We start from the raw sequence: 141686 nt of genomic DNA, 5'->3' as shown, positions 1-141686 counted from the left end.
TATCTGACCTTCAACTCTGAATGATAGCTTTGCTGGGTAGAGTAATCTTGGTTGTAGGTTCTTGCTGTTCATCACTTTGAATATTTCTTGCCACTCCCTTCTGGCCTGCATAGTTTCTGTTGAGAAATCAGCTGACAGTCGTACAGGTACTCCCTTGTAGGTAACTAACCGTTTTTCTCTTGCTGCTTTCAAGATTCTCTCTTTGTCTTTTGCCCTTGGCATTTTAATTATGATGTGTCTTGGTGTGGTCCTCTTTGGATTCCTCTTGTATGGGGTTCTGTGTGCTTCCTGGACTTGTAAGTCTATTTCTTTCACCAGGTAGGGAAAGTTTTCTGTCATTATTTCTTCTAATAGGTTTTCAATATTTTGCTCTCTCTCTTCTTCTGGCACCCCAAAAATTCGGATGTTGGTATGCTTAAAGTTGTCCCAGAGGCTCCTTACACTATCTTCATATTTTTGGATTCTTTTTTCTTTTTGTCTTTCTGGTTGGGTGTTTTTTGTTTCCTCATATTTCAGATCTTTGGTTTGATTCTTGGGGTACGTTGATCTACAGTTGAGTTTCTGTATATTTTTTATTTTAGCCAGTGTATGCTTAATTTCTGACTGGTCCTTTTCCATTTTTTTGGCATTCTCATTAAGATCCTTAAAGGTCTCACTAAGTTCCTCAGCGGTTTTTAGAAGATTCTTGAGTAACCTTATAAATGTGGTTCTGAACTCTATGTCGTCCAGTAGTTTACTTTCCTCCATTTCTTTCATTCGTGACATGTTTCTTTGTCTCCGCATTTTGGCTGCTTCCCTGTGTTGATGGAGTGGCTTTGTGTGGTAGGTGACCTATAGGGGCCAGTAGCTCAGCCTCCCCAATCACCTGAGGAGGACGCTCTTGGTACACCCCCTTGTGGGCTGAGTGCAAAGTCTTGGTGTAGTTAAGCCTTGATTGCTATTGGTACACTGGGAGAAATTGACCTCCAGGCCAATTGGCTGTGAGGACCAGCTGTGTCTATAATGGAAGAATTGCTGCGCTGGAGACACGCTTTTGGTGCAGGACTTGTTTCAGTGGGGCTTTGGTGCTCACTGAGTCTGCCTCTTGAATGTGTCACTTATAGATGTGAGTAGTTGAAATCTGGTGTCTCACACTGACCACTAGGTACACTGGCTTCTGGATCTCCAATGGGGTGCAGGTCAGCTACTGTCTGAGGCCACCCAGCAGGATCTACAGAGAGAACTACAGTTTTCTCCTCTTTGCTTGGGGTTTGGAGGTTTTGGAGCTGTCTGACCCGGGCTGCAAGTTTGCTAGGTTAAGCTGTGATAGGGCAGGCCGTTCATATGCTAAAGCCGCTGCTTGGAGCTTGGATGGGTTCGTAGATTGTGCAGGGTGAGGTCTCAGGGCGTCACTAGGCTAGGGCGTGGCAAACAGCGATGGCTGCCAGTTAGCCAGCTCTGCGTCTCCAACTGTGTCCCGTGTCCCGCGCCCCAGCGCAGTAAACAATTATTCCTGCGCTCAGCCCTGCAAGCAAGCCACTCTCACTTTCTGACCCGATGGCAGACAGTCCAGCTTCTCCCTGTAGGAGTTTGGGTCTCCCGCGTCTCCCCAGAAACTGGAGTTCGGAGTAATCGGTAGCTTGTCTCCCTTCGGGTTGAAAAAAGCAGCGCTCCCAGTCGCCCACCGTCAGCCCGATACGTGTGCCTCCGTACCTCAGCTTTTCAGCACTTGTGCACTTCTCACTGCTCTTTTCTCTTTCCTTCTAGTTGCAGAACTTCCACTCAGCTAGCTTTCCCGTGGTTCTGGGTGATAGACGTTTTGTCTTTTAGTTGTAGTTTTGAAATTGTTGTGCGAGGCAGCAGTTTAGGTGTTTACCTATGCCGCCATCTTGGATCCTCTCTATTTATTTATTTTTTAAAGTTCTATTTTTTTATTTTTATTGATTTCAGAGAGGAAGGGAGAGGGAGAGCTAGAAACATCAATGATGATAGGGAATCATTGATTGGCTGCCTCTTGCACGTCCCCCACTGGGGATTGAGCCTGCAACCTGGGCATGTGCCCTTTACCGGAATCGAACCCAGGACCCTTCAGTCCACAGGCTGATGCTCTATCCACTAAGCCAAACCAGCTAGGGCCCGTGTCTTTATTTTATAGCCAGATTCCATGAGGCAAAGTAAGGGCATGGTCAAGATGTTTACAACATTCTCGTGGGTTTCGATCCTACTCAATTACATGCACCTGAACTCTATCAAGCCCACATCACTCAGGCACGTGGGGCCACCTGTTTGGACCATAGGTTCAAGCTTACAACTCTAGTTGTTGGCTCTAATTGTGCTGGGAGGGCTTTGCCCTCAAGCTGGAACTTGTGTCCTCTCATTAGTCCGAGGCTTGAACCTGTCCCAACACGGTGGCAGCTCTCCACAGGGTGTCTCCTGAAGTGGACATGGAGATAGAGATGTTTATTAGGGACCAACACCTGTGAAAGGAAGCAGGTGAGAGCAGGACTGGGCAGAGGGAGAAGTCCAGCTGCAATGAGGCCTGCCAAAGCCTCTGCCAACCAACCTAGCAGAGAGTTCTGGAGCAAGCATTGCCCATCAGAACGTCCTGAGCCCCAGGCCTTCATATCCTGCCTGACTCAGTCACCCAGTGTGGGCTGTCGCAGGGGAGGGTGTGATCTTGGGTGAGGCAGCTTTCTGCATCTGAGGCTATCCCTGAAGGAGCTGACAGCTGGAAGCGGGTCTGCTGTCCAAAAGCCCCCAGTGGGGCAGCAATCCTTTCTTTTTAAAAAAACAACATATTTTTATTGATTTCAGAGAGGAAAGGAGAGGGAGAGATAGAAACATCAATGATGAGAGAGAATCATTGATTGGCTGCCTCCTGCACACCCCCTACTGGGGATCAAGCCCACAACCCAGGAATGTGCCCTTGGCCAGAATCGAACCTGAAACCTTTTAGTCCCCAGACCGACACTCTATCCACTGAGCCAAACCGGCCAGGGCAGCAGTCCCTTCTTAAGGGGACTCTCCATGACTACCACATCATGTATTCTGTCAATTTCATTTTCTTGAAAAAACTTTCCTTGGAGTCTTCCCTCTGCTCCAAACTGGAGTGTTTGCTCTTTATTCTGGACAGGAAAACACCCAGATTTTTGTTGGGTTTAAAGTTTGTACAAGTTGGGGGCCCTTAAAAAATACATAATTAGGTATAATTTCTTTAGATAGATAAATCAATAAATTCCTGGAGCTCCAGAGCCTTTTCTTCTGAGATCTCATTGGGTAATCTGGCAGAAATGCTTTCTGGTTGACTTCTACCTGCCTAGAACCATCTACAATCCCTAGCCCTCACAGGGGTGGGGGAAGTGCTGGAACCTGAAGTTTATTTATTTATTTATTTATTTATTTATTTATTTATTTATTTATTTATTTAAATGTAAAGTATTTTATTTATTTTTAAAATATACTTTATTGATTTTTTACGGAGAGGAAGGGAGAGGGATAGAGAGTTAGAAACATCGATCAGCTGCCTCCTGCACACCCCACACTGGGGATGTGCCCGCAACCAAGGTACATGCCCTTGACCGGAATCGAACCCGGGACCCTTCAGTCCGCAGGCTGACACTCTATCCACTGAGCCAAACCGGTTTCGGCTGGAACCTGAAGTTTAGACTGTAGGAGCTTCTCAGAAAGCCTGCCTCTGACCCTGGGGTCTTCTTCACAATCATCCTAGGGATTCCCCTCGCCTCACTCCTATATTGGAATTCTTTTTTCTTGATTTACTCCATCCTTTTGGTGGAGAATCTACTCCAATAGTTTCCTGGGGAAAAGGGTGGGGGAGGTGACCTTTTCCATTTCTAGAGGAAAGGTGCGGTGTGCTCCTGGGAGGCAGAGCACGCCTTTGAAACCTTGCATGCCAGCAAATGCTCCCTTTTGGGATGGTTTCTGTTGTGTTTATTTAGATGTAGTCCCATTTATTTATTTTCTCCTTACTTTCCTTTGCTTCAGTGGTCGGCAAACTCATCAGTCAACAGAGCCAAATATCAACAGTACAACGACTGAAATTTCTTTTGAGAGCCAAATTATTTAAACTTAAACTTCTTCTAACGCCACTTCTTCAAAATAGACTCGCCCAGCCTTAGCCAGTTTGGCTCAGTGGATAGAGCCTCAGCCTGAGGACTGAAGGGTCCCAGGTTCGATTCTGGCCAAGGGCACATGCCTGGGTTTCAGGCTCGATCCCCAGTAGGGGGCGTGTAGGAGGCAGCCAATCAATGATTCTCATCATTGATGTTTCTATCTCTCTCTCCCTCTTCCTTCCTCTCTGAAATCAATAAAGAAATATATTTTTTTAAAAAATAGACTCGCCCAGGCCATGATATATATATTTTTTATATATATATTTTATTGATATTTCACAGAGAGGAAGGACGAGGGATAGAGAGCTAGAAACATCGATGAGAGAGAAACATCGATCAGCTGCCTCCTGCACACCTCCCACTGAGGATGTGCCCGCAACCAAGGTACATGCCCCTGACCGGAATCGAACCCGGGACCTTTCAGTCCGCAGGCCGACGCTCTATCCACTGAGCCAAACCAGTTTCGGCCCAGGCCATGATATTTTGTGGAAGAGCCACACTCAAGGGGCCAAAGAGCCGCATGTGGCTCGCGAGCCGCAGTTTGCCGACCACGGCTCTAGGAGATGTATCTGTAAGCAAAATGGTACAAAAGATGCTTGAGATTTTGCTGCCTATGGTTTCTTTTAGGATTTTTATGGTTTCATGACTTACATTTACATCTTTTATCCATTTTAAGTTTATTCTTGTGTATGGTATAAGTTGGTGGTCTAGTTTAATTTTTTTACATGTATCTGTCCCAACACCATTTATTATTTTTTTTAAAATGTAAAGGTTTGCCAAAACCGGTTTGGCTCAGTGGATAGAGCGTCAGCCTGCGGACTGAAAGGTCCCAGGTTCGATTCCGGTCGGGGGCATGTAACTTGGTTGCGGGCACATCCCCAATGGGAGGTGTGCAAGAGGCAGCTGATCGATGTTTCTGACTATCTATCACTCTTCCTTCCTCTCTGTAAAAAATCAATAAAATATATTTAAAAAAAAATGTAAAGGTTTAACATTGCAATCTTTTTTTTTTTTTTTAATCCTCATCCTAGGATATTTTTCCATTGATTTTTAGAGAGAGTGGAAGAGAGGGGGAAAGACAGAGAGAAATATCAATGTGAGAGAAACAAATTGGTTGGTTGCCTCTGGCAAATGCCCTGACCAGGGCCCAGGCCAGGGAGGAGCCTGCAACCGAGGTACATGCCATTGACCGGATTCAAACCTGTGACCCTTTAGTCCAGCGGTCGCCAACCTTTTTTATTTTTTTTTAATTTTATTTTATTTTTTTAAATATTTTATTGATATTTCACAGAAAGGAAGGGAGAGGGATAGAAAGCTAGAAACATCGATGAGAGAGAAACATCGATCAGCTGCCTCCTGCACACCTCCCACTGAGGATGTGCCCGCAACCAAGGTACATGCCCTTGACCGGAATCGAACCCGGGACCTTTCAGTCCGCAGGCCGACGCTCTATCCACTGAGCCAAACCGGTTTCGGCGGTCGCCAACCTTTTGGACCTCACAGACCACCAGTTGGCAACTGCTGCTTTAGTCCGCAGGCCGATGCTCTATCCACTGAGTAAAACCGGCTAGGGCTCAACACCGTTTGTTGAAGGGACTGTCTTTACTCCATTGAATGCTCTTGCCTCCTTTGTCAAATACTGAGTGTAATGGCTTGGGTTGATTTCTGGGCTTTCTGTTCTGTTCCATTGATCTATATGCCTGTTCTTGTGCCAGTACCAGGCAGTTTTGATTACAGTGGCTTTGTAGTATAACTTGATATCTGGTTTTGTGACCCTTCCAACTTTGTTCTTTCTTAAGGTTGCTGTAGCTATTTGGGGTCTTTTTTGGTTCCATATACATTTTTTGTGTTTGTTCTAGATCTGTAAAATGTGCTATTGGTATTTCAATAGGGATTGCATTGAACCTGTAGATTACTTTGAGTAGTATGGACATTTTAATGATGTTAATTCTACCAATCCATGAACACGGTATATTCGTCCACTTGTTTATCTCTCTCTCTCTCTCTTTCTCTTTTTAGTATTTTTAAATTAATTTCAGAGAGGAAGGAAGAGGGAGAGATAGAAACATCATTGATGACAGATAATCAGATTGGCTGCCTCCTGCACACCCCACTCTGGGGATCAAGCCCACAACCCAGGCATATGGCCCTGACCAGAATTAAACTCGGGACCCTTCAGTCCACAGGCCGATGCTCTATCCACTGAGTCAAACCTGCTAGGGCTTTTATTTTTTTCAGCTAGGACTTTTAAAATATCCTATATAATAAAAGGCTAATATGCAAATTGACCAAACAGTGGAACGACCGGTTGCTATGACGTGCACTGACCACCAGGGGGCAGACACTCCATGCAGGAGCTGCCCCCTGGTGATCAGTGCACTCCCACAGGGGGAGCGCCGCTCAGCCAGAAGCTCTGAGTTGGGCTCAGGGCTGGCGAGCACAGTGGAGGTGGCGGGGAGCCTCTCCCATCTCCGCGGCAGCGCTAAGGATGTCTGACTGCCAGCTTAGGCCCGTGGGCCTAAGCCATCAGTCAGACATCCCTGAGAGCTCCTGGACTGCAAGAGGGTGCAGGCTGAGCTGAGGGACACACCCTCCAAGTGCACAAATTTTGTGCACTGGGCCTTTTATATATATATATATATATATATTTATTTTATTGATTTTAGAGAGGAAAGGAGAGGGAGAGAGAGATAGAAACATCATTGATGTTAATATATTTTTTAAAAAAAGAATTACTCTTTGCTCAGCTAAACCCTCCAGCCCTGGTGGAGGACTTAAGAGGAGATGAAGTATTTTGTTGTAATTGTTGTTAATCCTCTCCCGAAGATGCTTTTCTTTTCTTTTTTAAAGATATATTTTTTTATTGATTTCAGAGAGGAAAGGAGAGAGAGAGAGATAGAAACATCAATGATGAGAGAGAATCATTGATGGGCTGCCTCTCGCACACCCCACACTGGAGGTCGAGCCCAAAACCTGGGCATTTGCCCTTGACCAGAATCAAACCCGGGACCTTCAGTCCACAGGCCAATGCTCTATCCACTGAGCCAAACCAGCTAGGGCTCAACCAGCCTTTTAGGAAGCCTCAGCGAGGTGGAAGAGACTAAGAATATTTACATAAAGGCATTAATATAAAGATAACCACTGAACAAAAATATACCTTTCTAAATACCAAACAGCTAAGAAAACATTAAAAAAAAAAAAGAGAGAGAGAGAGAAAGAATAACTACATAAGAAGGACCAGATATAAAAGACTTGGAGTACCTATAAATATAACATAAAACAATATGCTGGGAGGGAGGTGAAGAAAGGAGGGGGTTTAGAAGGAGGACACCTGCAATAATATCAACATTAAAAATTTTCAATTAAAATAAAACCTAGTCCTAGCTGATTTGGCTCAGTGAATAGTGTCGGTCCGAGGACTGAAGGGTCCCAGGTTCAATTCCGGTCAAGGGCACATACCTCAGTTGTAGGCTCTATCCCCAGCCCTGGTTGGGGCACATGTGTGAGGCAACCAATTGATGTGTCTCTCTCACATCAATGTTTCTCTCTATCTCTCCCCCTCCATTCCACTCTTAAAAAACAAACAAAACCGGTATGATGGAATCAAGGTCAAACAGATTTATCATTTTATGCTGCTGTAAAAGGATTGAGGAATCTCTATAACAAATTTCCAAAATATATTGTTAAATAAATAAGCAAGGTAGAGAAATGTATAGTATTCTATCTTTATATAATAAAGACATATAAAGATATAACATATTTATCTGTTTAAATTTAAAAAAAAAATGAAAAGATTAAGTGAAATAAAAATGGTTACTGCCCTGGCCAGTGTGGCTCAGCTGGTTGAGCATCCTTCAGTGCACTGAAGGGTTGCTAGTTTGATTCTGGGTCGGGGCACATGCCCAGGTTTCGGGTTCTATCCCTGTCAGGGTGTATGTGGGAGGCAGCCAATTGATGTTTCTCTCTCTCTCTTACCTCTCTCTATATATAATCAAGAAGACATATATTTTTTTAAAAGGTCACTAACTGGGGAGAGAACAAGTCAAAGGACAGGAATAGATTTGACTATATCTTGTTTTGTAGATTAGACTTGGAAATATGTCCATATTTTACATGATTAAAATTAAACAAGCCCAGCTGATGTGGCTCTGTGATTGAGCATTGACCTATGAACCAGGAGGTCATGGTTCAATTCCAGGTCAGGGTACATGTCTGGGCTGTGGGCTTCATTCCCGGTGGGGGGTATGCAGGAGGCAGCCAATCAATGATTCTCTCATCATTGATGTTTCTATCTTTTTTTTTTTAAAATATATTTTATTGATTTTTTACAGAGAGGAAGCGAGAGGGACAGAGAGCTAGAAACATTGATGAGAGAGAAACATCGATGAGCTGCCTCCTGCACACTCCCCACTGGGGATGCGCCTGCAACCAAGGTACATGCCCTTGGCCGGAATCGAACCTGAGACCCCTCAGTCTGCAGGCCCACGCTCTATCCACTGAGCCAAACCGGTCAGCGCTGATGTTTCTATCTTTCTCTCCTTCTCCCCTCCTCTCTGAAATAAAAAATATAAAAAGTAAAAAATTAAACCAGTGTAAGAAATTCTTAAAAATGGAAGAATAACACAGGTTAAATTGCCCTGGCCAGTGTTGCTCAATGGTTGGAGTGTTGGCTCAAGCACCAAAGAGTCTCAGGCTCGATTTCAGTCAAGGGCATGTACGTGGGTTGCAGGTTCAATCCTCAAACCCAGGCAGGGGTGTGTGGGAGGGAACTGACCCATGTGTCTCTCTTGCATTGATGTTTCTCTCTCTCCCTCTCTCATCCCATCCCTTTTTCCCTCCCTTTTACTCTCTCTAAAAATAAATGGAAAAAATATCCTTGGGTGAGGACTACCAAAACAAACACCACCCCCCAAAAAAAAAAAAAAACAACAACACAGGTTAACATAAATGTGTACCCAGTTAGTAGCAAGTCACACTAGAGAGGAGCCATACTAAGCAGGTTTAAGTCACAGTACGTTGAGCATACGGGCCCAGTAGGAAAGACTGTACTCCCAAGAACAAAAAGAACTGCAAACAAAACTTTAACCTGCCTTTTGTTATTCTGACGCTGTTGTGTAACATGGGATAAAACCATCGAGTACCTTTGATGTTCTAATTTTATAATTCAGGATACATATGAGAACTGGGATTCTTAGCATTGAGAAAAATATACAGATGTGAGAAGAGTTCAGAAAAATGTTTGAAGTCTTGAATTTGAATAGAAAATATCAATGTGTTTTATGTTTAAAAAGATGTTTTATCTTAAAAAACATATCCTAGCTCTGTGATGTGCACCAAAAAGGCTAGAAACATGACCAACACAGCAGCAATGGGCATTCTAGATCCTAGATTTTTTTTTTTAAATATATTTTATTGATTTTTTTACAGAGAGGAAGGGAGAGGGACAGAGAGTTAGAAACATCGATGAGAGAGAAACAGATCAGCTGCCTCCTGCACACCCCCTACTGGGGATGTGCCCATAACCAAGGTACATGCCCTTGACCAGAATCGAACCTGGGACCCTTCAGTCCGCAGGCCGATGCTCTATCCGCTGAGCCAAACCAGTTAGGGCTAGATCCTAGATTTTGGTATTGCAATGCCATTCACCACTAAAAGAAACCAGGATTTCCCGCCCCGCCACCCCCCGAAATAGTCGACTCCAGATCTGGAGCAGGAAATGTACAAGGTCAGTCAGGAACATCCTATCATACTTGATAGCAAGGAACAAGGAAGTTACCAAATACAAAAGGGTTGGATCAAAAGGACTCAGAAGCCAAACTGAAGAGGCCTCCACTGGACAAAAATAAGGACAACTTGAGCATCATTAAGTTTAATAACCGCAATGAACTAAAAAACATGATAAAGTTAATTCAGTGATCATGATGCTAACACCCTAAAAACCCATCCACTGGTCACTTGGGAGGATACTAGTAAACCAACTCATTACTTTGAAAACTGGCAAAAGACTTGGGCATTTATCTTTTCCAATAAACGGTAACTCTGGATACCAAATAACAGATGAGTGAAAGTTTCCCTTTTATAGGTATTTCAGGTATTATATGAAGAAGGAATGGAATAATAAAAAGATCACATTTTGCAGCCTTTGATAAATTAATGGATCTAGGCATTTAGCTTCAAAGGCTGCAACATATAAAAAGAGACAGACATTGCCAAAACCGGTTTGGCTCAGTGGATAGAGCGTCGGCCTGCGGACTGAAGGGTCCCGGGTTCGATTCCAGTCAAGGGCATGTACCTTGGTTGTGGGCACATCCCCAGTGGGAGGTGTGCAGGAGGCAGCTGATCGATGTTTCTCTCTCATCGATGTTTCTAGCTCTCTATCCCTCTCCCTTCCTCTCTGTGAAATATCAATAAAATATATTTAAAAAAAAAGAGTCAGACATGATGTGTCTCCTGATGAAAACATACAACACTATAAAGTTTTGCCACTAAGTCTGACTGCAATTACATCTATCTTCTTAATGAACAGAAATACAAAGGATAGAGAAACCTGTTAAATGACACTGTAGAGATAAAACAGCAAAATCCAGACTGGGAAACGGAGATGAAGCTCAAAGAGATTCCAAGAAACATGCCAACCACTTGCATTATTACTATTTCTTTTTTTCTTTTTTTTTTTTTAAATATATTTTATTGATTTTTTACAGAGAGGAAGGGAGAGGGACAGAGAGTTAGAAACATCAATCAGCTGCCTCCTGCACACCCCCTACTGGGGACGTGCCTGTAACCAAGGTACATGCCCTTGACCGGAATCGAACCCGGGACCCTTCAGTCCACAGGCTGAGGTTCTATCCACTGAGCCAAACTGGTTAGGGCACATTATTACTATTTCTTAATTTTTACTGAATTTATTGGGGTGACAATGGTGACTAGCATTTGCATTATTTAGAGCCTGTTTGAATTTTCAAAAAAAACCCACAACAAAACAAAACAGGCAATTAAACTTGAGTATTTCATATTAAGGAATTAATATTAATTTTTGGGTATGCTAATGCTATTGTAATTGTTTTTTATATATACATATATTGATTTCAGAGAGGAAGGGAGAGTGAGAGATAGAAACATCAATGATGAGAATCACTGATCAGCTGCCTCCCGCATGCCCCACCCGCTACTGTGGATTGAGCCCATAATCCAGGAATGTGCCCTTGGCCAGAATCGAATCTGGGACCTTTCAGTCTGCAGGCCGATGTTCTATCCACTGAGCCAAACCAGCTAGGGCTGTAATTGTTTTTTAAAAGTCCATATATAGTCCTAGCCGGGTAGCTCAGTTGGTTAGAGCATTGTCCCAATACACCAAGGTTGTGGGTTCAATCTCTGGTCAGGGCACATGTAAGAGGCAACCAATGAATGCATAAATAAGAGGAACAAATTAATGTTTCTCTCAAATCAATAAAAAACAAAAAAAAATCGATATATATAAACATTTATGGACGAAATATGGCAGGTTAAAGGTTTGCCTGGCCTATGTGGCTCAGTGGTTGAGCATCCACCTATAAACCAGGAGGTCAGGGTTTGATTTTTTTTTTTTTGATTTCAGAGAGGTAGAGATAGAAACATCAATGATGGAGAAACCAAGATGGCGGCATAGGTAAGCACAGGGGTGGGCAAACTTTTTGACTCGAGGGCCACAATGGGTTCTTTTTTTTTTTTTTTAAACATATTTTATTGATTTTTTTACAGAGAGGAAGGGAGAGGGATAGAGAGCTAGAAACATCGATGAGAGAGAAACATCCATCAGCTGCCTCCTGCACACCCCCTACTGGGGATGTGCCCGCAACCAAGGTACATGCCCTTGACCGGAATCGAACCTGGGACCCTTGAGTCCGCAGGCCGACGCTCTATCCACTGAGCCAAACCGGTCAGGGCCACAATGGGTTCTTAAACTGGACCGGAGGGCCGGAACAAAAGCATGGATGGAGTGTTTGTGTGAACTAATATAAATTCAAAGTAAAGGAGCGGAGGGGAAAGCAAGAGAACCCTCTGCTCTTTTGGCTCCGCGGGCCGGACAGAACAGCCAAATGGGCCGGATCCGGCCCGCAGGCCGTAGTTTGCCCACAGCTGGGTAAGCACCTAAACTGCTGCCTTGTACAACAATTTCAAAACTACAACTAAAAGACAGAACGGACATCATCCAGAACCACAGGAAGGCTGGCTGAGTGGAAATTCTACCACTAGACGGAAAGAGAAAAGCTCACGGAGAATCAGAGGAGCGGCAAAGGGCTGAGGTATGGAGAAATGCGTGCAGAGAGGAAGGGTGGCTGAGTGCCTGGCTGACTTTCTCCGGCAGGAGGGGGAAGGAAGCCCCTGACTGCACTGAACCCCAGTTCCGACTGCACTGAACCCCAGTTCCAGGCGAAACCCCGTGGTCCCAGGCTCATACAGGGGGAGTCTGGACTGTCAGGTAGAGAGAAAGGCACACGGAGACTCGGAGACCCGGGGCAGCCGTGGCGGGCAGGGGTCTGGAGGCGAGCATGCGTGCGCGCGAGTGCCTGCAGAGAAGGCTGAATGTGGAGGTTGCTGCAGGCATTCCCTAGCGGAAGGGAGTCGGAAGCTCCTGACTGCACTGAACCCTAGTTCCGACTGCACCAAACCCCAGTTCCGGGCGAGCCCCTGGGGACCCACACTCTTACGGGGAGAATCTGGACTGTCAGGTGGAAACTCAGGGGAGCCGCAGAATGCAGAGGTCTGGAGGCGCGCGCGCAAGGGCAGGGCTGACAGGAAGCCAAGACTGTCTGCTCCGCCCTGAGACTCCACCCCATCCAAGCTGAGCACAGAGGCTTTTGCAATTTTGCAAGTCTAATCCTATAAGGCTGTCTCCAGCACCGAACTTCTCCCAGCATAGACACAGCTGATCCTCACAGCCAACTGGCCTGGAGGTCAATTCCTCCCAGTGATACCAACAACAATCAAGACTTCATTACAACAAGGCTGTACACACAGTCCACAAAGGGGTGCACCAAGAGTTTCCCCTCAGGTAACTGGGAGGCCGACCCACTGGGCCATATAGGAAACCTAGCACACAAAGCTACCCTACCAACTCAGGGAAGCAACGAAAATGTGGAGACAAAGAAACAGATCACAAATGAAAGAAATGGAGGAAAATGACTGGATATAGAATTCAAAATGACGGTTATAAGGCTTTTCAAGAATATCCTAGAAAAGGCCAATAAATTTAGCGAGACCCTCGAAGATATGAAAAAGGACCAACTAGAAATTAAACATACACTGACTGAAATAAAAAATATTATACAGAGACCCAACAGCAGACTAGAGGAACACAAGAACCAAGTCAAAGATTTGAAAAACAAAGAAGCAAAAAACACTCAACTGGAAAAGCAAGAAGAAAAAAGAATCCAAAAAGTTGAAGATAGTGTAAGGAGCCTCTGGGACAACTTGAAGCGTACCAACATCAGAATTATGGGGGTGCCAGAAGAAGAGAGAGAGCAAGATACTGAAAACCTATTTGAAGAAATAATGACAGAAAACTTCCCCTACCTGGTGAAAGAAATAGACTTACAAGTCCAGGAAGCGCACAGAACCCCAAACAAAAGGAATCAAAAGAGGACCACACCAAGACACACCATAATTAAAATGCCAAGAGCAAAAGACAAAGAATCTTAAAAGCAGCAAGAGAAAAACAGTTAATTACCTACAAGGGAGCACCCATACGACTGTCAGCTGATTTCTCAACAGAAACTATGCAGGCCAGATGGGAGTGGCAATAAATATTCAAAGTGATGAATAGCAAGAACCTACAACCAACATTACTCTACCCAGCAAAGTTATCATTCAGAATGGAAGGTCAGATAAAGAGCTTCACACATAAGAAAAAGCTAAAGGAGTTCATCACCACCAAACCAATATTATATGAAATGCTGAAAGGTATTCTTTAAGAAGAGGAAGAAGAAAAAAGTAAAGATAAAAATGATGAACAACAAATACATATCTATCAACAAGTGAACTTAAAAATCAAGTGAATTAAAAATCTGAGGAACAGAATAAACTGGTGAATATAATAGAATCAGGGGCATAGAAAGGGAGTGGACTGATAATTCTCAGGGGGAAAGGGTATGGCGGGTGCAGGAAGAGACTGGACATTAATCGTACACCTATGGATGAGGACAGTGGGGGGGAGGTAAGGGCAGAGGGTGGGGTGGGAACCAGGTGGAGGGGAGTTTTGGGGGGAAAAAGGAGAAACAATTGTAATAATCTGAACAATAAAGATTTATTAAATTTTAAAAAAAGAAACATCAGTGATGACAGAGAATCATTGATAGGCTACCTCCGGCATGCTCCCTGGGATCGAACCCACAGACAACCCAGGCACATGCCCTTGACCGGAATCGAATCTGGGACCCTTCTGTCTGTAGCCTGATGCTATCCACTGAGCCAAACCAGCAGGGGCAATAAAAATATTTTTAAAAAATTAAACAAAGTTGGCCATGAGTTTATAATTGCTGAGGCTGTGATACATGGAGGTTCATTATATTCTACTTTTACACATACTTGAAATTTTCCATGAAAAAAAAATTTTCCCTCCTAAGTCAGCATGATTTAGGCATTCACTAGAAATGTGTGATCATGAAAAACAAGGTATCTAGGGTAACTTTCAGGTTTCTTGCTTGAGGGATGGAATGGTGCTGAGGAGTGAGGCTATTTTTTCTATTGATTTTTGGGAGTGGAAGGGAGGGGAGAAGAGAGAGAGAGAAACATTGATGTGAGAGAGACACATCAATTGATTGCCTCCTGCTTGCATCTGGACCAGCGTCGGGGAATTGAACCTGCAACTGAAGTATGTGCCCTTGACCAGAAATCAAACACAGGACCCTTCACTCTGCGTGCTGATGCTCTAACCACTGTGCAAACTGACTAGGGCAATAGTGGTGCTTTTTACTAGATCTAGGAAAGCAGGGAGGTGGGTTTGTGGACAAGATGGGTTCCATTTTGGTTATGTTAGATTTGGGTGCTGAGGCCCATCTGCCTGGGACTGCTCAGGTTGGCAGAAATACTGAACTCAAGATGTGGGCAGGAGATGAAAATGTGTCACTGAGTGACATCACAGGGAGAAACTGTAGAGAAGGGATCTCAAAGGGATTTGAGGATCACAGAGCCTAGAACTAGACAAATAATGTCTTAGAAAGTGGAAGACCCAGAAAGCAGTCTAGAACAGTTTTTTTTATTTTTTTATTTTTATTTTTTTTTTTTAAATATATTTTATTGATTTTTTACAGAGAGGAAGAGAGAGGGATAGAAAGTTAGAAACATCGATGAGAGAGACATCGATCAGCTGCCTCCTGCACGCCCCCCACTGGGGATGTGCCCGCAACCCAGGTACATGCCCTTGACCGGAATCGAACCCGGGACCCTGCAGTCCGCAGGCCGATGCTCTATCCACTGAGCCAAACCGGTTTCGGCTAGAACAGTTTTTTTTAAAATATATTTTATTGATATTTTACAGAGAGGAAGAGAGAGGGACAGAGAGCCAGAAACATCGATGAGAGAGAAGCATCGATCAGCTGCCTCCTGCACACTCATCAGCTGCCTCCTGCACACCTCCCACTAGGGACGCGCCCACAACCAAGGTACATGCCCTTGACCGGAATCGAACCCGGGACCCCTCAGTCCGACGCTCTATCCACTGAGCCAAACCGGTTTTGGCTAGAACAGTTTTTTTAAAAAAAATACTTATTTATTTTTATTGATTTCAGAGAGGAAGAGGGAGATAGAAACATCAATGATGAGAATCTTTGATAGGCTGCCTCCTGCACGCCCCCTACTGGGGATCAAGCCCACAACATTAGAACCCTCATATATTGCTGGTGGGAATGTAAAATGATGTGGGAAAATGGCCTGGAAGTTTCTCAAAATTTAAACACAGAGGTACTCTATTACCCAGCATTCCACTCTGAGGTCTATGACCACGAGAATTGAAAATAAGTCCACATAAAAATTATATGTAATGCTCATAGTATTTATAAATGCCCAAAAAAGTAGAAATGATGCAAATGTCCATCACCTAAATGATCAATGAGTAAATGAAATATGGTATTATCCATATTTTTTTAAAACATATTTTTATTGATTTTTTACAGAGAGGAAGGGAGAGAGATAGAGAGCTAGAAACATCGATGAGAGAGAAACATCGATCAGCTGCCTCCCGCACACCTCCCACTGGGGATGTGCCCACAACCAAGGTACATGCCCTTGACCGGAATCGAACCCGGGACCCTTCAGTCCGCAGGCCGATGCTCTATCCACTGAGCCAAACCGGTTTCGGCAAGTATTATCCATATTAACAGACATTTTGCTATGACATGGATGAGAAAAGCCACTTACAAGACTACATATTGTATTTAAATGAGATGTCCAGAAAAGGTCAATCTATATAGAAAGATTAAGTAGTGGCCTAGGGTTGGGGGGAGGAGGGACAAGAGAGTGACTTTAATTTAAAAAAATATTTATTGATTTTAGAGAGAGAGAGAGGGAGAGAAACATCAATGATGAGAATCATTGATCACCTGCCTCCTGCACCAACCCTCCTGGGGATTGAACCCATAACCCGAGCATGTGCCCTGACCGGGAATCGAACCTGGGACCCTTCAATCCGATGCTCTGTCCCAGTGGTCAGCAAACTCATTAGTCAACAGAGCCAAATATCAACAGTACAATGATTGAAATTTCTTTTGAGAGCCAAATTTTTTAAATTTAAACTTCTAACGCCACTTCTTCAAAACAGACTCGCCCAGGCCGTGGTATTTTGTGGAAGAGCCACACTCAAGGGGCCAAAGAGCCGCATGTGGCTCGCGAGCCGCGGTTTGCCGACCACTGCTCTATCCAGTGAGCCAAACCAGCTAGGGCAAGTGACTTACTTTTTGTATGGGAATTCATTTTGGAGTGATGAAAATATCCTGGAATTGGTGGCGATACTAAACACCATTCAACTGTATGCTTTAAAAGTGAATTTTATGGTGTGGATTATAGCTCAATTTTTAAAAAGCGTGGGGCTTGTGCTCAGCAGTGGTAAATGCTGCAGTGAAGCCAAACAAGGTGAGGCCTGGAGAGAGCATGGGATCTGAGCATGGGAGGAAGATTGTCCACTCAGTTAGGGTTAAGATAGCCCTTCCCTTCTTGTCCATCATTTGTCCCTCCTTTATTTAATTCCAATAGTCTGAACCTGAACAGACTCTATGGTTTCATCCCTTTTGCCATGATTGGTTTAGGAGTACACAGGCAACTCAGTTCTGCCTAGTCAAACTTGGGTAGCTGAGGGGCCTCTGGGAAATTTTTTAAAAAAGATTTTTAAAATTGCTTTTTAGGGAGGGAGGGAAACATTGATGGGCTGTGGGGCATGTGCCCTGAAGGGGAACTAAACCAGCAACCTTTCAATGCAGGAGGATGACACCCAATGGAGCCACACCAGCCAGGGTTCACTATTCTTTTAAAATATATTTTATTGATTTTTTACAGAGAGGAAGGGAGAGGAAGAGTTAGAAACATCGATGAGAAACATCAGCTGCCTCCTGCACACCCCCCACTGGGGATGTGCCCACAACCAAGGTACATGCCCTTGACCGGAATTGAACCTGGGACCCTTCAGTCTGCAGGCTGACACTCTATCCACTGAGCCAAACCGGTTAGGGCAGGGTTCACTATTCTTAAGAGAAAAAAAAAGGGAAAGAAGTCTTCTGCCTCTGGACATTTTTGTCAAGCTGAGGCCTGAAGCAGCGGACTTGGTGAGGTAGGTGGACGTACTGAGGGCAGCAGAGGACAAAGGTTGTAAAGAACCCTAGAACAACCCTACCTTGTCTTGAGATAAATCCTCCTTAAGCCCCCATCCCCCACCCCAAAGCATTCTAATGTAGGTTACTGGTGACTCTTCCTGAGATGGGTAAGAATGGGCTTGAGACCGGACCGAGGGGGAGTCTACTTTTACATTTTTCTCTCTATGACCAGACTTAGTTCAGGTCAGGGCTGGCACTGAGCATACTATGATGGCTTTTTAAAAATATATATTTTATTGATTTTTTTACAGAGAGGAAGGGAGAGGGAGTAGTTAGAAACATTGATGAGAGAGAAACATCGGATCAGCTGCCTCCTGCACACCCCCTACTGGGGATGTGCCCGCAACCAAGGTACATGCCCCTGATCGGAATCGAACCCAGGACCCTTCAGTCCGCAGGCCCACGCTCTATCCACTGAGCCAAACCGGTTAGGGCTATGATGGCTGTCTTAAATATCCTTACCATAATTTTATGTCTGGTTTCTTGGTTTTTAAGCCTAGGTACTCTTGTGATCCACAGCCAGTCAAATCAGTAAACATTTTCCAGGAAGTAAAAACAACATAAAGTTAAGCTCAGCCCAGCCGGCGTGGCTCAGTGGTTGAGCGTCGACTTATGATCCAGGTCACGGTTTGATTCCCTGTCAGGGCACATGCCTGAATTGTGGGCTCAATCCCGTATGGAGCATGCAGGAGGCAGCTGATCAATGATTCTCTCTCCTTGTTGATGTTTCTATCTTTCCCCCTCTCCCTCTCTGAAATCAATAAAAATATATATTAAAAAAAAAACCTAAGCTCACCCTACCCATCCTAATTTCTAGGTAACAGAAAAAGAGGGTTACTCATGAGTTTAATCTCAGCCAATTATGAGTCTGTTTCTTATTTATACATGAGGGTAATCTACACAGGATTGACCTAAACATTAGATGAGCACATGGCAGAGCTTCTAACAGTCCACAGGCTCACCATATTTTATTGAATCTGAACTCATACAAATATTGATAAAATAACCCCCATTTCCTCAAATCCTGCAACTTCTGCTCAAATACCAAGCTACTGAACCCCTACTCCTAACAGCTGTAATAGTTCCACTCTGGAAGATACCACCCCCCCACCACCAAATAAAAATTAATCATTACAACCTGAAACTATTTCAAGAATGAAGGCAAATGGCTGAAAATTACTTAAGTGGACAAATTATACTTCATACAAAGGGGCCTCCCCAGTAGAAGTCAGAAATTTTTGACACAATTGGGGGTTTGAATCCTGACTACTCATGAGATGTACACATAACCGCTACTCTTTAGATGTACACATAACCTTGAACAAGTTTCTTCATCCGAGCCGGTTTCCTCATCCATAAAAATGGTGTTAACTTACATTACACAACTGTCCCAAGACTGAAGATCAGAATCAAAACCTACCAAGGAAGGGCTTAACTGGTGAGTTTTGACTAAGCAGATAAAAAAAACAGCAATGTAAAGGTATATATATATATATATATATATCTATATATATATATAGATAGATAGATAGATATAGATATATTTTTTTTTTGGCAATGTTCAACTTACTTAATTCCCTCAAAAAAATAGAAGTGATTTGTGATGAATTTATTACAAGTTCTATTTCCTAACAGATTAACTTCCTATTTCCCTGAAGGGGGTTCTCTGCAGAATCTCCAAACTAAAGCAATCCAAGTCTCCAGTAATGGCTTCATTTTGGAGCTACAGTTCACCAATGACAAGAGTTTAATCAATTCACAGAAGACTCGCAGGTCTGCTTGAAAGCAGACTGCCACCTGCCTTCATCTTATGGTCAAGTGTACACACACACAGAAGCACTTTCTCCTGACACAAGGACTGTAATTGGATCTATTAACGTTAATTTTACAGAAATTTTAAATGTTAACTGTAGAGGCTATTTTGCTGCTAACTGCCAGGCTGAAATCTCACATCCACCGAGAAAGTACTGCAGACAATGCTGCACGACCAGGCACAAAACCACGTTTGGGCTCCCAGCCTTGCACCTCTTGTTCACTTACTACTTCTGGGATCTTTGTGAACTCCACCTCAAACTGTATTGTCAACAGGACAGCACTGTTCACTGTTACAGACGGACTGTACATGGAACCTTTACACCTCACACCAGAATGGTCCTGTCCTTAGACCTGGAGAAACTAGGCTCCCCCACTAATGGGAAAAGATTAGAGGCAGCATTCCAAGCCAAACTGTATCCAGCTTTATTAAAGATACTTTTCATAAACAATCATGGTATTTCAGGCAGGACATGGGCAGACAATCGTTAACAGTATACAACAATTTTCAAACTCCCTTCTTCAATGAACTACCAAAATCAGAAAGCCACTATAAAACCCAATGAAGTCTTCATCTGATGCTCTGAACAGGGAAAGTTTAGAGTGAGGGTTGACATTTCACATTAAGCATGTTGTTTAACAACTTTTCACAAGCCGACCCTGACTTTCAGGAAATGAAATGAAAATGGCAGAGAATATCAATCTGTAGATCCACAATCTAAAAAGGAACTGCTGCTCTTTTGAGGGATGCCATCTCAATGGTGACACTGGAAAGTCCAGATTGCCCAACATACTGGAAATCAATTTTTTTGGGTCAGGTCCCAATAGGTCTCTGGGCTTAAGACAGCCAAAGTCTATGCTTAAAGTGGAGAGGGAGAAAAGGACATAAAAACGAATTTTAGTTTTCCCACACGACAAGGTGTTTGTGCCAAGATGGCTAATGTGTGTCAACATCAAGAGATCCCTCCTCCCAGGAACCAAGAGGAAATTTCTCAAAACTAGAAGGGAAAGGTATTTCCCCCCCATGTCAGTCCAGCTTTGGAGACGTTCTATTAGTACTATATGTCCTTCCCCCCAAAATAACAATGAAGTGTTCTGTGTGCTAACAACATAGCTTAAAAAAAAAAAAGTAAAACAAAATTCTGCATTTTTATAAAACTTGATAAAAAATAGTATTTCAAACTGTACAGTCACCAGAAATACACAGTTATCAAAAATGCACACACTTCACTTGGCATCTCCAGCACCTTCAGCTTTCTGTGCCTAAAAGAAAAATAGACAGATTAGTACAACACTTAAGAGTTTGAGACTATCTTCACTCATATCCCATATATAACATTATTTTGCTCTTGGGTCAGCCGAAGTTCAGGTTTCAGATACTTTGAAACTGAGACTTAGCACTTCTTTTGAGAATGACTTGGTAGGAAACTTTGCTAAAATCAGGGTAGGGAACAAATCAGCATTAGACCTGAGGTTATTCTCAGCTTCAAAACTCTATAGGGTAGCAAAAGTGTGACACCTAACAGGACAAAGATCAACACCACAGTGCCCTTTATTGAATAGCAAAGACTCCAGGAATCCAGGATTTAAGCGAATAGGAAATCACAAGCAAATTCTATCTAGACTGAAAGATACACTTGGAATGATGTAGATGCAGGAAAAAGGCAACTAAAACCTCTTGGGATCAGTAAACAATCAAGTGAGCAAGACTTCTTAAAAAGCGAGGTAGCAGTTGTACCTGGTCTGTTTTGGCATCTCCATTTTCTGCAGGATTATTCCCATCTTTGCCAGCATCAGCTTTCCCCTTTTTCCCTTTCGGTACCTTCTCTCCCTTCTAAAAGACGGGAGAAAGAAAAAAGCTGTTTCTCCTAATTTCATATTACCAATGTGTGGCCTACAAAGTTCTGTACAAGGCAGGATTATTTATTAAAAATAACATACAAACTATAAACCCTCTCCCACTGATAAAACAACTTATCAAAACTAGGCCAAATGATCTATAATTTGCTGTGGTCCTAAGTATACAGAATTTTTTATCAGAGTATAAGTAATAGGATAGAATAAGATAGCTTAAAACTTGGATGTTAAATACCGAAGACGTGCAATTTTCTCTAATGATAGTTCTTGATATACAAATCTCAGGGATAAGTCAAGCTATCAAAACAATTCAGAATACCCATTAATGGAGTCACTATTATGCTGCATTAAGATACTGAAGGACAGTCCTCATTCTGTGAAAGTGAACAATTAGGACGTAATTATAAGGCCCAGCCCTGTTAATTGTCATATCTGGACTTTGTGCCAACAGATGAAGTTGTATATAGCAGACCGCCTGTAAACATGAAGTCCTCTCAGCCTTCTATGACCCCTAGAAACACCGTGTCCCCAGTCCCACTCACCTTTGCAGGGGCCTTTTTAGGCTTGGGCTCTGGCTTTGGAGGAGCAGGTTTCTTTCATTTGGAGGAGAGGGGAAGACAACGTTAGTACGATGAGCCAAAGAAACAACCAAATCACAGTACCACCAAATTAGAGCTTTCCCATACTTCATCAAGATTTTGTGGCCGACTGCCCATTAAAATTTCCAGTCTTCAGAAACCCACTCAAGTAACAATCAGGAGTGTTCCACTTTGACTATAAGCCATGATAATTTCCCAACCAGTGAATCTCAAATGGGTGAGAGTCCACAGTGCTGCAGCAGCAGCTCATTAAAACCAGCCACCAACCATCACTCATGGGAAGCTAGTTTCAGGAATAAATGTGAAAATTTAAAAGCAGACATACTTACAGCTGATAACCTGGCGGATCTTCTCTGTGGCTATTTAAAAAAAATAGAAAAATGAGAAAGTTAGAAATAAAATAGTCCAACTATTAAGTGTAAGAAAAACAAGTTTTAATGCCAATCTGTTCTAGACTATAGGATGTGAAGAGAACTTAGGCAAATTCAGGAATAGGGGTATGGTTAATTACCACCAGAGCAATCCAAAGCTTTGTAAGACTCCAAAGGAAGAGAATAAACAAGACTTACTTCGTCCTTCACCTTGGCTTTATCTCCTTTAGCATCCCCTTCAGCCTATAAGAAACAAAAACTCAGAAACCTGCAGCCTCCGAGGCAATTTTTAATGACTCACTAAGCTTAACCCAGTCCAAAGGAAAAAAATTAAAAGTAGTCTTGCACACAACTTCTGTAGGATATACAAATCGTCAGTGTTTAGCACCCGTGCCTCCTATGCAAATACCCGAAGTGCTTAGAAACTGTGGGCGTGCTCATTTGTGTACACATCATGCCAAATCCGGCCCAAAGCTCGCAGGGTGTCGGAACCTCAGCCGTTCAGTCTCCGCCAAGTGGCCCGAGGGAAACGCGCTAAGCTGGAGCGAGGAGTGCAGTGCAGGGCAGCGCAGCCTGCGCCACCGCACCAGGCAGAAGCAGAAGCAACAGCTGCAGCTGGTGCAAACAAACCCGTTCGGAGGCGGGGCCCGAGCGCCGTTGCCATGGCAGCCGTCGAGGGCGGGAGACGTGAGGCTCGCGCACAGCCCGGGGAATTCGTGGGCGGCAGCGTAGCGAGTCCCGTGCGCCCCGGCCGTGGGAGGAGGAGGGGCTACACCGCGAAGCCCCGCCTCCTCTCGGCGGCGGTTTTTTTGGCGGCAGCACGTTACCCCGCCCGCCAACCCCAAGCACCGCCTTCCCGCCTTTTCGGGTTTGAATTGCCCGCCCGCGGGGAGGGGGGGGTGCCGATGGGGGAGGGGGCGCGGGGCGGGCACGTCTAGCCCGAGGGGAGCGGGGTAAACAGCCACAACATGGCTCCTCCTGCCGCGGCCGCCGCTCCTCCAATATGGCCTCTGGCGCCCGCGGGCAGCCGAGACGCGCAGGGTTACCCGGGGGCCGCCTGACACCGTCTCGAGTGCCGGCGGTGGGGGCAGAGCCTGCTCCAGCCCAGCGCCGATCCTCGCGCCCCAAAGCCGGGCTAGCGGCGGCGGCGGTGGCGACAGCGGTGAAGGCGGTGGTAGTGGCAGCCCGGCGCCTGGGGCCCTCGCGCCACGTACCTTTCTCTTGGGCATGATGGCGATGGTGGCGGGACGTCCGAGCGGGACGCAGGGATGCAGCAGCGCGCGGGCCTTGCTCGGTCCGGGGGTCGATCTCGTCTCCTCACACTGCTAGGGCTCCGGGGGGTTTATAAAGTTTTTATAGCGCTGGGAGCCCCGGACCGGTTAGAACCGGATTTCACCTCCCGCCGCCGCTCATTGGCCCAGCTGGGGTCACGTGGGCGGGGTTTAAACTCACCTCCTCTGGAGGGAGTGAGGAGGGGGGTATAGGGGGAGGGCGCGCGAGACGGTGGCGCGCTTTGGGGGTGGGGGCGCAGTGGGGGAGGCGCGCGTCGAAGGCAATAAATGAGGGGGGGTGAGTCCGCGGGCCCTGGATTTCGGTATCTCAAGAGCCGGCTTTTGCAAACTACCAAGTTCCTTCCACCTTATGCAACCGAGCTACCCACTTCTCCAAGCTGTGCGACACTTAAAGCCATCTCAGCCGCTTTCCTTCCTGTTCCCGCTGGGGGCCCCAGAAGAAGGGTTTTCAAGGCCTGGCCGCACCGCCCGTCTCCGCCGGAGGCGGGAGAAAGCGCGCGGCTGGGAGGCATAGGCTGCAGTTCCCAAGGCCAAAGCTAACGCCGAAGTAGGAAAGAGCGGGGAAGCCAGCTTGGCGCAGCCGTACGTGCATCGTTCCAAGCTGCCACTCGGGGGGAAGCTTTCCGTGCATCTCACCTGGAAGTCAGCCCACCAACATGGACCTGGAAGGTGGAGTGGGAGTTCGTAGGGAGACTACACGGAGAGGTTACTTTCGGGTGCAGTGGGGCAGGTGGGAGCTGTCCTTTCAGCACCCGTTGCCCTGCAGCCTCCCCAAATATCAACGAAGCCCCCCGTCAAAGCCTCGGGTAGCTCCTAGAGGTTCCAATTTTCCTGACCTCAGGACCCTGTCACTGAGTGATGGAGATCCGCCGCCTGCCTACCAGCACTCCCCTCCCCCTACGCTCCACCCGCTTCGGAGACAGCAAGCTCAGCTGCCCCCACCCGACGCGGCCACCAAGCCTGGGCGCTGCAAACGCAGCTGGCGAAATCCCTCCTTCCACACTGGCAGGCTGGCTTCCTTTCACTTGCGCGAGGAAAAGGAGGGTGGAGGAAAGCGTCCCGCGATTAGGAAACAAGTAGAGGAACAGGTGGTGTGATGGCAAAAGGGTTCTTCCATTGGCTCCCCTACCCCACATGCCCCCAAAAGCTAAGGATCCTGGAGGTAGCCAGGTGCACCTGAGGGAAGGTAGACAATTGCAGCAGCAAAACAAGGTGTTCTTCTGTCACACTGTTAGCAAACAAGTTTTACATCTAAGAGTTCTTAAATTCCTGTGTGACACAAGAACACGATCAATATCCTCAAGTGGGGGCTTAGCTCACGGGTGGGAGGACATTTAAATAGGTTCCACCTAGTTTATTGAGGCAAGGGTTGAAGCTGGTTGGTACAAATATCTGTAGAAAGCAACCACAATGCGGCCAAATCAACTATCTGCATCCCCTGCTCCTGCGCAGCAGAGGCCCCTGTCTCTTCTTTCCACCTCTACAGTGCTCCTGGGGCATCCCCTGCCCATCCGCTCTGCGTACCTTTCCCAGAATACAGGACCTCAGGACAAAAAGAGATACTAGCCCAATTAATCACTTCTGCACCCCAATCATATTAGGGGAAACCCAGAAGAGACAAGACTCAGCCATGCTCACAGGGCAGGTTCCGCTTGCTGCCTCCAGTCCCATTCCCTTAATTGTAGGGCTCTGCGTTATAGCCCCATAATTCATGCCTCCCTAATTAAGGCTGTCAACTGCCCCATTGTAAAGATGCAAAATGCACAGCACCTGCTCTCTGGGAATCTTGTGCCAGGTGTGAGGGAGACTTGCCAAAGGGTGCATCAATCCAATTCTCAATCGCAGTGTCTGCCATTTAAACTTGATTCTCTTGTACCAGGTATTTAGGCAGAGGAAGGCGGAGAGACCAGAGTATAGGAAAGTCAGGGGTTGTTAGACTCTACCCCCGAGTATACTGGCAGCACTGCTTGCAAGACCCCAACCCTCCCCTAGAGGGAGGTGGAGAAACAGTTTGCAGAAAGTAAAATGGGAAGACTGGAGTAGCCATTGGTTGGTATTACTGGCTGGTGCTGGCTGCTCTGGGGCACCTGAAGCAGAGTTGTGCTCTTCAAAGGCACGAATCCTCTCAGCATCTATGCAGTGAGGCCTGGCAGGAGAGGTAAGTGAAATGACACAGCTCTTGACTCAACCCTCTTCTTCCTTATGGGCAGCCATGCCCTCACAAGCTGACACTCTGACATGCTAAGAATAAATGGTCTCAGGGCCTATTTAGGAAGCCAGGCCTCAAAAGACAGGAGGTGGGAGACAGAGCCTGAGGTGGTGAGGGCAGGAGACAGTGATTTGGGAAGTGGTTCTTTCTGTGTTCTTGGTTCTGATGTGTTCCAGGCAAGAGGCCTGTGCTGGACTAGATTCACCAGGGCCTATGAGGCCCTTCTTTTACCCTGGAGCCTGGCCCCGAGCCCTGCAGGAGGAGGAGGAAAGCTTGTGTGGGCTTAGTCGACAATAGGTAATTGGATTGTAATCACCCGCCAGGCTTCTGTGCCATTGGGGGCGCTGAGCCTTTCAGTGAGCAATCAGCACTGCGTGGTGGGAGGGGGTAGAGATTCAATAGCAAATCCCAGGTGGAGAGCCAAGGGGGAGGACCAGCAGATGGGCAAATTTTCTTTCCATCTTCCTTGCCCAAATGACGCTGGCTGCCCATTAGCTATTTACCAGCAGATCTGAGGTGGAGCCAAATCTTTTGTGAAAGTCGGATGGAAAGCTAAGATGGATGGGTAAAGGGTGAGGGTCTGGGGAGACCTCTTCCCCACAATTGGGTGTTGAAGGATGTGCTGGGGGTGGGGGGTGGGGAAGGAGGAGTGCATCTAGAAGCACAGGTAGAGGTGGCAAAGGCGGAAGGAGCCGGCAGCAGAAGACCTGGCGCTCCCTGCTCTCCAAACCTATTGGTGATGAGAGCTACATTTAGTGTATTTGTTGGAGACTCGTCCTCAACACTCCCAAGGGGCCACTGTCCCAGGCAACCCAAAGGTATCTATGGCCACCATAAACTGGGCTCCCTGCCAAGCAAAAGGAACACAATTCATCAGGAGGGAGGTACCCTTCAAGAAAAGAAAGGGGAGTGGGGCCCTAGAGGTGGAGGGCAGGACAAAGTAGCAGGAGGCCAGCCTCACTCAGGCTGATGCAGTGCCCAGACGTGCCAGCCAATCAGCCCGCTTGAGTTCCAAGGCCTGCAGGAAACCTTGGACTCGCTCTTCCCGTCTGGCTGAGAGTTTGTGCAAGCGTGTCCGTCGGAGCTGGGCGTCCCCACTGGCCTGGAGCCCCTCTTGCAGCAGCTGCTCTGTCACTGCAGCCTGGTCCCTCTCCAGCTGCTGCCTCTTCCGCTCCTCTGCATACATGTCTCGGGCCTTCTGCTAAAGAAAAGTGGGAGTTGGGGGAGATCACTGGGGAGATCATTTTTGGGTGTGGGTGGGGCACAGGGCAGGCCAAGTTAAGTAGAACAGTGGGAAAATTGTACAAGATTTGGAAAGGTTAGGCAATAGGTGTGTGATGGGTGGTGACCATGTTGTACAGGGAGGGTAGTGGAAGTTCTAAGTCCATCTTGGTTTGTTTTGGGTGGAAGCATCTGTATTTCTTGAAATTCTCAGGTTTGCACTTAGGGAACCAGAAAATATGGATGGATCTGATTTCTGGTTTCCCCAGCTAGCTTTGTGGCTTTGAGTAAATCCTCTCCTAACCTCATTTCTTCATCTGTAAAGTGGGGGGCTGTGCCTACCTTGAAGAGTGATTTTAAGGATTAGAACTAATATATGCAAAACCCTCTCTAGCATATTAGCAGGCTTTCAAACAAACAGCAATTTTACCGTTATTACTATCCTCTACTGTAACGAAGGTTCTATTTCCTGCTTGGGGCATATCCATGGCATCATTTCCTTTGGTTTCCCAGGTCACCCTAAGGGTGCCATTCCCCTAATTCTTTAAGCTATTTTTTCAGAGTTGGGCTCCAGACTTGTCTACTGTATGGGGACCAGCTGATTCTTCCAGCAAATGACCTTTCTGTTCAGCACTCTTAAGCCACTTATTGATTTCTGCCTAGTAGAGTAAGTATTAATGTCCATAGTCCACAATCTACTTTTCCTGTTAGAAAATAAGCCCTTGAAGGTTCCATTGAGCCCTCAGGGCTCCTGGAACTCGCTCTGATATCAGGTAGGTGATCATACTCCCAGCACACTTCTTAAACCCTGTGTGTCTCCAGACAAATAAATCACAAACTCTTAGAGGGCAGAAACTGTGGCTTTTCCGCTGGCACTTGGGGCATCCTGTGTGTGTGAAATACTAACTGACCTACCATGTGATCCCAGGAGGGCATGGAGGATGGCCGTGGGGAGGGGAAAATCCTTTAGAGCAGAACCAAGGCCCTCTGTTCCTCACTGATGCACTCTGCTTCTGCCACTTTAATGGCTGTACCTCGTGCCAAAGCCCAGTAAGAAACTGCTTTGCTGCCAACTTGGTATCCTATACTCTGGTAACCCTTACCACATAACTCCATCGTATATTAATGTATTTTTGTACATGTCTCTGTGCTACTCAGCCTGTAAACATCTGGGTTGCTGTCTTCATCCTTTAAGGAATACTGTTAAACCTCAGTTCTCAAACGTCTCCCATCTCGAATAATTTGTTCATGGAAGAAATGTCTTGGTTGTTGAACAAAACTTGGATTTCAATCTGACAGCCCTTTCATGCTAACACCTGTATGATCACTCACAGTTTTCTTATGCGACAAACAAAGGAGAGAATTCAAGAGTATGAGTCAGTTTACCACTAAACCTCCTGTTGTTAACATCTTAGGAAATTGTGCTGTGAATATTTTCGTATCTTTTTGCTTTTGTTGCTGCTTATTATTATTATTAAATACATACAGTAAGTCACTATGGGTCCTAAGAAGTTTAGTGATAGCAGCAATGTGAAAAAGAAACTTGTGAGAACAATGATAGAGCTTAAAAAAGGAAGTAAGCCCGGCTAGTGGGCTCAGTGGTTGAGTGTAGACCCATAAACCAAGAACTCACTGGTTTGATTCCCCGTCAGGGCACATGCCCTGATTAGGGGATTGATCCCTGGTAGGGGGTGTACAGGCAGCAAATGATCGATATTGATGTTTCTCTCTCACGGATGTTTCTATCTTTCTCTCTCTCTCCCTTCCCCTCTCTCTAAGATCAATAAAAACATATTTAAAAAGAAAAGAAGTAATTGCAAAGTATGATAGAGGTATTCCCATGTCTAATCTGGCTACTGAGTTTGGCATGGCAAAATTGACAATTAGAACAATTTTAAAACATTAAGAGGCCATCAAGAGTGCTGATGTTGCTAAGGCAGTGAAAGTGCTCACGAAACAATGATCAAAAGCAATTGAGATAGATTAAAATGGAATCATTTGAGGAACTAGAATGGATTATTTCAATTCACATTATTTCTAATGGGAACTATATTCAGTTTTCAAAAAAATTGCTTCTTGAACAGCCTTCCAGATCGAATTAAGTTCAAGAACCAAGGTACCACTGTCTTCCATGTGCACAAGCACTAGACTCTTGCAACAAAGCTAGAAAGGTTCTTTCTGTTGGAGACAGACATGGAGGTTGAGAATAGGAAAATGATTTGCTAAATGCCTCTTAGTAATAAAAGTTTACTGCATAAATGAAAATTCTGGAATATTCTCCTCTAGGTATTCAAGGGTACTCTTCTGCTATGATAATGAACTCATACGTGGAGCTATGAAGACTAAAACGGGCTTGAGAAATTGTCTTGGTCAGGAGAAACCATGGGTCCTATGTACCTGACCTTATGTGGGGATAGGGAGATGCTCAGGATACAGTCTAAGCAACCATGTACTTACAGGCTGATTAAGACCCAGATCTCTACACAAAGTCCCATACTATAGGTAGGATGTAGTAAGGGCCATCAAGGAGGCAAAGAAAAGGCCATGCAGCCCAGAGGACAGAAAAATTGTGGCTATGAAGGTCAAGGAGCAGTGAAACCTCATGGACAGGCAATATTTGAGCTGCTCTTTAACCAATGGGGAGGAATTGGATAAAGATGGGGTGTGTATGGTCGGGGGAGAATATCAGGTAATGAACAATGAGCAAAGACACATGAAATTGATTGAAGAGCTTGATCAGGCCAGAGTGAGTCCTCCTGGAGCTCTGGGATTCAAGAAGTTCATATCCAAAGGACTCTCACCTCTAGGCCTAATTCTTTAAAAAAAAAAAAATTTTTTTTATAAGAGTTTTATCTGAGCCAAATGCTTTTGTCTAAGCCTAATTCTTTATCTACAAAATGGGGATGACAGTATCCACCTCACAGGGTGGTTTGAGGAAAAATGAGATAATATAGGTCCAACCTGGTGCCTGCTATTAATGTTTAGCTGTTCTTCTATCAGTACCACTTGTGGCTATGGGAAAATGAGCTATGTTCTGGCAGGACAGAAAGGATGTGGCCACCCAGCCACAGAGGGAAGGAATACAGAGCTGGTTAAAGCTGCTCTATGAAGCTCAGACTTCTTCCAAATAGCAGCCCCAGTCTGAGTGCTGGGCAGGGAGGCTCCAGCTAAGGCAAAGCCTGGCCCCTATGTGTCAGGAATCAGCAAATCAATGTTAGGATGATGGAGTCAGGGCAGATCCTAAAGGATCACTTTAGACAAGGACACTAAAGGCTGAAGGGACTTGGCCTAGGTCACACGGTGGGTTGAAGTTCCCTTGGTGTCTCCACAAAGGTGGCTTCTTGAGATGAGTAAAATAAGAAAACTCACATGAAAACACCTAAGTAGACCCTCAATATGTTAGCTGCCACCACCACACACACACACACACACACTGCCATTATTATTAAGAGTCCTAATCAGATGTAGGTGACTCGGCCTCCTAATGAAACCTGCTTCAAGATCTGGTGATCAAAGCTAATACCTTCAGGGAATAATGGCCTATCTCTCTGAGAAGTCTTTCCTGGGTTGCTGTAGTAAAGAAATTAAAGACTTGTAATTTGAATCTAAGTTCTATCTCTTACTGGTTGTGTCCTTAATAAGATCATTTTGATTTGTACATTTGCACAATTGGGGCTAATAATATCTATCTCATTGGGTTCTTGGGAGTATTAAATGAAATAGTGCATATAAAATATTCACAGTGCCTGACACATAGTAAATACACAGTAAGTAAAAGCTACTATCATCATTATTAACATACTTATTAGCTGGTGTCTGATATATATCTAGTATATGGTCAATCAATGCTCACCTTTTCTTCCATCCCCTCCGTCAGGCCAGCCCTGAAGCATGCTTTGGTTCCTCTAGAACCATACCTGATGAATGCTATGGTTCACCTGGAACTAACCTGAAGCATGCTATGGTTCATCTGGAACTGCAGGATGGCTTCACAGAGGTTCCAAAACATGTATTCTGGCCACAGAACAGGCTGGAACACCAGGCAGGAGTGGGAGGTCTGGGAAAAGGGTAGGAGGAAGATAATTTAGTTTAGTAACATGTTGCTGGGCATATCCCTGGGCAGGGTTCCAAAGGAGGAGGAGGCTGAGCAGGACCCAGAAATCCAGAGATGAGATCGTACAGGCATCCTGAGCTGCAGCTGCTGCCACCAACCCTATTCACTCACTAATAGGGGAGGAGTCATCTGAGGCAGTTAGATCACCTGCCTGTAGCAAGACTGAACTAAAACACTACCAGCGGTCGGCAAACTCATTAGTCAACAGAGCCAAATATCAACAGTACAACGATTGAAATTTCTTTTGAGAGCCAAATTTTTTAAATTTAAACTCTTCTAACACCACTTCTTCAAAACAGACTTGCCCAGGCTGTGGTATTTTGTGGAAGAGCCACACTCAAGGGGCCAAAGAGCCGCATGTGGCTCGCGAGCCGCAGTTTGCCAACCATGGCACTAGACCAACATTTTCACCAGGATTTTTCTAGGAGCCAAGTTTAGGACTATGAAATAACATCTGGATTATGTTATTTTGGCTCTTGGCCCTTAGAGGTCATCTGGGAGACACACTGTCTGGTAAAGTCAGCAGTGAACAATTGGTAGCTGCCATTGTTATTTTTAAAAAAATATTTATTTGGCCCTAGCCTATTTGGCTCACTGGATAGAGCGTAGGCCTGGGGACTGAAGGGTCCCAGGTTCGATTCCGGTCAAGGGCATGTACCTTGGTTGCAGGCACATCCCCAGTAGGGGGTGTGCAGAGGCAGCTGATCGATGCTTCTCTCTCATCAATGTTTCTAGCTCTCTATCCCTCTCCCTTCCTCCCTGTAAAAAAATCAATAAAACATAATATATATATATATATATATATATATATATATATATATATATATATGTTTGTTAATCCTCACCCGAGGATATTTTTCCATTGATTTTTAGAGAGAGTGGAAGGGAGGGGGAGAGAAAGAGAAACGTCGATGTGAGAGAGGTATTGGTTGCCTCCTGCACACGCCCCAACCAGGGCCGGGGATCAAGCCTGCAACTGAGCCCTTGACCGGAATCGAACCTGGGACCCTTTAGTCCATAGGCCAACATTCTATCCACTGAACCAAACCAGCTAGGGCTGCCATTGTTATTTTTAAGAAGCAGAATGTGGCACAGTGGTTCAGAGCATGAGCTCTGGGGCCAGGCTACCTGGCTCTCCCATTTACCTTCTATTTGACTTGAGGCAAGTTACTTAACCTCCCTGGGCCTCAGTTTTCTTCATTGTAAAACTGGGCAATAAAAATACTTGGTTTTTAAAGTACTATGAAAATTAAACAAGTTAATGTACAGAAAGCAGTCAGAGCACAGAGCTGGATGAACTTTAATAACCTCCACTGATGTGAGAGTCCCTTTGGAACATTCCTGACAGCCCCTGTGGGAGACCTTTAGGGCATCCAGGAATTCAGTGCCTTAAGGGGGATAACTTTAGTTTTCGGATAGCTTGTGATGCGAAACCAATGCCACCTTCCCTGGAACTTCTACCATGGTCTCAGATCTTTTCTCTGGAACAAGTCTGTTTCTTCTTCAAATATCTGAAGGCTAAGTTAGAGCTGCCTATTATTATCTGTTGCCAAGGTTGTAATGACTTGTTCACTTTGTCTTTGCCAACAAACCATAAATTTTAAGATAGCAGGGATTATTTCTGACTTGGTCACTGTAACATTCCCAGCACAAAGCAGGAACTCAATCTTTTTTTTCCCCAAGGGAAACAACTGTCATCATGCTTCCCTTTTCAGAACACTATCCTTCTCTCATTCTTTGTAAGATGTGAGTTCCAGATTCCTTGCCATCCAGGTTGGCCTCTTCTGGTAAGTCCTCTAAGTTTACCAAGTAGTCTCTTAAAACTCAGTGCCCAGAAATAAACTTTCCAGACATGATCTGACCAGCAGAGTAGGCCACAGAACCATAAGCGGCACATTATACTTCATTCAATATAGCCAAATACTGAAAGTATCTTCAGTAGCTAAATCTAGTTATTTCACTTTTAAGACTATGGACCATTAGGATTTCTAGAATTTTATCATGTGAATTGCTTCCAAGCTGAGTCTCTCCCTCCAACCTCTCCTTAAACAAAGACTTTCCCTGTGATGTGTACCTAGGAGCCGTTAACAAATGATAGAGACTTTTGAGCAAAGGCAAACTTATTTGACTCTGAGCTTTTGGGGGACTACCTACACTGGGGGAACTGGCCTGAGAGATAGTGGGCCCCTAAGAAACAGTTTGCATTTAGCTTATATCCCTGTGGACTATGCTTAAATAGATGCAGCCCTTTATTCTGAAGGAGACAGACAAGTAACTGCAAAGCAAGGTTCTATCCCAGAGGAGCTGGGTACCAGGGCAGGAGATTATACTCAGGAACAAGAGTCAGAAGTCCAATTCCTTGAACATGGGCAGGGGTGAAGTTTTCATCGCAGTTGACTAGTCTTGATTTTTGTCCTCTAGGAACGTTAGAGAGTAAGAACACAGGTTCTCATGGCCAGGGATAGATAAGGAAGGGATTGCAAACATTAACATTTCTCCAGACTTTAGGTCTCCTCCCCCACAAGGTTCTCTGTGCCTGCATGGCAGGAAGTGGGGATGAGCCCCTCTAATCCATTCTGTGGGTGCAATGCAGTTTTCAGTTAACACTAACAGAACGGTGGTTAGAAACTACCTACCTGCCAGAGCAGGAAGTCGCTGAGCCTCACTTCCCCAGAAGTCCGTATCAAGATGTCGGGATTGGGAGAGTGGTTGGTATAGAGGCACTTATCAAGCAGAGACTCGGAGACATCACTAAAGTGAGTAGAGAAGAGACAAAGGTAAGCACACACCTCTTTTTGGATTTTTCTCAGGGTGGCATAAGGCCTCCCAGATTACAGAATATCATCAAATATATTAGTCAATACTACCTAGTACACAGAGGCCCTCAAAAAATGCTTAATAATTAAGGAACCTGAGGCTCAAAGAAGATGATTAGTTTGCCCAAAGTCATTTAGCCAAAGGCCTAAAACCAAATGCACCCACTAGCATGTGCTGTCTTCACTTAAAACAACTTGCTTTTGCCTGGCCAGTGTGGCTCAGCGGTTGAGTGTCGACTCAGGAACCAAGAGGGTGCCTGTTCAATTCCCAGTCAGGGCGCATGCCCGGGTTGTGGGCTAGGTCCCTAGTAGGGGGTATGCAGGAGGCAGCTGATAGATGATGTTTCTCATTCATTGATGTCTCTATCTCTCTATCCCTCTCCCTTCCCCTCTTTCTAAAAATCAATGAAAACATATTTTAGAAATACTTCATTTGTAAGCCAGTAGAATAGTGATAATTGACAAAGTGTAGTAAGTACTTTCATTTTGTTTTAAAATCTTGTGGGTTTTTTTTTTTTAATTTAAAAAATATTTTTATTGACTGGTACAATCACTATGGAAAACAGCCTGGCGATTCCTCAAAAAATTAAGAATAGAGCTACCATACCACCCAGAAATCCCTCTCCTGGGTATATACCTGAAAAACTTGAAAACATGTATTTTCAAAGATATATGCATCCTTATGTTCACTGCAGCATTATTCATAGTGGCCAAGACATGGAAACAACCTAAGTATCCTGTGATAGAGGACTAGATAAAGAAGATGTGGCATATACACGCAATGGATACTACTCAACCATAAGAAAGGATGAAATACTGCGATTTGCAATAACATGGATGGACCTTGAAAATATTATGCTAAGTGAAATAGTTCAGTCAGAAAAAGCTAAGAACCATCTGATTTCACTCATATGTGGGATATAAAACTGAAACTTGTGGACACAAACAGCAATGTAGTGGTTGTCAGAGGGAAGGGGTGAGAGGTGAAGGGATCCTAATATATGGTGACGGGAGAAGATTTGACTTTTGGTGGTGGCCACACAGTGCAATTTACAGATCTTGTAACATAGAAACCCGCATCTGAAACCTGTATGATCATATTAACCAATGTCACCCCAATACATTTAAATAAATAAATAAATAAATAAATAAATAAATAAATAAATAAATAAACAAAGCAAAACAAAATAAAACAAAACAACCCAGCCAACATGGCTCAGTGGTTGAGTGTTGACCTATGAACCAAGAGGTCACAGTTCATTCAATTCCCAGTCAGGGCACATGCCCAGTTGCAGACTCAATTCCTAGTCAGGGCACATGCCCAGTTGTAGACTCAATCCCCAGTGTGGGCATGCAGGAGGCAGCTGATCTATGATTCTCTCATCATTGATATCATTGATGTTTCTATCTCTCGCCCCCTCTCCCTTTCTTTCTCTGAAATGAATAAAAACATACTTAAAAAAACAAACACTGCATCGACTTTGGAGGTAGATATAGTTGACTGGAGTCCAGGCTGTTCCATTTAACAGCATACATTACTTTGGGGGGGGGGGTCAACTAACCTTTTTAAACCTTAGTTAATTGAACTTATAAAATGGGGCAAATAATAGTCACTACCTTATATGAAAATGAAATGAGAATATGTGTAATAAACTCTTGGTCTAGTACCTACCTCATAATAAGATCCAATAAATATTAGTAACTTTTATTTTTATATTGTATTTTTGTTCATGTTAACTTTCCTATATATGGCACTCGAAGTACACCATCTATATATATAAAAGGTTAAGCGACCGGCTGACCATTTGACCAGTAGCTATGATGCGCACTGACTACCAGGGGGCAGACACTCAAAGCAGGAGCTGCCAAGCTGCGGTGACTTGGCAGAGGCACCCAGAACCAGAGAGGAGGGAGCCTGATTCTGGGGTGCGTTACCCGAGAACTTCCCTCTCACAATCCGGGACACCTCGGGGAATGTTGGAGAGCTGGTTTTGGCCCAATCCCCACAAGCCAAGATGAGGGACCCCACCAGTGTATCGGGCTTCTAGTAGTGAATGAAAGAGCAAGGCCCTGGAGCCAGGTTGAAATCCTGGCACCAAGCTTTGCCAACTAGGTGGGCTTGAACAAGTTACTTAACTTCCTTCTATCTCAATATTCTTATCTTAAAAATGGGGATAAAGCCCTAACCGGTTTGGCTCAATGGATAGAGCGTCAGCCTGCGGACTCAAGGGTCCCAGGTTCGATTCCGGTCAAGGGCATGTACCTTGGTTGCGAGCACATCCCCAGTGGGGAGTGTGCAGGAGGCAGCTGATCGATGTTTCTCTCTCATCGATGTTTCAAACTCTCTATCTCTCTCCCTTCCTCTCTGTAAAAAATCAATAAAATATATTAAAAAAAAAAATGGGGATAAAAACAGTATCTACCTCATAGCCTCTAATGGGTTAAGTAAAATAAACATATATGGAGTACCTGGCAGATGCCTGGCAAAGAGTAAATGCTCAGTAAATGTTAGCAATTATTAGTATTATTAACACTGTTGTTTTAAGAGAAACACAGAGACCTACAGTGGGTCAAGTGACCTGATCAAGGTAACACAGTGACAAAGAGTTTATTAACTATCCTTTATGCTCAAACTGATCCCTTTTCTGTAATTCCAGATTCAAAAACCAATCTAACATTAATGTTTAAAAATATATATATACCCTGGAAGAAAGGAAAATAAAGAGATGGATGATGGTAATGAGAGAATAGAAAGGTTATAGCTATTGGAAGGGTAGAGCCTAATTGTAATTAATTCACTAACTGTTATAAATGCAGATTTGTCTAAATTTAAATAATGTAAAGAGCACTGCCTCAGGTCCTGATTAGACCAGTCTTAGCTGAACACCAAGCTTCCTGAGCTGGTGGGTGGAGACATCAGACTCCTTACACTGGTGACCCTGCCCAGCCTACACCATGTCTGCATGACCAACCCCACATAGCCAAGTCAGTAAACCATGCAGGGCAGAGAAAATGGATATGGGAAAACCTGCTGGACAAGAAGCAGAAAGAAGATAAAGGTCAGTAGTTATTGGAATGTGGTATGAGTATTTTAGGAGTCAAAGATATATGACTGAATTTAGGAGTCAAGATCAGAACACTAGTCTTAGGCAGGAATGCATATTATATCTGTTTGCTAAATAGCTTTCTTTCTAGCATAAACGTTTGTCCCTTACTATTTTTTATACATCCTTTATTATTGTTTTATATATATATATATATATATATATATATATATATATATATATATATATATATAAAATTGATTTCAGAGAGGAAGGGATAGAGAGAAAAATCAGTGATGAGAGAGAATAATTGATTGGCTGCCTCCTGTACACCACCTACTAGGGATTGAGCCCAAAACCCAGGCATGTGCCCTGACCAGGAATCGAACCATGACCTCCTGGTTCATAGATTGATGCTCAATCACTGAGCCACACCGGCCATGTATACCTTACTATTTTTAATATACAGTTGACATATTCCACATATAAGTAGACCTGCATAGTTCAAACTCGTATTGTTTAAGGGTCAACTGTATTTTCGAACCATGGTTAGGAATCCAAGGTTGTGGAGGGCTGACTGTAATTATATATGGATTTTCAACTATGTGGGTGGTAAATGGCCCTAACCCACCAACACATTGTTGAAAGATCAACTGTATTATTTCACTCACACAAAAGACTATATGAAATGTCAATTATAAAACACAATATTATAATGAATAATTATGAAATCACCCCCCATGCCAAGAATTAGAAAATTACCAATAACTTGTTTCTACTTATATATCTCATCTTCTTGCCTGGTCCTAACCCTGACAACTTACTTACTATCTCAATTTTCCCCCCAATAGTTCATTTTAATTTCTTTTTTTAAAAAAAATAGATTTTATTGATTTTTTTACAGAGAGGAAGGGAGAGGGATAGAGAGTTAGAAACATCGATGGGAGAGAAACATCGATCAGCTGCCTCCTGCACACCTCCTACTGGGGATGTGCCTGCAACCAAAGTACATGGCCTTGACGGGAATCGAACCTGGGACCTTTCAGTCCACTGAGCCAAACCAGTTAGGGCTTTAATTTCTTTTTAAAAAAATTTTTGATTGATTTTTGGAGAGAGAAACATTGATTTGTTGTTCACTTATTTATGCATCATTGGTTGATTCTTATATGTGCCCTGACAGGGGATCAAATCCACAATCTTGGCATATGATGCTGTAATCAACACCAATTGAACTACCCGGCCAGGCTGAATAATTTTCAATCCACATCTTAACTGACTTCCTTACAGTATTTGACAGTTTTTCCCACCAGTGCCCAGGCCCCTCCTGACCCACACCTGACCCTCTTTTCTTGGCTTCTGCAATACTAATTGCCTGGCTTTTCTTTCTACCTTTCTCTCGCTCTAAAAATCAATGGAAAAATATCTCAAATGAGGATTAACAAAAAAAAAAAAACAACAAAAGTCTCCTTTTCTTCTTATCTAAATCCATTCTCACTGAGCAACTTCTTGATTTTTAATTTCATTTCCCAGGTAAATTGAATTATACCTCAGAAGGGGATCAGAAAAATTCCTCGGTCCCAAGATCCCATATAACAGAGGTAAAGGACAAGAACTCTGGAATCAGCTTTAAAGATGAGTCCTGGCTCTAGCATTTATTAGCAGAATGACCTTGGGAAAATAATTTCAATGCTGAGCTCAGTTTTCTCATCTATTACACGGAGAAAAGACTCAAGTCTCTCACATATGAGATTAATGACTTAATAAAATACAAATAACAGCCCTAACCGGTTTGGCTCAGTGGATAGAGCGTCAGCCTGCGGACTCAAGGGTCCCAGGTTTGATTCCAGACAAGGGCATGTACCTTGGTTGCAGACACATCCCCAGTAGGGAGTGTGCAGGAGGCAGCTGATCGATGTTTCTCTCTCATCGATGTTTCTGACTTTCTATCCCTCTCCCTTCCTCTATGTAAAAAATCAATAAAATATTTAAAAAAATATACAAATCACAGATTGCCCGGGTTATTTTTTGCTTCCATTATTTTACTATTGCTCTTATTAGTTTAATAATATGAGAGGAATTGAGTAGCCAGGTGGCTTCTAAAGTCTCTCTGAGCTCTAATAATTAGGATTCTATTATGTTGCTAACGATGGACAATTTTCTTTTTGAAAAATACCTGAATCTTGCATAAAACTGTAACACGAGAGACCCAAGAGATTATTCCCCCAACAAACTGCATTCCTGAAAAACAATTTTGAAAAAACACTGCCAAAGAGCCAGGAGGGTATCATTTTTTATCGAATACCACAGAGTTCTACCTGTTAGGCCATTTTTCTGGGGCTTCCTGGTGTGCAGTGAACACAGAGAAATTCTGAGGCAAGGGGACCCCCCGAATCTTTCCACATGCTTGCCTGATTGGACTTCTGGCCAAAGTACATGGCTTAGGAGGGATTTCATGGTTTGGTGCATGCCTGGTTTCCCTATCAGTGACCATGCTAAACTAGGGATACCTGGGATCCAGCAGACCCTGCTCCACTCCCCAGGCCATCTCTCTCACAGCATTACTGATCTCGTGACGGGACGTGTATGCAAAGCAAACGTTCAGGAAACACCTGAGAAGGAAGAACAGAATAATTTACCAAAACAGGACAGAGACTGAGGATTAAAACCACTTATTCCAGAGCACCCTTTCCCTGGAAGAAAACACAACCCCAAATGTTAACCGTAGACACCTCTGAAAGGTCAGATTATGAATTTTTTAAAATTATATATTTTATTGATTTCAGAGAGGAAGGGAAAGAGAGAGAGAGAGATAGAAACATCAATGATGAGAATCATTGATCAGCGGCCTCCTGCATGCCCCCCACTGGGGATCAAGCCTGCAATCCGGGCATGTGCCCTTAATTGGAATCGAACCCAGGACCCTTCAGTCCACAGGCTGACACTCCCAGGGGTCCTCAAACTTTTTAAACAGGGGGCCAGTTCACTGTCCCTCAGACCATTGGAGGGCCGGACTATAGTTTAAAAAATAAAACTATGAACAAATTCCTATGCGCACTGCGGGCCCGGGACAAGTCGGCTGCTAAGCAGGACAGGCAGTGGCACCCGGTGGGCCGGATAAATGTCCTCGGCGGGCCGCATGTGGCCCTTGGGCCGTAGTTTGAGGACCCCTGCCTATCCACTGAGCCAAACCAGCTAGGGCAGATTATAAATTTTTTATAATTTAATTTATTGGGGTGACAATGGTTAACAAAATTATACAGGTTTAGGTACACACATCCACAACACATCATCTGTACACTGTATTGTGTGTTTACCACCCCAAGTGAAGTCTCCTTCCAACACCATTCATTCTCCCTATAACCTCTTCCACCTCCCTCTCACCCCCAAGATTGATTTTTTTCCCAAGTTTTCTTGAAATAAACATGTTACTAGTTTTGTAATAAGACAAGTACTAAATGACTTATTTCCCTTCTAGTCCTCTCCCACTTCTATTACCAACCAGCTTTCAGAGGAAGGGAATCCACTGTGATATTAGCGGTCAAGGGCACGTACCACAAACAAGGAGATCAAAAAGGAAATTTGATGCAAAACAAATGCACTGCCAAGCAGACACTATATTCCAAAGCCACACAAAATGAAGTCTGGATTCTTAAACTCTATTCCCCTCTGCATCTGCACCACCTCCCAAGGTCATCCTATCTGTGGTTAAAGGAGTGGGACAAAAAAAAAAATTTCTTGAAAGGAATTGTCTTCAGAGACAGAGATAAGGCTTGCTGCATTCCCACCCCATCCCTTGGAGGGAGCTGGGGGGAAGAGGTACATGAAATGAAGGAGGAAGAAGATGGGAAACGGTACGAGTTGGTATACACACATACAACATAGTACTGCAGAATCGTCTCTGGTCTGCCTTGCAGATGGAGGAGGTCTCTAAGCATCCAAAACCACCCCCTCATTGTTTCTGACCAAGGATGTCTCCCAGTAGAGGGAGTCAAAAACTAATTCAGGTCCCCAAGGGCAATCCGAAAACTTACTGGTTGTAGTTCTTGGTGGCCTGCACAGCTTGTGCAATCAGCTCCTGGAGATCCAAGGGCAACAAATGCAGATCACCTAGGACCCGAATACATACTCCATGCTTCTGCAGTTTCTCCCTGATTGGGGAAAAGGAGACAGGGTTGGGACACAGCACCTGCTGAGCTGGAGAGAGCAGGGTGCTTAGATGATACTCAATTAGCAGTTTTTGAGTGCTTTCCTGCATGTCAGGCACTGTCCTACATGTATTATTTCACTGCATCCCCCCCAAGAACTCTGAAAGGAGTTCGCCCCATTCTCCATGCTGCAGAGGGAAACTGACACTCAGATAGGATAGTCAGACAGAGACTGCCCAAGATCATACAGACGTCAGTGTTGTGTCAAAATTGAAACCCAGGTCTGTTTGATTTGAAAATCCAAACTCTTATTTTTTTTTTTTAATATGTTTGTTTGTTTGTTAATTGATTTCAGAGATAGGAAGAGAGAGATAGACACATCAATGATGAGAAAGAATCATCAATCGACTGCCTCCTGCACGCCCCCTACTAGGGATTGGACCCAAAACCCAGGCTTGTGCCCTGACTGGGAATCTAACCGTGACCTCCTGATTCATGGGTCCATGCTCAACCACTGAGCCACACCGACCAGCTGAAAATACCAACTCTTTACCACACAGGACGTCGCCTCATGTGTCCTTGTCGGCAAGTTGCATTTGACATATTCTGTGCTATATTTGTCCCATTTTGACAACTAAATAAACTTCTCAAGGGCAGGAGCTGTACTATTGGTTACTTTTGTATCTTCTGGCAAAATATGGTAATAATCGCGACATCTAAAATACTTAATGTTTACTAAGTGCCAGTCAATGGTCCAACCACTTTTCAGACATCTGCACGTTCCATCCTTACACCAACCTTGGAGGCAGATATCATTGTCATTCACCTTTTCCAGATGATGACACTAAGGCACAGGGAGGTTGGGTGATTTGCTCAAAATCAGAAGCTGGTGAGTGGAAAGCCAGAATTTGAACCTAGGGAGTCTGGTTCCAGAGCCTGTCCTCCTCATCTTGACATTCCACTGCCTCTACAGAGCAACTCCCAAAAGGCAGTGAGCATGAACTCACTGTCACCCAGCCAGCTTCTCTACCGGGAGGGTATGGAGAAACTGAACAACTCATGTTTGGGAAATGGAAGCTGAATAACAAGAAGTATACTGTAGAGTGGAGGTATCCGGCAGGTCCTGGAGAACCCTGATCCAGAGCTGAAGGCCACATCCACAGCCAATGCATCCTTTAACCCTCAACCACATTTCTTTAAGGGTGAAACAAGATCTAATCACCTATTTTTGAGAACCCACTGAAGCTACAGTACACAAATGTATACACAAATCAAAGCATACGTGAATAAGAATACCTAGATTTAAGTCCTAGTACCAATACTTATTAGCCAATCTTGTATAACTACTTAGCCTCTCTGAGCCCAAGTTTCCCTCACTCTGTAAACTGGGGTAACCATCCCTACCATAGCCTCAGTATCGGCTTGCATTGAGTGAGAAAAAACACATGAATGTGCTTATTCTCAGGCACCAGGTGCATGACTTGAGCGAAGTCTATAAAGTAGAGATTATTGCAGCCTGGCCACAGTGATTCAGTTGGTTGAGCATTGTCCTGTGTACAGAAAGGTTGCTGATTCGATTTTAGGTCAGTGCACAGACCTGGGTTGTGGGTTCAGTCCCCGATTAGGGCACACACAGAAGGCAACCGATCAATGTTTCTTTCTCACATCAGTGTCTGCCTGTCTATTTCTCTCTCTTTCTTCCTCTAAGCGTATCCTTGTGCAAGGATTAAAATAGTAATAATAATAATAAAGTAGTGGTTATTGCAAAAGCCCTGGTGAGGAACCTGGAGACCTGGGTTCACAATCTGGCTCTACCACTAGCTTGCTGTGTGACCATGTGCAAGCCTTTCTCTTCTCTTCACTAGGGTTTAGCTTCCCAACTGGTGAAGCTGAACTAGGCCAGTGGTTTTCCAACCTTCTTTTAGCCCAGGGGTGGGGAACCGTTTTTCTGCCAAGGGCCATTTAGACATTTATAACATCACTAGAGTCTGGTGCACAACATTCGTGCACTGGGGTGGGGGTTGGGAGGTGGGGGTGGGATCCCTCAGCCCAGCCTGCACCCTTTGGCAGTCTGGGAGCCCTCAGGGGATGTCCAACTGACGGCTTAAGCCCGCTCCCCTGCTGCAGTTGGACATCCTTAGCACTGCTGTGGAGGTGGGAGCCACCACCGCCGCAGTGCTCGCCAGCCATCAGCCTGGCTTGTGGCTGAGCGGGGGAGTGCACTGACCACCAGGGGGCAGCTCCATCATTGAGTGTCTGCCCCCTGATGGTCAGTGCACGTCATAGCACCGGTCATTCTGCTGTTTGGTCAATTTGCATATTACCCTTTTATTATATAGGATTCGCTTACTATAATTCACTTAATATAAATTTATGTTGCTATGAAAAAAGCTCCTAGATTTATTGAATTTTGAGTCTGGCCTGTGGTTGCCTTGGCAGGGCCAGACCAAATGATTTCACGAGTCTTATATGAACTGCGTTCTCTACCCCTATTTTAGCCAAAGTACTCTTCAAATCAAATCATAAACAGAACCAAACCAGCACCTCCCATACCCCATCCCCTCTGGGTTCTTTGCACACCCACTTCTAGAACTCTGGGGTTCTATCTCACATTGTTGGAAAACCACCACTAGGGTTTTTTCTTGCTCTGTCCAGGACTTCGTAACCTAAGACTGTTTTTTCTACTACTGACTGATTAGAGTAATCTCAGTAGCACCTCTACCGCCATTCATTTGATCTTTCAGGAACTGTAAGATTGCCTCCTAATATAGATAACAGCTTAGAGCTGGACTCAGAAAGATCCTGTCTGTCTTGGCTCTGCCTCTCCAATAGCTGTGTGACTCAGGATACACACCTAGACTCCTTCAGTCTTTACTTCCTTCCCTCCTCTTTACAATTGGGGTGATATCTTTCTCACAGGGTAATGTGAATATTAAATGAGAATACATGTTAGGTTCAAGGCCTTATAAGTACTTTAAAAAGCTAAGATTAGTGTACAGTACAGAAAAATTTGAACACCTGGAATATGCCCTCATGCCTCCATCTCCAGCCCCTTGAGTGTGAACTCTGAGCCACAGGGACTCTGCTGAGAACCAGGGAGCAACGTCTGTGGCCCAGAGTCTCACCATCCTAAAATGGACACAGAGAAGCCTGGCTCCTCTCCCCACCACACTGAGTCACACAGGGACAGAAAAGACACAAGTGTTCTAGGCCCAGCTTCACTGGAGCTCTTGGCTCTCTTTTCTCTCATTGCCCTGGACCTGGTATGGGAAGGAGCTGGGCAGAGAATGATTACAATGAAGACTTCTGGGCAGTCTGGCTGGAAAGGGCTCCATACTTTGAAGCAAACAAACTCTCTCAATCTTCTGTGTCCCTTTCTGGCTCTGCTCCCTAAGCTTAAACTTAATAACTGCTAACAGGGGTAGTGATGCTTCCCCATAAAGACCTCTTATGGATCATCCCATGCCTCCCAAGAGAATATAATAACTTTTTAGAGATGACTGACTGCACAGCAGAAAATGACTTTTTCAAAGTTTCTCTCACTCTACTCCCCTGGCCACAGCTTATTGGTCTTGGGGTGGAAATGTGATCTAAGGTGGGCTAATGAAAGGATCCAGTTCATTCTGGGCTATTCTCGTGAAGCAGGGAAAGCAGGTCTGTACAGAGAAGGAAATGTACAAAGAGACGCTACCTAATGGATATCAATCCTGGTTTCAGTTTTGCTTGAGGCTGGTTTTACTTGTCCTTGAATTCTGTGAAATACCTCTATATCCTCAAGTAAATGCTCACTTTGGAAAAAAACAAAAAAGAAAAAAGAAAAACTAGCTTGTCATATTTGCCACTCTAGAGATCTGACTAACATTGAAAGGGTGCAAAGTTCCTTAAATAAGCCCCAGATAAGAGAGCTGAGGGATATTAGCATAATCAATGGACACAGATATTGGGGCAGTGGGGGCTTGTCCTGGGGGGTGGCAGGGACTGGGGAGGTCAATCGGGAAAAAGGAGACATCTGTAATACTTTAAACAATTAAAAAAGAGAGAGAGAGAGAGAGAGAGAGAGAGAGAGAGAGAGCGAGAGAGCTGAGGGTTAGGGTAGGCTGGAGGTCCTGGAGGAACACCCTTCCCCACTAACAGCATCTTACTGCTCTTCCAGCAAACGGCCGAACTTCTGCCGGGCCATATCCATTAGCCCGTCCACTTCACTTTTGGAGCGTTTGAAGTTCTCAATGCTGAACGCGTACACCGTCACCTCTCGGATGCCCAAGTTCAAACACCAGTGCAGAGTCTGAGAAGGGAGAAGACAAGGAGCTAAGGTGCAAGGAAGAGTAGGAAGGGAAATAAGAGATGCCTCGGCCCTGACTCAGAAAAGCATCAAGCTAGGATAACACCAATGCTTCTGTCAGAATAGTGAACTAAATACGCAGAAAGCCACCACGTGAGAACCAAAAAATGTGAACTTAATGAGTACTACTAGGCTGATGCCACTGTGGTCTACTGGAAAGAACTCTCCACTGAGAGAATAAAAAACCAGGTTCAAGTCCTTGGCTCCATCATGCATTTACTATGTGAGTATAGGCGAATCATTAACCTTTCTGGGCCTAAGTCTCCTTGTCTGTAAAAAGAGCCTGGCTAGCCCTAGCTGGTTTGGCTCAGTGGATAGAGTGTTGGCCTGCGGACTGAAGGGTCCCAGGTTTGATTCCAGTGGAGGGTACATGCCCGGGATGTGGGCTCGATCCCCAGTAGGGGGTGTGCAAGAGGCAGCCAATCAATGATTCTTTTTTTTTTTTTAATATATTTTATTGATATTTTACAGAGAGGAAGGGAGAGGGATAGAGAGCTAGAAACATCGATGAGAGAGAAACATCGATCAGCTGCCTCCTGCACACCTCCCACTGGGGATGTGCCCGCAACCAAGGTACATGCCCCTGACCGGAATCGAACCGGGGACCCTTCAGTCCGCAGGCCGACGCTCTATCCACTGAGCCAAAGCGGTTTCGGCCAATCAATGATTCTTATCATTGATGTTTATACCTCTCTCTCCCTTTCTCTCTGAATTCAATAAAAAATATACATATCTTTAAAAAAAAAAAAAAAGAGCCCAGCTGGCATGGCTCAGTGATTGACAGTCGACCTATGAATCAGGAGGTCATGGTTCAATTCCCAGTCAGGGCACATGCCCAGGTTGCAGGCTCGATACCCAGTAGGGGGCGTGCAAGAGGCAGCCGATCAACTATTCTTTCTCTTCATTGATGTTTCTATCTCTCCCTCTCCCTTCCTCTCTGTAATCAATAAAAATATATTAAAAAATAAAAATGCAAATAAAAAGAGATTACAATCCATCCCTCACAAAGTGGCTAATGAACAGTATAAAAACACAAGGTATTATTACTCACAATGTAACTTCATTATTCTGGTAGGCAGAGAGGCCAATGGGTTATAAGAAAAAAAGCAACATTTGAGTCTGCAAAGGGTTTTCACATATGCTATTTCAACTGATTCTTCAAACAACCCCCTGAGACTGGCATTATTGTTTTCATACCCACTGTATAGATGATAAAACTGAGGCTCAGAGTTTTGAAGAAATGTGTCAAAAAGTCCACAAGCTTTTATATGAACAAAAACTAATGTATAGTGATACCTCTTTAGCTTTGTTTCTTTAGTTCTGTTTAAATGTCTTCTACCCCCTACCTTTAACCTCAAGGTTCCCTGTCTTAACACTAATCCCTTCATAGACATACACACAAACCAACTCATTATCACCTTAGGAAGATCACCAGTGAGAACCCTGATACTTGAGTAGGGTCAAGCTGGACCTTACAGGGTCTTCGCTGGTATCCACCACTGACCTCACTCAAAATAGATGTCAAAAGGCTGCTTGCCTGTGGAGTAGCCACTCTGTCTCAGTGCTTCACTAATAAACTCTCTTTCACTTAAAAAAAAAAAAAGAGCCCTAACCGGTTTGGCTCAGTGGATAGAGCGTCGGCCTGCGGACTGAAGGGTCCCAGGTTCGATTCCGGTCAAGGGCATGTACCTTGGTTGCGGGCACATCCCCAGTGGGAGTGTGCAGGAGGCAGCTGATCGATGTTTCTCTCTCATCGATGTTTCTAACTCTCCATCCCTCTCCCTTCCTCTCTGTAAAAAATCAATAAAATATATTTTTTTAAAAATAAGAAAAAAAGATGCCAATAGCAACAGCTTCAATTTTTTGAGCACTTCCCTTACGCCAGGTTCTGTGCCACATGCTTTTCATTTTACCATCTTGTTTAATCCTCACATAATCTCCTGAGGTAGGAGTTATTGCTCTGCCCATTTTGCAGATCAAGAAACTAGGGTAAGAAAAAGGGAACGACGTAACTCCCTGCAGGTCAGAGAGCCAGGAAGTGGCAGAGCAGGGGTGCCAATGAGTTCTGAGTGACTCCAGAGCTTAAGCTCCTAAGCACCAGGCAAAACTGTCTCTTAATTAGTCACAAAAGAGAAGCTGGGGTCAACAAACCTAAAGACCTCCACACAGTATTAAAGAGAACCCCACAGCCACTTGCTCAAGGCAAAAAATATCACTGCTCTAGCATCAGGCCATGTTCTTGTGCCAGGAAGCTAGAGGCCATGTTTCTACTCTTCTTAAAGTTAGTTTCACAAGCATTAACATATTCCGATCTTACTGTTAGACTCAATGTTTTCCAATCTGCAGCAGATATTAAGAACCATAAAATATTCATGACCTTTGCTTAAAGTGATGTCCCTTTTGGCACTTTTCCCAGTTTAAGCACTGAAAGAATTGTGTCCTGAGAAACCCTCAGACTCAGGCAAACTAGAAAGACCAGTCACTTTACTATTGCTCCAGAAATGTCACTTCTTAGAATTTATTCTAAAATAGTACTATTCATCATGTCCAATAATAGTGGAGCAGCTAAACAAATTGTCGGCTCTTTATGATGACAACAGGCTCTACAGTCATTAAAATGTGTAGTTAGAACCCTGACCAGTTTGGCTCAGTGGATAGAACGTCGGCCTGTGGACTAAAGGGTCCCAGGTACGATTCCGATCAAGGGCATGTACCTTGGTTGCGGGCACGTCCCCAGTAGGGGTGTGCAGGAGGCAGCTGATCGATGTTTCTCTCTCATCAATGTTTCTAACTCTCTATCCCTCTCCCTTCCTCTCTGTAAAAAATCAATAAAATATATTTAAAAAATAAATAAATAAAATAAAATGTGTAGTTAGAAAGGAGATATATAGACATATATATATATATATATATATATATATATATATATATATATATATATGCCTAGAAAAATAGTTGCCAAAATGTCAAGTAAAAACAAGGTTATTGAAGCTATAGATGGACTCGGATCAGGCACAGAAAAAATAAACTGTTGATGGGTTAAAGGTGGTGAGAGATGGCAATTTTGTTCTTATTTCTAATATTTTGTGATGTGTCTGGATGATTCAATTTTTTATTAATGTTGATATAAGACCTGTAGCTAGCAAGCAAGCAATAAAACAAACAGCTATAGAAAACACTCTCAAAAAATAAATAAAAAGCAAAAAAAAAAAACCACTCTCAAACCACAGCAAACTCAGGTTTTCTAGCTATAATCCAATTTTCCGCACTGTTCACCTTGGGTTCTGCCACCCACACCCACCTCAGCCAGCTTGTTGAAGCCCTGTGAGTGGCCCTCCTGATGCTCCACTTGGCACTTCTTGGCATAGCGACGGTTCCCATCCATTATAAATGCAACATGTTTGGGTATTGGGCCTGCCTGTGAAGTAAGAAGACAAATGGTGAACACATCACATACTCCTCAAAGATAAAGGAAGACATTACACCCTGAGCTGAGAGGCTTGAGCTAGATGATAAAAGCCCTGAGGAAGGGAATTGGGTATTAAGCAATCTACTTACTTATTTGTTTATTTTTAAAAATTGATTTTAGACAGGGAGAAGGGGGGTCAGGGGGGGGGAGAGAGAGAGAGAGAGAGAGAGAGAGAGAGAGAGAGAGAGAGAGAGAGAGAGGAACATTGATGTAAGAGAAATACATGAATCAGTTGCCTCCCATATGCACCCCGACAGGGGACTGAACCCGCAAAGTAGGTATGTGCCCTGACCAGGAATCAAACCCAGAACCTTCTGGCGCACAGGATGATGTTCCAACAAACTGTGCCACACCAACCAAGCCTACTTATTATTATTTTAATATATATTTCTATTAATTTTAGAGAGGGAGAGAGAGAAGGGAACATCAATGATGAGAGAATCATTGATCAGCTGCTGCCTGCCTGCCCCAGTAGCCTGAAACATGGGCATGTGTTCTGACCGGGAATGGAACCATGACCTCCTGGTTCACAGGTCAATGCTCAATCACTGAGCCATGCCTGCTGGAACAAGGTTACTTATTTTTATTTATGTGTTTATTAAGCACTTATTACATGCCAAGCACTGTTCTAGGCTTTTAATACCTCACCTTAGTCTTTTTATCATACAAAATCTATAAAGTATATATATAGTATTAGCTTCATTTTACAGGCGAAAAAACTGAGGCTCAGAGCAATCAAGTAACTTGCACAAGTCACACAGCTAAAAGGCAAAGTGGGGATTTAAACTCAGGTTTCGTCAGTCTCCAACTGGAAGGCCCAGGAAGGATATTGACAGTGTGGTTGAATGGAGACATTCACTCCTCAGCTCTACCTGATTGCTGACACACAGAAACGGGGCCTAATATTGTTAGATCTTCTAATTTTACCAACGATGCCATTACTCAGGAATTTTATAAAAAATTAAATGTCAGGCCCTAGCTGGTTTGGCTCAGCGGACAGAGCGTCAGCCTGTGGACTGAAGGGTCCCGGGTTCGATTCCAGTCAGGGGTACATGCCTGGGTTGTGGGCTCGATTCCCAGTAGGGGGCCTGCAGGAGGCAGTGGATCAATGATTCTCTCTCATCATTGATGTTTCTATCTCTCTTTCCTTCTCCGTTCCTCTCTGAAATCAATAAAATATATTAAAAAAAAGAAACTAAAAAAGCAAAGTTTAAAAAAAAATTAAATGTCAGGAGCCACTTCAAAGCAAACAAATGACATTTTGGGGGCCAAAGAAAACTTGGTATCTGGCTCACAGCAGCCTTTTGTTGTCTACACAGCAAAAAGTCACTCCGTGGCCTATTTTCGACACTGGAAGGGCTCTTCACAAACTGCTTCCCCCACACCTCTCCATCATTTCTACTTTTGTCTCCACATGTAACCCTTTTTTAAAAAAATGTTTTTATTGATATCAGAGAAAGGGTTTTTACATATGCTATTTCAACTGATTCCTCAAACAACCCCCTGAGACTGGCATTATTGTTTTCATATCCACTGTATAGATGATAAAACTGAGGCTCAGAGAGTTGAAGAAATGTGTCAAAAAGTCCACAATGAATCCATTATATGAACAAAAACTAATGTATAGTGATACCTCTTCAGCTTTGTTTCTTTAGTTCTGTTTAAATGTCTTCTACCCCCTTCAATGATGAAACATCAATGATGAGAAGGAATCATCAATCGGCTGCCTTCCGCTCGCCCTCTACTAGGGATCAAGCCCACAACCCAGGCATGTGCCCCGAGTGAGAATCAAACTATGACCTCCTGATTCATGGGTCATGGGTCACACCAGTGAGCCACACCGGCTGGGATCCACACGCAGCCTATAAAAGAAAGGCCAATCAAGTCATGCAGCTTGTTCTTCCCAACATATGACTGCAATGGTTGCCTGAGGAGATATTTCCATATCTTGGCCTGCCTGAGTAACCTTGGTATTTGTGTGTTAGTGTGTGAGTGGGTATAAGGCTTACTGACTCATAAATTCACTGCTACCCACTACTTGACAGTCTGTGGCTGAAAAACAAATCCAAGCTGACTAGCTTCCATCTCAAACCTATCATATGCAGAGTATATAACATTGTTGTGAATCTTAAGAGAACAAGCTGAGGGAAGATTTAGGAAAGCAAGGGAGAGTATAGGAAATAGAGGGATCGCAGTCTTCAAATGGCTAACAGTCAGCCCCCGTAAGAGTAGTAATGAAGAACTGCTATAGGCTTTCTCCCTCTCGGGAGCATGCCCACGCCTTTCTGTCCGTCTTCTGCCCCAGGCGCAGGACCTTTACCCTTCTCTCTCCTAAGCTCCACGGACCCGTGCTTTCGCCTCTATAACTTCCTTCCTGAGCCCATTTCTTCTGCTGTTCACTTCTGCCTCTGTGACTTTCCAAATAAACTTTCTCTTATAGTTTGAAAAAACACATGCACCTGCAAGACACTGAGCTTAAATGCTTTCTCTGTATGTTTCACTTAATCCTCAAAAAACAACATGTAAAGTCACATGGTTCATAAATGATAGACTAGGTGGACTTCTGTTGTTGTTTTGTGTGTTCCCAAAACCAAAACACAATCATTACAAAGAAAGATTAGTTATTTTCTCTAAATCCAGACGATAGCATTAGGAATAATAGTTAAAAGTTTCAGGGAAATAAATTTCAGTTCTCCATAAGGAAAACCTATTAGTCTATGCTGCTCAATGATATTAGGACTTGGGTTTCCTGAAAATGTGAGTTAGGACAATAATCTGGCAGAAATGTAGACCTAGAAGTTACCCTACATTGCTAAATTCTACTCAGCATCGTGGATTACTCAATTTGAATAACAGGTTATGATACAAGATTACACAACTGACCAGGTCAACTGGTGCTGTGGGCTCACCTTTATGATGTTGGCACAGAACCGCTCCCACAGTGTCAACTGTCCTTCTTTGATCCATGACATAGTTCTTGCCCGAGCGGAAGATAAGCCCAGAATAAGAAGATATCAACTGGGTAACCTTGGATAAACAAGAAAGAGAAACAGAAGTCACCAAGGCTTGCAAACAGCTACGGCTGACTTGTAGGGATTCACCCGGGCAGTGGAGAGCAGCCAGCATTAGAATCCAAAGACTGGTCTAAGCCTCCCATCTTTCACCACCTGGAGGTGATAAATAAGCCAATGAATGGGACCTTTGGGGCTGAGGGCTTTCCCTGCTTCTCCTGGCTTCGTGGACCTTCTTCCCATCCCCTTTTCCTCGGCATGTGCACTGGCTTTTTCGGAACCTCTAAGTCTGCTTCCTGCCGTATCACAGTCCCTACACTCCGATCCTTCCCCGCTTCCTCCTTCTCCAACTTCCCCCAGGCCGTTTCCCACTCTCCGCGCCCCCACGTACTAACCCCTTTAATTGTCATCCCGTTACCTCCTACCGCAGGGGTCTCCCAGTTATTTATCCCCTCACTGGTCTGTCCCCTCTCATTCCCATGGCTGCCTCCCCGTCCAGTCACCTCTCCTCTCGTCAGCCCACAGAACACAGAATCTGCTCGGCTCTGCCGGCGCCTTCCAACTGCCCCAGAGGACGGACACTTCACGACGTGGCGCTGGAAGATGACGTCATCGCCGAACGTCCGGACACGCCCCTTAACGGGCGTGGTCCTGCCGGGCGCCAGCAGGCTCGGAGGCGGAGCAGCCCCAGCGTGCGGGGCCGCAGTTTGCGCTCCCGCGGAGCCCAGAGGAATGAGCGCTCACGTGACCGCATGGGGTGGGCGGCCGGGCTCCAGGCCGCGCGCTGGGGGAGGCGGAGTCGAGGCCCCCGCGGTGAGCGGAGAGGTCGTTAGATCTACATGGGTAGGCCGCACGGGGGTTACGCTCCATGGCAAGAATTCAGGGTTTCTCAGCTGCTGGTGGCATTTAGGCCTGCTGAGAAATGGTGTAAGGCGGCTGAGAAATGGTGTAAGGCGGCGTCCTGCTCGTCGGAAGACCTTGGGAGGCCGCAGAACTGGGCTTTAAAGCCCCTTGTACGGGTCTAGGTGGATTTCATCGTTTGGGAAGTTCCCAGCCTAGGCAGTCGCACAGACGCACTTTATACCAATCCATTTGTGCTGATGTCGGGCACTCAATTCTCAGGATATGCAGATTCTCAGGACCTACACAAAGGAAAACAGTTTTGAAGCCAGAAAGAGCTCTGCTTTAAGGGCTCTAATATTAAACAACAGAAAGGCCATCAGTTAACCCTAATAGAAAAATCAAGGGCATTAGCTCTGTACCAAATCTTTCCGGAAAACTGTTGCAGTAATTTGAGGCACTGACAAAGAAATTGGGAGTTCAATTCTCTCAAAATTAAAAAAGCAGCAAAAAGAAACCTTTACAATTTTCAAAGAACCTTCTTGTAGTTTCACCAAGGAATCAAGGCAAGAAATATGGCACTAGTAATCCCCAATACACTGTGCCTTCCACTCTTTCTGATGAGTTACTTTTACCAGGTCCTCCAGATGAGTAACCCACCCATGAATAGTATTTTAAATTGTTAATTCTCACCCGAGGATATTTCTCCAAAGTGGGAAGAGTGAAACATGGATAGGAGAGAAACATATCTATTGGTTGCCTCCTGCATGGCCAGACTAGGGTCCAGCCTGGGAGGAGCCTGCAACCAAGGTAGGTGCCCTGTGCCCTTAACCTGAATCTAACCGGGGACCCGCAGGCCAACGCCCTATCCATTGAGCCTGAGCCAAACCGGCTAGGCACTAGACTAAATGTTACCTTGTAGTTGGAAGCCGTGAGGATTAGGCAATTGTGGCATATTGTGTGCAAAGAGGTAAAGGGTAGTATATGGGCAATAGTCATATTTTCCAGTCCTGCTTTGCTTCAGCCTAGCTGGCTTCAACAACCTGCTTTAAGACTTTTGGTACAGCCCTGGCTGGTTTTCTCAGAGCGTCGGCCCACAGACCAAAGGGTCGAAGGTTCTATTTCCCCTATCAAGGGCATATACATTGGTTGCAAGTTCCCCAGCCCCTTAGGAGTGGGTGTGGAGGCAACCAATTAAGGTTTCTCTCTCACCTTCCCTAGAAATCAATGGCAAAAAAACCCCCCCAAAAACAAAAAAGCCCTAACTGGTTTGGCTCAGTGGAGAGAGCATCGGCCTGCGGACTGAAGGGTCCCAGGTTCGATTCCAGTCAAGGGCATGTACCTTGGTTGCGGGCACAGCCCCAGTAGGGGGTATGCAGGGGGCAACTGATCTATGTTTCTCATCAATGTTTCTAACTTTCTATCCCTCTCCCTTCCTCTCTGTAAAAAACAATTAAAATATATTAAAAAAAAAAAGAAATCAATGGCAAAAATATCAAGTGAAGATTAACAAAAAAATAAGACTGTTGGTACAAGGTCCCTGGAGTGGATGTATAAAACATATCCTTGTTCTCCAGTTTCTGTCACTTTCAGGAATAGATGGTGTGCCTTCGAATAAAATATTTCTTTTTCCTTTTTAAATTCTTCCCATTAGGGGAAAGCTAGATGTTTAAAAAGCATTGTTCATTAGCGAGCTAGCAAACTTGGGCTGAAATAAAATGTTAACGTGTTTTCTTATGGCCTCAATTTCCCCAGTTCCACATTATTTGCCTCCCTGGGGTGCTTCAGGGGGTTAATTAATTAAGATTTGTAAAGGGATTTGAAGAGCAAGGGACAAGGTATTATTAGGGTCTCATGCCCCAAGGCATGGCCCCATCCTTTCATCCCAGCCAGTGGCATAGACAAACCCATTCTTATGCATGCCATGCTCCTAATCCCCTCTTGAATGTGGCCACTTCCAAGGGAAGGACAAGAGGCCTACCGAGAAACAAAAATCCACTGTAATGAGGTGCTAAGAGGACTGAACTTTCAAGATTCATTCCTATCAAATCAGAATGACTGAACAAAAACTTAATGGTTCTTCTGTGACTTCTGAGTCCCAATCCAAGGAGGTGAGAATTATGGGAGGAGAAAAGCACCTTAAATATCTTAACAAGGAGATGACAGTTTCAGTAGGAATAAGTCTTTATTCATTCATTTTATTTTCCCAGGGAAAAGAGGGGAAGGGGAAAAGTCAGCATGTGTTTTACAAAATGATAGCAAGTGGAAATACCCGGCACAGCAAAATCAACCATCAAATAAACAGTCCCCAGTGATGGAGGTCACCAAAGCCCAAGGGGGCTCAGTCCCCTGCAGTTCAGAAATGAGAAGGAATCAGGGAAGAACAGACAGGTACATGCTTTCCTACCCTCCCTCCCTCCCACCCCATAAATTCAAGATTTCACACAAAGCTTTGGTTTCTAGCAGTAAACATGGAGTTACATTCGTCCGTCTCCTATTAAACAATCTTGTGGCTACTTTGACATAAGTTTTTTTGCACCGGCATAAAAGTTCCTGAGCGACTTGGATATACATTCATTTCCCCTTTCTTGGTTTCCCAACCCCATTTTCAAAATGAAAGGCCCCCTCATTGCTGCTTTCTACCCTAGGATTAGAAATTAAAACATAGCAATCTGAATGTTTGGCATGAATCAGATATCAAGGAATGATCTTCACTCAGGATATTGGGAAGAAGGGATGGAGCATTCTTCAGGATTTCTGCACAAATCATTTAAGAGATGGGGTGACACCCCACACATTAAATGTGTATGCATGTGGAAAATGGGCTTTTTGGGGTGCAGATAGAAGAGGGTCAGAGTAAAATTTTAAGGACAGAAGATCTGGTCCAAAATAGGAAATAGGGGAAGAGAAAGCAAAAGAAAGGATGGTTCAAGACCCCCACTTCAAGAAGAGGTGTTCCCAAGGTTATGCTTCAGATCCTTTTTGCCTGGTGCAGAACCTTTTGTCAAAGATGCTTTGGCTATTTTTCTCAATACAAGAAGAAGGTTGTAAACAATAAAACCCCAAAAGAACATGGAGAAAGACCAACACATTTACACAGACTAGGCCACCTAGCAATCACCAAATCAGCTACTGTGAAGTCCTACAAAGCCCAGACAAACACAATAACTAGAGGGGGCAGCAATTGGGGGGCCAAGAACCCAGGATCAGACACACATCACCCAATGCATTCTATTGCATTTGCCCCGTTTCAACACAGTGAGGTAGGATTTCAGTGATCTCACAGCATGTTAACGAAACCCGCTTTTCTCCTTTAGCTACTAAGACACTAATCATTGCTGCAGCAGGGAAGGACACTGGCTCTGAGTACCACAAAGAAGCCATTGCTTATGGTGTCTCTGGAAGCCAAAGAGAAAAAGCAAAGAGTTTTTAAAGGTTAAGGAATGTAGTCATTGCTTCATATATCCATCCCTGGGCAGCTCAAGATGGGGAGAGAGGTAGTGTTCTCAAAAGCTCTCTTTATCAACACACATAAAGTGTGTTGTTGTGCCTGGTAGGCCAATCCAGCTAGGGATGGATCTGGTATGTAATGTGAGTCCCAAACCCCGGGATTACAGGTAAGGGACAGGAATCCTTGGTTACGCATATATAGACATCCTGCTTCTAATCTTGGCTTCCCCTCTGTGCCTTTCACCTAGCCCAGCCTCTCCTAACCTTTGCACCAACCACTGATTCCTGTTCAGACCAATTTCCAGTCTTCTAGTAGGAGATCAAGTAATGAGGCTACCTCATTAAATTCTAGTCTTCCATAAAACATTGAAGGTGGAGGGGTTTCAAGAGGATACTATGGCAGAAAAGCCAGCTCTAATTGGCAAAAATGAGGTAGTTCAATAGACTATACACTCCAAATAGGTGTTCTCCCTGATGATAAAACAAAGTATTCCTGCTGTGCAGACCCGGAGCTCCTGCCCACTTATCCCTGAGATTGCTCATGTACCTGAGAACACAGTGCAGGAATGAGGGCTGTAGATTAAAATACACAAAAATACAAACCCAGAATATTTATATTACGAAAAAAAAAAAGTCTAAATGCACAAGATACGTCATTCGCACACAGCTAGTGCAGCTGCATCCTGGAGAAAGTGGGACCCAAGGTGCAGTTATCCAAGGGACCAAATAAATAAAATTGTATTGGTCCAGAAATGGGGTGGGAGTGAGCTTAGGAGCAGCAGGTCTGCAGCTGTTCCCCAACCATCCCTTTTGCCTATCGTCACAACCCATTGCTTGGGACAATTCTCAGCACCCTATCCCAAGAGTGGGTTACGAGGAGACAAGATGTGGAAAAACCCTGCCGTACCCCTGAGAGATTCCCTCCCACAGAATGCAGTTGTTTGTGGTCTGCGTTCTGGTCTCATGTTAATCTTTTCACTTTGGCAGGGGAAATATTATTATTACATATCCTTCTTTAAAAGGAAAACAACTTCCCTATATCCAGGCCACTTTCAAAAGCTGGAGATTCTGGGGGTGGAGACTCAAATAAAGCATGTAGGGAGGGTTCCCCCAAAGCCCTCACATGCATTTGGATCGAGTGTAGTTGGGAGTTCCTTTGCCTCACCCCTCCCCCCCTGCCAAGAGGGAAGAGGGGGTGATGCTGTGGAACCCGGCCAGAGATACATGGCAGTGCCTGCTGCCCCCTACCCACCCTGTCCCCACTTTCTCCAATCTGCCGATTGATGCCTGCTTCTTGAAACTTTCTGATCACAAAAGCATAGCCCCCGGCACCCACTGTGGCTCAATTCTGGGCATCTGGGAGCAGGGCAGGGCTATGGATCTCTTCTTCTTCATCCCGAAAGTAGGCTGGCTTTCCCTGTGAGCTGGGGGCCTGCTGGGCCTTCAGTGGACAGGAGGCCACCATATGGCTGATGCTTTGGCAGAAGTGGCACTTCTTGGGCTGGGGTGGGAGCTTGCATTCCTTGGCATGATGGTCTAGACCTCCACAGTTGTAGCACCTGGTAAAAAGCAGGATGGTAAAGTTGAGAAAGGAGTGAGAAGAGATCAGAAGCCTTTCTCTGAGTGAGGACACTTGGGCTCTTCCCTTCCTGGAGACCAATTTCTCCACGTATAAAAGGAGAAATCTGACTAGATGCCTTTTTTTTTTTTTAAATCCTCAACAAGGATATTTTTCCATTGATTTTTACAGAGAGTGAAAAAGAGAGGGGACAGAGAGAAATATTGATGTAAGAGAAACACATCGATTTGGCTGCTTCCTGCATGCGCCAAGACCAGTGCCTGGGCCGGGGAGGAGCCTGCAACTGAGGTACATGCCCTTGACCAGAATCAAACCTGGGAAGCAGGGCAGGGGTATGGATCTGCAGGCCAACGCTCTACCCACTGAGCCAAACCAGCTAGGGCTGACTAGGTATCTTGAAATCCTTTCCAAACCTGTAATTGTCTGGATGATCTTCAGATTCATGTCACCTAGAAAATACTGAAATACCAAGAATAGAAACCGCAGACCCCAACTGAGCACTGCAATTTGGTGGATAAGTAAGACTCTAACATACCCTTAAAAAAACTAAGGAGTCAGATTATGATCTGTTCGAGCACAAAGCTAAGATGAATGAGACAAGTCATATGGAGACCCAGTGAAGAAGCAACAAGTACAGACACCCTGTCTTGTCCCCACAACTTACACTTTCATATCATTCTTCTTTAGTTCTAAAACAATCATGTGAGGTTAATATCACTATTCCCATTTAGTAATTGAGTCTAGAGCTCACAGAGCAAAATTACTTCTCAAACGCCCTCCTCACATACTGCCCTCTTCTCATCTTCCACATCTATAGCAGGTACCCCAACCATCTAGCGTTGCCAGGGACCATAGGCTTCATTTTATTTTATTTTTTAAAGTATATTTTTATTGATTTCAGAGAGGAAGGGAAAGGGAGAGACAAATAGAAACACCCGTGATAAAAGAGAATCATGGATCAGCTGCCTCCTGCACGCCCCCTACTGGGGATTGAGGTCAAAACTCAGGCATGTGCCCTAACTGGGCCGAACCGTGACTTCCTGGTTCATGGGTCCATGGCAACCTGGTCCAAGTAATGAGACAAGATGGAGAGAGCTCTCCCCATCCTCAGCATGTCCACACAAGCCACCTTCCAATCCATACCTGTCTCCCTTTGATCTGCGCTTCTGCATGTTCTTCCCTTTCGGCCGCCTCTCACTCCCAATACAGAATACCCCACCAGGGCCAGTGACGCGGATAGATTCCAGGCCCTTGGCGGACTTCTTAAAGGTGAACTCCACTGCCTCTCCCTCCTTCAGGCTCCGGAAGCCCTCCATGTGCAGTTTACTCTGGGGAAGGGGAACACGGTAGATTTTAATGTTGAACAAGAGATCTAATAACATTAACAAAGAACAATTGTTATATAAACAGATGCCATTACATTTTATACAGCTATTCTCATTTAAATTTCTAAGTAAAATAGAAGGGAAAAATTTAAACATAGCATTTAAGAAATCCAACAAATATAAAAATCATAAAATAAAGCTTATATGGAAATTTTTAGTATTCTTGCAACCTCTTTCCAAGTTTGAAATTATATCAAACAACTAAAGTTGAAAGAAAAAGACAGTATGATCCGAACAGATGGGTCAGAAGATTATAAGGGAAAGACCACTAGGAGAACCAAGCATGTGTGGGGAAATCAACAGATGAGAAAAACAATTCAATAATACTGTTGAGAACATTAGCTCTCTATTTCAGTGGTTCTCAACCTTTCTAATGCTGTGACCTTTTAATACAGTTCCTCATGTTGTGGTGACCCCCAACCATAAAATTATTTTCGTTGCTACTTCATAACTGTAATTTTGCTACTGTTAATGAATCGTAATGTAAATATCCGTGTTTTCCGATGGTCTTAGGCAACCCACAGGTTGAGAACCGCTGCTGTAAAGCCTAAGACCATTAGAAAACAGATATTTACATTAAGATTCATTAACAGTAGCAAAATTACAGTTATGAAGTAGCAACGAAAATTATTTTATGGTTGGGGGTCACCACAACATGAGGAACTGTATTAAAGGGTCGCGCGCGGCATTAGAAAGGCTGAGAACCACTGAATTGGTTTGAAAAACACAGCACCCTGACCGGTGGGCTCAGTGGTTAGAACATCAATACTGAAGAGTGGTGGGCTTGATTCCAGGTCAAGGTCAATGGCGAGCACCTGGGCTACAGGTTTGATCCCCAGCCCTGATGGGGGAGGGGGAGCGTATGTGGGAGGCAACCAAATGATGTTTCTCTCTTTCTTCCTTTCTCTCTGTCTCTCTCCTTCCCTCCCTTCCCTTTTGGCTGCCTCTCACTAAAAATCAATGAAAAAATTATCCTCAGGTGAGGATTAACAAAACAAAAAATTTAAAAAAAAAAATCAACCATGCAGCCATTTAAAAGAATGGCAAGTCCCTGTTTTGTTCACTGCTGCATTTTGCACATAAATAATGCCTCACACGTTTTTGGATTCATGGCCAAGGAGTAGATTTTAATTATTTGACTTGGGAAAATGACCAAATATTTTTAAAGGAAAAACAATTTAGAATAACGTATGGAGCAATCCCATTAAAATACTGCATTTTTGTGGCAGAGAGGAGAGAGGCTCGCCTACGCCCAGCATCCTGGCCGTGGAAGTCTGGATGGCCTGATGCTGAAAACAACAACAAAAACTGCATTTTTTGTACCAAAATTTAAAAATATTGACACTTGCAAAGAACCTAGCAGCCTTCAAAAAAAAAAAAAAAAAAGCCAAAACCGGTTTGGCTCAGTGGATAGAGCGTCAGCCTGCGGACTGAAAGGTCCCAGGTTCGATTCCGGTCAAGGGCATGTACCTTGGTTGCATGCACATCCCCAGTAGGAGGTGTGCAAGAGGCAGCTGATCGATGTTTCTGACTATCTATTCCTCTTCCTTCCTCTCTGTAAAAAATCAATAAAATATATATTAAAAAAAAAAAAAAAAAAGTGGGAGTTATTCGCACAGCTAGTTGAGTGGCAAAGCCCGGGGTCAGAAGAACCTAGGGCTTCTGATTTGAAGCTCATAGCCCATTCCACCTTGCCACTTAACAACAATACATTACTGGAGGTGACAGTCCCTCCCAGACCCTACCCAGAACAAACTTCATTACAGCTTCTTCCATTTGCATTGACAAATGCCAGCAAGGTGTAATCATCATAGAAAACAAGGTTCAGAGAAGCAAAAGGGATCACTGTGCCCCTTGCCCTGCGGCTGGAGGGAACATGATTAGCACGAGCAGTGTTTTGTGCTGTGGGTGGCGGGGGTAGACTATTTCAAACTGGGTCTCAGGTGAAACAGGCTCTTTAGCCAGATGGGATCCCCAGTTCATCAGTTACTTAGATTTTTGTTTTAATCTACATGGTATTGCTTAAGACGAAACTTCCATCGAAGTAATTTAGAAGTAAATTAAGAGCACAGACTCAGGTCCCAGACACATCCTGGTTCATGAAATGCTGCTTCTACCAATATCTGGCAGAGTGACCGTGGTCAACCATTCACCTCTGCCTCAGATCCTCGGCATCTACCAAACGGCTCTACCGTTGCACAGTGACTACCCTGAATTTGAAGTTAGACTTGACTTGTCTTTTATTGAGCTGGGACAAGCCAGAGTAATGAGGAGATACTGGAGGAGTTGAAGCAAGAGCATTCTTGGCCCAGGCAATACCAGCTTCTCCTAGGCCGATACACCCCCAGGCCTGGCTGTGATTCAGCAGATAAGTGATTAAGAACAAGTATGGAATCTGAGGCCCTGTTTCCTCCTTTCTAACCTACAAAATAGAAGTAAATACTAATTTTATGGTAGCGCTGTGAGGTTCTATGCATGAGAATTAATTAACACATAAATCTCCACTGAGTAGCAATTAGTATCAGCCTCTTCAAACTGGATCAGGGTAGGGTAACAGTGGGAACCCAAGTGTCAAGAGGCTGGGAACTTTAACTCTGGGTTTTTATCACTAACTAGCAGTGGAAATCCAGAAAACTATGTCCTCTGTGCTCAATTTACAGAGGACAACTCTCCTTATCCATGCCTCATAGGCTTAAGGAGATAACATAAATGGGGACAATATGAAATTCAGGTCACCCACTCCATCCATCGCTGGATGATCTGAGGTCTATTTAAGACTTTCAAATAGTTAAAAACAACAGTAACAACAAAAAAAACCTGCAGGCACCTCACCATAACCGGTCTTGGACTGGAGGTCTCTAGGGGTGGCTCCCTGCTCCCTCTGCCCCTTCCTAAGCACATACTTTGAATTCCTCTCTTATCAGATAGGTAATCAGCATGCAGCCCCACTGAGCCAGCCTCACAGGGCCTGCATCAGAAAGGAGCCAGAAATTCTTGCTACCACCCCCTCCCCGCCCCCAACCACACACAAAGCAGGGCCCGCCTCTCTCCCCAACCCCTCCAAAAAAAGAAAAGGCTTGGGGGGAGGGGCAAGGCTGGAGCTCCCCCAATAGAGCCCAGCCCCAGGAAACAAAGAGTTGACACGGGTTGGTTCTGATGGTCAGATTCCTGGAGTTCCAGAGGCTGCAGATTCCACACATCACCCCCACCCCGACCCCCACGACCCCCACCAACCACATTCACCGTTCCTTCCTTCCTCTTCATGTTGGGGTTATGGTCACTGTGTGAGAATTGGATGTAGAGATACCTATCTTCCCTAGTCAAGCTTGCTGGGTCTGCCAAAGTCACCACCAGCAGCCATCTTTTCTTTTCTCCAACCTGCCACCCCACACTTCCAGGGATGGAAATAAACAGGATCTGACTCCCTTCTCTTCCCTCTCCTCCCTTCCCACCCCGCCCTTCAGTCAAATCCTTTACACAGGAACCAGAATTAGGGTTACTTATTCAGATAAATTATTTTAAAAGCGATGGGGGAGGCAGGTCTCCAATCTTCCTTTCCCAATTTTTTTAATGAGGTCCCTGCCAGCTCTAACATAGCCCTCTTTTTGTTACACCACTCCTTTCTTATTTTTATTAATTTTTTAAATTAAATATTTTTTATTGATTTCAGAGAGGAAGGGAGAGGGAGAGAGATAGAAACATCAAGGATGAGAGAGAATCACGCCAAGCCTGTGAGGTAGGCCTTATTATGACCCCGGTTGAACAGCTGACATCATGAAGGCAGAGGGGTTAAGCACTTTGCCCAAATCATAGTGAGGGGCACAGCTGGACTGATTGCAACTAGCCTGACTCTAGAACTAGCGCTATGCACTGTAATGCAAGTCACATAGACTTGTTAAAACTTTCTAATAGCCATGTTTAAAAAGTAAAAAGCAGCGTGGCTCACTGGCTGAACATCGACCTATGATGATGCCTGGTCAGTGTTTTGGGTTCAATCCCCAGTGGGGGGCATGCAGGAGGCAGTTGATCAATGGTTCTCTCTCATCATTGATGTTTCTACCCTTCTCCCTTCCTCTCTGAAATCAATAAGAATATATTTTTTTAAAAAACATATTAAAAAAGTAAAAAGCAGGTGAAATTAATTTTAATGACTCAGTCCTCTGGTGTTCTCAGAGTTGGACCCGAGCTTCATTTCTGAAAGTAGAGGGTTTGGTGGGGCTAGAACAAACCACCTGGTTCTCCAGTTTATGATAGTTTATTTGTTAGGGAGGATGAGGAAAGATCTGTCCAGAACCCCCACACAATCACTTCTGCTCAGACACAGTAGCCAGGACCACAGCTCCTGCCTGGAGTTCTCCACCAGATGGTGCTGCTCATCAGCCCATTGGTACAAAGAAGCCAGAGGGAGACCAGCAGCAGGAAGGAACTGCCTGTGAACAGAAGTGTTCGCCTAGATTTCTCTTCCCAGCGACTTTGGGTGCACATCTCTTCTGTCCTCAGGAAAACGGAGTGTCAAGGGCACTGAACTCACATGAGGACCCGTCCAGGGTGAGTCCCGATTAGGCGGGGTGCTTACTCCTCACCCTGCCCCTACCTCCCACTCAGAGCACAGTAGAGAGAATCTTGGAGTTTTAAGCCAGTAACCCTGCTCCTGTGCCATTTACAAAAGCCATTAACTTGGATTTCGGATTCCTATCTAAATGAAATTAACTCGAAGCTGAGATAATTTAAAATTAGCCTGTATTAATTATGTACTATTCTTTAAAGTTTCCTCTTCCTCCTCCACCACCTTCTTTGACCTCCCAAGACTTAACACATAGTAATTAAGCAATTACTATTCATGCCCGCAGGAAGGAGGGGTAGAGGTTTTCCCTCCACCCCACCCCCAAATTTAACCCAGAAGGATGGCGTTATACTTTGATTAAGAATGTTCCAGAATCTATCTCTGCCCTGGGGAAAGTCACTGAAAATGACATACAGGGCACCTAGTAATGTCACCAAATACAAGTTCTAAATTTGTCATAGTGGAAGCTTTGGATGGTGGTTCAGCCTTTGCTGGGGACATTGTGTAGTAAGCATGTCTCCTCAGATAGAAAAGGACCCAAGAAAATCCACAATGCTCAAACTAACCCAGGTACTTCTCTACCAACTTCCTTGAAAGTCAAAATCTGTTTTACCCTATTAAGATGGAAATGAAATAACTAATGAATGACCACCAAACCCATCCAGAGAGCAGCTAACAGTTAACATCCCCTCCCCATTTCCAGTCTTCTGTGCCAGAGGAAGACTTCTGCTGACCAGGACCCCAAACTGTTTGTGTATCAGATTCCTCAGGAGTCCCATGCTTCTTTGCATTCATTCCTTCAGCCTACCAACTGTGAACCAGAAAACTAACCAGACAGCTAGCGGGTCCCTCTCTTTGAAGAGCTTACAGGTTAGGCGAGGGGATAAGACAAGTACATCACTAACCTAGATATGAGGTGAGTAATCAGAGGCACCAGAAATGTTATAAACCAGGTGAAAGATCTCTTTACACACATACTACCTGCCCCCCCCCCCCGCCCAACCCAAACTCAGTCCCTAGGTCAAATTAGGGCTCTTCTTTTGCCTTCAAGTCTTCTAATACAGCCCTTTAGCCAGAAAGCTATTTCTTAAATATTTGGGCCCTGGCCTGTGTGGCTCAGTTGGTTGGAGCATCATCCCATACACCAAAAAGTGGTGGGTTCGATTTCTGGTAAGGGCACATAACCCAGGTTGTGGGTTCAATCCCCAGTAGGGTCATGTGCAGGAGGCAGAGTTCCAGATCCAAATACCTAGGGCTGATGAGAAATCGCTGCTTTATTTTTTTAAAGGCTAAGGCTGGATTTTGTTTCTCACTCATTCACACCACACCTGGGGGGCATAAAGTGAGAGGGAGCACAAGAACAGTAGCGATTAGGCACTAAATAGACCCACTTGGAAAGGGAAAAGAAAACGTTAAATTGCTTTCCCCCCTTCCTCTCTCCTTAAAAAGGGGCTCTCAGACCACCTCCCCGGCAGATGTTTCCTTATATCACCACCTGCACCCCAACTTCAGGGTGCCCACCACCAGCAGCCAAAGGGGTGGTTTTCTTCTTAAAGAGAAATGTCTTACCCTTCCTCCACTTTGGGAACACTTTCCTCTCCCATGGCAATATTTAGGGATCATCCTACAACTACTTAATTCCTCTATACTAGATTTCCAAAAAAATCATTCAAATTTCTCAAGTGCAGGGACTGAAATCACTAGTCTAACTTACTGCTATGATAGGGTTTGAGGATTAATTCAAGCCCAGGCAGTGTGCTATCAAGACCCATCAAGTAAGGCTCAGTTACTGTCTCATGACTGTTGGTCATAAATTCTTGATTCCTTATCCCAGCTCAACTCCCTCCAGATAACTTATTCAGCTGTGGAATGTCCTTCCAAAACTCTGAAGTCCAGATCATCTCCTGAATAACTCATCTGAAACGGATGGTGTGGGCTCCACTCCCCATGCCCGAAGGTTCCTGCTTTCCTCGATGCCATCTAATTTCCAGTTGCTTTCGATCCTAGGGTTAAGTGCCTTGAGGCATAGATCCATTTGCTCAGGAAAATCTTCCCCGGAATTTGATTATCACTGTGTGAGTTCAGAACTGGTCACACCAAGATGTGCCTCTGTGGTATGTGGATTGTTTTCAAAATTAAGCTATAGGCTCAAGAGAGACTTCTGCCCCTACCTATAAGAACTTGAATTAGGGCCCTTGCCCATAGTAAGAGTTTATCAGAGATGACCTCATGGACCTATCTACAGAGCAGGACAAACTTCTATTTAATAAACATCTGCTTTTATTGTACTGCAATAACCCTTTGAAGCCCCCAGGGTACCTTACCTCATCCCTAGCTCAGAATGTCTTACACACCCATGTTCCCTTTATATTTTTAAACCTCTTGTGCATGTGGGGTCTCTGACTCTCCTATATGCGGGGTTCCCTTACATATATATTAAATTCAGTTATTCTGTTTTACTAATCTGTCTAATGTCTACTGGATTAGACCAGCCAAAAGAACCTTGAAGGTAGAGGAAAGTTTCTTGATGGGGTTACATTCCCCTAAACCCCACCCTATTTAGCAGCCTTAGGCATGAAAGCAGGAAAATGTTGGTTCTGACTCTTACTCCAAGACTCCCAAAATTGGGGAAGCTGTCTAGTCCATCTCCAGACCAGGAGGGATTATAATCTCTTTGTGATCGGATAAATGGCAGTGGGGGGGCTGGCACCCTGCTGAGGTGGGCCATTCAAAGCTGGTTCCTGTAATAAAGTGATTTAATAGATCTAAAGAGGCCAATTCCCTTCTTTCTCCCACAATTACTTCCTGTGGTTATCAAACACATATGTAAATGAGACAGGAAAGGTGGCAATGTCACTAACTAGAACTAGTTGTCTGGTGGGGGGGTGGGTAAGAACGTGCTATAAGGGGTAGGTAAGCGTCCTGCTGCAGACGCTCCTGGCGGATGTTCAAGCAGTCCAGTGACCCCAAGTCACCAGCATTAACTGGCAGGTCCCCATCTCCTTGCATCCTCTATCCCCCTTGTTCCCCTCACTCTACATCCTCGATGAGGACTTCCAACCAGTCCACCCAGCATCTCCCTTCTCCACCCTTCCCCCTCCAGAATACCATCCCTCAGGCTCCAACCCTTAATCCCCACATCCTCCTTTCCCCTCCCCCATGGCTCCTAAAGCCAACCTTCCTGAAGTAACCCCTCCCTGCCCGGCCTCGGTGCCAACCTACTTGGTCTGGGATTAGCAATTTCTTTTTCTCAGGCCCAACCCCAAACCTCCAAAAGTGAAAGGGACACAGGCAGCAACTTCCTTTCCATGTTATGGGTAGCTGGTGTCCCAGGACCAACGGAAGGCTTCTGAGATATTTAGGAAGAGGTGAGAGGGAGGCCAGGAAGGAGGAATCCTGAAGTCCCTGGCTCCTTGTTTGAGGCTGGAAATGTTCGGACAGCATGAATGGCTGTCTGGGGCCATAAATGACAAGTTGAGAATAGGTCCAGAGGCTAGCTTCCCTCGACCCCATGCCCTGCGACCCTGAATTTCACCCCCACCGTGCTGCTTTGCTTTAACTGAGAACTTGGGGTTGCGACCTAACTCCCTCCCAGCCTGGCCTGGGTTCCTTAGCTTTCCTTTCTGGACAGCAAAAAGCCCAGTTGGTAAACTGTATGCCTGAGACTGGTCTTTTGGAGAAGCTTTCAAGCCCCCAAATAGACCCTTTTAAGGATCTGACAAATCCACCGAGGCCGCAGGGATTGAGTTTTAGGAGATCGGACTGACTTCGTAGCTTTACCCTCCTTGGGTCCTAGAGAGGTTTCCCTCCCTCTCCCCGGGGGAGCTCCACTCACAAGTTAGTGAAACGCGCTGGCGCTGAGGGCCCCGCTATGGCCGGGCATGTGCTTCCTTGGCCGGCCTGCTCGCCCTCCCCCCACCGGCAAGCACAATACAACCTTAGTTTCTGCCACATGGGGTCACCTCCCTGCCCCTGCCTCCTTCCCAGGGGAAAGAGGTAACAAACACGTGGTAAGCCAGAAGGGTTCCCGGAAGGGGGTGGGAGGTGCTGATAATGGGCTCTGCCCCTCACTCTCGTCCTGTAGGAGTTACCAGGACTCAGGTCAGGGGCACTACCGCACAGATGGGGACGCACAATGAGGGCCCTGGATCTCCCTCAATCCAATGGCCCAGCGTGGCCGCCCACCCTTGAATATGCGCGCCAATATCCCCTTCCCGCTAAAGTTACCAGAATCGGTCTCACCTGGTGCACAAAGACATCCACGGGTGGGTCGAGCGCGACCCCCGCGCGGGCGGTCATGGACAGGAAGCCGAACCCCATGCGCACGTTGAACCACTTACAGATGCCGGCTCCGTGCAGCAGCTGCGGCTCCTCTGCCGCCCGGGCAGCGTCCTCCCGCGCCTCCTCTGGCGCCTTGGCGCAGCCACCTGGAAATGGGGAGGGCGCTCAGCTGGGGGGCCACGGAGTTGGAGGACCCCCTCAGAGTTCCGGCTGGGACACCGGACTGTCCAGCCCGTGGGTGCACACCCAGGAGGCTGCAGCTACTAAGCAGCCGGCGGTTAAAGACCTGTCCCGGCTGCCTCCCGCGCTCCCCAAGCTTACACAGAGGCCAGAGGTGCCCCGAAAGTTTTGCTCCTTTTCCCACAACACGTTGCCGGGGACAGACCGCCGGACAGGGCCCTCCTCTTCTCTCCCTCTGCCCCCGCAGCCTCTGTGTGCACGCCACGGGGACACCAGCGTTCTTTGCTCCAGGCATGGCCCCCTGAAGCAGGAGGCCACACAGACTGGGGGTCCTTCCGCCAGCCCGGAGGACACTTTCCCACCTCCCTTTTAAGTGGTTGCTGGGCGCCCCTGCAGCCTAAGGTGTCCCCAGTAAGTACCAAGCTCGAACCTGCAAACTGCTGATTTGACACGGAGCCCATCGTAGTCGGCTAGGCCCGCGGCCCGGGCCCCAGGTCGGGCGGCTGCTGGCCCCAGAGAAGTCCGGAGGCAAAGGGGTGGCTCTGAGAAGAGGCTGCTACATCTTCCCCAGCACAATAGCGGTGGGAGGGCCCACGGCTTTTCAAAGGCTCCCAAATTCTAAAAGACAATGACCCAACCCCCCGCGGGCAGCCCCCTCCCCTCTCCTCCCTCGTCTTTCCCCTCCCTCTCCCTCCGACTCCAGCTCCTGCCCTCCCCCACTCTGCGTCCCCTGACACCTCTGGGGTGTCCCTTCTCAGAACCTGGAGGCTTGACACCCCCTCCCCACACACATCTGGAAATAGGGGCCGTCAGCCCTAGAAGTATTGAGTACTCGGAATTTGAAATTCTTCACTTTAAGGACTCATTGGGGGTGGGGGTCCCCAAAGCAGCATACAGGTGAGGGTTCTGTGCGTGTGTGTGTGCCTGTGTGTGTGTGGGGAGGGGTAGTTTTAAAACCATGTGACTGCTCCCACACACACTCACACACCACCCCCACCCCCCGCGCAGATAATTATACATTCCAGAGAGTTGGGGGAGGGAGGTGTGAGCCTGGCAGCGCTGGCCAATCAGAGACACAAACCACCTGTCAAGGGAGAAATGGATGAGCCCTCCTCCTCCCCCAGCCCTCTTGCGCCCCTCCCCCTCCCTTCCCCTTCGGGCCTCGGAGCTGACCCGGCTGCTCGGCGCTGACCCGCTCTCACCCCCCACCCCCGTGTGCTTCGATAGACCTGGAGTTCACGATACTAGGAAGCCTGGGATGGGAAAGCAGGGCGTGGGGGGAGGCTGGAGACCCCGAAGGACTGATCTCCAGTCCAGACCAAGGCGCTGCCTCTCAAAGTCTGTTGTCTCTGAGTGTCTGCTTCCTTGAGTTACCGACTGAGTTTTTCTGAGTGTCTCAGAGCGCTCCTAATTGATTCTGTGTAAAGAATCCTGCCTTCTTTCCTTCCAAATCTGTGTCTAAAGTTGACCCCACGTGGAGCTTTCTGACAGAGCAGGGGGAACCCAAAGAGGCTTGAAGTGTGTTCCTCTCTCCACCAGCGGCCCTCATGCTACCCCCAACCCCATCCTCTCCCTAACAGTTGCCGGGAGAGGAACTAGGTGGGTACGTGGGTCCAGGCATTTCCTCCAGTCTCCGGACACTGTTAGGCTCCCAGACCATCCGCGTTTCAGTCCCATCCTAAAGCGTGCTCCCTCCCCACAGTAGGGTTGGTGGGAAAAACTAGAGTTGGGGCTCTCCTTGTTTTAAGAAGCAGCCTCCCCTTGTAGGAGATAAAGTGGGTTGGCCAGGGGGGTGGCTAGTGCCCTGGTCGGAGATGGACAATGGCCCGGGGCTCAGTGCACGGCCCTGGCCCTGCCCCTTCACTTCCGGTGCTCAGTTCAAACTGGACAATGCCAGCTCCGGCCAGTTCCCCTCCCCCACTGCTGCAACCCATTTAAAGGGACAGAGCCTGCTTTCGGGGGCTTCCGCTTGCTCTGAATTCAATTTTCTCCACTAAGTGTGCAAAAACTCAACTGCTTTTCACCCTGCGCCCTTGTGCTCGCGCGCACGTATGCATTTGGGGAAGAGAAAGGAGATGAGTGGTGGTAGGGAAGGGGTAGGTGGCGAGGAGAGCAAGGGACTGTGGACAGATTATTTCTCTTTCCTACATGGGGTGCTGCCCAAGAGACTAACACTTGAGTGTAAGAGATGGGGGAAGGACTTTGGGTGATAAAAAGGACAACAGTGGCCCTTTGTTATTCAGCCTAGAAAATACATACCATTAACAAATATCATAGCAACCCCCCGCTCTCAGCTGAGAACCCTAATTTAGATCTTGCAAGAGTTTTCTGAGAACATCAGCCTAAGTCTTTTTTTTTTTATTATTTTCCTACTCCTCCCCACCTAACAGTCGTATCTCCTCCGATTACTAGCGCCCTTAAAAAATATGTTCACTCCCTGTACCTCTGTTCCTAATATTCAGGAGTGATTGAATTCGGTTAACTGAAGAGTGGCTGAAGAAAAGAGACTCTGAGAGCAGGGAGTTTAGTGTTCTGGTTTCCCTTGATCCGCTCTCACGTGAGATTCGTTCTCCCGGCAGTCGCTACCAGTTTCTCTGTCCAGGGTCCTGAGGACTCCGGGAGCTCTGTCCACGGTGCTGAATTAAGCCTCGCTCTGCTGGCTCCCAGTTTTGAGAATGCCTTCTTGAGTCTCCACCTCCAAGTCCTTCCCAGAAAACCTGATTCTTCTCATCCCCGCTGTGATCCTGATAGACTTGAGAGGAATGAAGGGTTTCTCCTGAATGCTAAAGAGGTCATTTCCATCAGTACATGATCCTATGAGGGCAGTACAGGTATCTCAAGCTCCCCTCCAGAAAAATGGGTATAACTGAATACGGCCATGAGGGTGAGGAAAGAGGTGATATTTTCTGATTCAAAGTAAACTAGAGCATAAAAAAACGAATCCTGTTTTCAAGTTATTTCCCTAATTATTAGCACTTTTCATAGGAGCACAGGCATTGAAGTCATCTTGCCCATGTTTAGCAATCAGCTTTACTATTTACAGCTCTGTAACATGGGGTAACTTCTTTAACTTCTATATGCCTCCATTTCCTCCTCTGTCCAATGGGGATAATGAAAATATTTTACTCTCAGAATTATTATAAGGATGAAGATAGATTGTGTAGCCCAGCAGGTGCGGTTCAGTAGTTGAGCATCGATCCAGGAACCAAGAGGACACCAGTTAATTCCAGGTCAGGGCATATGACTAGGTTTTGGGCTCAACCCTGGTAGGGGATACGCAGAAGGCAGCCGATCTCTATCCCACTCCTTTCCTCTCTCTTTAAAAATCAATTTTTAAAGAGATAGATCTTGTAGATAAAGCTTTTTTATTTTTTTTAAGATAAAGCTTTTAAAATAGTGCCTGGCAGCCCTGGCCGGTTTGGCTCAGTGGATAGAGCGTCGGCCTGCGGACTCAAGGGTCCCAGGTTCGATTCCAGTCAAGGGCATGTACCTTGGTTGCGGGCACATACCTAGTAGGGAGTGTGCAGGAGGCAGCTGATCGATGTTTCTCTCATCATCGATGTTTTTAACTCTCTATCCCTCTCCCTTTCTCTCTTTAAAAAATCAATAAAATGTATATTTAAAATAGTGCCTGACATATAGTTACATCTTTTTAAATATATATATATTTTATTGATTTTAAAGAGGGAGGAAGAGAGAGATAGAACCATCAATGACCAGAGAGAACCATTGATCAGCTGCCTCCTGCAAGTCCCACACCTGGGACCGAACCCGAAAGCCCCTGATTCATTGGTTGATGCTCAACCACTGAGCCATGCCAGCTAAGCTAGTTACATCTTAATGTAAATAATTACTATTATTATAGCTGTTGTGCACATACTTGTCTCTATGATCTAGGACCTGCTGGATCATTTGTTCCCTGAGGACTGGGACCATGCATGTGTTATTTCTTTCTGCATCATCTCCCACATCTTTACTGGTACCTAGAACAGTGCCTGGCCCACAGAAGGTACCCAAGAAGTGTTTCCTGAATAGGCTTTAATTAAAATAATAAACATTGTTACAATAGTCATAATACTTATTTTCCTAGGCTGCTTCTCATGAGTCTGAACAATACAAACTCATCAGGGGATGAGGACCTCATAAATTGCATATGTAGAGGCAAAGGATTCTTTAGGAAGAAAGACATGGTTCCCAACACAACTGACTCTTTATCCCCAATGGATTGTTTCCATGTGGGAGATGAGAACTCCTGACCAAACCTTCTGCCTCTCTTGGGTCCCTGTCTCAGTGAAAACTTGTTAAGTACCCACTGTTATCCAGCCATTGTGAGATCTCACAAGTTTGGTGGAGGAATCAGATAAATAATATGTATTAAGTAGCATAATGTCAAAAATTTATCCCCAAAGAAGTAAAGAAGAAACACTCTCTGCCTTCCAAGAAGTTACAGTCTATTTAGGAAGACAGTCTATTTAGGAAGACAAGACCTGATATAGTTAAGCATTGCAAGTTCTTGTGTATTTTTTTTTTTAAAGTAATATCTAGGTAAAGGGGGGGGGGGCGGGGAGAGGGACACTTTTTAGACAGGACAAAGATGTCTAATATCAACACAAATAATATCTCCTCTTAAAGTACTTGGCCAAGTTCCTCTTGTGTAGGTTTACATCTCCATAAAAGAAAGAGATTAAAGAGGTCTTAGTAATAATAATTACTCATTCAACTCATTGAGCACTTTCTCTGTGGCAGACAATGTTCTAAACGTTGGGAATACATCAAAAAACAATACAGCCCAGCTGGTGTGGCTCAGTGGTTGAGTGTCGACCCAACAGATCACTGGTTTGATTCCCAGTCAGGGCACATGCCCGGGCTGTGGGCTTGATCCCCAATAAGGAGTGAGTGGAAGACAGCCAATTGATGATGATTTTCTCTCATGAATGTTTCTACCTCTCTACCCCTTTTCCTTCCTCTCTCTCTCTAAAAAAAAAAAAAAATCAATAAAAAAAACATTTTTAAAAATACAAACAAAAATTCCACCTTTGTAAAGTTTATGTTCTGATAAGTAATAACAATAGCAACTATTTATCAAGAATACAGGCACTTTTCTTATCACATTCAAGGCTGTCAATAACTCTGAGTGATAGGTATTAATATTCTCACCTTACAGGAGAGGAATCGGAAGCTTAATGAATCAATGTAGTTTTCCTAGTGTAGTTCAGCTAATACATGCAGAGGCAGATTTGAACTCACATGTGCTGACATTGTTTCCACAGTTCAACTATGTTGTTATCATGACTGGTACTGTCCCTGTTTTACCAACGAGGAACAAGATGTGTGTAAGCAAAAAGTGTGATGACCCACGTCCCACGTAGTTCAGGGTTCAGACTCTGGAGAAGGGCTGCACGCAAATAACAGAGATGAGACAAGAAATAATAATTTGGAAATTGGGGGTGAGGCGGGAGCCCAATGAAAGAGGAAGGACTCCACTTGTGCTCAGGCCTTGCCATCCTTTTATTCAGTTTGGGATACACCTATAGCCCTTAGGCAGGTGATTCCAGTAACAGACAGACTATCTTATCAGTAAGGATTTACATGACTATCTGGTCAGTGCATAGTTCTGACCTATGCCAGGGCTCAAGGTTCACCAGCATTCCGGGCTCCTTGTCCACACCGCTCTGCTAGTGAAGACAATGGGCAGCTTCCAACAAAGAAGGCTTTAGAGGGAGACCATGTATTCAATATGGTTAGTAAAGCTTTTGATTCCTCTTTCCTGGGCCAAAGATTTAGTCTGCCATTCCTATTGATAACCTTCTCAAAAACTCCTTGGCTTTCTAAATCAAAGAGCTGGCCCTAGCTGGTTTTGCACAGTGGTTAGAGCACTGGCCTGGACTGAAGTTGTCTCAGGTTCAATTCTGACAAAGGTCATATACCTTGGTTGAAGCCTCGATCCCTGGCTGTGTGGGAGGGAACTAGGGGATGTGTCTGTCTTTCTTGCATCGATGTTTCTCTCTCTCTGTCTCTCCCCCTTCCTCCCATTCTCTCTCTCTCCCTCAAAACAAAAACAAAAAACAATGGAAAAAATAATCTAATGTGATTATTAAATAAATAATTAAATGCATACATGTGGGTGCTCTTGGGGGCAATCATCCACACCCAGCTCACATTTATGAAGTGTTTTGAGAACTCTGTGGTGGGGTCCAGGGTGGTTATTTGGAGTTAAAACCCTGGCCATCTGCTAACATAAATGACGGTGTGTATTTAAGAAAACTATTGCCCACAATGTGTCCCTCAGAATACTAGTTCCATGGGACGATTAATACATCTCACCATTTTAAAAAAAGTTTCTATAGAGAAATAATTTGGGAAATGGTGTGTTAGCTAGGTTTCCTCTGCAGGACTTTTGAAAGTCTTTATATGGTAATATGCTCTGATTCATCAGGAAGGGAATCCAGTGTGTGCAGTGTTTCCATTCACTCAGTCACCTAACAAATATTCATTGAGCATCTTGTGTGTTCAGGTGGCACTGTTTGAAGCACTAGGGATACATCAGTGAATAAAACATATGAAATCCCTGCCCTCAGAGAGCTTACATTCTAGAGAAGAGAAACAGACAACAAACAAATAAGTAAAATGTATAGTATATATGGTTTTAGCCTGTTAATTTGTGCTATGATCTCAAGAAAGGCACCTGGTTTTACCCTTTAAGGGCAAAATGACAGAATTTGATTAGTTGTTAGACAAATGTTTCTTCAGTTTCTGACATTCTAAAGCCATAACATGTGTGTGTGTGTGTGTGTGTGTGTGTGTGTGTGTGTGTGTGAGAGAGAGAGAGAGAGAGAGAGAGAGAGAGAGAGAGAGAGAGAGAGAGAAGGGAGAGAGAGAAAGGAAAGAGAGAGAGGGAGAGAGGAAAGAGAGACCCCTTTACTAATTACACGGAGAAACAATCAGGTTTTGCCCCATGCTGTCATCTTCATCCCTCTAAGGACTAGGGCTTCCTACATCAAGCAGAATTGTGTGCCTCTCACTTCTTAGGCCTGTTGAGTTGGCAGAAGGAGGATGAGCCAAGGGAGTCCCCTTCCTTTTTTCAGTCTTGCTCCCCATGCGGGCCTTGCTTCACAGAGCAAAATGCTGGGCACTTGCTTTCACCAATAATGGCTTCATTACATTGAAAGGAGAAGAGGGTGACCTCAGTGAAATAGACTTCCTGACCCCAGCTAACCTCTGACCCTCACCCTAACAGCCTCTAAATCTTTTCCTTCGGACACATCCCCCACAAGGTACAGGCAAGAGGAGGGAATGATGAGCCTGCGATCGCACTCTGTCCAGTGACTGTGACTCTCCAGGTGTCCTCTTGCAGTGGAAATTGTCATGCCCAACCATCATTTCCCTCATGGCTGCTGATCTTTTCAGTGACCCTCACTGTGACTCTACTCGGGCCCGGGGGTCACAGCTCATCCAGCTGTCACTCACCTGGTGTCCATTTGTGTGTGTCCAGTGACGGTCATATACGATGGAGGCAGGAGGCAGGGTGTCTAACCAAATGCTGTCTTTTCCCAAATGCTGTTTTAGTCTAGCTCTGTAACCTATCTTCCCTGACGGGGCACATACTGTTTACTGAGAGTCCATTATAAACCAGGCATGCGCTAAGTGCTTTGTGTGTGTTGCCTCTTTCTGTCCTCAACTGTACTGGAGAGGAAACTGAGACTCACAAGTCACAAAGGGTGCGTTGCAGTCTAGCTCACTCCCATATTCTTCTTCTTTACTTTTTTTTTTTTTTTAGAGTTAAAGTAATTAATGCATGTGGTTTAAAAAAATCAATCAGTATTGAAAGAATTATAATGAAAAACAACAGTCTCCTGACCACACCACCCCCTCCACTCCCATGAGGCAAATACTCTTTGAGTCATTTCTTCTGGAGGATATTTCCATATCACGAAAAAAAAAAAAAGGCATGTACCTGTGTTCCTTGATTTATCCATTTTAGATATCTATTGATTTCCTGTTATGGTAGATGAGGACTTACCTCTCTTACAGGGCCACCTCCCCTCTCCCCTTCCTCCCAGTACAGTTAAATCACCATTTTCAGCTAAGCTGATAACCAATGTTTACACTGTCATGACTACTGAAATGTTTACTGCATTGCTAAGTAGTATCCTAGGAAAAAATTCCCCTTCTTACACTGTGTTTTCTTTTCCTGCCTTTCTCTCTTTCCTGAAATTTTTGTCATTGAAATACCCTATTATTTTCAAGGGCTTTATTATATTATTGGTTCCACTAAGCCCTCTTTTTCCCCAGAGCCTCTTTCCTGAGGCCCTCCCTCCTGGTTACCCTCTGGGTTTGCTACCCAGCTATCCCTCTGGGGCTTCCTCTCTCTACAGTGGTTAGAGTCACTGTTTCCTGGATCCCAGGTCAACCTCTTTCGTGGTTCACCCTTGAGGAGCACATCCTAAGAAAGGGTGCATGGGAGGGAAACTTTCTGGATCTTATAAGTCTGAACATGTTTTCTTGTTTGTTTGTTTTTACCCTTACTCTTTTGATGGTTTCAAAGCCAGACTCTTTACCATTCTGCTATGTTGACTCCTAGCAAGATGAAGAAAGACACTTGACTTGCTTTGAGAACGTTGAAGTGAAGATGCTTCCCTCTCCCCACTCCAAATTCTCAGGTGTAAACACAGAGTTATCAGAAGAATAAAAATTACAATAGTTATCCCAGCCAGCGTGGCTTAGTGGTTGAGCATCCACCTATGAGGGGTCCTGAGTTTGATTCCAGTCAAGGGCACATGTCTGGGTGGTGGGCTTGATCCCCAGTGTGGGGCGTGCAGGAGCAGCCAATCAATGATTCTCTGTCATCATTGATGTTTCCATCTCTCTCTCTGTCTCCCTTCCTCTCTGAAATCAATAAAAACATATTTTTAAACCAGTGCCCTGACTGGTTTGGCTCAGTGGATAGAGCGTCGGCTTGCGGTCAAGGGCATGTACCTTGGTTGCAGGCACATACCCAGTAGGGGGTGTGCAGGAGGCAGCTGATCGATGTTTCTCTTTCATCGATGTTTCTAACTCTCTATCCCTCTCCCTTCCTCTCTGTAAAAAATCAATAACATATATTTTTTAAAAAATTACAATAGTTAATGCTTTAAAAAAAAAATAGAGGCAAAGTTTATTGAGGGAAGCCAGTACTGAAAAGGTGCAGCTGAGGTGCCAGGCCAGGCCAGTGTCCAGAACTTCCTTCCCACGTTACAGTCTGTGTTAAAGTCTACTAGTCTGTGTGTGGAGTCCCACATGGTCCTAAGCCATTTGGGGGCAGTGGAGCATGTCTCCTCTTAATGCCTTTTGAAGGTTCATCATGTGCCAGGCCCTGTGCTTAACGCTTTAGATAGATAAATTATCTCCCTCAATCCTCACACCAAATTTATGAGATAGGCATGGTTATGTTCCCATCTTACAGATGAAGCTGAGCACAGAGGGGTTAAGGAACTTGGTGAAAGTCACAGAATAAGTAATAAAGTCAGAATTCAAACCCTGATAGAATCTGCATTCAAGATTCCATAATCTACACTTCTTCCATTAAAAGAGGCTTGGTCAGAAGTTAGTATCTTCAGACTTTAACTTCCACCCCACCCCATTCTGTAAATATGGAAATAAAACCTAAAATCCAGGTGACTTGTCCAAGTTCCATAGCTGGTTAATAACAAGAACTAGAAACCCAGGTCTCCCAGGATCCTCCTTTCAATCAGGGAATAGGGGTTCCAATTCAGAATTGGCTTCTGAACCTTGGTTTCCTGTCTGTTTAGTGGAAAGACAGATATAGAAGATATATGTCCTATCAGATTGGGACATTAATAGAGGCATGTATAATGCACTGTGAAACAAGGAAAGCTGACTCATCTATATATATAAAAGCCTAAGCAACCGGTATGACCAGACGACTGGACAACCAGATGACCGGCCAGCAGCTATGACACGTACTGACCGCCAGGGTGCAAATTCTCAACACAGGAGTTGCCCCCTGGTGGTCAGTGTGCTCCCACAGCCAACCTCCCTTAGCTGGCCAACCTCTGGTGGTCCCTCCTCCCGGCCGGCCGCCCTGATCAGCTCCGATCGCTGGCCAGGCCGATGGACCCCACCCGTGCATGAATTTGTGCACCGGGCCTCTAGTGTTATTTGTTATAGAGACTTCAAAGGGGAGGTGGCATTATTTTGGGCCTTACATAGGATTTTGAAAAACAGAGAGGGCAAGGCATTCCAGAAGAAAAGAAACAGCAGAAATGAAAGCAAGGAGGCTTGAAAGTGAACAGCTGTTTTGAGAAGAAGCCACAAAATTTGGTTCCCACAATTGCAAGTCCTTCATGTCCCAGGGGAGACATACGGAGAGATCTGTATTCCTTTCATTCAATCTTCAACCACAAATTCATTCAACATTTTATCAAGAATTGAAATAGAGCCCTGACCGGTTTGGCTCAGTAGATAGAGCATTGGCCTGCGGACTGAAGGGTCCCAGGTTCGATTCCAGTCAAGGGCATGTACCTTGGTTGCGGGCACATCCCCAGTAGCGGGTGTGCAGGAGGCAGCTGATCGATGTTTCTCTCTCATCGATGTTTCTAACTCTCTATCCCTCTCCTTTCCTCTCTGTAATAAATCAATAAAATATATTAAAAAATAAAATATTAAACAGCAATTTAAAAAAAAAAAGAATTGAGATAGAATAGCATGGTACGAAAGTTCTGGGTTTTAGTCCTAGCTCTGTCACTAACTTGCTGTGTGACCTTGAGCAAATCTCTTCTCTGGGCCTCAATTTCCCCATCTATCAAATGGGAGAGGAGATTTATGACCTCTAAGATCTCCTCCTGCTTGCTGCAGTGATGCCATCTGAGAGAGAATAAAGCAAAGGGTGCCAAATAATCCTTGACTCCCCTCTGTTAGAGTATGGCGGAAAATAACACCTGGTAATTTCTGCTATGTGCTGGACATAGCCCTCTTTAACCATTCTATGAAGGAGGTGCTGTCTCCCCATTTAAAAGAAGAGCTCAGGTGATTGGAATAACGTCCTCGAATTCTCCCAGCAAGTAACAACAACCAAAGCAAAACCACATATGAATGTTTACCATATGCCAGACACTCTATGAAGACCCTAAATTGGGTCACGTAATGCCCCACCAACTTCATTATGTGGGAGTTCTTGTCTCTATTTTCAAGATGAGGATATAGGAAGTGTCTGATGCTGTAGTCGGTGCTCCTAATCACTAAACTACACTGCATCTCAGTGATGCCATCCAAGACAGCACCAAACTCAGATAAGCCCCTCTGGAAACTAGGCCTCCAGATGACAGGGGCCTGTCCTTTTCCTCTCCTCATCACTGGGCCCCTGTGGTTTGGCCATGGTGAGAAAGGGTGACAGGACAGATGCATGGAAGCTGTCCCTTCTCCCCTCCAGCCTCTTCCAAATGCAAGCAGCACTGGGCTTCTGAGAAGAGATGTCTCCACGGCTAGTCTACTAGAGGGGATATAGAGCCAAGAGGAGGGAGACCCAGGATCCTGATTCCAGGACTCTTAGAGTCAAAAGGGACCTTGGAGATCAGCTGCTTCCTTCTGAGATCCCAAGCTTGATATCGACCACTTTCAGACTCAGCTTACAAATCTCCAGCAACAGGGAGTTTATTGCTTCTGAAGCCTTGTCCAACCCCTGATTATTGCGATTGTTAGAAAAGTTATTTTTTCCATTGAATTGAAGCTGACCTCTATAGCCTTTATCCACTGGGTTATTTATTTATTTATTTATTTATTTATTTATTTATTTTTAAATATATTTATTGAGAGGAAGGGAGAGGTAGAGAGAGAGAAACATCAATGATGAGAGAGCAATCGATGTGTTTCACGTTAATATTTCTTTGTTTTTCCCTCTCTCTTCCACTCTCTCTAAACATCAATGGAAAAATATCCTTGGGTGAGGATTAAAAAAAAGAGAAAATGATGAGAATCATTGATGGGCTGCCTCCTGCATGCCCCCTACTGGGGATCTAGCCCACAACCGGGGCATGAGCCCTGACAAGTCATCCAACCACGGCTTCCTGGTTCATAGGTCCATACTCAACCACTGAGCAATGCCTGCTGGGCCCCACTGGTTCTTTAGAACAAGTTCCCTCCCCCTCTGCAAAGACTCCAGAGTCAAGCTTTCTGTCCCATGTTCTTTAGTTGTGTGACCTTGGACAACTTTGTTAGAGGCTCAATGGCTACAACTCTAGTTAATTTCCCACTGTTCCTGTGAAAATGACCGAAGACCAGATTTACCCAGCTTGGTCCTCAGTGTTCCACAATCTCTTTCCATTGTCTGGGCATTACTTTGTACAGTGCTTTTCCAACCACAGCGTTTCCCATGCATTTCTCACCAGACCCTGGGAAATGGGGCTGCTGGGAAAGGAAGGAGGCGAGAGGACATGTGGTTATCTCAGTTTTGCGAGTGATGCAGGCCTCCGCTTCAAAACCAGACTGACTTCCCAAGGTAACACTCCTTACTCATGTCCCCATTAGCATTCCAGGGCCTCCACATGCCTTGCTCTTTCTTTATTCCTGGTGCCTTCCTCTGCTTACCCCTCTGCCCCAAAGCATTTCTCTTACTTTTTATTTTTTGTGCCTGTGGCTATTTCATATAATCTTTCTTTTTTTTAAAAAAAAAATATATTTTATTGATATTTTACAGAGAGGAAGGGAGAGGGTTAGAGAGCTAGAAACATCGATGAGAGAGAGACATCGATCAGCTGCCTCCTGCACACCTCCCACTGGGGATGTGCCTGCAACCAAGTTACATGCCCTTGACCGGAATCGAACCCGGGACCCTTCAGTCCGCAGGCCGACGCTCTATCCACTGAGCCAAACCGGTTTTGGCACATATAATCTTCCTTTAAAAAATCTTTTTGTTATTGTTGACACTATTACAGATGTCCCCATCCTCCCTCGTGCCCCCCTCCACCCTGCTACTATTCATTCTTTTTAAAAATATATATATTTTTATTGATTTCAGAGAGGAAGGGAAAGAGACAGAAACACCAATGATGAGAGAGAATCATCAATAGGCTGCCTCCTGCACCCTCCTCCCCCTCACTGGGGGTTGAGCCCACAACTCAGGCATGTGCCCTGACCAGGAATCAAACCTGGGACCCTTTAGTCTGCAGGCCAACCATCTATCCACTGACCCAAACCAGCTAGGGCTACTATTCATTCTTTAGGCTCCAACATAGATGTCACTTTGTTCAGGGATCTCTTTGCCTCCACCCATTCACTTATCCAACACCTTCTCACATGTTCTTATATACCCTGCACTTCTACAGTGGAGTATTTGCCCCACTTTATTATATTTATTTATTTGTCATTTTCTCCCACTGGCTACTAGAATGTAATCTCCATGAGGCCAGGGACTATGTCTGTCTTGTTCATTGTTTGCCCAGCACATATCACAAAGCTTGGAATAGAGTAATTGCTTATTAAATTTTTGTTGAATGAATAAATGAATGACTTGCCACCAGTCCATGGTTAATGGTGGCTAAAATTAGAATCCAGGTTTTCTTTCTCAGTCCAAGAATTCTTTTTACAATCTTCTGAACCTAAGCTAATGCCTGCCCCTAACTGTACTGTCAGCACCTGTCCCCACTTAATTCCCTAGAATCTTAGATTGTTTATCTGGAAGGAATGTTAGAGCTCATCTGATTTAACCCTTTCATTTTATAGATAAGAAAACTAAGATGCACAGAGGTTAACTGGTTTGCCCACGGCCATACAGCAAGTTGTGGCCATCCTTTCTGCCTACCAGATCGGTGCTTTCCCACTGGGTTCACTTCAGAGCACAGGGACTCCCCAGCCTTTGTCTTGGGGGTGGAGTAATAGTCAATAATCTTATCCAAGTCCCTGCTTTCATGCTCTCTAGCACTCAAAAGTCCAGACACCAAGAAACTATTCTGAGACATCTCCCAGGTACAAGTTTCAGGCAGAGTTGGATGGAGGCGTGTGTGCGCTTGGTGGGGGAGGATGCAGACATGAAAACCATGCTGTGCAGCTTGGCCCCACTGTTGTGGGGTCCCTCGAGGCTCCCACTGTGACAACACCACTCCCTCTGCCCCTGAAGCTGACCTTTGGGGCCAGAGATCAATAACCTGGACTTTGGCTTCAGTCCCCTTTAGCCCTCCAGTGAATATAGGCTGCTCAGAAGAGCTAGCAGGACTCAGGGTCATTAAGTAACTGTCACTCTTCCTCAGCCCCCCTTGGGGCACTGATGGGGGAGGGGCCAGGGATGGAAACCGCTGTAGAGGCACACAGGTGTGGTTGATTTTGCCCCTCCCCACCAGAGGAGGATCGACCTCTATGTCTCCTTGATCCCCGCTTCCTCTTCTTGCTCAAGATTTCCTCTTAACCTTTCTGTCCCCTCCTACATCCTTAACACTGAGCCCCAACTCCCCTCACTGAACACCCAACCTCCTCTCCGAGGCTCCATCCTCTTTGCTGCACCCCTCCCTCCCTCACTGAAACTCTATATTTCTCTTAGCTCAATCTTCTTCTATGAGCGCCTCCCCCCTTCCCCACCGTGTGCTGTATAATCTGGAGGTATTTTACAGTTTTTCACTCAAGGCAGTAGACAGGAATTCCTCATTCACCATTTTCTATATAACTTCCAAGTAACTTCTCAGCCCCATGTCCCGCCCCTCCTCCCCAAGCCCCCTAAGAACAAATCCACTGGCCATAATATTAACAAAATCCTGTTTCAGAAACACACTCACCCCCATCCCCACCCCACACCTTCTCACCAATTTTCCAGGCTCTCTGCCCACCATTTCTTCCCCTCATCCACATATCCACCTCAATGCCCCAGCCAATCAATTCTGATTGATTGATTAGGGAGGAGGAGGAAAGAGAATCAGTGAAAGAACCTAGGCCTATTGTTAGTCAAAGCTAAAGGTCCAGGAGGGAGGGATATTAATTGTGGGGAAGATCAGGGGATGGTCACTATGAAGCTGGGGGTAAGGTGGTCAGTAGTGTGGGGGAGGATGGATACAGTGGCTCTGAAGTTTGGAAGGAGAGTTGTAGTGGGGTTGATAGAAGTGAGAAGGCATAAATCAGCAGGAATTGGGCATTAGGTTTGGGTCTCCAAGACTACCCACAGTAGGAAATTTACCACCCCATTACTCCTCCCAGCTCAGAGGAGTCCTGGGTCCTAGGTCGTCCCATGTCCAGCAGGCGGCGCTCTGTCCCCACATTCCCATCTCCTCACCCATTAGGCCCAAGTTTCTTTGTTCAAAAATATTGCTTGAGTACCACTGCGTACTAGGCACTGTGCACCAAACACTGTGCCACGGACTGCAAAAATGCAAGCATGGATGAGACAGACAGACAAACAGACAGACAGACAGACAGACAAGGTCCCAGGCTTTGTGGTGCTTTCCAGGTAGTGAATAGTAAATAATTATAGTGGTTTAATTCAAGGGATAGGGGATCAGACAAAGCCCTCCTGAGAAACTTAAAGTGAGACTTAACAGATGCCTAAATCTTGACCAGGTGATGATGTGGGAAAGAGGTGTGCAGGGGCTGTGTTTCAGGCAGAGGGAACAGAATGCAGCAACAGGCAGGAAAGATGAGGGCCCCTTCAGAGGGAAGGGAAAGAGCCTGCCTGTATCTGCTTCAGCTTTGGTCGGAGGTTTAACCCTTTCTATAGTGGAGCACACACAGCTGGAGCCTTCACATTTCCCCCCAAGGTTTTACTTTCTTAATAATTGCTTTTTTTATTTTTTTGAGAAGGGAAGGAGAACCAGCAGGTTTTGGGACCTTTCTAGAGTAAACCAAACTTGGGAGAGAGAATTCCTGTTCACCCCCTTCCTAAATTCAACATTTTTTATCCAGAAGGAGTGGAACAGAAGATTTAGTTTAAGCTCTAGGGCCTCTCCCAAGAATATGGGGGGAACCAAGTCCTATGCTCACACATTTTGATAAAATGTGCAAAAATGAGATATTTTAATCACAGTTTGAAATTTGAAATACCAGCAACTGGTCTGTTAATAAGTAGTATAGAGGTGTGCCAGGCAATTAATGAATACAAATATGTTTTATGGTGTTTGTGGTATTTTTTCAGCTTTTAAAATTTGTGAATTATCATCATGTCTTTTCTTGATCTTAATAAACATTCACTTGGGGTACACATTTTATATTTATAACCTTGTATTCCTTTTCTTTTTCTTAAATTTTTTGTATTGATTGATTTGAGAGAGAGAGAGAAACATCAATTTGTTGTTCCACTCATTTATGCATTTATTGGCTGATTCTTGTATGTGTCTTGACAGGGGATCAAACCCACACCTTGGTACATCTGGCATGATGCTCCAATCAGCTGAGCTACCCAGCCAGGGTTTATATTCCTTTTTTCTTTTTTTAAAAAATATTTTTTATTGATATTTTACAGAGAGGAAGGGAGAGGGATAGAGAGCTAGAAACATCGATGAGAGAGAAACATCAATCAGCTGCCTCTTGCACACCTCCCACTGGGGATGTGCCCGCAACCAAGGTACATGCCCTTGACCGGAATCGAACCTGGGACCCTTCAGTCCGCAGGCCGACGCTCTATCCACTGAGCCAAACCGGTTTTGGCTATATTCCTTTTTTCTTAAAGAGGGCCTCCTAAATTCTAAAAGCTCCAGTCTCAATAAGACCTGGGTCTGCCCAAGTGGGATTCCAGAACCCTGTCCACTGGCTTCAGACCTTAACCTGTTGGTGGTCTCTTCCTCTCTCTTTGATCAATTTCTCCTACCCTGGTGGGTGCTGATGGGTAATGGAGATGCCAATGGGATAAGGAGCCCTATAGTTCCTGTGGAGAAGCATGTTGAGAACTATAGAAAGTTGGAGCTGTGCCTCCTCAGCCCCTCCTGAGTTTGTCCCCAGAAGAGGAGCCAACTGGAACTATCCAGGATATTTAGGCTGAAATAGGAGTCTGTGTGGGTGCTGCGGTCATTCGCTCATTCCTTCATCTTGCTGACCCATCCAGCAGCTCTAAAGGGCCTTGGTGGCTTTGATGTCTACTTCACAAGTGTGTTAGGCCTGAGTCAGAAGCATCTCCACAGACCGTTGCCAGGGACTGCTGCAAACAAGGGGAGGAGGTGCACTTGATTTGTTAAGTGTTCTGAGATGTGGGGCGGAGGTGTGTGAGAAGGATTTGAATGATGTAATTTCTTAGCACAGATCATCTGACAGAGGGGTGCATCCCTGTCAGGCACTCGGTAATACTGATCCCTCAGACCCACATGGAAGAGCCTTGGCTCTGAAGATGGGAGGCCTTGTGATCTTGCACTGGGCTACATTTTATAAAAGACACCCCTCCCCCCCCCCCACTCCTTCACTCAACCTCTGTGGGTTTCCTGGAAACAGGGTGGTGGTGAGAGTGGCCACAGGCTCCCCTCAGGGGCTATTTTGGAAGGTAACACCTTCCCTCTGCTTACCACAGCCTCCTCTGAGCACCTCTCCACCTCCTAGCACCCACAGCTGCTGACGGCTGGCAGAGGGAAACTACAAGACCAGAAGTTGAGCTAGTCTGATCAGGAGAAGCCAGCGGTGGAGAGAGGTGGGGAACAAGGCCCCTGCGTGGCACACCCAAGTGGGCACAGGTAAGGGGTTCAAGGCCAGTAGGCTTTGATGCCACAAAAGCAGCCACATTGCCCTAGAATCCTCTGCCCAAGAGTCTGTTTCTAAGGGGGGCACTGAATGACAGGTTTCCAAGATGCGTAGGAGTGCCTCTTCCTCGCACCCATTTTAAGTCATAGAAACCAAGGAAGTGACTTGAAGAAGCTCCCAAAGCAAGTTAGTGGCAGAATTGGGCTAAAACCCAGATCTCCCAGCTCTACTCTATCTTCCCACAATCCCAATTTTCCCTTGTCCAGGAATCCCTGGTATCCAGAATTTTCCCAAATGTTTCCTGAGACTTCATGGAATATTCTAGAAACACAATTTCTTTTGTTGTTGTTGTGTGTGTTTAATATTTTTATTGATTTCAGAGAGGAAAGGAGAGGGAGAGAGAGATGAGAGAATCATCTATAGGCTGCCTCCTGCATACCCCCAACTGGGGATCGAGCCCACAACCCAGGCATGTGCCCTGACCAGAATCTAACTGTGACCTCTTGGTTCATAGATCGAGGCTCAACTGAGCCACGCTGGCAGGGCTAGAAACACAATTTTTAATAACATTTATTGGAAAATACGTGTATAATAAAAACTAAATACATTTCTATGACTGGTCTTGTGATGCCATAATTATTGTCTTTAATAAGTGGTATGCTGTCCCAAGTGTTGTGCACGCCCCAACTGTAATGGCTGAAATCCACCACCACATTCTCTTTGAGGCCACACTTCCCATGAGTTCCTCCCAGGCAGTGACTGAGCAGGCAAGGACAGGAATGCAGGGTCATCCCAGGAGGTGAGGGAGTCCTCTGGTGGGCAGTTTTGGATAGAGGAATTCCCATTGGCTCTGCTGCAACTTTCTTAGAATTGCAGTCTAAGACTTTTCCTGCCCAACCTCCATTCCTTCCTCTGTTCTCCATGAGGTGTCAGCATTCCTAGCTTCCTCTGGCTCCTTGTCCATTTCCCCCTCCCAGGTATTTTCCCCAATAAACCCCTCCCATGTCTAATCCCCTCTTTAAAAAAAAAAAATAAAAAAAAAAAAAAAATATATATATATATATATATATATATATATATATATATATATATATATATATTATTTTTTACAGAGAGGAGGAAGGGAGAAGGATAGAGAGTTAGAAACATCGATCAGCTGCCTCCTGCACACCTCCTACTGGGGATGTGCCCACAACCAAGGTACATGCCCTTTTGATGCCCTTTTGACCGGAATCGAACCTGGGACCTTTCAGTCCGCAGGCCGACGCTCTACCCACTGAGCCAAACTGTTAGGGCATCTAATCCCCTCTTAACATTTGCTTCTCAGAAGACCTGAATTAACACATTAAGAATTCCTACAAGAGTCAGTGTGGCTCAGTGTTTGAGCGTCGACCTATGAACCAAGAGGTCACAGTTCGATTCCCAGTCTTGGGCTTATGCTTGGGTTTCAGGCTCCATCACCAGTGTGGGGACTGTGGGAGGCTGCAGATGAATAATTCTCTATCATCATTGATGTTTCTATCTCTCCTTCCCTCTCCCTTCCTCTCTGAAATCAATAAAAATATATTTCAAAAGAGAGAATTCCTACAAGAGATTAATCAATGAACTTATATGCATGGCCCATGGACAGATAATAGTGTGGGGAAGGCCAGGGAGAGGATGGAAGTGAAGGGGGACAATGAGGGGAGGGGGAAGGGACATCTGTAATAATTTCAACAATAAAAATAAAATTTTAAAAAAGATTTCCTACAATATTCATGAACTATACTTCAATGCATAAATGCATTCTTTTATTTCAATAGACATTCTTCAATTTCATATTAATGAATTCATCAACCACATATTGAGTTGACTTAATATATTTGATAATTTTACTATGTTTTACAACTTGTCTTATTATTTCAGCATGTGATACTCAATGCTTATTGTCTATTCAAAATAAGAATCAGGCCCTAGCCAAAACCGGTTTGGCTCAGTGGGTAGAGCGTCGGCCTGCGGACTGAAGGGTCCCGGGTTCGATTCCGGTCAAGGGCATGTACCTTGGTTGCGGGCACATCCCCAGTGGGGGGTGTGCAGGAGGCAGCTGATCGATGTTCCTCTCTCATCGATGTTTCTAGCTCTCTATCCCTTTCCCTTCCTCTCTGTAAAATATCAATAAAATATATTTAAAAAAAAAAAAAAGAATCAGGCCCTAGCCAGTTTGGCTCAGTGGATAGAGCATCGGCCTGCGGACTGCACGGTCCCAGGTTCGATTCCGGCCGGGGGCACATGCCCAGGTTGCGGGCTCGATCCTCCCCAGTAGGGGGCTTGCAGGAGGCAACCGATCAATGATTCTCTCTCATCATTGATGTTTCTATCTCTCTCTCCCTCTCCCTTCCTCTCTGAAATCAGTAAATACACACACACACACACACACACACACACACACACACACACACACAATAAGAATCAATTTTTGATCACTTCTTGTAGCAGTTAACTTGTGACACCTCTGTTATTTTGTGAGAGGCTGTCTATCTCCTTTAATCTAGAGGAGATGACCTTCTGGTAGGGTTTTGCTAATATATTCTTACTTTATAAGTGTTCCATAGGAAATGAGTTTGAAAAGGGCTGGGCCCGGCTGGCCTGGCTCAATGGTTGAGCATCGATCTATGTATGAACCAGGAGGTCAAGGTTCGATTTCCCGTCAGGGCACACGCCCCGGTTAGGAGCTCGATCCCCAGTAGGGGCGTGCAGGAGGCAGCTGATCAATGATTCTCATCATTGATGTCTCTATCTTTCTCTCCCTTTCCCTTCCTCTCTGAAATCAATTAAATGAAAAATAAAATAAAACAAAAAGGCTGGCCTGAACCTATCTTAAACATGTGAACCTTCTCAGCTCCTGAATCTGCTCAAGGCAATGGGCTTTAGACAGCTCCTTCTGGCTGAGGGCAGAGCAGAGTTTGGTATTGTCAGAATCCACAGGGAACAAGTCTTTCAGAATTTGTGCTTGCCCACCCTGACCAGAGAGGAGACCCTCAGTTTTGTAAGCCATTTCATGTTGACCCCTTTGGTCTCCTTTGATGTGATGATATTGTTGGATGTCTGGGGGGTTTTGCTCAAGATGAGAATATTTTCAAGTTAACTCAAAAGACTTTTGCTATGAATGGTCTCTCAAATTTCTCTTGTACACTTTTCAAGGTGTTTTCACAAATTGTTCATTTAGCTCTTAAAATGACCCTGTGATTCTTAGAGCACAAGCTCTGGAGTTAGGCCTGGGTTTAAATTCTAGCTCATTATGTGACCCTGGGCAAGGCATTTAAAATCTCTGAGCCTTATTTCCTTGTCTGTGAAATAGAGATGCTTCCTCCTCTGGAAGGATGCGGTGATATCCTGTGCATTTTAATGGTAAGCTGAGCAGATGCTGCATCAGACGAGGCCTCAGAGGCTAAATAAGGAGGTCTGGGAGCCACTGAAGCATTTTGAGTGGTTAGCGACATGATGAAATTACCTTCCCTGCCATGGTCCAGACAGAAGAAATCTTTCCTTTTTTGTGTTCTGTGCTCCCTCAACACTTTCTCTCTCTCTTTATTTATTTATTTTTATTTTTATTTATTTATTTTAAAATATATTTCTTTATTGATTTCAGAGAGGAAGGGAGAGGGAGAGAGAGATAGAAACATCAATGATAAGAGAGGATCATTGATTGGCTGCCTCCTGCATGCCCTCTAACAGGGATCGAGCCCACAACCCAGGCATGTGCCCTTGGCCAGAATCAAACCTGGGACCCTTCAGTCCGCAGGCCGATGCTCTATCCACTGAGCCAAACTGGCTAGGTTCTCTCTCTCTCTCTCTCTCTCTCTCTCTCTCTCTCTCTCTCTCTTTAAAGTTTTTATTGATTTATAGAGAAAGAAAGGAAGGAAGAGGGAGAGAGAGAGAGAAATATCAGTGATCAAGAACCATCAATCAGCTGCCTCCTGCACACAACCTACTGGGAAGTGAGCCTGCAACCCAGGCATGTGCCCTGACCAGGAATCGAACCAGTGACCTCTCAGTGCATGCGATGATGCTCAACCAACTGAACCACACCAGCCAGGGCAACACTTTGTCTCTTAAAGGTCTTCAGAATTATCCCTTATTGGGTCTTTTCTCCTTAGACTGGGACATTTCGGGGGGCCAGAGCAGATGTAGAGTCTACTGAGGTTCAGATACTATGGGTTAGTATTATAACTAATGCTGCTATGCACATTCATGTACAAGTTTTTGTATGAACATGTTTTCAAATTATTTGATGTGTGTGTGTGTGTGTGTGTGTGTGTGTGTGTGTGTGTGTGTGTGTAGAATTGTGGGGCCATATGGTAACTCTCTGTTTAACTTTTTGAAACTGTCAAACTTTTCCAAAGTGGCTGCATCATTTTGCATTCCCAACAGCAGTGTATAAGGGTTCCAATTTCTGCACATTGGCACCAACACTTGTATTTTATTATACTTTAAAAATATTATAACCATCCTAGTGGGTGTGAAATGGTAATTCATTGTGGTTTTGATTTGCAATTCCCTAATGACTTACTTATGTGGAATATTTTTTTATGTGCCATTTGTATATTTTCTTTGGAGAAATGTCTGTTCATATACTTTGCTTGTTGTTGTTTTATTCTTTTTTTAAAAAACAACTTCAGTAGACCTTTTAGGAATTGGTAGATGGAATAATTTTTAAGTGTTAAATGTTTATTATAAATAGAACATATGTATATAATTAAAGAGTATAGAAAACTAAAATAAAAAGTAAAATGAAAAATTAGAAATAGTTTTCCCTTTTTTAATCTCCAGCCTTACTCCTACAAGTAACCTCTATTAATAGCTTCTTATATATCCTTCTAGGATTTCTCTCTTTTTTAAAAAAAAAAATATTTTTATTGATTTCAGAGAGGAAGGGAGAGAGTGAGAGAGAGAGAGAGAGAGAGAGAGAGAGAGAAACATCAATGAGGAGAATCACTGATTGGCTGCCTCCTGCACACCCCCTACTGGGGATTGAGCCTGCAACCTGGGCCTATGCCCTGACTGAGAATCGATCCCCAACCTCCTGGTTCATAGGTCAATGCTCAGCCACTGAGCCATGCCGGCAGGGCTAGGGTTTCTCTTTTTTATTAAAGTACTAGAGGTCCAGTGCACAAAATTCATGCATGGGGGAAGGGGGGTCCCCTCAGCCCTTTAGGGGATCGGGCCTAAACCGGCAATTGGACATCCCTCTCACAATCCTGGACTGCTGGCTCCTAATCTCTCACCTGCCTGCCTGCCTGGTTGCCCCTAACTGCCCCCCCCACTGGCCTAGTCACCCCCAACTGCCCCCCCTGCCGGCCTGGTCACCACCAACTGCACCCCCCCCCCCCGCCGGCCTGGTCGCCTCTTTCTGACCCCCCTGCCAGCCTGGTTGCCCCAAACTGCCCCCCCTGCCAGCCTAATTGCCCCCAACTGCCCCCCCCCACCAGCCTGGTCATCCCAAACTGCCCCGACTACCGGCCTGGTTGCCTCTTACTGCCCCAACCTGCTGGCCTGGTCGCCCCCAACTGCCCCCCCCTGCCGGCCTGGTCTCCCCATGCAGCCAGCTGTTCAGTCGTTTGGTCGTCCCTCACTAACCCCCCTGCAGGCCTGGTCTTAGGCAGTCATCTTGTGAGGGCATGATGGTCAATTTGCATATTACATCTTTATTATATAGGATAGCTGACATACAATATTAGTTTCAGGTATACAACATAGTGATTCTACTACTTTGCTTGTTTTTATTTGTCCTTTATTATTGAGTTGTAAGAGTTGTTTATATATTCTGGATACAAGTTATCTGTGAGATATATGATTTGGCAATATTTTCTTCCATTCTGTAGGTCGTCTTTTCACTAAAAAAAAAAAAATCATTGAGGTGAAATTCACATAACATAAAGCCAGCCATTTAAAGTGAACAATTCCTTGGGGGTGGTAAACACAGAATACAATATACAGATGATGTATTGTAGAATTGTATACCTGAAATCTGTATAATTTTATTACCCAATGTCACCCAATAAATTCAATAAATAAAATAAAGTGAACAATTCACTGGCATTTAATACATTCATAATGTTGTGTAACTACTACCTATATCTAATTCCAAACATTTCCATATATCTTCTAATCTGGATGCCTTTTTACAAAATATTTTTCTTACCTAATTGCCCTGGCTAGAATCTCCAGGCAATGTTGAATAGAAGTGGTGGGAGTGGATATCCTAGTCTTGTTCCTGATCTGAGAGTGAAAGCCACAAGGCTTTCACCATTAAGTACAACGTTGGTGGTGGTGGTGTGCTTTTTGTAGTTAGGAGTATTCTAGTTCCAGTGGCTTTGAATCCTTGCTATGTGACCTCTCGCCAGGATGAGGAAACTTCTTGTTCCTAGTGGGGTTAGTGTTTATTATGAAAGGGTGTCAAGTGCACTTTCTGTATATATTGAGATGATCATGTGGTTTTGGTCCTTTATCCTATTCACATAGTGTATTACATTAATTGATTTTTGGATGTTAAACCACTTCTGGTATAAATCCCATTTAGTCATGGTATATAATCCTTCTTTTGTTGTGGATTTTTCCATCCGTATTCCTAAGGGGTCTTAGTCTTGTTTTCTTGTGATGTTTTTGGTTTTGGTAGCAGGGCAATTCTGGCCTCATAGAATGAGTTGGGAAGTGTTCCCTTCTATTCCGTTTTTTGGAAGAATTTGTAAAGAATGATGATTAATTCTTTGAATGTTAGGTAGACTCCATTTGAGTCATACCTTTGGAGACAGGTGAAAACATGGAAAGTCCTGGGCCTCTGGAACCTGAGGCAGAAGCAGTGGAATCTGGCACATAGATCTGTCCTGACTGGTGGGCACATTATTTTAAAACATTTGAACCAACTTTGAAAAATATGTAGAAATTTCACATAAAAATCCTGATTTTAAAATTCTCTAGAAAAGTCAGAATCTGGCAACACTGGCTCCTAATTATGCTGAGTCATGGTGAATGGCCCTTGGACCCTCATTTGCCTCAGTCCCCATCCTTCCATATGAATCCTGACACCAAGGCTGAGTGTTCTGTACCATCTGTACCAAATTTATTCATGGACCAATTTATGTTAACTGCACGGCCGCTGTAAGTGTTTGAGTTGATGCTACCTGGTTACCTTTACCGAGTATTTGTTTGCTCATCTATTAAACGGGGACTTCACCCAAGCTGGCTTGGCTACATGGATAGAGCATCGGCCTGCGGACTGAAGGGTCCCGGGTTTGATTCCGGTCAAGGGCACATGCCTGGGTTGTAGGCTCCATCCCCAGTAGGCAGGAGGCAGCCAATCAATGGTTCTCTCTCATCATTGATGTTTCTATCTCTCTCTCCCTCTCCCCTTTTCTCTGAAATCAGTAAAAATATATTTTTAAAAAACAACAACAAAAACACACACAAAACAACAACAAATGCGGGGACATTAATAATTCTGACCATGAAAGATTTTGAGGAAGATTAGATAATTATAAAGGCATTTGGCATATAGGAGGCACTCAATAAACCTACCCTTTGCTTTTTTTGCTGGCTGTATAGTATTCTATTTCATGGCTATACATAATGTGTATCATTCCTCTAATGGTGGACATATATGTGGACTTTAAGTGTTCCCTCTTTCACACATAGCTAGAAAGAGCATCCATGTACATGGTATGCAGTGTTGCATGGTAGTTAAGAGTATATTAGCTCCAGTGGATTTGAATCCCAGCTTTGTGACCTCTTTTTACCTCCTATCTTCTTAGAATGGTAGAGATGAAAGGATGGATGGGATGACCTCAGAATTCATTTGAAGACATATCTGCAAATTTTTCCACAGGACTGGAAAGTCAAGGTGGGTGCAGGGGAAGATGCAAGAGTCTTGAGGCCCCTTCTGCAAATGTGAGAGCAGGCGCACCCTATCTCAGGATCTCTCCACCCTAGGGTGTGAAGCCAAAGGCCAACTCATTGCATCTGATAGACTGACAGATGGGGAGATGAGATAAGTGGGTGTCAGGCAGAGGGAGGTGTCAACCACAGAGCAAAGTGAGGTGAAAGCACTGTGGGCTGGGTTGAGCTCCCCACCCTCAGCCCTGCCCTTAGAGTCCACACACAGCCCCTTAACCCTGGACCAATGATGGACCCAGACCCCCTCCTGGACTCCTTCTCTGGTGCCCTTCAGAAATATCCATGCAACAGAGCTCTGTGACCCACACACTAAGCTGGCTGGTAGCACAGCTGGCTGGCCTCAAGACTGGCGTGGCAGCCATAGCCGATTTGGCTCAGTGGAAAGAGTGTCCACCTGCAGACTGAAGGGTCAGGGGATGATTCCAGTCAAGGGCACATGCTCAGGCTGTGGGCTCCATCACCAGTAGGTGGCGTGCAGCAGACAGCTGATCCATGATTCCCTCTCCTCCTTGATGTTTCTCTCTCTTTCCCTCTCCCTTCCTCTCTCTCTGAAATCAATTAAAAAAAAAAAAAAAAAGACTGGTGTGGCAGTGGCTATAGGTTGAAGAGTTTTTGAGGTTTTCAAAAAGGAAGTAGTGCTTCTGCCCGTAGTCTTATTCCTTCTCTTAATTACTGACCAAGCCAGCCTGACACCCTTGGCTCTATTTTGCTTCCTGAACCGCCCCCCCACAAAAATAATACGCTTGTACATCACTTTCTATTCAGCAACATCCAGCAAGCCTTCTGATAACTGGATTGTAAGTTCCAAGGCCTGGGTCATGTTCCTATGGGCTATGTTCCCAACAACTAGTCCAATGCCAGATACATAGTTGGCAATCAAGAAATGTGTGAATGGCCCCATTCAGTTTTGCTCAGTGGTTAGAGCATCAGCCCTTAGATTGAAGGATCCCGGGTTCAATTCTGGTCAAGGGCACGTACCTCAGTTGCAGGCTCGATCCCTGGCCCTGTTTAGGACGTGTGGGAAGCAACCAATTGATGTGTCCCTCTCACATGGATGTTTCTCTCTCTCCCTCTGTCTCTCCCCCTCCCTTCCACTCTCTCTAAAAATCAATGGGAAAAAATATCCTCGGGCGAGGATTACCAAAAAAATATATAAATAAATAAAAGAAAGAAATATGTGAATGAATGAATGACAGGCTCTTGAAGTGCTTGCAGGGTGCCCGATGCTAATTCCACTTGTTCGTTTCCCCAATCCTTAACTTGGGTCTCCGTCCATCTTGATTTTCCTGGGGGTCCTTTGGCTCCTGAAGGGAATCCAGACCATACTATACCACAGTTGTGGCCCTTTTTACTTCTTCATAGGTACCCCTCCAGCAACTCTTCCCTGAGCTCTCCTTCCCCTCTGGGGATGTCATAGCCCCAACTTAGGTTATGTGACTTTGAGTCAATCACTTTCCTTCTCAGAGTGTCAGTTTTCTTGCCTGCAAAGCAGGGATAACTGCATCCATTTTGCAGGGTCATTGTGCTGACTGAGTTAAACAAAGCATGCCGAAGTGCTTTGCAGGGTTCCAGGCACATGGTGAGGGGGGAATGCTTAGAGCAAGTATTATAGTGGTGTGTGGACTGGGGAAGACTGCGTTGGGTGGGACCAATGGTCTCCAACCAGGCGTGAATGAACAAAGCAATAAAACGGAATGTGGTTCACCTCTAAAAGAGTGTGCTGCCCAGATTCTGGTCTTCCAAAGTGAGCCAGAAAGACCCATCACAATTTAAACACTTTTACAAAGTTGACTTGCAGATACTTGCCTGCCTAGGCAAATTGATGTCCAATATTAACAATATAGCCCTAGCTGGTTTGGCTCAGTGGATAGAGCGTCAGCCTACGGACGGAAGGGTCCCAGGTTCGATTCCGGCCAAGGGCACATGCCTGGGTTGTGGGCTTGATCCCCAGTAGGGGGTGTGCAGGAGGCAGCCGATCAATGATTCTCTCTCATCATTGATGTTTCTATCTCTCTCTCCCTTCCTCTCTGAAATCAATAAAGAAATATATTTTAAAACACACACACACACACACACACACACACACACACACACAAAACAATATAACCCACATTGGTCAAGTGCTTGCTATGGACCAGAGCTCGATGTGAATTATCTTGAGGAATCTTCAAAAGAACCCTGTGGGGTAAAAATGATTATTACCCCCATTTGACAGATGAGAAAAGAAGGACAGAGAAGTTAAATGACTTGCCATAAGGTCACAGAGCTGGGATTAAACCCAGCAGAGCTAATATTCTTAACCACTCTTCGTATTATCTCTAAATGGAGGTCCTTTCCAGTCCTGTGTGGAACGGAGAAAAATTGGAGTCCACCAATAGAGGAATGCTATCTATTATGTCCATTCCTGCAAAAGAGTACTACATAGTCAAGAAAAAGCAGGAGGCAGCCCTAGCTGGTTTGGCTAAGTGGATAGAGCATCGGCCTGCAGACTGAAGGTTTCCGGGCTCAATTCTGGTCAAGGGCACATGACAGGTTGCAGGCTTTATCCCCAGTAGCAGGTGTGCAGGAGTCAGCTTATCAATGATTCCCTCTCATCATTGATGTTTCTATCTCTCTCTCCCTCTCCCTTCCTCTCTGAAATCAATAAAAAAATATATTAAAAAAACAACAACAACACAGCCCTGTCCGGTTTGGCTCAGTGGATAGAGCGTCGGCCTGCGGACTGAAGGGTCCCAGGTTCGATTCCAGTCAAGGGCATGTACCTTGGTTGTGGGCACATCCCCAGTGGGAGGTGTGCAGGAGGCAGCTGGTCGATGTTTCTCTCTCATCAATGTTTCTGACTCTCTATCCCACTCCCTTCCTCTCTGTGAAAAATCAATAAAATATATTAAAAAACAAAAAACAACAACAACAAAAAACAAACAACAACACAGAAAAGGCAGGAGGCAGATGTGTTCTGGCATGAAACTATGGCCATGGTAGATTGTTGGATAGGAAAAGCTGAAGAACAATATGCATCGCATAATCCATTTTTATCTAAAGCAAAATTTAAAGTCCATCTACCTGTTCATAGGTCCATAGACAAATGTCTGGATGAATAAACACAAAACAATTCCTTTGACCACTGGGAAATTGTGAAGGAGGGGAGCTTCCATTTTTTAAAATCCCTCTTTGTTTTATGTATTCATGACTCACAAGCATGCATTTTTCTGTGTTCTTGAATTATCTCTTGGGGCCTCCACACTCTATCTGGATTAGAGAAAGGATTTCCAGGAGAGAGAGATCAGAGATGGGACAGGGGAGGAAGATGTGTTTGTTGCCTCCTGCCCTCTCCTCTGTGAGATCAGATTCCTGCTGTCTTCTCTGTCTCACCCAGGATCCTTCTGTTGCCTGCTCTCGTCTCTGCCTGTTCCTGTCCCTGCTGTCACCTGTCTTCCCTGTCATCATCACTGTCCATCTCTGTTTCAGTTGGGCCCCATCCCCAGAAGGACCCCAGCTCCAGCCTCTGAGCCCTGTCTGTCCCTCTCTTGCTCAGGGTTCTATGAGAACCAGATGGCAACCCCCTACTCCTCCTCACCCCCACATACTGAAATTTCAGCGGCCCAATTCACAGTGGCCCAAAAACCAGCACGTTCAATGAATGACAAACACATCCATTTGGATGGAGTAGATCTCTATGCCAGTCATTTTATTATTCAGTCTACGGGAAGTGTTTGATGCACATAAAGTACCTCTGACCCCTTGTCATAACTTGGTATCCCTGAGTGGGTACTTAGCCACCAACTGAGAACCACTGACGTAGAACTGAAACGTGATGTGGAAACAGGAAGCCATGCTCCATACATCCCTAACGTGTTTCCAAAAACAAAACCAAAACAAACAAAAAACCATCACGGTGTCCTCTAGAGTTGCTATGTGTAGATAAAAGCTGGTGGGCGGCCCCCCCTTGTCAGGTCTCACAGGGCCCCCTGCCTGCCCCCTTCTTCCTATTTGCGGCATATAAATAGGAAGTCAAATGTAGCACCTTCCCATCATCTCTTGCAGCCATTGGGGCTTCAGCCACAGGCAGCGGCTGCCCCAGCCGCCAGCCTACCTCCTCCCTTCCCCAGCCAGAGGGGACTGCAGAGCCAGGTGAAGAGTCTCAAACAAGAGGCCCCTCCTTTGGGGGTTTGCTCTGAGACCTGGGCAGGGTTGGAAGGAGTTGGGGAAAAGGGAAGGAGTCTGAGATTTGGTGGGTGCTGGGGTGCTCAGGAGCACATGGGGTAAAGAGGGAAGGGTGGTTACTGAGGGGAAGGGGAAGGGCCTTGGGACATGTGTTGAGCTGAGGTGGTCCCTTGCTTTGTGACCAATGAAAGATGGCAGAGAAGCAAGTAGATGACTGAGCAGATAGCTGAGCTCAGGGCATCTTCCTGGCAGGCCAGTCAGGGGACCAGAGCCACTCTTGGCCACTCTCTGAGACAGACCCTGGTGAGAGAGCTGGGGGGCAGGCTGGGGGGGCAGGATCTGGGACCTCCTTAGCTGCCCAGAAAAGCTGTGTGGGATGCAGGGCTCTGCTTGGTGGACAGTTTCCCTTGGTGGGAGCCTGTGGTGAGTAGTCATGCAGTCATGAGTCCCTCCCAGCATGGAGGAGAGTGGCTTTCCAGTTCCCTGTGGCCCCAAGGAGTCTGGAATATTCCCTCAGATCTCTGAGCTCACTTGGGAATAATCTTCATAAAGACCTTCCTCTCTCCTCTCTTCCCCAGGAATGGGCATCAGTCCGGCTCTGCTCCTTACCTCTGATTGGCTACAGAAGCCAGGAGCACATCATTGGCTTCTAAATGTCAGCACTGAGAGAGTCCTTACACATTAAATAGTCCAACCCGCCCATTTTGCAGATAGGGAAACTGAGGCCAGAAGGGCAGTGACTGGCTCAAGGTCACTCGATGGTTTAATGGGAAAGCCAGCCCTTGAAGCCATGCCATTTGGAGGACCTTTACGGCTCACCTGTAACTGACTTGTCTTCCCAGCAGGTAGTGGCGGTATGAAGGGGGGACCTGCTCCAGAATTGGGTTGTCACAAGACGGAGCCCCTGAGGAGCACAGGGCACTCCCTGTCCCCGAGCCTGGACTTCCAGTCCTGCCAAGACGACCAGGTAAGGTGGAATCGCAGCCCTGCGTATGGAGGGAGCGGACATTAGGAGGAAGTGGGGGAAATTTGAAGGGACCTGGGTTCCCATTGTCCCCTGGTCCTGAGCACCCCTACCCCAGCACTTCATGGGGATGGACCCTTGAGGTGCCAGACACCCTCTCCCGTGCCCTGGGGGCCAGACTCTCCTGTGGGCCATGAGAAAGGGGCAGGGCCACTCGGAGGCTTGGCTGTACGATTGTGGCCTTGGCCTTAGGGCCCATCTTGTGGGGTTTGCAATCTTCTTTGTTGTTAATCCTGACCCAGGATATTTTTCCATTGATTTTTAGAGAGAGTGGAAGGGAGGAGGAGAGACAGAGAGAGAGAGAAACATTGATGTGAGAGAGACACATTGATTGGTTGCTTCCCACACTTGTCCCAACTGGGGCTGGGGATTGAGCCTGCAACCTAGGTACATGCCCTTTACTGGAATCGAATCCGAGACCCTTCAGTCTGCGGGCCGACGCTCTAACCTCTGAGCCAAACTGGCCAGGGTGGGTTTACAGTCCTGATGAGGATTTTCTTCAAGTTGTCCTTGGCTCCATTCAAAACAGAGTAGATGGTCTGAGACTTGGTGGGACCAGGGTGGTTAGGAAGAGAGGTGGGAAGAAGAATGCTAGGTAAGGGGCTCTAGGGGCAGAGGGAAGGTAATTCTGGGTAGGCATGAAAGTCCCCGGGGAAAGGAATCTCTGAGTGAGGGAAAGGGAAGCCATTTGAGTGACAGATATAGCTTCTCTTCCTGCTCTGGAAACCAAACTAGGGGTGGGATCATCCCAGGGACCCAGGAGTCACAGCCCCCACCCCCTTGCCCCCTGCCCTCCAGGTCTTCCCAGCCTGCAGGCCGCTTCCAGACACAGTGGACATCCACGGCCCATCCTGTGCCAGCTGGCTGTGCCCCCTGCCACTGACACCAGCCAGGTCTGCCCTGCTGGCCTGCCCCCAGAGCCTGGATCTCTACCTATGTCCCTGCAGCCGGCACCCCTGGGCACAGCCCCACAGGGCCTCAGAGAAGACTCCCTGAACACAAGTAAGTCCAGGCCCCTGGGCTGCACTTGGTGGAGGCTGAGGTGGGGGCACTGTTAGGCTTCAGGGTGGAAGGGGGAGGGGACCCAGTGTCACTGGTAAGGACAGAGCCTCAGGCACACTTGACTAGCACACTTTGGCCTGGAGTTCTGACCTAGGAGTTCAGGGGACTCTCAAGGTGGTGACACCTGAGCCAGAGGAGGTGGGCAGTGGGATCTGGTGTAGGCTGTGAGGATGGCATTTGCCTACCTCTTTGAGCTAGAGGAGTCTTTATCATGAGTGAGGAGCACTGGCTGGGAGTTGGGGTGGAGTCCTGGTGCTGCTCTTTTAGCTCAAAGACCTTGGGAACATCACTGAGGCCAGTTTCTTCTATAAAAGTCAGCTCTCACTATCCCTATGTTCTAGGCTTGTTGCATTTTATTTTATTTTAAATATATATTTTTATTGATTTCAGAGAGGAAGGGAGAGGGAGACAGAATCATCAATGATGAGAGAGAATCATTGATTGGCTGCCTCCTGCACGACCCCCACTGGGGATTGAGCTCACAACCTGGGCATGCACCCTTGACTGGAATCGAACCCAGGACCCTTCAGTTCGCAAGCCGACGCTCTATTCACTGAGCCAAACCAGCCAGGGTGGCTTGTTGCATTTTAATACACCATTCCCTTAGGTCACTGTGACCTCCCGGAGGTCAGAGACTGTGTGGCTGTGTTCTTTATCACCTACCCCACCCCCTGCAAGAGCACAGAGCAAAACAGCTCAGTATAACGTTGGTTGAGTGAATGAATGAGAATTCAAGCAGACAATAGATATATATTGTTTTTACTTCATATCACTCTTGATTAGCTCCTGCCTCACTGTCTGTTGCATCTCAGTCCCCTTGCAAAGCTCTTCTCTACTTTCCTCCTAAATATTCACCTGTTCCAGAACTCAGTCCAGAGCCCTCTTCCCTTCCCTTCTCTCCCTTCCTCTCCCTTCCTCTCCCCCGCCTCCCTCCTCCTCCCCCCCTCTCCTCTCTCCTCCTCTTTCCCTCTGCTCTCCTGCTCTCTTTAGAGTGGCACGGGGTGCTAGAACCTCCTGCGATGATGGAAATGTTCTATGCCTGTGCTGTCTGATATCATACCTCGTACCTACTGAGCTTTTTTTTTTTTAAATATATTTTATTGATTTTTTACAGAGAGGAAGGGAGAGGGATAGAGAGTTAGAAACATCGATCAGCTGCCTCCTGCACACCTCCTACTGGGGATGTGCCCGCAACCAAGGTACGTGCCCTTGACCGGAATCGAACCTGGGACCCTTCAGTCCGCAGGCCGACGCTCTATCCACTGAGCCAAACCGGTTTCGGCCCTATTGAGCTTTTTTAATGTGGCTAGTGCCACCGAGGAGCTGACTTTTTTATTGCCTTTATTTTAATTAATTTCAGTGTGGACACGTCTCAGGTGTCCATATTGGACACAGCAGACCTAGTGTCATCCTCAGGTGACATCATCTGGGCCCCTGGCACCCAAATGTATATCTCCAGCTGGGACCTCGCCTTAAAACTCCAACCGCCCACTTGACTGCGCCACGTGGCTAACAGGCGTCTTCAATGGTTTCCTCTCCCTAAAATTGTTCCGCCCTGCACCAATACTAGCCGCTTTTCTTGGCAAGCGTGATTGCAGACAGGAAAGTCCAGGGAGGGGAAAGGTCTTGTCCAGTCACCAACCGCAGGGGCAGGCTAGATGGGAGCAGAACTTTGGCCCAGCCTGTGGGGCCCTGACTGGCTTCCCTTTTCTTCTCAGAGCGCCAGCCACCAGGGCCACATGCCGCCTCCACCGATGATGACAAACTCACAGCCACGTCCCCTCTGAGCAGGGATGACATGGGGAGCCAGCAGGAAAGAGCGGATGGGGAGGCCCCTTGCCCATCCTTCTCTCCTCACAACAGCTCTTCCCCAACCCCCTGGCAGAGTGGAAAGTACTCCAGATCCTTGGCTTTCTGCTCCCGCACCCCACCCATTCCCATCTCCCAAGAACTCCCATTCTGCCTTCACCCCCTCTGCCCTGCATATCCATTTCTCCTGCCCCCACCTTATCTGTTCACCTATGGGGCCACACCTTCTGTCCAATGCCACCCTTTCTTCATGTTGCCCCAAGATACCTCCTACCCCACCAGGGCTGTGCCCAGTGTACTGATGAGTGAGCCTGGGTACCACAGCTCCTGGGGGGAGACCCTGCGTCCCTACCCAGGGGCCTCTCAAGACTCTGGTCAAACCCCACTGTCCCAGGCCCGGATTCCAGGCCCTGGAGCTGCCAGGACCTGCTCCCCAGGGCTGGAGCACTCTGGCAGGGCGGCTCCAGCAAAGCGGGTCCCGCTGGGATCCCGAGCAGCCCTGCCTTACCCGCTGAAGAAAGAGAATGGCAAAATCCTGTACGAATGCAACGTGTGCAGCAAGAGCTTTGGGCAACTCTCCAACCTCAAGGTATCGGCCTCCTGGGCTCCGCTGCCCGCCCCCCACCCCCCAAACATCTTTTAATTTAATGGTGGATTTGGGCCTTGATCTCGGTCTCTCAGCATCTAGTGCAAAGCCCTTTCCTGAACAGCCATTCCTTCTAGATTCCCAGTTAAGCCTCCTCGTGTTTGTTTGTTTGAAGTTCAGTGGGCGAAGGAGTAGCTCTTAGTGAGTCCCACAGAACTGAGGACCAGCCTTTTTCAAGTGGGATCCCACAAACCAGCGCCCAGTGCCGTTGGCATCCACCAGGGCATGACCATGGGCACACCTCCATGTCAGCAAAGATGGGCAGCTATGCATAAGTTGGCACTGCTGAAGTTGAGGCAAGGTTATGATTATTGGGGGGAGATACCTTCTTGATCCTAGGGCATGAGTTCCTAAACGTTAATGAGCCTCAAACTACCAAAAGAGCTAGTGAACATGCAGATTCCTAGGCCCCAGCCCAGGGATTCTAATTCAGATCGTCAGCGTGGGGCCTGAGACTCTACATTTCTAATGTTTTAATGTACTTCTGGGTGATGCTCATGCTGCTGGTCTGTGGACCACACTTGGAGAAGCACTGCCCTTACCTGGCCTTCTGACCACTGCCACCTCCCTCCCTCAGGGCAACCGAAAGAGGGGGTATCTGAGGAATGGAAGAGAGGCCCTAAGCGGGGAGTGACAGAGAGGTGAGGGGATTGAGAGGCCTTGATGCCAGAATGAGTTCCTGTGGAGATGTGGGTAGAGGTTCAGAGAGCACCCCAGGCCCTGCTGGGGCCCTGGGCTGTTGGCAGCATTTCTCCCACACCTGGCTCAGGTCCATCTACGTGTACACAGTGGGGAGCGCCCGTTTCAGTGTGCCCTGTGCCAGAAAAGCTTCACCCAGCTCGCCCACCTGCAGAAGCACCGCCTGGTGCATACTGGGGAGCGGCCCCACAAGTGCCTGGTGAGACCCTTCTCCCCTCTTGCAGGAGTGCAGGCAAGTGAGGACAGAGTTCCAGACCCCTGCGGGGAGGGCCCCTGTAGCCTGCATTTCCAATCCTCCTGAGCAAGCAGAGACTGGACAGGAGGCGAGGGTGGGGGCAGGGAAGGAGGTGGAGGAGGATGAAAAAGACCCCTCTTAGCCTGGAAGGGCCAGGAAGTGATATTGGAGGTCACTCCTGGGGTCTGGAGCGGGGAATAGAGGTGCAAGTCTGTGCGGGAGGATAATAAAGTTGGGGGTGGATACCTATTACCTTCTTTCCGGTGTCGCTGGAGAAGGTAATGGCATAATGTGTACAAAGTATACAAACACTGCATATAAATAACATCAGCTCAAGGTTGGCTCTCTCCCTCTTTGAGCCTCTGGGTGGTCAGAAGGGCAGGGACTCCTCTGGGTGGTCAGAAGGGCAGGGGCTCCTTCACTGTTTCACACAAACAGAAATGAAAGCAGCATAGTGGCTATGAGTCTGAGCTGCGTGGGTTCAAATCCTTGCTCTGCCTCCAACTTGCTGTGTGGCCTTTGGCCAGTGGCTTCACTCCGCTGAGCCTCTGCTTTCTCGCTGTCTTACAGGAGTTGCACTAGTACTTAGTCATGCTTCTTCAGGGTCCTGGGGAAGACGACATGAGACCAATTCCTAGCCTGTGGCTGCTCCCAGTAAATGTTAATTATACCCACTGAGGCGGCAGCCCCACCCACAAAGGTTGCATGTGATTATCTCATTCAGTCTATCACACCGATGAGGTTAAGTATTAATAGTCACATGTTGCCAATAAGGTGAACAAGGCTCAGAGAGGGGAAGTTGCCTATACAAGGTCATGCAGGGAATAAAAGAACCAGGATACCAACCCAGGTCTGCCCGGCTCCAATGTGCCAGACACTGTGGGTCCCAGGGTGGAATCCTGGGGCAGTGGGGTGGGGGGGCGGAGCTTCAGAGTCTGTATTACAGGGAAGTGGGGAGGGAGTAGGGAAGGGAAGCAGAGATCCTGAGCCAGCGGGGTGGGCAGAACTGATGCCAGTGCTCATTTCCATCAGATGTGCCACAAGCGCTTCAGCAGCTCCAGCAACCTCAAGACCCACCTGCGCCTGCACTCAGGGGCCCGGCCCTCCCCGTACAGTGTCTGCCCAAGTCGCTTCACCCAGAACGTTCACCTGCAGCTGCACCATCGGCTGCACGCTCCACTGCCCTGCAGCCTGGCTCATACCCACCTACCTCTGGCATCTCTCACCTGCCTTGCCGGGTGGCACCAAGGGGCACTAGATCTTGTGATGGTGCCATCAGAGAGGCAGGTGGGCCAGGAAGCTGACAAGATTAAGGTGTCCTCAGCATCTCAGGGAAAGCAAGGGCAGCCAGCCTGAGTAGTGGGGTCAGCACTGCTCTGGGGAGGGGCAGGGGCAGAGCGATTAAAGGATGTTCTCTATAACCAGTTGAGGCCTCTTGAGCTTCAACAGTGGGGGGGGAGGGGAAGCCACCGTGTGTTTGTCAGACTCACAACTCACCTTGGAGCAGGTGAAGACAGGCAGGAAGGGCCTGTGTGCCCACACAGGGAGTGGGTGCCTGCAGTCACTACCTCTGGCTTGGGTTTGGGTTCTGCTCCCTCTTGGGATCAGGTCCTTCATCACAGCTCACCGATGGACAGTCCAGCCTTCCAGGCCTCTGCAAGGTGCAGACTGTGTTGCCAAGAAGGGGCACATTGCTCTATCATCTGTCCAGATGTCTGTCTGCTGCTTCCCACCACCTCTTGTCTTAGTTCTTAGGAGGCCACGGTGCCCCTCAACTGGTTACTCCCTGCCATGCATGGGCTATACATGCCACGATTGAGCCCCCTGTGTGGGTAGATGGACAGGAACACAGGATGTCAGTGTCCACCATAACCCAGAAGCATGATGTCCCGTGTGCCAGGACCAGTCACCACAGAGGGCAAAGGGCTAAGGTGGTGCTGGGCTCAGGGAAGGGGTAGAGGCCCTGCAAGGACTATAGGCAGAGAAGAACTGGCAAAGAGAGCTGGGGAACTGGGACCCTCCTGGTGGCCTTTCTTTCTGCGGTCCTAGAGGATCCCATCAAAGGTGCAAGGTGTCCCCTACCCGCACTCGAGAGTTACAGAGGCAGCAGCAGGTGGGAAGGCAGCAGCTGGGAGGCAGAAGGTCCAGGCTATATCACAGCAAACAGTAGCTGTTATTAAACAATAATAGCTGGACATCTTCCAGCAGGGCGCCATTCCCAACCATGTGGGTTTCAGAGCGGTTTCCCCACGGGGTACCGGTGGAGATTATGGCTGTGGCCATCTCCAGGACAGAGAACTCTCACAGGGAGCCCACCATGGCAGACAATGGCAGGGTCGGCTTCGCCACCCAGTCACCGCTTTGCCCCCCGCCCCGCCCCCCAGGTGACAACCACTGGGTAAGGCCCCGCCCAGTCGACGAGACCACGCCCATTCCAGCACACGGCCCCGCCCCTGTATTCTAGCTCCTCCTTCGTGGGGGAGGGAAAGACCCTTGGTTCAGCCCCGCCTCCTGGCCCCAGCTCACCCCGATCCCTATGTCCCCGCCCACCTCGTATAGACCCAGCTTGGGGGATGGTTGTATCTGTGGGCCCTGGCGCCTCCAGGGGACCCAAAGGCGCGCGGGAAGGGCCTGGGGGAGAAGGGGTCAGTCGCCGGGGTCCGGGCGGCCCCTACAAAGCGCACTCACTGACCCCGGGTATGGGCAGCTCTGGGTGGGTCCCCGCCGGCACGCGGGCGGGACCGCTGTTTGCTCTGGGGGACGGGCCAGAGTAGGCGGTTCTCCGCTAAAGAGCGGATCCGGGTGGGCCCGGCGGCCTGAAGCCGTCAGGTGCCCCGACGTCCCGAGCTCGGGGCCTTGCCCTCGCCATGGCCGAGCGGCGCGAGGGCCTGGGGGTCCGCCTGGTCCGTCGCCTGGCCGGGTTAGGGGTTCGCAGGGGGAAGCGGACCCCGGAGGAGGCCAGAGCCCGGGATAGGTGAGGGATGGAGGAGGGCCGCGTGGGGTGCCCTAGTGTGTGTGTGTGTGTGTGTGTGTGTGTGTTGCTGTCTGAGATTGTGGTAGATGTTAAAATAAGCGTATGTGAGATGTGAGTGTCTCGGAGCATAAAAATGTGTCGATTTTTGGATATGTAAATGCGAAGACGGTCTTTATAAAGTCCCTGAGCTCTTTTGAAACTTTAAAACAACTTTTGCGATTTCCTTAAGTCAGGCTAGCCGCCTGCAGACAATTTCTTTACGGAGGAGATTAAAGGCAAACGCAGTCACTCCTTCCGCCTGTGTGGACTTTGATTCTCACATAACAGGCCAGTTCCCTCTGGTCTTCCTGACCCTTTGTTAGGACTGTCACCGGCTCCTGAGTTGTGTTAGGCTGCCCTGCACTTGCCCTTGGTGCCACGGAGACGTTTTCCCTGTCATCCCAGATCGCAATAGCAATCAGCCTTTCTTTGCCACTTGCTTAGTGCCTCACTTGAGTGATCTCACTGAATCCTTACAGCAGCTCCATGAGACAGGTATTCAGTGTGATTCAGACATGGAAATGGAGGTTCAGAGAGGCAAAGTGCCCGGTCCACCGCACGACTGGGGCGTGGTGGAGCTGGAGTACAAGCTTAGGCAGTCTGACCCCAGAGCTCACATCCTGAAGCCCCGGCTGCTCTGTGGCCTTGAGAAACGGAAGGCCTGCAAGCAAGGGGGCCAGCGTCTGTCCTAGCCTCCGTGCCACGGGCCATGTGACCCGGAACAAACGAATTCATCTCTCCGAGCCCGTTCACTGGCAGCTGATGTTTGAATGGGAGGAAAAAGGCTCTGTATGGCTAGGAACTGGAATCAAGGACCCCAGTAGCTCCTGGGCCTATATCCCAGAAGAGGGTGGGGGTGTTTGTGTGTCTGTACTGTTCAGTTACCCAGCAATTTGTTCTGATCTTATCATGACACAACTGTTTTCAGCTCACCTTGGGAGGAATGGGGGTGTGGTGGAGGCAGAGTGAGGGGAAGGGTTTGTACTGCTCTCTCACCCCAAAGAGAGAGGGGAGGGGCAGGAAGGGCCTAGCCACCCTATGCTGGGAAGCCTGGGTGACCTGGGGGGTGGTGCCCACACCCTGCTAGTGCCATGCCCTACCCCGCTGGAAGACACGCCCTCTCCCTTTACCCTGCCTGGCAGAAACCTGCCCTATAGGCCAGGTGGCTCTGCTCCTCCCTTTCCCCACTTGAGAGGAGGTGGGGTTGGGGTGTAGGTGATTCAGGGATGTGGAGGGCAGGGGAGGGACTGTGTAGGCTCCTGCAGTAGCATGATGACACATCCCGTGTATGCGCTTGGATTCAGTTCTCACCAGCTGTGACAATGGGACTGAGGCACAAGCCTCTGATTCCTGCCGATTTCCCGGGGTGGCGGTCAGAGTGCATGGAGGAGGCAGCCAAGGCACATCCTCATCTTGCCCCCCATTAGTGTGGTGATGTCCAACCAGCCTTTGAAGTGGGATGGTCCTAGTATCTTACTTCCAAGGCTCATTAGTCGTGTGAGTCTAGGATTCACCTCTCTGGCCTCAGTTTCCTTACCTGAAAAATGGGGGCACTAATACCCACCTTTTAGGGTTATTTTGAGGCTTAAAGGAGATCATGTAGGCACAATACCCAGTGCTAAGCCTGGCATAAGGAGTGCTTCAGCAAATGGCGAGCTTTTGAATTATTGGGGCACTGTCCCTTTTCTGTATTCTGGCCCTGATACAGGCCAAGTCTCCACTTTTCTCCAAGCCCATCCCTCTTTCTCTGCCTTTTGGGGGTGGAGTGGACACTTGTGGGAGGGAGCAGAGAGAAGGCAGCTGTACAAGCTTCCCCTTCTCCAGATTTCAGGAGCTCATCTAGGCTGTGGGCTCTGAGAGAAGTGAGGGAGGCCGCTGGGTCAAGTCTTGGGGTGGGAGAGGAGAAGGCTATCTCGTTCCCTTCCCCCTGTGCTTCCTTTTCAGGCCCTGGGGTGGCCATAGTTGCCCTGACCTGGCCCAAAACCAGGGCAGCACTAACAATGTCAGCCTCAAGGTAGGAGAGAATGCAAAGGGGAGGCCGGAAAGGGGGTGGTGGGGGAGGGGCAGGCCCTGAGAACCTTGACTCATAAGTCAGGCAACTGGAGTTCTCTAATCCTCCCTTTGTCACTTATTCATGAGGTGAACCTGGGCAGATCACTCCACACCTCTGAACCTCAGTTTCTCCATCTGCAAAATGGGGACCATAATGCCTCTCAGGGCTGCTGTGAGAAATGAGGTAATGGATGTAGAACATCCAGCATGGGGTCTAGATGCTCAGGAAACATGAACTTCCTAATGCCCGGCCCCAGGGAGGCATGTAGGGTCTCCGTCTGTTCCCAGGACCCCCTTTTCCACACTTCCTGCTTTAGCTAGACCTCCCTCCCATCTTTTGTCCTTTTTTAAAATATATATATATTTTATTGATTTTTTTATAGAGAGGAAGGGAGAGGGACAGAGAGTTAGAAACATCGATCAGCTGCCTCCTGCACGCCCCCTACTGGGGATGTGCCCACAACCAAGGTACATGCCTTTGACCGGAATTGAACCCGGAACCCTTCAGTCCACAGGCCAACGCTCTATCCACTGAGCCAAACCAGTTTCGGCCATCTTTTGTCCTTTTAACCCACTTCCTGGCATGGGTCCCCACCCCCACCCCAGGGGTGATGCTGGGCCAGTGACTTAACCTTCTGGCCACAGTTTTCCCGTCTGAGCCACGGATTGGGCAGCACTGTGTGTCCTCCCCTTGGAGTTGGCTCAAGCAGCCGTGTGTCTCTCTGTGGTCCTGAATACCATTAGTAATTACTAACAGGTAATTGAGTACTCGTTATGTGCCGGTGCTCTGCATAGATTATCTCATGAAATCTTCGCAGTACTCCCAGGAAGCAGGTACTGTTATTATCATGCCAATTTTACACATGGGGAAACTGAGATGCAAGAGGTATTGCAGCTAGGAAGTAGCAGAGCTGGGATTCAAGCCCGGATTGCCTCGTTCCAGGCCCCCACATGAATCATTGTCCTCTTCTGTCTCTTGAGGCGTTCAGCCCCTGGCTGCACCTGTTTCACAGATGAGTAGATGGAGACATTTGGGACCAAGGGTCCCTGCTAGAAGGAATTTTGACCCAGACTTGGCTTCTCTGTTGCCAGAGCATAAATACCTATGTGAAAACTGTTTGGGTTTTTTTTGCGGGGGAGGGACAAAGGGAGCAATGTTCTTATGGATCTGGGATCATAGGCCCTTTCCTCTTACCCCCACAGCCAGACTTGGCCCCAGGGGAAAGAGCAGACACAGGTCAGGCTTGTCCTATTTTCAGGGGAACCCTCTTCCCTGACTCCCTCATGTCCCAGGTACATCTCTATGCCCAGGTGTGCCTGGGGATCTCAGGTGGGAGGGTCCTGGGGAAGTGGCTGCAGGCAGAGGCCATGGGTGCTTGAGGCAGGCGTGCCTACAAGCCCCTCATCCCCAGGGCAGCTGGGGAAGCAGCAGTTGACCTGAGCGTTGGGCCCTCATGTGTGACTTTATTCATGTCGGTGTCTTCTCTGGATCGCTTTCCTCACTGTAGAATGGGAGGGGTGAGTTGAGTGTGGAAGGGCCTTCCCGGAGCTCTGCCCCTTTGCCCAGCTCTCACAGCCCTGGCAGCCTCTCCTGGCAGCTCTGCTTCTCCTGTGCAAGGAGGGCAATCAGGGTGATTAGGGTGCCTGAAGGGCAGGGGAAGATGCTGTCACCAGGCCCCTGCCTCTGCTTTCCCTCAGACCCAAGCCCAGAGCCGCTCAGAATGGGACCTTCAGGAAGGGAGCCGAGGTTCCTGGCTTTGGAAGCGACGACACAGCTCAGGAGGGCTCGCTCAGCCCCTGGGGCGCCTACAGAGGCCAGCTGTGGGCAGCGCCTCTGACATGGCCAACTATACCTCCAGGGAGCTGGAGAGCCCAGCTCTGGCAGCAGACCCTACTGGTGCCAGGCACCCCTCATGCCCAGTGCCAGTGCCTGGACAGTTGGAACAGGAAACCCTAGACTGCACTTGCCTGCAACCCCCATACATGGCCCAAGAGGTCCCTCTGAATCCTGAGCCACCCAGCACCGTGGAAGACATGCCGCCCCGCCCAGCATCCTTTCCCAAGGCAGAGGGGGCAAAGGGCAAGCCTGCCACCCCAGGGCCAGCACTGCCAGAGCCAGCCCAGATCCTACCGGAGCGTCCCTCTGCCAGGAGGACCCGCTACCACATCACTGTCATCCTGCAGGGGCGTGGGCTGACACCTGGGGAGGGTGGGGAGCCCAAACCGGCCCAACCAGATCTTCACCCCTTCTGCCCTGAGGAATTCAGGGCCTGGCTGAATCCTCCCCAGGGGCCCCGCCCCATCACGGGGTGCCCAACTGACCCGCCCCAGGAGCCCCGGCTAAGAGCCCCACGGCATCAGAAGAGCAAGGCCCAGCAGCAGGAGATCCAGGCCCACGGGACACCTGGGTCCCAACACACAGGGTGAGTACATGGGGCGGCCGGGGGAGGAAAAACTAGCCTGGCTGCCCTTTCTGGGGTCTCTGCCTCTTCTCCAGACTTCTTCAACTCCAGGACCATTCATTCAGCTCCCTGAGCATGAACTGACTCTGCCATCCCCTCCCCACTCACCTTGCCTTCCTCTCCCTCCCCTCACCCACAGTCCACCTCCTGAACCCACTGCGGCTCTCCTCCCCCGCCCATCAGAGGAGCGGGAGATCCTTCATGAAGAGGCTGGGAGAGGGGTCGCCTTCTCCTCAGCAACACCCACCACTCCCTGCTTCTGTTCAGGCGACCACAGAACCCACCTGGGAATAGGCACAAGCCAAGGTGCTGGGTGTCCTGGGGCAAATTGCTTAACCTCTCTGGTCCCTGGGTTGTCCAGTAGATTTGGTAGCTGGAGATGAGGTAGTTACAGGATCATGCTTTGAACTCCAGAGAGATGGGCTGCCAAAATAGCAGGGATGCTTATTAATAACACCTCAGCCGTAGCAATAATTACCTACCAGGCTCTGTGTCAGCGGCTACAGGAACAGGCACTGAGATTCCCAAGCCTCGATTTTTATTTGTTTTGAAACAATTCTCCCAAATCTGCTTGGTGGGCTCAGAGGTGAAAGAGTGGGTTCCCTAAAGCTCACCTAAGAAGGGGTGAACATGGCCCTGGGGAACTGGGCCTCAAACAGATCTCTGAAAAGTTCCTAATGATGGTGGTGGCTGTCATTTATGGTTTGTTTTGTAAACATAATCCTATTTCATCCTCGCAACAGCCCCATGGAGTAGGACTATTCCTGCTCCACACCCCTATACCCTGATTACAATAGGGAACTAAGGCTCAGAGAGGTTCTATCACTTGCTCAAAGTCCACTAGAAAGCGAGGGGGCCTGAATTTGAATGCGGGTGCCTGTGCTCTAATCATTTCTCCATCCTGCCTCTCTCAGAGGCCTCGCTGGTCCTATACAGAAAGGGGCGGGTTGAGTGTGGTTGCTGTGCGGACTCCAGGGTTTCTCTGACCCTGTGGAGGTGGATTTGGCGGCATTGTGCCAGGGATGCCCAGGCCTCTGGCTGGGAGGCAGGTCCTGTGACAAGGAAGAGGGAGATGTGGGACCTTGGCTGGCTCCGATGTGCTCGGTGACCCAGCCGGGGGAGAGGGCTGCAGAGTGAGGGAAGAGGTGGAGGAGAGAGGCCTTGCAGAGAGGGCAGAAGCAGTAGGTTTAGCTGGGGGGCTGGGGCTGTACCTGCCACTCCCAGGCTGTTTTGGGTCCAGGTGGATAATGACAGACTCTGGCAGAAGGCTAGGGTTCCCTTAGAGAGGAGGAAGCGGACTTCCAGGGACATCACCCTTCTATGTGCCCAGGGTTTCTGGGGCAGGATTGCCAAATATAGGGGTGGGGAGGCGGGACACAGTTGGGACTGCAAGTGGGAATGCCTATGCATTCAAGGTTGTGTCTGTGCTTGACTGCAGGCTGTGAGTTGACTGTGTGCGTGTATTGTGAATGTGTGCTTGTGCCATCGTGTCTGTGACTTGTGTGTTGCTGTGTCTCTTGAGTGTTTGTAGCTCCGTGTGTTTGTGTGTTTGACTATGTAAGTCAACATACTAGTAAGTGTCTGTGCTTTTGTGCCTGTGCTGCTCCCTGGGTTCATGCTGGTGGCTGGCTGCGTGACAGTGCGTGCCGGTGTGACGCAGCATGTGTTTGTGGGATGTGGGCCTGTAGACTGGTTTGGCCTAGTTTGGGGGTGACTCACAGGTAAGCGGGGAGAATCCAGGACTTGTTGGGTTAGACAAGGCTCTTTCCCACACTCCCCTCCACCCCTTCCTCAGCCTCTCCCTTCCCAGCCCCACACCTTGTGTGGAGGTCACAGGTTACCCTGCCAACAAGTTCACTTCTGATATGGGGCCCTGGAGGAGAGAGGGAATGCACACTTCTGCTGGCCTAGGAAAGACATCCTGGGTCATTGGGGTGTGTCTTCAAAGCAAGGACAAAAAGGGGGGGCTATATGCAGGCAGATTCCAGCATACTTTGAGGAACATTCTAGCAGTCATGACTGTCCAGGGATTGGTCAGGTCAACTGTCAAATGGTGACCTCCCTATCCTTAGAGGTATGCAAGCAGAAGCGAATGACCACATGCTTGTGGGATGAGTGTCTGTCAGGGGTGTTGTCCAGGGGCTGGGTTGGGTTGAGAGAGGCATTGCATTCTGATTATTGGGAGGTCACTGACAATATCTAATTTGACTATCAATGGCTCCTGTTGCTTTGCCAAAGCCTATGGGGCCTTCCAAACGTGGTTCTTGTTTTTATGTTAATTTGTTGATCCCTGGACTCCCTGGGCTCTTCATGGGGAAAGTTGGCTTTGGATGAACCTAATCAGGGACTAGGGCATCACCTAACACAATTAGCATTGAATGAATGAATAAGTGAATGAGTGAATGAATGAATAAATGACTTAGAGCCCAGGCTTTGCCCCTTACTATTAATGCCATTAGGGGCAGGGAATCTCAGAAAATGGCAGTTGCTATTGCTGTTATTCAGAAATGAAGAGGAGACTCGGGGTGGGGGGGCGGTTCAGTGAGGGGGTGAAGCTCCATGTGGGGGAAATCTCAGCAAGGAGGACAGGGGTTCTGTTAGACGAAAGGGGGGCTCCTTGGGGAGAGGGTCAGGGCCTCAGTGAAGGGCTACGAATCCAGGGCCTAAGGTGTCTGATTGTGTCCTGCTCTCAGGAATTCTGCCTGGGGAAAAGATTGGGGCTCCATCTCGGCCCACCACCTTTCCCATACACAAGGCTTTTCTGGGGCCACTCAGACGCTGTCCTGGGCCAGGCCACATGCTGTCATAGCTACCAGCGGTCCCTGAGTCAGGCCAGGCTTCCCTAGGCCTCAGCCCCTTTCATCTCTGCCCCTCATAAAACCTGAGTCACTGCTGGGGCCACAGGACAAGGTCAAAGTTCTGGGTTCCAGCAGCTTAGTAGAGAGGAAGATAGAGACGGGGGAGGGAAGCTGGTGGCATGGATCCATTTCTGGTCTTAACTTCCTTTATAGTGGTCTAAGGCAGTGGTCGGCAAACTGCGGCTCGCGCGCCACATGCGGCTCTTTGGCCCCTTGAGTTTTTAGCAAAGGCCAGCGTAGGAGTAGCCTAATTAAGTTAATAACAATGTACCTACCTATATAGTTTAAGTTTAAAAAACTTGGCTCTCAAAAGAAATTTCAATCGTTGTACTGTTGATATTTGGCTCTGTTGACTAATGAGTTTGCCGACCACTGGTCTAAGGGATGCCTAGTGAAGGGGACCAGCAGACCTGAAGACAGGTTGGGCCTGAGGCCGGGGATGAACAGGTTGACTTCACTGGTCCTTGGGGCCTGAGAATAGGATTGCCCTGGTCAGCGTGACTTGGAAGTCAGAGTGGGGGCTGGATGGCCCCTCCAGGCCTGCTGTAACCCTCTTTAAAAGCACATTTCCAATCCATGGCATCTCAATTGACCAGGTAAATACATTGGGGAGTTTTGTATGGTGATTAAGCACCCAGGGCTGGCCTTCAAGTCTTGCTTCTGCTACTGTGTAACTCTGGGCAAGTTTCTTAACCCCTCTCAACTTTCCCCCTGCCCTCATCTGCAAAACGGGAATGTTTGTTCATAATTTATTAATGCCTTATTCTTTAGGAGTTATCAAATGCATGGAGTTCTTTTGAGGATTCCATAGGACAACGAACGTAAAGGAGTTAGCAAGGTGTTTGGCTCAGAGTAAGCCCTCAATAGATGGCTGTTGTTGTTGCTGTCACTGTTAAAACAGGTTCACCAGAGAGTTTCTAGGGAGCTTAGAAGTCTCCTCAGACAGTTGTTATTATCACCCCCTATTTAAGAAAGGAGGTAATGGAGACCCAGAGATCAGGGAGGTTCAGAAAAGAAATAAGACCTTAAAAGAGTGACGGTAAGATTGCTCTGTGGGAGAGGACCATAGGCATAGCTGGATGTGCTCAGAGCCTTGGCTTCGGGAGCAGGCGGGAAGATGCCTAGACATGGACTTAGCTATGACTTCAAACCCCGGCTAGCAATTTTGCAGGTGCATCACCCTGGGCCAGTCACTCCTCTTCTCTGACCCTTGGTTTCTTCATCTGCACAACGAGGGAAACACTCATAGAGGAGAACATGGAGGGAGAGTGTATGCAAGTCCAAAGTGCTGGGTCCCGAGGAGTTTCACTAAGACCCACAGGTGTACCCAAAGGTCACACCACATGCTGGTGCTAGCACACACACGCACACCTGCTGGTGTTTGCTCACAATTCTCCGAGGGGACACCGCGAAGTTTATGAGCCAGCATTTTAGTTTATGAGTTTTTGTTCCTTCTCTCTTATTTTATCCTGACAATAACCCTATGAAGCACATACTCTTATTATAACACTAGAGGCCCGGTGCATGAAATTCATGCAAGAGTAGGCCTTCCTTCCCCCGGCTGCCGGCACTGGCTTTCCTCTGGCACCTGGAACCCGGGCTTCTCCTGCAGCCCCGGCTTCATCCGGAAGGACGTCTGGTCTAATTAGCATATTACACGTTTATTATTATAGATTTTGTGGCTTGGAGCCCTGATGCCTGAACCGGAAGAGTGGCCACTCAAGGTGATCTAGCTAGTGAGTGGCAGAGCCAGGGGAAACCAGCTCTGCTCAAGGCCAAAGTCCGTCTTTCCTTCGCTTTCCTTATAATGGCAGGAACAGGCTCAGAACAATTGCCTAGTTTTTAGCTTCCTGGTTTTCCTGTTTGGGGCTCCTGGAGGACTAGAGTCCCCGCCCCCTCCATAGACCAGTGGGTCAGACCATGTGCCTTTCTCTCCATCCAGGCTCAGGCCACAGCTTCACCCATGGAAGGTGGCCTACGGGGTCACCTGAAAGTGGGGAGAGGGCTGAGAGTATTATGCCCATTTTACAGATGAAGAAACAAAGGTCCAAAAGGTGAAATGTCTTGCCTGAGGTTACCCAGCCTGACCTTGGCAGAGGTAGTTGTTCTGTACTACAGCGAGCCACCCTCATACCCTTGACCCTGTCTCTCTTTTTCCTGGCACCATCTGCAGGGAGCTGGGCCACAGGGAGCCAAGGACACTTCAGGACAGGTTGCTGGGGCCCAACATGGAGGAGGCAGGTGGGCCCCCAGCTCAGGCCGAGGCCCGGGTGGTGAGTGCCAGGCTGACATGGAGACAACGGCCCCCTGCCAAGGAAGAGGTGAGACATCACTTTCACAAGGTGTCTCTGGTGTCAGAGGCCCGGATGGAAGCCCCACAGGAGGAGACGTTTGAGTACAGCCCCGGAGGAGAGAAAGTCAATGGCTTTGCTTCAAGGAGAGAAGAGACTGTGAATCGTCAAGCCCCCCCAATTGGGGCTGGTTCCAAGAGCTGCCAGAGCCATGGGCCCATCTTTTCCAAGAAGTACACGCTACCCCCCAAGGAGAAAAGGCTGGTGAGGAGGCTCAAAGAGGCTGTGGACCAGGGTGATGGCAGCTCCCAAGACCCTAGGACTGAGCCACCACGCCTGGGAGCCATGGCCAGGACGGAGCTTTTGGTGCCCCTGCCTGGGCCCCGTGAGCCGAGCCCCCACCCATGTGTGAGCCGTGAGGAACGGCGGGTGACACGTACTGTGCGGACCACTGTGGTGGTAGGCGGGCATGTGGACCAAAGGGTGACCAGCTCTGTGACCTTGGAGCCAGTGCTCCCGGGCGAGGCCCTGCCAAGGGGCCGCAATGCTGTCCGGGCGGTGGTGGTGAGCCACAGGGCTGAGGGCTCGCCCAGCCGCAGTCAGGCCCTGGAGCTGCTAAGTAGCCGGCTTCCCAGGCCCATGGCTTCTGTGTCAAGGAGTCCAGGTCTGGGCAGTACAGAGGGCACAGCCCTGGGGCAGCTGCCTGAGATGGGGACAACAGAGCCAAAAGGCAGATCTGCCCTGGCCCCTGCAGGCACCCCTGAGGGTGCTCACCCACCTCAGAACCAAGAGGCCCCTGCAGTCCATCCAGACCAAGACCAGGGCCAAGCTCGGGATGCCAAGGCCCATAAGGTCCCAAGGGTGCAGGGGGCCTCCAACCCCACACAGCTCCCTCTCCACACCTCTCAGGGCCACACATTAGTACCCTCTTCTCCCAGAATCCAGATCCATCCCCCATCCCTGGGCCTAGACCACCTTCCTGAGCAGACTGTGGTGCCCACTCACCCCAGGGCCCAGCCTACTCTTGATCCCAGGGGACCCCAGGCCCTGCCCTCTGTAAAAAGGGAAGAGCTCACAGATACCCCTGCTGCCACCATCATGCCCAGGGTAAGGAGTGAGGTTGTTATGGTCTCTGGAGACCCCCCATCCCCTACAAGAAGAAAGGCTGTCTCTAGCCCAGGCAATCTTTCTGCTCCATCTTCCCCAAGGAATAAGGTTGTTCAGGACTCTGAAAATGTCCCTATCTTCTCCCTCACCCAGAAAGAGATAGTGCAGGGCCCTGATGTTCCTGCGGACCCCTCCCCCACCCAGAAAGAGGTTGTGCAGGCTCCTAGTGCTCCTGCTGCCTCATCCCCCAAACCAACCAAGGTTGTCCAGGGCCCAGAAGACAGGCCTAGCACCCAAAAAGAGGTTGTCAAAGGTAGTGAAGGCAGCTTTGATGCTTCCCTCACCAAGGAAGAGTCTGTTCAAGGCCTGATTGCTCCTGCTATCCCATTACCCCAGGAGGATAAGGTTGTCCAGGGCCCTGAAGGGAGTCCCATCTCATCTCCCACCCAAAAAATGGTTGTCCAGGGTCCTGCTGTTCTCCCTGCCCCCTCCTCCTCAGTGGGCAAGGTGCTCCTCAGCCCAGGAGGCCCCTCTGCCCCAGTGCCGATGGAAGCAGAGGCCAGCCAAGAGTCTCGGCTTATCCCTGACTCCACTGAAGACAAGATGCTCCTGGAGCCATCGAGGGAGGAGGAGGAGCTGGTCCTGGCGGCTGACCTGGAGATGTTCCTGGACACCCTGCGGAGCATGGAGCCCCCTGAGATCCTCCGCACTCACCGGCTGCCACGAGCCCCCCGCTCCTCCTACCTGGCCATGTATGCCACGCTGCCTCCTATCGAGGAGGACCAGCCCAGGCCTTGGGTGCTGGGACCCAGCCCCCAGGAGGTGCCAGCACTGGAAGAAAAGGAGGAACACGAGGAGGAGGAGGAGGAGCAGGAGGAGGAGAAGGAGGAGGAGGAGGAGGAGGAGGAGGAGGAGGAGCCAGAGAACCCCTACCTGAGTGACGATGAGAAGCTCCAGCGCAGGCAGGAGAAAGCTGGGCCTGGGCCCTCCTGGGACTTCCTCCCTGCCAGGCCCCCCCAGGCCTCTTACTCTCCTCTGGAGATGATGAAGAAGCATGTCACATGTGCCAAGGGCTCCCACCCGGAGCCAGGGCCAGAGCGGCAGGCGGGCACGCGGCCCACCTCCCGTCTTGAAGGCAGTCTTTTCTTTGGGGGTGTGGTGTCTGCCACCAAGGAGGCCCCCACCTCGGAATCACTAGGCACAAAATTATCCGCTCTGCCTCCCCATGGGGCACCAGGGCTCAGAAAGGTGCCAGGACAGCTGCCCCTGCTCTGCAGTGAAAGGTCGCCGCCAGAGAAGCCCCCATGCACCAGGCCCCCTGAGGGCTGGGTGAGTGAGGCCGTGGGTGGCCTGGGAGGGTGCCAGGCCTCACCAGGGTTTGGATGGCATGAGGACCATGGTACTGGGAGGCAGAGTCTTCAGATGCAGAAGTTTGGGCCTGAGGTATGGCTTAGTGTGATCCTGTGCAAGCCACGTCTCTCTGGGCCTCGGTTTCCATGTCCAAACAGGATGTTTGCACGGTTGATTCCAAAGACCTTAATGGCCGCAATCTCTTGGAAGCCGGAGAAGGGGAGTGATAGGGGGCCAGCTCCTGGACAGGGTGGGTTGGGACAAGTGTGGTGCCCTCTGTGGGGGTGGAGGCTAATAGGGAGGATGTGGGATGCCTAGGATGGCAGGTGGTGGGAGGCAGTAAGCAGGCAACCTATAAGACTTCTTATCACTGCCTCCATTCCAGAGCCTGGCATCGAAGACCCAGGGCAAGCTGAACACCAGGCCAGGAAAGGTAGGGGGTGGAGGGCAAGTGTGTGGGAGGGGCAGCAGCAGGTGGGAGTTCAAAACAGAGCCTGAGGACCCCCGTCTGCGTTTTGTCCAGGTGATCCTCTTCTCCGAGCCGGGCTGCCAAGGCAGCAGCAGGGAGGTTTGGGAAGACATTGCTGATGCCTCCAGCTGGGCCCACGTGGCCTCCATAAGAGTGGTCCGAGGCTGGTGAGTGCAGAGTGCCCAGCAGTAGGGGCCTGCCTGGGAACCTGGGCCAGCAAGCACAGCGAGAAGTGCCCCGGCCAACCTGGCAGAACCCCCCTGAGCTACCCAGAGACCCTGCCTTGTGGGTACATCCTCTCCACCCAGTGACCCTGGGTCTCTGTGCCCACAGCTGGGTGCTCTATGAAGAGCCAGAGTTCCGGGGCCGGAAGCTGGTCCTGCCTGAAGGAGATGTGGAACTCAGAGCCGCGGGGCCCGCATGGAGTATCCAAAGCGTCGGCTCCCTCAGGAGAGTTGTCCGGGTGAGTGGGCTGGGGTTGGGAGCCAGATGTTGCCCTGTCTCCCTTGGCCCCCCCGCCGTGAGGAGGGAGTTGGAATCTCCCAGACAGAGATTCCAACTCGTGCTGGGTAGGGGCAGAAGAGGGTTTATTATGGACTCACCTATAGATTCCAGACCTGGAGCCAACTGGGGAGTGCTAGCCTGGCTGGGGACGCAGGGCAGGCAGAGGCAAGCCCCAGCTTGGGAAAGCAGCCTGAGGAAGTCTGAGCTGCCTCTGGGGAAGGACTCGCTACAACAGCAGAAACAGGTGGGGGTGGATATGGGTGCTCCCCTACCCTCAGAGCCCCGGGCTCTTAGGCCCACAGTAAGACCCAAGGTGCTTTGGACGATTGTTCATCCATTGGCTCAAGGATGCTTGATAATGTCTGCTGTGTGCCAGCCACCAGGCCAGGCAAGGAAGGGTGGAGGACTCGGGGTCAGGCTAGGGTCTCAGCGTGGGGTTCGAAGCAGGAAAGCCATATAATCAGATTAGCAGTTTATAAACACCCATCTGGCTGCCAGGACAGGAGAAGAGACGGGATGGGGATCCCAGAGGCAGGAAGACCAGGAAGGGCTGTGATTTCCAGCCGAGGAGCCCTTCTGAATTTTGAGGGAGGGGTGTGTGCTTTGTAAAGGCATAGTCAATATTACAGTTTCATATTTGTAAAGTGATAGTTTACAAACTACCAAAATTAAGTTTGACAAAACCATCTTGGCTGCTAGGGAGAACCAGAAGAGAAAGCAGGGCCCATCAGATGTTTTGTTTTGTTTTAAAATATGTCTTTATTGATTTCAGAGAGGAAGGGAGAGGGAGAGAGATAGAAACATCAATGATGAGAGAGAATCATTGACTGGCTGCCTCCTGCATACCTCCCACTGGGGATCGTGACCTGACCGGGAATTGAACCATGACCTCCTGGTTCATAGATCGATGCTCAACCACTGAGCCATGCGGGCTGGGCTGTTTTGCTTTGTTTTTAATGAGAGGAGGAATAACTCTGAGTCCAGAGCTGTTGCAGCCCTCCTGGTAAGAGAATACGAGAGCTGATGATTCTTAACTAGGGCAGTAGCCCAACCATGCAAAGGAAGGGCGTTTTCAAAGCCTCTCCAGAAGCACAGAAATGTTTGTGGACCATTTATTGTGATCTTCTCACAATAAAGTCATCATTGTGTGGGAGGTAATGAGGTACAAGAGAAAAAACAGGGGCTTTGAAGTCAGGTGGACCTGGATTCCTTTGATTAATCCAGCACTGGACACAGAAGGTGCTGGGTGAACAGAACCTGAACTGCTCTGTTCTTGGCCCTACTACTTACAGGTTGTGTCCCTCGGGCAGGCTGCTTAACTCCACTGAGCCTCACTTTCCTAGTCTGAGAATGGAGTAATAACTCCCTCTGAGAGCAGTAAGTGAGATGGGGTCGGACGTGCCCCAAGCACAGTGCCTTGCACTCAGTAGATGCTTCATAAACACCTGATAAAGGAGTGAGGCCATGAAAATGGTCCTGGTGAGGAAGAAACACGCAGAATGCAGAGAGTACCTGCTGCTTGCTGGGAGGAGGTGCAGGTAGAGCCGGTCTGAACAGAGGCAGGGATTGTACAGAAAAGAATGGCCAAAGTTAGACCTCTGGAAGCAGCTGGCCACCCCACCTATCCCTCCACCAGGCTGGAAGCCAGGTTACCCAGAGGGAAGGTGGAGGGCATGATACTTGGCAGGCTCTTGCTGAGAACTTTGGTCTCAGATCCCCAAGGTTCAGGGCGGGACCAGCAAGGGCTTTGGTCTTGGGTTGTCTGGTCAACCTTAAAAATACGTCCCAGTCTATCTCCTGGCTTCTGGGGAGACAGTCACAAAGTTTTCCCAGAAGCCCCCCCAGAGCCCCGGCTGGGCAGACGTGGGGAAGCAGGTACAGAAGAGGGTAGTCTCTGAGGGGTGGCGTTTTACACTTCATTTTTCCACCCCTCTTTTGCAGGGCTACATTACCCCAGAGATCAGCCTGTACTCCGAGGAGGGTCTCCAGGGGGAGCAAGTGAAGCTAACCAAGTCCTTGGAGGACCCCCATAGCCTGAAGGGGCCTCTGCAGGTGGCATCTGCCACTGTGTCTGCAGGACTGTGAGTCTGGGCTGTTCTAGAATCCCTTCATTTACCATTCACTGTGCTGGGTGCTGGGGACACATAAGCAAAAGGATACAGTTCCTGGCCTCAAGAAGTGCTCAGTCTATTGGTGGGGACAGGGAAGTAAGCAGACAGCGGCAATTCAGGGTTCCAGGAGGGAGAGCATGGAGCTGTAGGAGCACAGAAAAGCACCGAACCAGCCTGAGGTCACAGAAGCCTTCCAGGAGGAGGAGACACCTCTGCTGGGAGGAGTTGGCCAGGAAGAATAGGTCCCTGAGGGCAGGGGTTGTGCATGTATCCTTCACTCGGAGTCCTTCCTGCCTAAAGCAGAGCCTGGCATGGGATGGATGCCCCTAAATATCTGTTGATTGAATGAACAGGGGAAAGAGTATCTCTAGAAACAGGAACAACACTTGCAAAGGCCCAGAGGTGAGAGATCTAAGCTTTGAAAATTCAGTCTGGTCAGAGGAAGCAGCAAACAGGGAGCTGTGAGGCCCAGGAGGAAGGTAGGGGGACAGACGGAAGGGCCTCTTTGTGCAGTTGGGCTGTATTGAGAGGCCAACAGGAAATTACCGGGGACCTTGAAGCAGGTCTGTGCACTAGAAAGAACTCTCCAGCTGCTGTGTGAAATGAGGGAGGGCCAGGCCAGAGGAAGGGACACTGGTGGAGTGGCTACTGCGTGAGATTATGGGGGCCTGAAGTGTCCCTCCAGAGTCCCCTGGCCAGAGGCCTCTCCCTCAAAACCTCCTTCTCCTCTCTAAACCTTCCCTCCCATCCACCAGCCTGTGTCCCTGGGTATCTGGGGTTCAGCCACCTCTCTGCCTCCCCCAGGTGGCTGCTGTACCCCAAACCCTTCTTTGAAGACACTCCCTGCATCCTGGAGCCTGGAGAGTATCCCACCTCCAAGGACTGGGGTACAGCAGACCCCAGCGTGGGCTCCTTGAAACCCCTGAGATTGGTAAGGAATAGGTGGCCCCAGGTAGCCTTGTCCTGCAGTCTGAGGGCAAGGCAGGGCCCGGGAGCTCCTACTAGGAATGGGATTGGAGGGGAGGTGGGATTACCCCAAGAGGTGGGGGCTTGGCCATTTTTGGGAGTCTCAGGATCAAGCAAATCCTAGGCCACCAGCCCCATCTGCCTTCCCCCACCTCTGGGTTGGTGGCTCAGCTCTGTCTCCTCTTCAGGGCTGCCCAAGAGTGGAGAAGCCAGGGGAGCCCAAGGTAAGAGTCTGGGCTTCTGGGTCAAAAAGGGCCTTTGGGTGGGTTGTGTGCATGTGTGTGGTGGCTACTGTGGCCTGAGCTGGAGGATAGGAGAGGAGGGTCCTGGGAGCCAGAAGCTGGGGCTTGGAGGATGGAACCTGATGGATTCACTGGGAAATGGCTTTTGATGTGTAAGAACCAGGTCAGAGGTCAGAGAAGAGATGGGAGTTAGGGCCTGGAGCTCCGTGAGGGCGTGGGAGGGCTTGGCTAGGGGCTGATGCAGGGCAGAGCCATCCTGGGCTGGCTGGTGTGTTTGGGTCCAGATCACTCCGCACTGACATCACCATCCCTTTCCCCAAGGCTGTGGTGTATGAGGCCCCAGGCTTCCAAGGCCAGAGCTGGGAAGTGAGCCGAGACATTTACAACCTTCAGCAGCCAGAGGACAGCCACAGCCCGCGCCTGGCCTCTGTTGGGTCCCTGCGAGTTCTTGGAGGCTGGTGAGGATTCAGGACCCTTCCTTCTACCTTATCCTCCCCGCTGGCCTCTACCCTGGGAGTGGGGAGTAATCTGGGCTGCCTGGGAGTGGGGGCAGCTGTCTTACACATCCCGGGGCCTCCTGTGACTGAGTCTGTTTGTCTGCCTCCGCCCTCCCCAAGCTGGGTTGGCTATGAGAAGGAAGGCTTCCGGGGCCACCAGTATCTGCTGGAGGAGGGGGAATACCCTGATTGGTCACATTGGGGAGGCTATGACGAGACGCTGACCTCCCTGCGGGTCATCCGGACGGTAAGCAAGGGCAATTGGGCCATTCTTCTGCTTCCAGCCACAGCCATACCCTCCCCACTGACCCGCCCCCCCCCACCCCGTTCAATTTGTTGAGAGAAGAATCTATGTTCCATCTCCCTGTTCTCCAGAGCGCCTGAAGTGTTCCCTGAGGTCTAGTTCTCTCCCTCCTGCTGCTTTTCCCCAGGCCACACTGGTCACCTCACCCCAAAGTCCCTTGGGTCTGCCTCCCTGAGGTCTGGTAACTCCCAGGGGTTTCAGTGGGTGGGCGGGAGTCGCCTGACTGTCCCTGGGGCCCAGGACTTCGCGGACCCGGCCGTGGTGCTGTTTGAGGCCATGGACTTCGAGGGGCACGGCGTAGAGGTGAGCGAGGCATTGCCGGACGTGGAGCTGGCGGGACACGGCCCCCACACGCAGGCTATCCACGTGCTCAGCGGCGTGTGAGTGACAGCGGGGCGGGCCGGGGGCGGTTCCAGCGGAGGTGCCGGCTCCGCCCGGCTGATCCACGCGCCCGTTCTGTAGGTGGGTGGCCTATCAGGAGGTGGGCTTCTCCGGGGAGCAGTACGTGCTGGAGAAGGGAGTGTACCGCAACTGCGACGACTGGGGCGCAGGCAACAGCGCCCTCGCCTCGCTTCAGCCGGTGCTGCAGGTGCGTTGCGGTCGCAGAAGGCCGGGCCTCTGGGAGGGAGGTGCTTGGAGTCTGGGATGCGCCCACCTCAGCTCTGGTACTGGAGGGACCCTGCTCCGAGCTGCGCAGAGGGGGCGGGGCCTCCGTGGAGGGGCGGGGCTAATGCAGATTTCAAACTTGGGAGAGCTAAGGCTGGGTTTGGAAGTTTATTTTATTTTTTAATTTTCATTGATTTCAGAGAGAAAGGGAGAGGGAGAGAGAGAGAGACATCAATGATGAGAGAGAATCATTGATCGGCTGCCTCCTGCACGCCCCGCACTGGGAATGGAGCCCGCAACCCAGTCTTGTGCCCTGACCGGAATCCGACCATGACCTCCTGGTTCATAGGTTGACGCCCAACCACTGAGCCACGCCAGCCAAGCTGGCCTTGGGAGTTTTGAAACCAGAGGAACTGAGGCTAGCGGCTGGTACCCTCCTTAAGTCTTGAAACTTTGGTCTCTCCCTTCAGGTCGAGGAGCAAAATCTGCACTTTATCTCTAAGGTGAGGAGCTGGTGGGGCCTTATGCCTCCTCTTCCCTCATTTCAAATCTCTCTCCCTGTTCCCCATTCAATCCGCCCACTCCATCGCCCCTCCTTCACTCTCATCTATTCCCGTCTCTGCCCTCAGATTCAGCTTTTCTCGGGCCCCGACTTCCTGGGAGACCACATCTCCTTCGAGGATGACCAGGCCTCTCTGCCCGCCTCTTTCCAGCCCCAGTCCTGCCGAGTCCACGGTGGCAGGTGAGGATGTGGGAGAGGGTGAGGAGGAGGCTTGAAGGTGCTGGGGGTGAGTGCGGAGACAGGACGAACCTGCCCTGAAGCTTTCACTCAGTTTGGAAATCCAAGCTGCAGGAAGAGGGCCTTTATTTCAAACGATGTCTTTACTCTGGCTTCCTTGAAATTAGCTCTTCTGTCCTAAAGCATTCAATCTTAAACAAAGCAAAATGAAGTTTTAATGGAAATGGAAAACTACTAGATAGTATAGTATAAAGAACCCCAATCTTGTTTCATCCGTACCTCTGCCTTTTTTTTTTTTTAGTGGAGTATTTAAAATTCCAGCCCAACATAAAATTTCACAGGTAAATACTTCCGCATGTATGTCTAATAAGAAAGGACCCCTCCCTCATACACACATATAACCACAAGTTATTATAGCATCTGCCGAAACAGGTTTGGCTCAGTGGATAGAGCGTCTGCCTGCGAACTGAAAGGTCCCAGGTTCGATTCCGGTCAAGGGCACGTACCTTGGTTGCGGGCACATCCCCAGTAGGGGGTGTGCAGGAGGCAGCTGATCGATGTTTCTCTCTCATTGATGTTTCTAGCTCTCTATCTCTCTCCTCCTCTCTGTAAAAAAATTAATAAAATATATTAAACAAACAAAAAACAAGTTATTATAGCATCTAATAAAATTAACAATAATTAATATCTAATATCCAGCCCATGTTTAAATTTCTCCTGTTGTCTCAAACAATGCTTTTTAAAATTGGTTTGTTTTTCTGAGGATCCAAACAAGATCCACACATTGCATTTGGTCAGTTTGGTCTCCAGTGTATAACAAGCCCCCCTCCTCTTCATTTTGTTTTATACCACTTATTTGTTTGAAGAAACCCCGTAATTTGCCCTGTACATTTCCTATCTTCTGTATTTGGCTGATTGCTTCCTTGGGGTGTCTTTTAACTTGTTCCTCTGTCCCGAATATTTCCTGTAAACGGGCAGATAGGGAGGCTTGATGAGATTGAGGATGTTAGATGGCATTGTGTGCTTCCCACTGCATAGCATCAGGAGACCTGTGTCTGCTTGTCCCACTTTTTTTTTTTTCTATCCTCACCTGAGGATATTTTTCATTAATTTTTTAGAGAGAGTGGAAGAGAGGGGGAAAGAAAGAGAAACATTGATGCTCTCTCACATCGATTGGTTGCCTAATGTACGAGCCCTGACCGGGGCCCAGATGGGGAGGAGCCTGCAACCGAGGTACATATCCTTGAGGGAAATTGAACTCGGGACCCTTCGGGCCACAGGCCGATGTTCTACCCACTGAGCCAAACAGGCTAGGGCTGCTTGTCCTACTTGTAAAGATATTAAGATCCCAACATCATAAGATTTCCCATTTACCATTCACCTAATGGTTTTAGTATCCATTGATGATAATTGCCTAGATCCATTACTTCTTTAGAAGTTACAAAATGATGATTTTCTTTTTTGTTAATCCTCATCCTAGGGTATATTCCTTCCCCCCCACCCCCCATTGATTTTTAGAGGGAGTGGAGGGGAGGGAGAAAGACAGAGAGAGAGGAACATCATGTGAGAGAGACACATCAATTGGTTGCCTCCTGCACGAGCCCCCGAGGGGATCTAGCCTGCAACTGAGGTATGTGCTCTTTACTGGAATTGAACCCGAGACCCTTCAGTCCATGGGTCGATGCTCTAACCATTGAACCAAACCGGTTAGGGCCAAAATGATGATTTTTTAATTTTTGTAATGCTTTCTACATATTTTAGCTGGAATACTAAGGATTTTCCTTTTCAACTATTTGTTTACCTATACAAAAAAAGGCAGTTTGATTTTTCCCAAGAATCAATGTTTGCCCCTTTCTCTTGATAAATTTTCAGAATACTTTCTGAATTGGTGCCCTAGCAACCTCCAAAGCTGACCAAAGAAGATTTTTTTTTTTTAAGTATTGCTATGAACTCATGGATTTTTATGTATTTGAAACACTTTAATCCATTGGAGTCACTGTTCTTTTGTGTGCTAAAATTGTTCCATTTCTGGCAAACGGGAACCCCTACAAATGACCTCCTGGGTGCTTTTCATATGATCTCATTAGGTTTTTTTTTTAAATAACTTCCTTGTTTTTCTGATATAATAAGATGCTCCAGGGTAATTTTGCCTCCCCCCCCCACCCCCTACACACACACATTTGGAATCAGCCATTTCCCAAGGAACTCTGGCTCCTTTTAGAAGGAAATAACTATTTAGAGATCAAAATCTGCATGCTAAATGTTTTAAAATTATAATATTCATATTACTACTAACAGTGAAAAACAGTGAATGCTGTTTGAGGTTTCTCTGTGGTTCTTTTAGTCATCAGGACATTCACCTGCATCCCATTTGGCATGTACAGTTCAAAATATTGTGTTTTTAAGACATCTGAAATCATGTGTGGATTTTCTGGTATAAAGTTAGGTTCATTTATTTTATGTTTATTTTAATCTTTAGGAATAGTTTTCATTTTTATTTAATTCTGTTTTTAATTACATAAAATATTTACAGTGTTCCTGTCCTTTATCTCTGAAATTAATAAATATATATTTAAATATCTTTTTTAGCCCTAACCGGTTTGGCTCAGTGGATAGAGCGTCGGCCTGCAGACTGAAAGGTCCCCGGTTCAATTCCGGTCAAGGGCATGTACCTGGGTTGCAGGCACATCCCCAGTAGGAGGTGTGTAGGAGGCAGCTGATCGATGTTTCTCTCTCATCGATGTTTCTAACTCCCTATCCCTCTCCCTTCCTCTCTGTAAAAAATCAATAAGATATATTAAAAAAATAAATATCTTTTCAAAAATATATACTTTATTGATTTTTTCGAGAGAGCGAAAGGGAGTGGGATAGAGAGATAGAAGCATCAATGAGAGAGAAATTTCATCAATCAGCTGCCTCCTGCCTGCCCCCGCACCAGGGGATGGAGCCCAAAACCTGGGCATGTACCCTGACTGATGGCCTCTTGGTTCCTGACTCCATGTTCAACCGCTGAGCTACACAGGCCGGGCTACTTTTAAATATCTTTAAAAAACAACAATAACAAAAAAAACACATCAGCTCAGTCTCTGTCCCTGCCACCTTTCCCCTCCCTCCGCTCTAGATGATTATTTTTGATGTTTAGTTTACTCATCCATTGTTTCATTTTGAAGATATAAGTAAATATACGTTCATAAATTTACGTAAAACTTTCTATATCACTTTATATATCTTGAAGACAGTGGTTCTCAACCTTTCTAATGCCGCGACCCTTTAATACAGTTCCTCATGTTGTGGTGACCCCCAACCATAAAATTATTGTCGTTGCTACTTCATAACTGTAATTTTGCTACTGTTATGAATCGTAATGTAAATATCTGTGTTTTCCGATGGTCTTAGGCTCTACAGCAGCAATTCTCAACCTGTGGGTCGCAACCCACAGGTTGAGAACCACTAGCAGGGTCGCCTAAGACCATCGGAAGACACAGATATTTACATTACGATTCATAACAGTAGCAAAATTACAGTTATGAAGTAGCAACGACAATAATTTTATGGTTGGGGGTCACCACAACCTGAGGAACTGTATTAAAGGGTCGCAGCATTAGAAAGGTTGAGAACCACTGCTTTAAGAGATCGTCCTCATTCCTTTTTACTGCTATATTATACTCCACGTTCTTTTCTTTTTTTTAAATTGATTTCAGAGAGGAAGGGAGAGGGAGAGAGAGATAGAAACATCAGTGATGAGAGAGAATCATTGATTGGCTGCCCCCACATGCCCCACACTGGGGATTAAGCCCGCAACCTGGGCATGTGCCCTTGACCAGAATAGAATCGGGGACCCTTCAGTCCATAGGCCGACGCTGTATCCACTGAGCCAAACCAGCTAGGGCTATACTCCACATTCTTAGTGTATTCAATCAATCCCCTACTCATGGACATTTGGGCTGCCCCCACTTTTTGCCATGCAAACAGTGCTGTAATGAGTGGTCGTGTTGGCATGTGTCATTTTATGTTTTTGGAGGGGGTCCTTGGGATAGATTCCAAGAAATAAGATTACTGGGTAATTGTATATATAAGTTGTTTTTTTCTTTTATATATATTTTTATTAAGGTATTACATGTGTACATATCTTACCATTGCCCCCCCCCCATGTATATATAAGTTTTGCTTGATGTTACCAAATTTCCCTTCTTATGGGCAGTATAACTTCAGTCAGTCCTTTTTAAAGTCTGACCTTAGTCACTGCTGCTGCAGTGCCTGTTCATCCTTGGCTTCCCCTGGATCAGGAGGTCATGATCAAGTGTGCATCCACTCTGCTATATCTCAGGGGCCTGGGCAGGCTCAAATCCCCACCCACTCATTTCCCCCACCCTTCCCCTTCCCCAGCTGGATCCTGTTTGATGAGAAGAACTTTGAGGGTGACCAGCACATTCTCTCCGAGGGCGAGTTCCCCACTCTCACGGCCATGGGCTGTCTGGCCTCCACAGTCCTGGGCTCCCTCCGGAAGGTACCCCTGGTGAGTACCCCTGTTCAGTTCCAGGCAGTCCCTGAGGCAGGGGGTGCTGCTGGGGGTGTCCCAGGCCTCTTCTCACTGTGCAGTGGGCTGTTGGGTCTTGAATCCTGTCTTCCTCAGAACTACCCCAGGTCCCCCTAACCCCAGGGCTTCAAAGCCAGTTCAACTTACTAGAGATTTTTCGAATACCTGCCAAGATAGGTCCTGGGAACAATGACATAAATTGGACACAGCCTCACCTTCAAGAAACCCAGGGTCACAAGATGGCTCTGCTGTTGTGCGGAGAGCAGAGGTGTGGGTCAAGGCAGTGGGGTTAAGACAGTATAATACTGTTATACTGTTATAATACTACTAGAGGCCCGGTGCACAAAATTCGTGCACGAGGGGGGGGGTGTCCCTCAGCCCAGCCTGCACCCTCTCTAATCTGGGACCCCTCGAGGGATGTCCAACTATTGGACATCCCTCTCACAATCCAGGACTGCTGGCTCCCAACTACTCACCTGCCTGCCTGCTTGATTGCCGCTAACTGCTTCTGCCTGCCAGCCTGATCACTCCCTAACCACTCCCCTGCCAGCCTGATCAACGCCTAACTGCTCCCCTGCTGGCTCAATTGCCCCTAACTGTTCTCCCCTGCAGTCCTGGTCCCCCTCAACTGCCCTCCCCTGCAGGCCTGATCCCCCCCCCCCCGCCAACTGCCCACCCCTATAGGCCATCTTGTGGCAGCCATCTTGTGTCCACATGGGGACAGCCATCTTTGACCACATGGGGGCGGCCATCTTGTGTGTTGAAGTGATGGTCAATTTGCATATTACTCTTTTATTATATAGGATTATAAGGCAGGGGTGGGTCAAGACAGTAAGCCAGAATAAATCATGATGTCCTGGACCAGGGGAGAGATGGAGAGAAGTGACACGGGCCACATCAAATAGCTCAAGTCTGTAGGACTTGGTGACCAGCCCTGGATGGGCCAGCAGTGGCAGCACGAGCCGAGCAGCTGAGGTCTGCTGAACACACACCATGCTCAAAGCCCATGCTCCCGGCTTTTTTTTTTTTTTTTTTTTTTTAAATATATTTTTTATTGATTTTTTACAGAGAGGAAGGAAGAGTGATAGTCAGAAACATCGATGAGAGAGAAACATCGACCAGCTGCCTCCTGCACACCTCCCACTGGGGATGTGCCCGCAACCAAGCTACATGCCCTTGACCGGAATCGAACCTGGGACCTTTCAGTCCGCAGGCTGACGCTCTATCCACTGAGCCAAACCGGTTTTGGCAACTCCCGGCTTTTTTAAAATGGCTTTTCACCCCCGCCGGCATGGCTCAGTGGTTGAGCATCAAAGCAATGAGCAAGGAGGTTGCGGTTCGATTCCCAGTCAGGGCAAATGCCCAGGTTGTGGGTTCGATCCCCAGTGTGGGGCGTGCAGGAGGCAGCCAATCAATGATTCTCTCTCATCATTGATGTTTCTATCTCTCTCTCCCTCTCCCTTCCTCTCTTAAATTTAAAAATATATATATAATCGATGCCCACATTCTCCACCAAAAAAACCCAAAACAAAACAAAAAACAAACAAACAAAAAAATAATATATATATATATATTTGTATCTTTTTTTTAAAGACTTTCCATATACTAAGGCATTCAGTCCTCACCACAACCCTATACGGTTTGTTACTATTCCCATCTCCCTTTTCCAGATGTGAAAACTGGGGCACAGAGAGATCATGTGACTTGCTCCAGGTCACACAGCTGGTAACAGGCAGAGCCAGGTTCTCCCTGAGGCAGCCCAGCTCCTGAGTCCAAGCTCTTTACAACTATTCTCTGGGCTCTGCGGGCAGATAGTCCTGGTTCTGAAGCCCAGCTTCGGGGGTTTAATATTCTCCAGCCTCCGTTTCCCCTCTGCTAAGCAGGGATGATAATAGCACCTACCTATATAGGGTTGTTGAGAAGTTAGAATGAGATCAGGTAAAGTGCTTAGCACAGAATCTGGCAGGAAGTAAGCCTCAAATATATGAGAACTACTGTAATTAACAATATTATTAGTATACTATTTTTTGACATGCCATTTACTGGGGAGAAGGTCTGAGGGGCATTGGGGGGCCTAGTCTGGCACATGCTGTATCTGAGAGTCTGGGGGACCCAGCCGGCAGTGTACAGGATTCAGGATCCATGTGGGGTGCAGCTCAGGAGGGAAGAAGGCCTGAGTACCCATCTGGGAGTCAGGGGGCTGAGTCTGGGGCCAGGGCTGCCGTGGTTTCAACCCTCCCCAATGCCCTGGACCCCCAGCACTTTTCAGAGCCCTCCATTTTTCTGTATGGACTGGAGTGCTTCGAGGGGAAGGAGATTGAGCTCAAGGGAGAGGTGCGGAGTCTGCAAGCCGAGGGTTTCAACAACCACGTGCTGTCCGTGCGGATCCAGGGGGGCACGTGAGTGGGTTGTGGGGAGGCAAGGGGGTTGGGGGCGGTTAGTAAGTGAAGGCTGGTTCCAGGTTTCTTCCCTGAGGGGACTCAGAGGGTGGGTTCCCTCCCCTCCCAGCCAGGAGGGAGGGAGAGGTGGACTGAGGAGGGTCATTGATTCTCTGGCTTGGACCCCAGCCCAGGGGGGAAGGGGCTCTTTAGGACCCTCCTCTGCCCTGCAAACCTGAATCCACTTCCCAGCCTCCCTCTCTCACCCTGGGACCCTAACCCCAGGCAAAGGAGTCCCAGCAGGAGAGAAAGGGAGGTGGAGAGAGTTCTGACATTTGTGCCTTCTTCTCCACCTTTCTGTCTGTCTGTCTGTGTGTCTGTCTCTGGCACTTGCTGGGCCCAGCTGGGTGCTGTGTGAACACAGCGACTTCCGGGGCCGCCAGTGGCTGGTGGGCAGTTGCGAGATCACGAACTGGCTGACCTACAGTGGGACTCAGAGGGTGGGCTCCCTCTACCCCATCAAGCAGGTGGGTAGCACATCAGGCTGAGTGTGTCCATGACGGCCTGTCTGGGTGTGTGTCTATCTGTGTGTTTCCCAAACTCAGCATTTTGGTGCTTTTGTCACAATTTTCGCCACATCGTCATTCCTCTTGAACCATTATCTACTTAATATTTTTTTCTAAATCAGCACCATTTGTTCCTACTCTATCCTTATTCTAAGGAATAATGGTCATAAAATCATTGTTTTGATGTGGATGGATGATTTTTCATTAATAGGAAATATAATAAATACATTACCATTATTTTTTTTTTACTGCCATTAAATTTTTTTTAGAATATATTTTTATTGATTTTAGAGAGGAAGGGAGAGGGAGAGGGAGATAGAAACACCCATGATGAGAGAGAATCATTGATCAGCTGCCTCCTGCACGCCCCCTAGTGGGGATTGAGCCCACAGCCTGGGCATGTGCCCTTGACAGGAGTCGAACCTGGGACCCTTTAGTCTGCTGGCTGAAGCTCTATCCACTGAGCCAAACCAGCTAGGGCTGCCATTAAATTTTTAACAATAAGTTTATCCATGTAGGAGTAAAAATTATCTCATGTAGTAAGCACACCTCATTTTGGGCAACACTGATTCCACATGTCTGGCCATGTGTCTGATTTCTTACCTGTGCGTTAATGTGGAGGCGTGGCCCTGGGATCTGTGTGTGTGTATGTGTGCACGTGCTGTCGGAGGCCATTTCTGTGTCTGTGCAGTCATTTGTGTCCATGTGTCTGTGTCGGTGACCTGTGGTTTGTGTGTTTATGACTCCACGTGCCTGTGGCCTGTTGAGAGTGTGTGTGTCTTTGCGCGAGGATATTGTGTGGTCCCTACATGCACGGACTCTTAGAACATCAGTGCTAGAAGAAATCTCGGAGGCTATCTCCAACGCCCGCATTTTACAGATGGGGAAAGAAAGGCCCAGAGAAGTGGACAAGGATTTGCTCTGCAATCTTGGGCAAGTACTGTACTTCCACGGACCTCAGTTTCCTCATCTTTAAAACGGGGGTAATACATACGATGGAGTTGGTTTGAGGACTAAAGAAAAATAATGTATGTAAAGTCCTTAGTACAGTGCTTGAGTGGGTAAACACCCAACAAACATTAGCTGCGATTCTTATTACTGTTACGGCCATCACCAGTATCCGAGGGCTCCAGCCGATTAGAGGCAGAGCCTGACCTGACAACTGACAGTGGAGTGTCTGCCACGCCATGGTTCCTCTTTAGCGTGGGGGTGGGAGGGGTGCACTTCTGAATACCTACATGCATCCATCCTTCTAGCAAACATAGGTGCCTAGTGCGGAGTAGGCTGGGGGACCCATGCATCGGTTAGGGTGTGTGAGTTTGTGTGGCTCTGAGTATCTGTGTGTTTGTCTCTGCTGCAAACTTCTGTGCAACCACGTGGACCTTGGATGTATCGGCCAGCGTGTCTCTCTGCACACGTCTGTGGGTATCGGTGGACATGGAACTGTATGGGTGTGGGTGTGTACTCCGGATGGGGCTTTGGTATCTGTGTGGGAAACAAGGGGTGACTTAAAGGAGCGCCAAGGGTGGTTTAGGGGCAAGAATGAGGGCTTTGGAGCTTGGGATGCTGGAGGGTCCAGAATTATGGGTGTTGGAGCCCAGGTGGGAGCATCTCTGCCCCAGGAGCCCTGACTCTCAGCTCCCTCCACTCACCAGCGCCGGGCTCATTTCCGCCTCTGGAATGTGGCACTGGGGGGCTTCCTGGCAGTGCCAGACCACGTGGAAGACATGAAGGCGGGCCGTGTGGTGGTTTCTGAACCTGGAGCTGGAGGTAGCTGCATCTGGTACTACGAAGATGGGCTGCTGAAGAACCAGGTACTGGTTTGGTGGCTGAGACAAGGACACCAGGGCCCCGGGGATGCACAGACTCACCGTGGGGAGTGCCAGCCCAGCCAGTAACAGGACCCACCCGTGGGTCAGAGAGACACACTCAGACACCAAGACCCTGGGGAGTGGAGAATGCAGGCTGTGCATCCACCCCTGGGCAATTTATACTCTTCTCTGGGCCTCGGTCCCTCATCTGCAAAACAAGGGCATTGAACCAGATGCTTCTAAGGGACTTCCCCGCTCTGAAATCCTGTGACAGAACTTGGGTCCTAGTAGTAATGATAGATTCACTCCAAAACGTTTCCTGAGCACCTGTTATGGACCAGGCCTTGTTCTAGGTGCTGGGAATACAGCGTTGAGAAAACAGAAACGACTCTTGCCCTCCTGAAGTGAACATCCTAGTGGGGAGTGGCAGAAACAACTCAAATGAGTAAAATATTTTAGCACCTCAGATGATGCAACAGAACAGCGCTTTTCACCCTATTTCATCTCACGGCACACATAAACTACTAACATTCTGTGGCACACCAAAAAATACGTTTTTTGCTGATCTGACAAAAAATAGATATCATTTTGATTGATTTACCAACAAATAATAATAATAATAGTAATTACCTATCCTTTTTGCTCCAAAGTGACATTTTAAAAAAACACACAGTTGCCTATACTTGTATATAAGGGTTTCCGGTATTGGTGAATACCGGAATTGACGAATCGAAGGCAACCTTGTTATGTGGCCTGACCAATAAGATGCAACTCTATTATACGATCTATATATTTATCGTTTTAGACAGGGCATTCACACCAGACGGCTGTGGTTGTGTTGGCAGTTGTCATTTTTTATTTGACAACCTAAGGGAAAAGAGGTCAGTGCTCCTGACTAGTCAGGTATTGCATTTTTCAAAAATCCTTGCGATACACCGGGTGAACATTGCTGCAACAGAGAAACAATAAGCGAGTAAGAGGAACAGGAAATGTCAGTAGCTCTGACAAGGAGAGCCCTTTCTGGGACGATGATGTTTGAAGAGGCAGCCGTGCAGGTACCTGAGGGAAGAGTGTTCCCAGTAGAAGGAACTGTGAGTGCGAAGGCCCTGAGGCGGGAACATCCTGGCATGTTCTAGGACTGGCAAGGCCACCTGAGTGACTAGAGTGAAGGGAGTGAAGAAGGAAGTAGCGGATGATATCAGAAAGGTTATGGGAGTGCGGATCCTGACAGGCTATTGAAAGGGTTTGTCTTTGACTTAGAACGAAAGGGAACGCTGGCTATGTACCAGGTGCCATGCGAAGCCCTTCACACGCCACCTCTTCAATCCTCAGAGGGTACTATGGGCAGATTCTATTTTACTCTCCGTTTTACAGGGTAGGAGAGCTGAGTACAGAGAATTTAAGTAAGTGGCTGAGAGTCACACAGCCCATAAGTGTGTCTGTCGAGGCTTGTCTGATGCTAAAGCCTGTGCGTTGGGAGTCAGTCATGGAAGGTTTTCTGGAGGAACTAATAGTTTTCCAGCCCTTTTATGACTTCTCACCCTCACAACAACCAGCACTCAGGGATTCCCATCTCATCTCCAAGGAAACCAAAGTTTAGGAGGATTAAGAGATTTGCCCAGGGTCACAATCCATAAGGATTTAAAGCTGGGTATGTCAGGGGTGTCTTTCTTTGGTGGGGTCCCTGTGGAGAGGAACAGGGCCTGATGACCTCCTGGGGCCTCAGGTGGCCCCCACCATGAGCCTGCAGGTGATTGGGCCACCCAGCGCAGGCTCCAAGGTGGTGCTGTGGGCCGAGAGCCGCCTGCCCCGTCAGACGTGGAGCATCAACGAATTGGGCCACATCTGCAGCCAGATGTTTGAAGGTCGGATCCTGGATGTGAAGGGTAAGGTGGGGATGTGTGTGGGAGAAGGCACCTGAGGGCAGTGGAGTCCCCAGCTTGCTCTGACCATCTCTCTCCCCATCTCTTCCTCCTCCCCAGGTGGCCGGGGCTATGACCGGGACCATGTGGTGCTGTGGGAGCCGGCCAAGGACAGGGCTTCCCAGATCTGGACTGTTCATGTGCTTTGACACCCCACGCTCCCAGCCCTGGAGGCTTTCTCCGGGATGAAATGTTTTTATCAGTGTTTTGTTGTTGTTGTTGTTGTTGTGTAACATGAGTTGTTTTCTAATAGCCTCCTGGGTATCCTCCTCTCTGTGCACTTGCTATTTGGGGGTGGGGTGAGGATTCCTTCACCTGCCTTGGTCACCCTACATCCAGGCTGGCTTCTTCCCTCCCAGCTTGTCTGGGGCTCAGGTGTAAGGCCTCCTTCTGCCACCAGAGGGAGCCCTGGGTCCAGACTTACTAACTGGTGAGTGTGATCTTTTATGCAGTCACCCCAAATGATGTGTTCCTAGAGCCTGCTCTGAGCCAGGTCTGGCTCTGGGCTGTGAGGACACACACAGGAACCAAGCCCCTTGGCCCACCCTCAGGGAACTCACAGATCCAGGGGAGGATTCTGATGATGAAATAGCAGGTCTCTGCAAGGTGATCCTAAGGGGAGGAGCCTCAGCATTTGGACTTTGGATCAGGGAAGCTGGAGTGGGAGCCCCCTGGCACCACCTCCTGCTGATGGGGGCATGAGTGGCTCCTTGGTGCTGTTGCAGACCTGGCGTTTGGGGCCCCCTGATGTCAGTGACCACACATAGGACCCAGCTCCAGGTACAGGACAACTTTATTGACCCCAGCTGGGTGATGCTACACCTCCACATCAGTACCTCCCTCTCTAGGCCATTGCCCCTAAGGCACTTTCTGTCAATTTCCACAACTGGTGATTTCTGGTATCAACCCCTCCCAAGGATTGGGGATGGGGAGTTTCTCTCGCCATATCTCAGAGGACACAGGGCTAGGGCTGAGGCATGTCACCTCAGCTGAGGTGGAGGAGCTGGATGAGGGTGTTGGTCAAGAAGATAAGGACACTGCCACTGCCCAGACCGCTGAGTGCTGGGGCCCCACTCTTGATTTTCTTCATGGTGTAGGTGGTGGTAGCGGTGGTAGTGGAGGTGGTAGAGGAGGTGGTGGAAGTGGTGGTAGGTGTGGTAATGTTTTGCAAGATTCCACTCTGTATCTGCAAGAGAAGTGGGGCAAGCTCAGGGGGCTTTTGAATCTCATGTTTGTTTAGAGACAGAGATCCCCTACCCAATACAATAGTCTTCACTTCTCTGTCCCATGATCATGACTTCTGCCACCAGTTCCCATGGAGACGATTGGCTGCTTCCTGCCTTGACACAGTCCCTAGCCCACCACCCACAGAACCTTCCTGTCATCTCCAGAACCCCAGCTTCTCCAGCATGTGGAAGACAGGGGAGGCTGTGGCCCCCAGCCCCTGACCTTACCAGTTGGGCCAGAGGCTTCACCTATCTGAGCCTCAGTTTGCTCATATTCTGAATGGGGAGAAGAGCACATTACAGTTGAGGGGGTGGGGGTTGGGGGGTCACATGGGAAGGCAACTGCCAAAGTGTGGGTGGGTGGATGGAAAGATGGGGAGAGTACAATTTCCTCCCTGAGGACATGGCCAGATGGTGATCAAACTGTTCTCAATGCTTGATCAAGCTGCCGCTAAAGTTGCTCTTGATGGAGATTAAGCTGTTTTTGATGGTGCTCAAGCTGTTCTTGATGCTTGGTCAAGCTGCTCTTGATCAAGAACTTGATGGCTCCCAGCTGTCACGCTGACTAGAGCCCTCTGGGCCGGGGATGCTGCTAAAGCTGCCTCCTGGAATAGCAGCTGGTTGTGAGACTGCCTATTTCTGGAGCGGGTGATTTCTACCTTCTCTACATTCAGAACACCTAGGCTTCTCTCCCTGGGGCTTCCCTGCCACCTCCAGAAAGGATCAGGTTCCACACGAACATTTCCTGGCCCCGTCTAATAAAACCATTGCCCGAGGTTCCTTGTGGGTTGATGCCACTCTCACTCGGGGCTGTCTTCCCAGGCCTCTAAATTCACCATGATTCCACAGCGCCCCTTGGGTGCTTCAGTGTTCCTGGCACCCTGAGCGTGCTCCCAGCCTCAATTACAGGCTTCTGTTCGGGGGCAGCCTCAAGTAGTCTGAACACAGCCAGAAGGGCCGGCAGGCTGAGAGCCAGACCCCCCTGGTCCTTGGTTTGCCTACTAGAGCCTTTCTGCCTCTGTTCCCGCGGGAGAAGACAGGGTGCCCAGGAATCTGTGTCCCTTCCTCCAATGCAGGCAGGTCTGGTGAATCTTGGACGGTGGTGCCAAGGGCTGGGCGCTGCTCTTACCTGAATCATAATCAGGAAGCTGATGGTGAATAGGAGGAAGTAGAAGCCCTTCATCTTGGAGGATCTTGGTAGCAGCTTTTAGAAATGAGCACAGGGCTGTCTGCAGCGCACCGTTTGAGTGCGCTGTTTTTGAATCAGAGAGGCGGGGTGAAAGGGAGAGGAAGGAGGGCCTATGGGGTGGGGTGTTGCTTCCTTTTTACAGATTTCAGGGTTGAGGACACCGGGCCCTAGGTTCCAGGGCCCTGGCTGACGATGCATTCTGGGTTAGGACCCAGACAAATCCCAAGGGATGGGAGGTAGACAAACAAGGGGCAGCTGTGGGGCAGTACACAGGGCTCCGGGCTTGGAGTAATGCCTGCTGGGGATTGAATCTTGGTTTAATTACCTATCAACTCTGCAGCCCTAGGTCAGAAACTGTACCTTTCTGAGTTTTTAACAAAAGAACAGCCATAGGATTAAGTGCAATATAACCCATTTAAACGTGTGAACACATAGTGAATAGTATATATTAAAAAAAAAACACCAAAAACCCTAGCCGGTTTGGCTCAATGGATAGAGCATCGGCCTGTGGACGAAGGGTTTTGGGTTCAATTCTGGTCAAGGGCATGTACCTTGTTGCAGGCTCCTCCCCGGCCGTGCATGCAGAAGGCAACCAATTGATGTGTTTCTCTCACATTGATATTTCTCCCTGTCTTTCTGTCTAAAAAATCAATGGAAAAATGTCCTCAGGTGAGGATTAAAAATAAAAATAATATAGGGGAGGCTGGGGGAAGGTCAACAGGGGAAAAAAAGGAGATAATATGTACTACTCTGTAATTCTTTAAACAATAAAAAAAAGAAAAGAAAAACAGTTAAATACAAAAAAAATGCTTTTCATGAAAAATAAAATAAGTAAAAATAAAAATAAAAATAATAGCCCTAACTGGTTTGGCTCAGTGGATAGAGCATCAGCCTGCAGACTGAAGGGTCCCAGGTTCGATTCCGGTCTCAGGGGCATGTACCTTGGTTGCAGGCACATCCCCAGTTGGGGGTGTGTAGGAGGCAGCTGATCAATGTTTCCAACTCTATCCTTCACCCTTCCTCTCTGTAAAAATAATAAAATATATTTAAAAATAAAAATGAAAATAATAAGATTGGGGCAGGGTACAGGAGCTAAAAGAGAAAAGGCTGGGATAGATTTAGATTTAGAGGTAAGGTTGTATGTGGCTCCATAGGTCCAGAACATTAATATTTGGGACTGGGGGTGGGATAGTAGATTTCCATGAAAACAAAGGAGCACTGTATTAGTCACCTGGGAATCTAGCTTCCAGTAGGTCTATTTCCTTTCAGCCTCATATTTCTCATTTCCACTAGGAAGACTATAGTGAATATTTCAGAAGTTTCTTCAGACCTAATATTTTGTGATTTGGGTAAAGAATATAGCAGATGGATTGTTTGTGTCAATCTAGGATAGATGGAAGAGGGGCTAGTGGAGGGACAAGCAGGTAACTAAACTGACTTGTCCAACGTAATAAATGGTAGAGCTAGTCTCATTTGAACTTGAATCCAAGTCTGCTTGAAGCTACATTCATGTATGTAACCTATGGGGCTGCCTAGATGTCTTGATTTCCTGTAAATTTCCATCCTGGAGGATCTAGATGTTGGCTCTGTAGCCCAGTTCCAAACTCACCTACTCTCCTTCTCTTAGTCTGTTTTGTGCCTAATTTGCATACCAAATAGTAAAAGAAAACCCCCTCTCACTTCCCTTTGGGCCTCCTGTTGCAAACCTCCTGTTGCAAGTCTCGGAAAAACCTGAGTAGGACCTTAGGGGCCTCTAGCCCTGGTTACAAAGAACTGAGAATCCACGGGTGAGAGGAAGTCACGAAGTGCAGAGGGAGGGGGCAGAGCTTTCTACAAATGTATGGGACTAGAGGTAGAAAAACTATAGTTCAAGACCCACTAAGGAAAGGTAAAGTCCCTCACCCCCAGCTAGGCTTTGGGTTGGGACCATGAAGGATGACGTCTGAGGAGTGAGAGTGAATAGGAAACAGCCTAGCCCTCACAGAAATGATAATACAATTACATGGAAGATCCAGACAATGGGATTATCAACTAAACTTTCAAATAGCAATGCTTAGTATATTTAAAGATACATAAGACTGAGAACTGGAAATTGTTGAAAGGAACCAAATGGAATTTCTAGAACATAAAAACACAATAATAGAAATTAAGAACTCAGTAACCAGGTTTAACATCAGATTGGCCACAAATGAAGAGAGAATTAGTGAAGTGGAAGCTAGATCATGAGAAAATATTATAGCATAATATATTTCTTAAGTGCCTACCGTGTGTCAGGTACTGGTCTAGCAATGGGTATATAGAAGTGAACAAAAAGGCAGAGTTTCTGGACTTATGGAACTGACATTCAAATGGGGGAAGACAAATAAAAAATCATGGCAATTCGGGTTTCAGTAAATGCTATGAAGAAGTCAACGTGAGAAAAGAGAAATGAGAGAACATATTCTAGGTAAATGTTTGGGAGAGACTACTCAGAGTAAGTGTGTTGAGACCTGCAGAACAAGAGGGACCTAAGCATGCAAAACACTCAGCCCACTCCCTGTCCCAGTTTCACGGTGTTCTTTGATGACTGTCCCCAAGGCCCATCATAGTTCTACGAAGGGCAGGTGCTCAATGTGTCCTTGAGCTCAATGATGGAATGGAATACTGCAAGCGTGAAGGGAGGGGAAGGGAGTGGCAGCATATCTTACAGGATGATCTGCTTGCATTTTTTATCCCCACTGAAAGAGGGCTGTGATCCAATGGCACCTCACAGA

At 47.4% G+C, this 141686-nt stretch overlaps 6 protein-coding genes across 10 annotated transcripts; 2 read left to right on the top strand and 4 right to left on the bottom strand.

Moving 5' to 3' along the window:
* Positions 1–20174: 20174 nt before the first annotated feature.
* Positions 20175–24307, bottom strand: HMGN2 (high mobility group nucleosomal binding domain 2). Of its 2 annotated transcripts, XM_080656210.1 has the most exons (7): positions 23804–24008; positions 22788–22832; positions 22548–22577; positions 22162–22212; positions 21501–21596; positions 20989–21025; positions 20175–20621 (listed from the first exon to the last, which is right to left on the bottom strand). In XM_080656210.1, the coding sequence occupies exons 1-6, from the start codon at positions 23816–23818 to the stop codon at positions 20990–20992; spliced, it is 273 nt and encodes a 90-aa protein (XP_080512336.1). In that variant the 5' UTR covers positions 23819–24008; the 3' UTR covers positions 20175–20621; position 20989. The 2 variants fall into 2 exon arrangements, with proteins under 2 accessions (XP_080512336.1, XP_080512335.1); XM_080656209.1 differs by having other exon boundaries at positions 20175–21025; positions 23804–24307.
* A 667-nt stretch (positions 24308–24974) lies between these two features.
* DHDDS (dehydrodolichyl diphosphate synthase subunit) lies at positions 24975–52861 on the bottom strand. 4 transcript variants are annotated; one of them, XM_080656205.1, is made up of 9 exons: positions 52756–52861; positions 52151–52268; positions 49074–49190; positions 45573–45715; positions 41317–41433; positions 39793–39894; positions 34062–34176; positions 31261–31368; positions 24975–27291 (listed from the first exon to the last, which is right to left on the bottom strand). In XM_080656205.1, the coding sequence occupies exons 2-9, from the start codon at positions 52211–52213 to the stop codon at positions 27052–27054; spliced, it is 1005 nt and encodes a 334-aa protein (XP_080512331.1). In that variant the 5' UTR covers positions 52214–52268; positions 52756–52861; the 3' UTR covers positions 24975–27051. The 4 variants fall into 4 exon arrangements, with proteins under 4 accessions (XP_080512331.1, XP_080512333.1, XP_080512334.1 ...); XM_080656207.1 differs by having other exon boundaries at positions 24981–27288; XM_080656208.1 differs by having other exon boundaries at positions 24981–27288; positions 52671–52782.
* A 5023-nt stretch (positions 52862–57884) lies between these two features.
* LIN28A (lin-28 homolog A) lies at positions 57885–68992 on the bottom strand (the record flags this gene model as incomplete). Its single annotated transcript, XM_080654410.1, has 4 exons — positions 57885–58101; positions 59265–59449; positions 68313–68497; positions 68962–68992. The coding sequence occupies 4 exons, from the start codon at positions 68990–68992 to the stop codon at positions 57885–57887; spliced, it is 618 nt and encodes a 205-aa protein (XP_080510536.1).
* ZNF683 (zinc finger protein 683) lies at positions 63946–107438 on the top strand (the record flags this gene model as incomplete). The annotated part of the gene is given in 9 exon segments (XM_080657101.1): positions 63946–64054; positions 99101–99225; positions 100081–100219; positions 100222–100284; positions 102063–102742; positions 103569–103697; positions 104766–105069; positions 105072–105097; positions 107226–107438. Coding segments are annotated over 8 exon segments (1665 nt in total). The 5' UTR covers positions 63946–64054; positions 99101–99114.
* An 8893-nt stretch (positions 107439–116331) lies between these two features.
* Positions 116332–136772, top strand: CRYBG2 (crystallin beta-gamma domain containing 2). Its single transcript, XM_080655977.1, has 19 exons — positions 116332–118845; positions 119252–119299; positions 119390–119502; positions 119669–119798; positions 121781–121920; positions 122755–122881; positions 123105–123140; positions 123480–123616; positions 123776–123902; positions 124200–124339; positions 124422–124548; positions 125036–125068; positions 125195–125307; positions 129691–129820; positions 132101–132240; positions 132623–132746; positions 134441–134599; positions 136323–136482; positions 136579–136772. Exons 1-19 carry the CDS (start codon positions 116347–116349, stop codon positions 136665–136667), a joined length of 4572 nt encoding a protein of 1523 aa, XP_080512103.1. The 5' UTR covers positions 116332–116346; the 3' UTR covers positions 136668–136772.
* A 521-nt stretch (positions 136773–137293) lies between these two features.
* On the bottom strand, positions 137294–138998 carry CD52 (CD52 molecule). The gene is made up of 2 exons (XM_080654815.1): positions 138874–138998; positions 137294–137704 (listed from the first exon to the last, which is right to left on the bottom strand). The coding sequence occupies exons 1-2, from the start codon at positions 138925–138927 to the stop codon at positions 137504–137506; spliced, it is 255 nt and encodes an 84-aa protein (XP_080510941.1). The 5' UTR covers positions 138928–138998; the 3' UTR covers positions 137294–137503.
* Positions 138999–141686: the final 2688 nt, after the last annotated feature.

The sequence above is a fragment of the Plecotus auritus genome (genome assembly GCF_963455305.1).
Source record: "Plecotus auritus genome assembly, chromosome: 2".
Lineage (NCBI taxonomy): Eukaryota > Metazoa > Chordata > Mammalia > Chiroptera > Vespertilionidae > Plecotus > Plecotus auritus.
The sequence above is the reverse complement of the archived record's forward strand: the minus strand, read 5'-3'. Positions and strand labels throughout refer to the sequence as shown.

What these genes read in the sequence shown, in the direction of transcription:
- HMGN2 (XM_080656209.1), bottom strand. An exon ending in AAGCCAAGGTGAAGGACGAA is followed by an intron (nt 22,578 to 22,787) that starts GTAAGTCTTGTT and finishes TTTTTTAAATAG; the next exon opens with CCACAGAGAAGATCCGCCAG. An exon ending in GAGATGCCAAAACAGACCAG is followed by an intron (nt 21,026 to 21,500) that starts GTACAACTGCTA and finishes TTTTTCTTTTAG; the next exon opens with GCACAGAAAGCTGAAGGTGC.
- DHDDS (XM_080656205.1), bottom strand. Translation starts at nt 52,213, where the DNA reads ATGTCATGGATCAAAGAAGGACAGTTGACACTGTGGGAGCGGTTCTGT. An exon ending in GGCCGTTTGCTGGAAGAGCA is followed by an intron (nt 41,434 to 45,572) that starts GTAAGATGCTGT and finishes TTCCCCAATCAG; the next exon opens with GGAGAAACTGCAGAAGCATG. An exon ending in TGAACCATAGCATGCTTCAG is followed by an intron (nt 27,292 to 31,260) that starts GTTAGTTCCAGG and finishes ACTTTTCTTTAG; the next exon opens with CAGAAGGCCCGAGACATGTA.
- CRYBG2 (XM_080655977.1), top strand. Translation starts at nt 116,347, where the DNA reads ATGGAGGAGGCAGGTGGGCCCCCAGCTCAGGCCGAGGCCCGGGTGGTG. An exon ending in CTGCGAGTTCTTGGAGGCTG is followed by an intron (nt 123,617 to 123,775) that starts GTGAGGATTCAG and finishes GCCCTCCCCAAG; the next exon opens with CTGGGTTGGCTATGAGAAGG. An exon ending in ATCTGCACTTTATCTCTAAG is followed by an intron (nt 125,069 to 125,194) that starts GTGAGGAGCTGG and finishes CTCTGCCCTCAG; the next exon opens with ATTCAGCTTTTCTCGGGCCC.
- CD52 (XM_080654815.1), bottom strand. Translation starts at nt 138,927, where the DNA reads ATGAAGGGCTTCTACTTCCTCCTATTCACCATCAGCTTCCTGATTATG. An exon ending in GCTTCCTGATTATGATTCAG is followed by an intron (nt 137,705 to 138,873) that starts GTAAGAGCAGCG and finishes CTTCTCTTGCAG; the next exon opens with ATACAGAGTGGAATCTTGCA.